The sequence below is a fragment of the Pyxicephalus adspersus genome, chromosome 2 (assembly GCF_032062135.1).
Source record: "Pyxicephalus adspersus chromosome 2, UCB_Pads_2.0, whole genome shotgun sequence".
Classification (NCBI taxonomy): domain Eukaryota; kingdom Metazoa; phylum Chordata; class Amphibia; order Anura; family Pyxicephalidae; genus Pyxicephalus; species Pyxicephalus adspersus.
The window spans coordinates 22,215,668-22,347,592 of record NC_092859.1 but is presented as its reverse complement, the minus strand read 5'-3'; the positions used below and the strand labels follow the sequence as shown (position 1 = coordinate 22,347,592).

The window sequence follows — 131,925 nt, the reverse complement described above, 5'->3', positions numbered from 1 at the left end:
AGGTCAGGGGTGGACAGATAGATTTGTGTCATCAGCAAACAGATGGTACTGTATGCCAAAGGAGGATATGAGACTACCGATAGAGGAGGTGTACAGAGAAAATAGAACCGGTCCAAGAACTGACCCTTGGGGAACACCAACAGGGAGGAGAGTTCAAGAGGCATTTCATTCCAGTGAATTACGGTTTGCCACCATAAACAATTGATTGCCTTTTCATAATGTGGCCGTATGTAACTGAGAAGTGGTGATCTTTTATCTGATCACATTTTGATAAAGAGGTCTCTGTAAGTTTAAACATCTGTAGTCACCTGACCATTATGGGCTTACAATTCCAAAACCATAACAAGCCCTATTGCTTCTCCTTCTCTTTGGGGAAGCTTTCCACAAGATTTTGGATTCTATCTGTGGGAATTTATGCCCATTTGTGAGGTGAGGTATTGATGTTGGAGAAGACCTGGCTTATAGTACCAGCATTCTAGTTATTCTCAAAGGTGTTTTGTTGGGTTTGGGTCAGGGCTCTCTGTAGGACACTCGATGTCTATGTATAGCTGGCTTGTACGTAGGGTACATTCATAGGTTGGAAGTGTACAATTGTCTCCAATGTCTTTATATGCCTTGTCTTTATTTCCCTTCATTGGAAACACCTAGGCTCCAGGGGGCTTCCACATTTGGCCATATTTTGTGGACATGGACTAAATATTTTATAAGAATGATCATGAATGCAGCTTTTTTTGAATTGCTCCCATTATATCTTTTTTCTTCTCCTGTTTTCAGATTCAGCTGGTTATTAAGGTCGGCTCTCCAGAGGTTCCCTTAGTCCATCTTATCATTTCTGCCCTTCTTCTAGGAATGAATCTTTTTCGATGGGATTCTATGTCAGCCTGTGACACTTTGCAGCCTGGCAGATGTCAGATCTGGTTTTGTGCCCGGAATCCTTGCAGATTATAAATCTGTCCTCCCAAAATATTAATCGTGATGGTATCAGTCCCCTGTGGAGGGGATAGCAAGGCAACGTGACCGTCTCCTGATTCCACCAGACTGGGGGTGACACAGGGGGACATTTGTGCCAGAAACTTTGGACCAGTTAAATATCTTTTGACTTGCCTTGTCACCCAGGGGAGAGTCTTGTCGGAGGACGGTGAATGTCACATATATGGACATCAGTCTGTGTCCGGCCTGACGAGGGATATCTCACAGCCAAACTCCTTGCAGAGGCCTCGGTGGTATTGTGCCGTCAGGGATGGCTGATGGATAATTACCGGCTGTAATTAAAGCTGTAGGCCAAATTCCTCTGTCTGCTTTGATAGATATTAATACGCTGTGCCCATCCCTTCGCAATGAAAGATGTTAGATGATAGCAACTCGCTGCCCAAAGATGCTGACATCCATAATTTACTGACATTTGTCACTCGCAGACGGGGAAGGCCAGGAGTCTGAGCCAGCAAGGCCAAACTTACACAAAGTAGTCACACCGATGTCATTACTTTCCAACAGCAAAAACAATCATCAGGTTAGGACAAATTAGGCTTTTAAATGAAGATCAATCATATCTAAATCAAAAAATGTTAATTCACATAATCATTTTTATTTTGTGCTGTTTTCATTTTAAAGAGCACCTGTCATCTGATATTATTTTAATGTGAAATGCAGCATGCTGTTATGTGTTTGTGTAACAATTCAAGGTATTTGTTTTACAAAGATCACAGTGCTCCCCCTGAAAATGCATTCATCTGCTTTTCTTTCCAGAAGAACAGGTTGTCTTTGTTCACCCATCATTCAGGGTCACTATCCACATCTAAGACTGAGATGTCTTAGAATAATGTAAATTCTGATGCCAATGCAGTTCTTGAAGCAGATCAGTCCATATTGCAGCCTTTCAGCCTTTTACAAGGTTACAATGTTGCAGTCTGATCACTGGAGAAAAGAAGACTGAGGAAATGCTTCCTCCTGCCTGCAACAAAATTTCTGATAAATGATACTATTGCTGTATATTGTGATGTCAAGAAATGTATTCATGCAGACTTGTAAAGTTACTGACAGGTCCACTTAGGACAATTGCTTCTACTGCAAGCCTGCACTATGGAAGTATATAGGTATATAGGATTATAGATACATTGGGCCTCATTTATTAAAGCTGGATATACTTTCAACAGTGAAACTGGGTGATCCAGCAAACCTGGAATGGATCTGGTCCAGGATTCAAAACATTTGCTAGCAAATAGCAAATGACTTTGAAGAAATCAATTCCAGGTTTGCTGGATCACTGATGAAAGTGTATCCTCTCCAGCCTGGGGAAGCGTTAATATCAGGCCAATGTAGCAGAATGATCAGTGAGAGAGAGGAGACTTGGGAAGTGTTTCCTCCTGCCTGCAGCAGACTGATACAATCCTCCTGCCTGGGTTTAGTTACTGTCTGATATTCAAGTATGGCTTTTTAATGATAAAATGTTCTGAAAAATGATCCTGTTGTTGTATATTCTGACACGTCAGTCATTTTTTTAGGCAGTAAATTTTGGGTAGTTGTCAGGTAAATTCCATCTACAGAATATTTTCACTTTTAAATATTTAAAGCAGCTTTGTAAACTGACAAAAATGCCCAAATGAATATTTTCTGTAAACAAATGATAAAAAACATCTTTGAGACATGACTTATTTATAGTAAATGGACAAAATAAAAAGGTAAAAGTGCTGGAAATACTGACTGACCCGCCATTGCCCTCCCATGTACAACACTCCCATCATCCTGTGGAATAGGGATCACTTCCAAGTCCTAACAATTGGCATTTCTGTGACGTTGGGAGAGGTAACTGTAATAAGCAGCTCTGACGATTAATGGAGCTCATTAAGAAAGCCATTGTAGCGGAATTAATTAGTCTTTGGCTGCAGATCTTGTTAGCAGTTCCGCCACATTGATATCATGTAATTACAGAAATCGCGCAAGCGTGCCAGAGTACCGATCTGCGTTCTGCGCCAACAAACTTCCTGAAATCTTCCCAGTATGAAGACATAGAAGTACATAGGAGTGTGCAGAACTATCAGACATAGGGATCATACAAAAAACATCCCATCGCTAAAATATCTTCCCCAAAAAGATCTAACATTGGTATAATGTTTACAGTTTAATGTTATAGAGATAAATTGCTTTTGAAAGCAAAGTGACTCCTGTGCTGCAAGGATTCTTCCTTCTTGGTCATATGCAGGGATGGATTTCTCACAAGGCCACCTAGACCATGGCCCCCAATTTCTCTGGAACGGGGAGGTGCTGATAAACAAAATTATAGGTGCAAGTGGGGGACACTTGTGGCTAATACCCCCTGCAATTTCAGCATTATGGCATCATTAGAACATAAAAACCTTACCCATCAACTCACTGCCCTGTTATACATAACCGCTTTCCTTCCTGAAACCCCAATGGCTGGCCTACACATAACCGGCCACTTACCTTCTCCATAAGCTGTCAGCAGATAACAGCAACTTCAGCATTCAATCCAACACTGCCATTAAAGTTTACTGCTCAGAAGCTCTTTTCTACCATACCCTTTGGCAGCTACTAACCTTACATCATATAGAATAGTATTTTCTTTATATATCCTATGGTATCCCACATTACAAAAACTTCTTCTCTTTCCCCCACTTCTTTTCTTCAACCTACTCATCTTTTTAAGTAGAACCAAGTGATCACCTGTTAATTAAAAGTCTCCAATTCCCCTGAGGAAGCCAATCGGCGAAACGCCTTGGGTACAGTGATAATGGTACCATTTGCAATCACTGAAAAAACTGAACTGATACTATTTGGGTTCACTGTTTCCTATTACCGTTTTTTGTACTTTTTCTACCTAGAGTAAATATGATTTACCTGTCAAAATAAGCCCCTCCTTGCCTTTCTTTTTATTTGAATTGCAATATCTGATCACTATTTGTCCCCCTTATTTCTCAGGAATGGGGAGCTGTAGGGATCTGAAGATGTAGTAGTAAGAACATGTTCCCCTTGGCTATCTGTCACATGAATTGCATTTCTCTAGAAGTATCCATTGCAGAGATTTGTGGGAACAAAGAAGGTTAGTGTCCCTCTATAACTGTATGTTGTTTCTGCTTTTTGGTTCACAAATGGTGAGCGGGGAGCAATATATGACAGGGCAGCACTGTGATAGCATTAGTCATTTGCTATTTGTTAGCAAATATTTTCAATCCTAGACCGGCTCCAGTCCAGGTTTTCTGGATCGCCCAGCTTCACTGATAAAAGTGTATCCTCTCCAGCCTTAAAGAGCTTTATTAAATCAGGCCCATTGGGTGAGCATAGGAGCCAGGCAGCATGGAATTTTCTGCAGGAGAGATTAGCAGTGGTAACCAACATACTTCTTGCAGGCTTGCAGATGAAGCAATGATCCCAAATATGTTAAAGTGGACCTGTCAGTAACCTTCCAAGTCTGCATGATTAAACACATGTCACAGTATACAGCAACAGTATCATTGCTCAGAAAAGCAAACTTTTATCAGTATAAATCTATCCTTTAGCTCTAGTAACTTTGCTTAGGATGAGAGGATGTCATGAGTCTGCTCCAAGCAGGAGAAGTATTTCCTTAGTCTCCTCTCCCCTATAGTGATCATCAAATCTGAGATGTCAGACATTTGTAAACACAGCTAAGAACTGCACAGACCCCAGGAGTGTCATCTCAGTGGATGGTGATCGTGATAGCTGAATAAAGATGGTGCGCTCCTTTCAGAGAGAAAAGCTGCCCTCTAGTGGGTGTCATGGCCATTACAGGAAAGCTATGGGGAGTGCTTGCCCCAGAGGAGACTCACACAGTACAATCATGGGGTACATTTCACAACATAATGAGCTTGATGTATTAAAGCTGGACAAAATACACTTCCATCAGTGAAGCTGGGTAATCCAGCAAACCTAAAATGGATCTGGTCCAGGATTCAAAACATTTGCTAACAAAAAGCAAATGACTTTGAAGAAATCTTTTCGAGGTTTGCTGGATCACCCAGCTTGGATTCTCTATGGAGTACAGGAGAGGTGGAGAGAGAGGAAAGGAGAAGAGTAAAGGAGATCATGCCACAAACACACCATTCCTTCCTAGGATAGCAACTCTATTTTTTATAGATATCGTACACTAATTTATAGTTGTCACCCTAAGACAGTTAGTGTGCTTTAGTGGCAGGATCACCAGGAAAAATGAAAGAAAAAATTATTAAATAAGAACAACTGTTTCAGGAGATATACAATTATTTGAATGAATGGAAAGTGCACTTACTGTCTCTTTTGTGTCTGTGGAAATGATGCTCTTGCCCAAGTTTCTATATTTGTTTGAAACTCTCCCAGTCCGTGTCCCGATTTTGACTTTGAAAAAGTTGCAGGCTGGTTTTCTAAATTTTATTTGGGCACACAAGCGACACAGATTATCCAGATCAGTGGTCTGTACACCCAAGGAATTGGGTTGTCTTGGGGCCCCAGACCTGGTTAAATATTATGTAGCAACTCATCTTTGCCACTCATGGACGATGTTATCCTCTCCCAGTGTATGCCGAGAATTAGAGAAAGCTTGGATTGCCCCACTTCACCCTAATGTTATGTTTTGGAGCTCCTCCATGTTTTTAACGGATAGAGACCTGCTTTCCCCGATGGTGTTTGTGAAGAATATATGGAGAGCGTATAAGACTAAGTATGGTCTCTCCTCCCAAACCTCTATACTTACATTCATTATACACATCCCTTCGCTACCCAGTAGTTTAATTAGAAATATATGGCTTCCATGGAGGGAAAGGGGGCTGTTTTATATTAGGCATATTTTACCCTGGGTAAAGAAAAGAATACTCTCCTTTCAGGAATTACAGGACAAATTGGACCTCCCACAAACCTCCTGTTTTAATACTTGCAGATAAGGCATTACGTCCCTTTCCTTTCGCCCAAATTTACTACACTCACCCTTTTTGAAAGAATTTGTGTCACCGATCCTTATGCCAAAGGTCTTATTTCCTCCATTTATCACCTCCTCTATGTGTTTGCACATTGGCCTATTTGGGCACCTGAGAAGCCATTTTGGGCCATGTCCTAGACAGAGATGAAGGGTCCAAGCTCTAGGAGGTGGCCAATAAAAACTCCATATGCACACTTTACAAAGAAAACTTGTACAGAATTTTGTTCCGGTGGTACCACACGCTGGATATGTTGCACAGGCTGTTCCCAGCTGCAGATCCTCTTTGCTTGAGATGTGGATCCCTGCGTGGGACACTGGAGCACAATTTTTGGTTCTGTCCCACTTTTTATAGCTATTGGTACAGGGTTAATAAGCTAATCACAGAAGTGACCCAGCAGCAGTTCTCCCTTGACCCACTCCTACATCTACTGGGATTGTCCTGCACGAGTCTTCCCAAACTCACATCTAAGCTTATCACACATATTTTAGTAGCAGCCCGTACTTTAATCCCGGCCAAGTGGAAATCCACACAGCCCCCCTCTTTGGAGGACTTACATGCTCGTGTCCAGGAGGTCCGTTCGATGGAATATCTTACCGCTCTCCTCAGAAATAATGTTGCTAAGTTTGAACAGGTCTGGGAATCTTGGGATGCCTATTATGCCCATTTACAGGTTTAAAGTGTTGATTTGACTATGTGAGCTCCTTATTAATCATAAATAAATCTGGTGCCCCCCTCCCCTCCTACTTATTGTCCTGTTTACACCCTACCTGTTTATTTTTTGTTAATGTTTTGTGTATACTGGACATTCATCTTTTACTTTCTCACCATATGGGATTATACTGTTTGGTATACATTTTGCTGCTATTTTTTAAATATGTTATTGTATGATCCTTTTTGATGTACTGTTAATTATCCAGTATACTGTACACTATGTTTATATATTGTCCTTTCTTTGTTTTTTCTGTTATTGGTTATAAAAATCCAGTTAAAAAAAACACTGAATTGTAATTGTCTTTATTACTGAATGCAATAGAAAAAAATAATTAAAAATCACAAATAAGCAAACCTGATGATGAACCAGGTTCCCACTTGATGACAAGTAAATACTACAGAAAAAGTGACTAAAAGGGAAACCTGCAGTAAAAGGATATAAACAATGAAACCTGTGGCTGATAATAAAACTGAAGCACAGATAGGTAATGTGTATTCTGTGATGTGGACACAAGAGGGCGCCAGAACACCACAATCTTTCTATGCTGATGTATTTTTTTCATTATTTTGGCAATAAGGGAAAATGTTTCCTAAACACTGAATATGTTTTTGCTGGTGTGACAAAATAGCTGCCTCATAGACACACAACACAGACAGAACAATATTCATTATAATTTGGGTATACCTGGCACTGCCAAACACAGTAAATGAGCAATGAGAATTAAAATTTTCTGTGCATGAACTGCAATTATTGAACAATCCCATTAAATATTAAGTGAAAACAGAAGTTGTGTACATTTGGTTTGTATGGTGGGTATGGGGTGTTCCTTGGTAACTGGTTCCTCAGGTCTGTTGGAGAGTCTGCACAGCGCACAGAGGAAGGTATGGAAAGTGAAGGGCCATCTGCAGATGAGAGGTATGGCAGTCATGGTCACAGACCAGATCATATCCTAATATCATTTTTTTTTTATTTCCTTTTTTTATGACATACTGAATGTATATAGTAATGGCACCAGCCAATGTCCCAAGAGCAGCAAAAGCAATGTAGGTTAAATTTTACATACCGTGTTTCCCCGAAAATAAGACCTACCCCGAAAGTAAGACCTAGCACTATTTTGCATGAGTGACTTTCAAAAATAAATGTGTACTGTAGTCTTCTTCATGGAAAAAAAGGACATCCCCTGAAAATAAGACCTAGTGTGTTTTTGGGAGCCAAAGAAAATATAAGACAGTGTCTTATTTTCGGGGAAACACGGTAGTAAGTCAGGTTGAAAAAAGACATAAATCCATCAAGTTTAACCACTAGGGAAATAAACATATCCCAGATATAAAACCCTATGGACATACAGTTGTCAGCAAACTGTAAATGATCACAGAAGTATCTCGAACTGTATTTTAACTGTAATTTAAATACTGTACTAGATACAGCCAGAGGAATCCGAAAGACAGCATTGCCAAAATACAGAGCCTTATGTGTATTTAGATGCATGCACATGATTTTCTTTCCAATACACAGGTGATACTGAATCTTAACTTTTTAATACTTCTTTAAAAAAAAAAACAGTTTAAAACTGTATTACTCCTGACGTACATATGTTGCCGACATACTGACCCTTACCAGACAACAAAATATCTGAAGTTCAGTACAGATAACCTTATGCTCTAATTCAGTGATCGCCAACCTTTTCAGTTCCGTGGACCACTGAAATCACCGGCTCCCGAGCGCACATGTGCACACGTGGGGAATGGGGTGTCACTCAAAGAGGGACAAACCTCCCCCATAGTGATGTCACAATTACATAACCTCGCCCAATCTCCCATCACAGATCTGAGCCTGCAATGGGAGAGTGGGCGGGTTGTGTCCAGGGACACAGCCCGCCCACTTCCCCCAGCCTGGGGACTGCTCAGGGGTGCACCGACCAGAGCCGCGGACCCCCAAAATATTCTTGCGGACCACCGGTTGGCGATCACTGCTCTATTTGAAACCTTAGAGGTCACCTTCTGAACTTACACTCTAGACACCTAACAAACTCCTATAAAAATCTTCTGGCTGATGCCCTACCAAAGCCAGTATCATTCTGCACTCCAATACCAATGTGGTATATCAAAATCTTCTGCCCTGAGGAAGCAGAAAAGCGAAACGTGTCAGTAACCGAGGTTGTTGTCTCTATTCTCTTAAATGTGCAGGTTAACTATGAACTTTGCACCTATCAGCCTTTGTGATCATATGAATACATAGCACATAAGTACACTTTATATCTTTTTGCTATACAATACACTGTAAAATATGTTATATGACAGCCACCAAACCCCCTTACTTTATCTGGTAACTCCTTTAATACCCTAATAATAATCCTCTACGCGTTTCTTGGATCTGGTCCACTTCTTCAGGAGAGGAGATTTCTCATGATTTTGATTGTAAGTAATTGTATATGTTTAATTTTGGGGGGATTTTGTTGTTACGTGATTGAATTTTTATACTTTGTATGCAATTTTAGATATATATATATATATATATTAACTATAGAAACAAATATCCTCCTGAAGAAGTGGACCAGATCCACGGAACGTGTGGAGGATGATTCATGCACATGTGGTTTGTATGTCTTGCTGTATTATCCCTTGTTTTTAATATTTATATAAATAAATTCATTGTTACTGGTATTGTTGAATTTTACAACTGTTAGTTACTCAGCAGCATAAACAATAAAAGAGAGAGAGAGAGAGAGAGTGTGTGTGTGTGTGTGTGTGTGTGTGTGTGTGTGTGTTAGCCAGGCTTTACCCTTTTCCTTATCTAGTTTTAAATTGTTTTTGCTGCAGTGAGTACCTCACTTGGAGAAATGTTCTGCCAGTCCAAGGGGATATCCCCAATTAGGATAAATAAATGGATAAGTGAGGCTCCAGCCTTTCTCTTCTGTATCCAAAACTGGCTGATTCCAAGAAAGTGCTCTGCACACCGGACACACCAGACTCCATGCAGAGTACTTTCTTTGAATCAGAGTGAACGTAGTACGTGCAGGTCCCGCACAGCACACGCTCACTACAAATGTAGAAGATTCCCTGTGCGTGCGCACACAAATGACGCATATTATTGATTCGATGACAGAGGCTGCGGGCCGGTAAACACTAACGCGGACCGCAATTGACGGGCTTTGAACATGCCTGCTTTAATACCTTTGAGAAACATTTTTATTACAATACAGATTACTTTCTAGAATTATTATCTAGAACCCCAAAGAAAACAGAATACATCACCCCCTGATCCACAGATTGAATCATGAATAAAAAGTGAGATATTGCACCTTCAGAGATAAAAAAAACATATACTCCAATTTCTGTTTTTGCATTGCAAAGGTAATCTGTTTTGTTTTTTTGTATATTGTGTTTATATACAGTTAGGTCCATAAATATTTGGACAGAGACAACTTTTTTCGAATTTTGGTTATGTACATTACCACAATTATTTTAAATGAAACAACTCAGATGCAGTGAAATGCATGCTCAATTGGGTTCAGATCAGGTGAATGACTTGGATAATTCAAGAATATTCCACTTCTTTGCTTTAATAAACTCCTGGGTTGCTTTGGCTGTATGTTTTGGGTCATTGTCCATCTGTATTATGAAAACGCCTCCCAATCAATGTGACTGCATTTAGCTGGATTTGAGCAGACAGTATGTCTCAACACCTCAGAATTCAATCGGCTGCTTCTGTCCTGTGTCACATCATAGATGAACACTAGTGTCCCAGTGCCATGGCAGCCATGCACGCCCAAGCCATCACAATGCCTCCGCCATGTTTTACAGATGTTGTGGTATGTTTTGGATCATGAGCTGTTCCACGCATTCTCCATACTTTTTTCTTGCCATCATTCTGGTAAAGGTTGATCTTGGTTTTATCCTCATGATGTACCAAACTGTAGATTTTGCCACTCCTAATATTGTAGCAATTTCTCGCATGTTCACAGCAAAATCCTCCACATACAAGCACTCCTCACCCCCCAAATAAACTCTAGGCCCTTTATCTGCCTAATTGATAATGTCATAAGGAAGTAATTGCCCATACCAGCCCATGAAATAGCATTGGAATCAATTGTCCAATTACTTTTGAGCCCCTGAAATGGAAGTGATTGTGTTAAAAAAAAAAAAAAAGGCTTTAGTTCCTAACATTTTTATGCAATCTTCTTGTTCAACCCACTGAACTAAAGCTGAAAGTCTGCAGTTCAACTGCATCTGAGTTGTTTCATTTAAAATTAATTGTGGTAATTAATGTACAGAACCAAAATTAGAAAAAAGTTGTCTCTGTACAAATATTTATGGACCTGTGTATAGATATTAGTTTTATTTTTCTATAGCTTAAATGTCTATCCAATGCTTTGCTTGCAGTTCTGGTTCCTCTCGTCACACTGGAGGACAAAGGATGTGGGATAAAAGCTGACACCACTTCTTAGTCTCAAAAGGCTTTATGTTAAAACATTACCTAATCAAAAATAGAAAACCACTCTACATGGTGTCTAATGATATTCTAAAAACTGATAAATTGTTACTTGATAATTGCTTTTCCAGGATTCCTCCAGGTCAGATCACATATGAAATGGTGCCACCTTAAACAGGAACTGAATGTACAGAGAGAAATTAAAAGAATCCCATGAGCCATCCTCATCAATTCAATAGAAAGATGACTCAGAACAAAACAAAACCCTAAAGCATGTAAACATAAAGGGTGGGAGTTTAGTGTCCTGGACAATTCATAGAAAAGGAGGTATCAGGTAATAATTTATCAGTTTCGACTATATATTCCAGGAAGGATCACATGAGAGAAAGAAGATGCTTTCTAGGGTGGGACCACAACAAAATTAGAAGCCATAGACAAAGATATAAAGTCATATGTCCCATACATAGATATGGGTAACTGGGATATGCATTGACCATATCATGTGGAAGAAACCCCCACCTAGGCTTCTGTTTTATAGAGAGAATAGCTGCAGCTACTGCTTTTCTCTCATGGGGCCTGATTTATTAAAGGTCCCCAAAATTGGATGAACCGGGGTTAGAAAACCTAAAATGGATCTATTCCAGGATTGAAAACTTTTGCCAAATGAGAGAAAATGATTTTTGAAATCTATTCCAGGTTTGCTGCATCACCCATAATACTCTATCTTGAAGAGATCAATGGTGTTCACCCTTTCCACAATGAGGGATATCCAGACGAAGGGGTTAACAACCTATGATCTAGATTAAAATAAAAATACATTGAAAAAATGGTCTAAAATTCTTTTTATTATGGGGAACTGAGTGTAGAATAATGAGGAAAAAAGAATCTAAACAATTGTTGCATCGAGCTACTGAATAACAAAATTTAAAAAGTAAAGGGATCCGAATACTTTTTGAAGCCCTTTCATTTATTGCTTTAGTCATCGATAACACTACAGTACCATGAGCTGCATAAAAAGCAAATCAAGGGGTTACTTAAAAGGTGAAAAGTTTATGAAAGGGTGTTTTCGATGTTTACCTTTCCTCTTTTCTATTTTGCATTCCATATTGCTGGAAGCAGTTTTTATTTTATAAACTTCATTTCCTGATGATCAGAGGAGGAAATTGTTACTTTTCTTAGGCTTACTGGGGAATAATCATCTGCTACAAAGTCTGGATGTTTTATTAAAGGGATTCTGTCACGGTGACAGACACAGAAGGGTGCCATTGTCCAAATAACTGCCAAAAAACATTAAACAATTCTCCTTCCTGTAAGCACATTGCTTTTCCAGAGTGCTGGCAAACAGCGAGTTGAAGTGAATGCAGCATTCCTGACAATGTCCACACTCTCAGGTCCAAGATCTGCAACAACCACTACTCATTTAAAAAATACTAGAGGTGTAAGGTTTCTTAATATGTCACTTTGGTATGTAAGGTAGGCCGTGCATTCCTAGCAGTTATTATTAAACAGGATTTATATAGTGCCAGCTACCACCCTCATTCATTCATTGTACCCTTATGTGGAAAATGAGAATTTCTGGGAATTTTTCCTATCAGTTCTGCACAAGGCATATACTGCTGTTAATAAAGGATCTCTGTATCTGGTTACAAACATGTCAATTATATTTTCAAGCTGGAGGCCAAAAGAACAGAGTAAGGTGTTGCCACCACCTGTGTCAACTGATAACCCCAACCTAAGGGGACTAAAGCAACCATTTAGCAACATGGAATGAATTCCAGATTAACAATGAGGATTAATCTAAGGTCCAAAGGATGGTTGTGTTTGTAGCTGCAACTAAGGCTACGTATACACGTTAGATTTTTGTAGTTAGATCTTTCACGTTCCTTTCAAAGAAAAGACTGAAAGATGCATGAATGAGTGATGTACATACAACACATTCTGCTCAATGGAAAGGGGAGAGGGAGAATGACCGAGCAGCACCTGCTGCACTCGGACAAGAATCATCTGACGTGTCTATGTAGCCTAAATGTGACATCATTAGCAGTGTTTTCACTGAAAAAAGTTTTTGAAGCCCGTTTCTCAAAAAAAGTAGTAGTTAATAAGAAGGTTAACAATATTTTCTTTTCAGCAGAGCAGACTAAATATGTTAATCTCCAGCACAAAACTGGAGTTTTGCTGAGAGTAGTTAAGAGGCCATGCTGGTTTGTCAAGGTTTTTCTCATGGTTTCTAAATCCTCCTGAAGATGACAGCATTACACAATGATATGAGAACTCTGGACAATAAATACTTAAAGAACACTTTCATATTTTGCAGAGAAGAAAGTCACCAAAAACCCACACATCGTTGACATTGTTCCTAGGAGTTACCGGTCCCTAAGCAGCTAATAAGGGAGTCTTTCAGGAAATTATTTTCACAACATTCTATTTGCAACAAACACTAAAAATAGTTTTCACCTTTAACAAACAGCATAAAAATAAAGTGTAAACTGGAATTTCTTTTTCAGACATATTACAATCTTTTTTTACAATTTAGATTTCTTATGTTTAGACTAGTGATTATCAACCAGGGTTCCTTTAGATGATACTAGGGATTCCTTGAGCAATGAGTGATTTGTCAGTAATTCTCAGGTCAGTTACCACTGACACCAATTATTTATATTTTTGTACAGCTCTACCTGTAAGGGTGACATATTTCCCATAGACAACCATACTAATGTACTGTGAGCTGTGGATATAGTAATAACAGCAGGGGTTCTCTAGACCTTAATGTTTTTTCAAGAGTTCCTATCCTGTGTTAAAAAGGTTGAGAAAGGCTGCTTTAGCTTGTAAAACATTCATATAATGTAACAGAATACAACTGTATAAGCAGGAAAAATAGTATATTTCTGCAAATTGTTTTAGGACCTATCAGTTCATGCCAAAACTGGCAATTGATATTTTTCTCTAAAGGCCACTCCTAAAAGAAGTCTGCAGTACTTTCCAATACAAAATCTTACTCTGTGCACTACCTTCAATTTAAACTATTTTTGTAACCTCCTGAAATGTTTCTCGTGTGGTACATCTCCTAAAACGTCAATGCCAGATAAAACTTGAAAACTGAACACCAGGGTAGACAAAATGTATAGTTTTGCAGCCAATAGGTTGTCCTGCAGCGGAGAAAGGTGTAGAGAAACTGAAAGACGAGATGTCAACCTGTCAGTTCTTTCTCCACTGTCCAATCACAAGCTGGGTAAGGGGCAAGACCTGGGGGCAATGTGTGTGTGTGTATGTGTGTGTATGTATGTATGTATGTATGTATATCTGCATGGAAAAAAAAAACAAGTCAACGTTCTACCTACCATCTCCACACTAGCACTGTACCCGGCTTTTGTTCTTGGCTAGAGCCCAGCATGCCAACACACAGACTGGGCCTACAATATAGTATGATGGAGCAGTACTCACATGTAAAAGTGCTGCTCAGTCATTAAAAAATGCCCCCACTCTCCACAAGGGGTGGGGGTCCATTTTCACCTGGAGTTTTACTTTAAATCTCTCACAGGGCAAGAAGTTTGGGATAGAAAAGTCATACCAGTACTCAGCACACACAGACAGTAATAGAGTTCTCTCTTTATTTCGGATCAGTCAGAAAATGTACAGGTGTAGATAGATTTCACAGTTCTGTTTTTCATCCCATCCGCAGCCACGTCAGGAGAAATACTGTCACTTATTGCCGACCAAAGTACAATAAGTAAAGTGCTTTTATCAGTAAAAATGATCCGGTTTCATGAAATCTTTTGGTTAAGACGAGGCTCCTTGGTAAGTACTGACAACATAACAGATATTCTGACAATTCAATGACAGTTTGCAGGAAACAGGCTATGGGGAGAGCCAGGTAGAATCTGGCATCACCACAGCGGCTTAAACAAAGCAGACCTGATGGTGTACAATCCATTCTAAAATTTACAAAGGTCATTTACACTGGCTGTGTATGTACAATATGCTACATGTGCCAGAACAATATAGTTTACACAGGTTCTCTCTGAAGAGTCAGCCCAGTGGCCCATTATTGTACACAGCACACACTTTGAAAAAAAAATGTCTTATTTACATTTCATTGAAATAACATTAGTGAAAGGAAAAAAGGCAATGACAACCCAACAAATAGTAAACAGATTTTGAAAAGTTAGGGAGGTAGCTCCTATCGGACAGCCGATTACCATAAAGCAAACATTTTCTTGCCAAAAGAAAAAACGTGTTAGCTGTGATGAAGGAAACATAAGTTTGCTACAATGAAACCAAGACTGGGAAGCTGCAGAGGATCACAAAGTCTTGGACACTGCCTAGGATTGCAGGGAGTTTAAATTGCAAGCTTTTCCCAATTCTGTATTTCATGAAGCTAGAAACCAGTCAGCCATGAAAATGCAAAGTTTTACAGAAATGAAAATTTGGCCCAGTGCAATGCTGCTTATTTATCAGTGTTTGTATTCTGTCTATGGTACAGTAAAATGTACACACACGCTGCACACAAAGTGATGGGGCAAGGACCAAGGTACCACCGTTCAGATATCATCTTTCAGCATGGGCACAAGACAACACAAAGACTCACACAGTAGCCACACACACCCTGAATAAGGGCACTGAAAAACATACGGCCAAAACTTTGTGGACCCCCTTTAAATGATTGAATTCAGGCCAGTGAAGGGCACCGTTAATACTACAGCACACAAGAAAGCTGTTGTGTGCATCCAATCTTGTAGTAACAGTTTGGGGAATGCCGTTTCAGCATGACTATGTCCCTGTGTACATAGCCAGCTCCATATAGACATGTTTACTAGGTTGGTGTGAAACTCAACTAACCTGGACAAAGCCCTGACCTCAACCTTACTGAACACCTTTGGGATGAATTGGAATGCCAACTTTGAGTGCAGTCTTGATTCAACATCAGTACCTGAACTTACAAATGGGTACAAATACCCATGGATCACACTCCAAAATCTTGTGCAGCCACAAAACAGGAAAGGTCTTCGAAGGAAAGAGGGTTGAATGGGACTCCATACTATCCATGGTTTTTGGAATGGGATGCCAAACAAACTAATACAGGTTTAATGTTCACAGACTTTTGGCCATACAGTGTAACTTGTGTGCAATTCAGCATGGACATTTTTGCTCTAGTCTGTGCACTCGATCAGCATCAAAGATATGCTCCTAACGTTCTAGAAAAGACAAGTCAAACAATCACCATAAAATGCCACACAGGTCTGCAGATAAAGGGATACAAAAACGAAAGGGCTCATACAATCCATAGCAATTACATCCAAGAACAGATCAATTGATAATAGCAACTCACCAAGTTCCCCGCTACTATATTACATATATACATTTCAAGGCAATTTAGATGCTCACAGACCCCCCAGTATATACCATATATAGTATACATGTGTATATGTGGAGGGGGGCGCAGAGCGGATATAATTCAGACACAAAATAGAGACTCCTGAATGTATAAGGTGAACTGTAAAAAGGTGCTTTTCACAGACAGACCACGTCCATGTGGCACTTGTATCTCTAAAGTGCGTCTCAAATGAACGACAATACAGTGGCTGAATCACACAATTCCAACCATTCCTGCCGTTGCCACGTATAGAACACTATAATCTTTTGCTGGCTCATGGGAGCTACGAGGTACTGAATACTTCCAGTTACAAGGATAAAACGTACCATCGAGCATCAATAGCGCAGATTCACATTAAAGTTTTATGTAGTGAGTACACAGGGAGGCCAGGCCACCACAAGAACAGTATCCAGTGAGAGGGGGACAGAGCACACATGAAGCACCACAGACAACACTATAAGAAACTATGCTTCTGACATCAGCAATGTGAGGATAAAATAAAAAGAAAATGAATTGTGGTAAGACATGAACAATATACAACTGCAACAGAAGCCAAATTGGAATCAACACTATAAATAACTTACATAAAATATTAAATAAAAAGCCTCTGGTTGTTTCCTTACACGTTAATTTGAGATTAAAGGCTTTGTCTAAAAAAGGCAATAGGAGAATGTGGAGCAAGGCCTGGGACTACAGACTAGTCCCAGGAGAGTCCTTGAAGTGCCATGTCATGTGTACGTTTAATGAAGAAGAACGACCGCTGCTTTCACTTCTCTCGACGTTATTCGGGAAGGGTCAGCGCCGTTACTTCTGATTTCATTTTAAAGTACTGGCTGAGCCGCACTATGGCGTATCTGGAGGACAAACAAAACAGGGAGGTAAATATCAAACAAAGGCACTGCCAAGTCTTTACTGATTTCTCTAAATGTGCTGCAACTTAGTTTCAAACTAACACAAAACAGGGAACATCAAAAATCACAAAACACTTCACTTACCCCAAGAAATCAAAGTCAATTCTGGAATATTTAGCTTGAATCAAAGCCCAGAGACCCCAGAAAAAGTGTGAGGCCTTAAGAAAAAAGAGGATATCAAGATTAACTTATACATTAACATATGATACAATTAAACATAACATTGTATGATAGCAGGTTATATAGTAAGAAAAAAAGGACCTTAACACCATATTAAAATTAAAAATACATTCACATTACACAATCATCATTATCGAAAGGATAAAAGAAAATTTCAAGTGTATCTGTTCTTTTAACAGACTTCATTACATGGATCCCCTCCCAGAGGTCTAAGCACCCAGGCACCAGCTGCAGGACTCTAGTTACCCTCATAGGTATCAGCTGCAGGACTCTATTGTGGGTCTATATTGGACACTGCAACAATATGAAGGAACCTAATATCTTCAAATTCTTACTAGACCTACCAGAGCAAACTGATTGACTTGTACATAGAGAATCTCTACTTCTTTCTCAGAGACTTCCCCCGAAAAGCCTTTGAATTCCTTGTAGGCCTCCAGATAGGACCGTAACCATTGGAGCTGCAAGGCCCGACTTGGATACAAGTTGTAGTCTACCTCGTTGACACCTGCAGATAAGATTTGGATGTTGTAAACAAATAAAAATTCACAGACATACAGAAAACAAAAAGGAGTTTCTGCAAAATATCTATGCCTACCTGCAAACTCATTAAAGTGATTTCCAATATCGTAGGCCTGATAATTGTATCCGGCATATTCATAGTCAATAAACCGCACGTCACCTAGAACAGAGATCAGGAATGTTACTTCTCTGGCAGGACACAAGTTTCCCTCTCCCAAAGCCCAGATCCAAAACATCACATACTGCAACTGAACTGCGAATTTTACACACCTTGTGGGTTACCTACAGCCTAAATGAGCCCAACATACTCCAACAAATGTAAGTGTTAAATAATAAATGCTTTGAAATATTTGTGAGACAAGAGCAAGGATAATTTACACAACTCAGAAGGAATATCATACCTATGTCTGTCAGGTCAAGGAAGCCAAGAAACTGTTCAGGAATACCCGTAAATAATATAACCTGAACTCAGTCCACCTCATCCTAAAATATATATATTAATATATATTTTTTAACAAATATCAAAAACCTAATGATACTTTAAAAGGGGAAAGTGTACCTAAATCCAACATTTTCACTTCACATAAAAAGGTAGACAATTCTTATATGTAAAGAGAAAATGTTATTTATTTTTTAATTTTTTAAGTGCAAAAAAAAAAAAAAAAAGGGCAGAACCTCTTCTTTCAGACTTGATTGCCTTAGTGATCAAGACTGAATGAGAGTGCAGAGCCTCCCGGGATATCTACGTCACACATCCTGGGAGGCTCTGGGTGCTCCTTCTGCGCACACCCTAATCTCGGACATGCACAGAAGCGGCATTTTTTCAATGAAAGGAATGAGATGCTGATCTCACGCAAGCGCAATGAGATCAGTTCTCTTTTTTTCCCTTTACAGCCTGCTACATCACCCGATCTTGCACGTGTGCAGTGCGAGATCGGGTGACATGCCAAGGAGACCAAAGAAGATGGCGCCACACAGCGCCGGGACGAAAAGTAATTCCAGACCAATGCAGGATCGAACGCGGGAAGGACCAGCACCATTGATGGATCTGCAGAATTATAGGTAAGTGTAATTTTTTTTTGTTGTCGGTTTAGTTCCGCTTTAAGTAGACAGCAATGGCAGATGAAGTCGTTCTGCAATTCCTGGACTATGAAAATTCCATTGAACTAAATACAAGGTGCAGGTTGTGTGCTAGGTATCCAAGAGTGACACCTCCCGTTGTGTAAAACTGCACAGCTGATTTCTGCTTGGACAGGAGACATGTATTTATAATATACAATAATGTGCAAATCCTTGTGAATACCTTACTTGCACAGTACAAAGTATTTTTTTCATTGGGATGTTAGATCTTTGCTGGCATACTTGTGAAGTATTTTTAGTCTTCTGTAATATAACCAGTAAACAGAGATTTTAATACTCATAACGGCTGCTCTCCCTGACAATTCTAAGGAATGCACAATGAATTATGTATACAAAATAAGCACAGTGAATATGGCACACTCTAGAGAAAGGATTCTTTCTGCCAAACCCTGGAGGACAACGATATTCTTATACTTCTATTAAATGCTCGGTTTACAGTAAAATTCACAGCTCAGCTCAGAACAGACGATGCATTTACAATTTCCTAGTTGTTATCATACAAGGTATGGGGACTTGTCAATTTACAGAAATATATTGCTGCAGAGCTAAACATATAAAAAATTTTGAAGAAAAATAAATTGTGTGGAGTTAAAAGGTGAAGTTTAAAAACAAAATCATAAATTAAAAATATAAACATAAAATAAATACATAAAAAGATCTAAGAAGATACTGATGAGGCCGTTACCAGGATGCGTTCACTCCCATGTGGCAGGCACATGTGAACATGTGATCGACAAACCGCCAGTCACTGCGTTTAAGTAGCATGGAGAACGCCGCCACAGGGCAGCGGGCAATGGCAAATCTAATCTGCGGCAGATGAAGAGAATTTGGCACTCACATTTCACAACACAAAACTTTCATGGTTAAAAGTTTGGACCTTAACCCCTTCTTTCCAGAAGTTTTAAAGTGGAATTTACCAATTGCTTCATTAAGTATGTTTTAGAAATACAATATTGCAATGTTAATGTTTTGGAAATTTGTACAATAACTGAATAGAAGAATAAAAGAAGAAAAAAAAAAAAAAAACACATCACCACCCCTTTTGTCCCACCAGCTGTTGTGGTGTAGTTATATAAATCCCTACATCACTACTATGTTCTATTACTAACAGGTTTTCCTGCAAGATAGCAAAGATTCAACACCATACTGCTGCAGAGGTGTGAAATGCTCTTTTCTTGCAAAAGACTGTTTTATTGCCTTAGGGATGATAGGATCACTTTGTGAATTGTATGAGAAAAGTTAGAGGTGAAAATGGTTTTGAACACGGGCTTCTCCCACACCTCTGCTAATATAATTACTAAAAGAAGCCCTATTACTAGATATGATTGTTATATGACATGAGACATACTGCATCTATAGCTGCCTACTGATTATTTACAGGTCCATTTAATATAAGTTTAAAAAATACCATCATGCAGTTCTAAAGCAAAGTAATTAAGGAGGAATAAAACTTTAAAAAAAATGTGAGCAGGAGGGCTATTTACTAAAGAAAAGACCAAGTCTCCTCTGCAATAAAGTAAACTTTACTTGCCTCTTTACCACAATCTCCATATATTTACGTGCCTGTGCATCTCAAGGAACATTCTGGGCATATTGTCAGTGCCAGAATAAATGAACCTCCACATACATGGAAAAAAACTACATCACTCGCAACCTGGAGCCAAACCCAAAAAAGGACCATGAAAAGATGAGGAAACAACAGTGATGGTTCAAACCTGTGCCAGTTTATTTTATTGCAGTCTGTGTAATTTTCCTTTCACCTGTTCCCTGTCATACAAATATAGTCTAGGTTTCAAACTTAAACTTAAACTTAAGCCTGAATGATGAAACTGAGCAGTAACATTCACTAGTCATTTACATAAAAAGTCAGCTAAAGTTTAGCAGCCTTTATAAACAGCTGAACACAAGAGCCAAGATCGAGTCAAATTATCTCTCTGTACCGAGTCCCAAGCTTCAAAGTACCAAGGGAATATGTGGAAGGTATGTGCCGCCCTGCTGAAGCTGTGGGGCTTTGTTCTACCCAATTGTTAAAAGGGTTTACTTAGGAAAGCCCTTTCCATGGCTCAAAACAGTAATACCTCAAAATTCGCAGGCGTTATGTTCCTAGACATCCCGGCAAATTTTGAAAATGCGCGAATTGTAAAAACGCCACGTGTCTTCGGTGAGACGCTGAAATCTTGTTAGAAAAAACATTACCATACTTTCAGTAATGATCTGTTTTCTTTTAACAACTTAAAAAATTGTTTTCCTTCTGTCTTTTTTTTATGCTTTTTTGGATTAGCTGATTTGGATACAGCTAGTTTTGAATTTTAAGTGTTAGGTTCCAAGGAAAAAATATGCGAATTCGTGAAGCCGCAGAATCAGAAGCGCAAATTTTCGAGGTATTACTGTATACACAGGGGATGAAAGGCTTCCTAAACCTGTACTATCTATTGTTAAAGCTAGGAGTTTCTGTTTATATTACAACATCCCACACCTCAATACTCCTCTCAAGAACCCTCAGTCTTGATATACCAGTAAGTGGGATAGCTCTTGGAAGGAAATATACTAATATTAAAATGCCTTAATGTATGAATGTATTTTGTGAGGAGTGGGAGAAGGCTGCACTAGGTTATGCCCCCATGCAATGCTGAGTCTCCATGATCGAAAGACCAGGAATAAAAAAAGGAATTAAAAAAAGAAAAAAAAAAAAAATTAGGTGGGCCAAGAACAGCAAGGCTGCAAAGGAAGGGACGGAATAATGTTGCACACCCTTCGACCAGTAAATTGAGCAGGCTCTGAATTGCAGAAGTCTCAAATGCACAAAATGAGAAGCTGGGAGAGCAGTGAAATCAAAGTAAGCTATTTCAGGAAAGGATCTGGTACAATTGTGCAAGACTGAAGGCAATGCTGAAGATTAGATTTAACAATGTAACTAGACACCAGAAAGCCGCGTTATTGTATCATATGGGTATCATTTACACAACTTTTAAAGTTCAATTTGTGTGTAAACATTGCCACTGAACAATGAATAAAGAAAGAAATTCCACTTTAAAACCAAGGAAGTTTCTGCCCTGACCCAGGGAGTGGCCATATAAATTATTTTGTAACATTCATATAATAACAGATACATCACTCTTGAATACATCCCATTGTGCAGTGCCTATAACACTTCCTTTAAACTTTTGAATTAAACAGTGCTTTCTATACCAGTGACAAATTAGACCCTACCATCCCAACAAGCTATGTTCATTATCACACTGTAATGTAATGACTAATGTAACTTCTGCAAAAGACATTATTTTTAAAGAATATTGGAACTCGCCTCGGAATTCAGTTGCTGTTTCCCAGGTTTGTGAACACAATCGCTTAGTAATCTGTTTCCGAATATACAGGGTAAGCAGATTGCACAGCGCTTTGTTACTAATATGTAAATGTTTTCACAATGTCACTAGTCATAAGCATAGTCCTAACCTCCATCTCTAACCTTTAGCCTGGTGATTAATGCCTAAAAGATAGCTTGCATGCTCTGTACTGGTGTTCACCCTGGAACTGATATTTAGTAATGGCAGGTTCCAGCAGACAGATATTTAGCTTTAATGTAATCTGTACTGAAAGATATATGTAGGCTACCACTTTTCACTTTCTCAAAATGCTAGTAGTTTTACCATCATGGCTTTTATTATTTGCAGATCAAGCTTCAGAAAAAGGCAAAACTCGCAGGCGCTGGAAGGGTTTAGCTTCCTATTTAGTGATTCCTGCATAGTCCTGTGGCCAAGGTCACTTGGCAAAGCCAGCTGCATGAACCCAAGTAATAGACTTTTTTCTAATGTGCTAATTAATTGTTCTTAGCAGGGGTTTTCTATGAAATAAAAAGTTTGAGAAAGGCCAATTTAAGGCTAGGTACACTCAATAATTGTCATAAGAAAACAAATGACTAACGACAGATCGATGATTATTTTGAACGATCGTATAGCGCACGATTCTGTACATGCTGTAACGATACAATTGTTCAAATATAATCCAACACAAATGTACACATACTAGAAGAGATTGCATAAACAATGCAGGAAGTGACATGTACCTGCAGAACAATCAACTATCACTGAACGATTGTACACACAATGGATAGCGAACAATCGTCGCTCAAACAGATCTGTCAGGACAGTCGTTCGTTTCCAGCGACATTGCTTATTCATTAGCGTTTTTGGCCTATGAATGTGTACTTTTTTTGTTAACAATTATGGAATGATCAGTCGTTTGCTCATTCATTTCCAACAACAATTATTGCACCTGTGTAGGTAGCCTAATTCAACGAATCTGCAAACCAAAACAGGCAACTGGCATTTTCTGTTGGAGCCCTCAGGAAATTGCAGCTTATCTGTACATTTACTCCAGTCTATTCCCGTTTGTTAGATTTTTTTTTTAATGTATTACAGTTGAAACAAGAAAGTGTTGCAAGTTAGTGATTGTTGGTAAAGGCTGCTAAATTAGGCCTGTGATAGTTTCACTTGAAAAGATCAAGAACATCACTGATCAATAAATTCCAATAGGGTGAATGCTAATGTCCTTAACAGCAGAAGTTACATTAGTTCCCTATAAACCCTCACAAGTCAGTATTCCCTTTCCTAGAGGGTAAAAAATCTAGATACATGGAAAGAAAAAAAAAAAAAAAGAAAAAAAAACATGCACACTCAGTACCCACTTATACAAACTACCCAGCAAGGCTCAAAAAGAAATCATTATTAACAGAAAACCAAGAGGGGGTTTTTACTTTCCACAAAGGCTTTCTATTTTAAAATAGTAACTCCATTTTAGATGACCTTCACTGACCTCATACCCAAAATCACAGCTTTTAGATATGCTCCTGGCAAATATCTTCCCACCATTTGCACCCTCCCCTATTGCATCAAATAGCCGATAGAAATGTAAGCAGGGTGGAAGGAGGCAAAGCAGTAATGCATACTGTAGTTGTAGCTTGCATTTGGACCATGAGTTCGAGTTTCTGAGGTGCAGTGAAGATCATTTTAGGAGACTCTGTCACCAAGGGAAGGGGAGCAAACTGGTAAAGGTAGTATGTCCAGGAATCTAGAAAAACCTTTTAAACCTTCCGGCTACAGCAAACTCTCGAAAAAAATCGAAAAGAGATTTACCCGCTCAATATTATACCACCTGCTTGTCATAATGGCCTAGAATTTGGCAAAGGCAGGAAGGTTCAACAAGCTTCTGCAGGTATGTGAAGGCACATTTACCGGTAAGTGCCTGCACTTCATTTCTTTGAGCAGTCTGTCCTTGCCTTCCTCAGTAACAGAGACTCATTATACAACATACTTTAACGATAGAGAACCATTAGGAAGTAAAGGCCTTCTCTCCTGTTCCCGGCACTCCTGCTATGAAATCAGAATCCTGGAGTACATAGCAGTATCACAAGGGTACAATATAATGAAAGAATTAGTCCGAAAAAGCCCTGTTTGGTTAAAATGGCCTTCATACAGATACCACCATGGATCATAACTCTAAAAGAACTGTACACCGGCACTACTTTGTGGTCTGAACCAATCAGTTTACTAGCTGTAAAACAAAAAGCAAAACAGCAGATGAATTTTGGATTAGACCACAAAACAGAACCTGCATATAAAGCATAAACGTCACAAGAAGTCAAGGAGGATGCAGTTCTAAAGGGGTTAATGAAGTTTAGGAAGGGCCAGTTAGTACAGAATGACAGACAGGTTAGGTAGAATAACTTTCTCCACAATGACCTTTAAGGTAAGAAAACCGGCATTGAAATATTCACACACCATTCACAGAAGGAAAATTTTCCCTACTTACCAAAGGAAACTGAAGTAAGAGCCACAAGGAAAGAATTGTGGAGTGTAGCTAAAGAATGGACGGCTGCGTGACAGCTTAAAAACCATGTGAGATGTACTTACTGCTTCCCAATACCTACCTCTCTTTTCATTGTAGATTATGTTCTTACACAGAAGGTCATTGTGACACAGAACCACTGGAGAGCCCAAACTGGACAGCACATCTTTCATCCATGCCATTTCCTGCTGCAGAACTTGTCTATTTGGAACATCACGAACAAACCTGCAATGTTGGAAAAAAAAATGGACTTTGTTTTAAAAAGATCCACAATGTTTATTGTGTATTCCACAGAACCAGAAACAGCAAGTATTTGGTACCATATGTGACATAGAAAGGAATAATGAGGATTACTGAGCAGTATCATTTTGCCCTTACATTAGGCTATAACACTTGTTTGCTATAAAGTCATCGCAAAGAAACTGAAGCATCAATTTGTGAATAATTTGGGTTGAGATGGACATATTAAGCATGTGGATTGCAGGAGTCTGACACCCACCCCGCCCCACACTGTGTAAAACATCTAAAGGGAACAGCATGAACCATACTCAGCCGCAAGTACTGTTGTACCACGGGGATCTGCAGTGGAACACATATGCATTATTAACCAGATTACCTTTCATTGATGGCAGAGTCCTCAAATTCAGTCGGTATAAGAGAGAAGTACTTTCTCATTTTAAACCACAGGTTGGATTTGGGGATCCAGCCGTTATGTGCGTGAATGGCATGGATCTTAGCAAGTTGTCGGGCTATAAGTCTAAAAAATTAAAACAAAAAAAGGATTAAAATTTCTGTTTCTAACATTTGTCTTCATTTTACTGCAGGAACAAAAATTGTCATTTCTTATCCAGGTATCTTAACAAAAAACGTGGGCACTCCACACGAGGCCCCATCACTGATTCCAGTTTTTTATTTAATAGCCATGATACAATACCTGCACTGTACACTGATAACTAAAGCGCCAAACCCTGGCATTACAAGTCACCAGAATCTTCTTAGAAGCTAATTTGCCTGCGTAAGCATTGGATGCATTACGTGTAAAGGTTTAACTCTGTCACCTTCAGGTAGAAGCCATGGACACAGCAGACAGGAAAACGAACAGGAAAGAATAGCTAAATGTTCTACTGTCTGGGGGCCGAGGTATGCAGCCCTCACTGTGTGTAAGCAAACAAGCTGCACAGAGCAGATGGGGCAGGATATGAAAGTCATTCGGTTGAATTTGCACACATCCAGTTTTTTGTTTTCTGTGCACACATTTGAATTGGGGTGATCTCATGCAACATGTGACTGTATCCTCACGCAATGTTTGCAATGACAAACAACTATAAACACAGTATATTTACCGATAGATTAGAAATGCAAAGAAAAAAAAAACGGTATAAAGTATTACCTAAAAATGTTAGGATTACAGACATGTTCTGGATCCAAGGCAGCCCCCTCCATGAACTCATAGCAGAGTCCGTTGTTAAACGTGCAGTACAGTTGGGGAGCACAACCATGGGACTGCAATACCCGAAAGCTCTTCAGCTCCTCATCGCGGTCCACAAGCAGCTCTGTTTTGTTCCCATAGATTCTCACCAGAACTACATCTTCCATTGTATTGCCAACATAGCAACCAATTAGTTTGTTGGTTATTCCATCAGTAAACACCTGAAAATGAAATGAAAGTTCAATATAAGACCAGTTATCTAAATCCTATAATTTTTTTAAAATATTTTTTATACAAGTAAAATGAGATATTGAGATTAATTTGTAGTTGAACTCCAGGCAAGCTAAATACAATGATGAAACATAACAGTATATATAAGAGCAGTTTTATCTATAATGTTTATTTTGGTGCTAAGGTTTACACAGCTCTGCCACACCACAGCCCAGCCTGGAAGAGGGGAGAAGTGATTTTCTGTTATTCAGTACCATTTCCAGGACTTGCCCCTTTACTAGCCTGTGACTAGATAGTTAAATTATAAGCAGTACACTGTATTATCTCCATCACTTTGCCCACTCCTCCTATCGACACCCTTGTCAGAACATAAGAACTGTATTACAACCGATTGGCTTCTTGCACTCTGGGAGTTTGAGACCTGCTGTATAACAACTGGAAAAGTATTTACACTCCTTATATTTTACAGAGTACATTTATTACAGTGTAAATAAACTTGCATGTTTTTTGTTTATGTCTGCTTGGATTCCAGCTTTGTTTCTACGCACGTGCAAAGACTGAACGAGTGCTGTACATACAGCGCTATTCTGCTCTATAGTGAGAGGAGGGGGAGAAGAACAGAGCGGCACCCCGCTGCGCTCTCTCCCCTTCACTTTACTTATGATTGTTCCTCGTTCGTTGATGGATCCATGAACAGCGGATGACGAGCACTGTACACATGCTAGATTCTGGTCCGATACTAGCCCCGAAGTGATTGTCTGATTAGAATCATCTGACGTGTGTATGCAGCCTAAACGTTAACAGGATCATGGCTTAGAATGCTCTCAATGGCCAACAACCTGAAAATCACAAGTAGCAGCTATGCCCAATACATCTACATATCAGGATACCCAAGACAACTTCAGTGGCATAAGGGGAGATACGGGCAGAGCGGTAAGATGCAAACCTACAACATGAATATACAAGTTGTTAAACTAAAAGCAGACAGTATTATCAGGCAGAAGACCATATTCATCTATGCCTATTTTCTGCAGATAATTTACACACATATCTTAACAGCAAAAGTAACTTTTCACTCACCATACATGCTATCCACAGGAGAGCAATAATGCTACTCTACAGGTTTGCAAGGATTAAAAGACTACTATCTACCTCATTATCTACTTTTATGATAAACTTCATATTTTCAAAAAGTGCCGACACTGCATTATAGAACTTATCTGCCTACAGTAACTGAATAGTAGGACAGGTGGCATTCATTGGCTCTTGTTTTTTTTTTCAGTACTTCCAACTGATTTCTAAGAAAACCTACAGCAGGGGACATAGCAGTCAGAAGGTTATGTAACCACACGCCATAAACCTCAGCACACCTATCCCCTGCTTTCTATTCTGCACTTCCATAAACCCGGTAACGCTCTGCCCCACGCCTACTTCTAAAGATCACAATCCAAGGTTAGTAGACCTGCACTCAGTTTACTTAGGGGACCCTAACAAATCAAAGGCTTACATCAGTCATTTAACACCCAAAAGCATATTAGATGCAGACAATCCTTTAGGAAAATTGCAATGTGTTCCCACTACAGAAGAGATTATTCTCTTCTTACTGGGGTCACAAGTTATGAGAATTATTTCAATTTGCAACCCAATGTGAAACAACCCTTTTTTTCTTGTTTAAGAAAAAAATCTAAAGATTAGAATTCATGCAACACTATTACCATCTTTTCTTTTTGAAAAAAAGTATTGTAATGCCCATGAATTCATCAGAATTACTCCTAAAATAAATGCATCACTGAAGAATGTGCAAGTCTAGTCTGTTGAGCAGATTCAGGCAGGCCAGTAAATGTTTTGGTGACGGGAGGATCTACAAATTAATGTTTTGGCTGGTGTGTGTACGCACATACATACACAGTCATGAGAAACCGGTTTCAAGGTTTTGCAAATCAGAAAATAACAAAAAAACATTTGGTCCCTAAATTTCTTTAAATCAAACATCAGGTAATGAAACACATTAATTCTACTGCATCGGTATTCAAATTAGAAAGTATTGTATGAAAGTGATGATTCAATACCTTTTTAGAACCACCTCTAGCAGCAAATTCTTTTCTGTAGGACTTATATATCAGCCTCTCATATCATTGTGCAAGAATTTTGGCCCACTCTTTAGAACATTGCCTCACCTCATTGAAGTGTGCAGACATTGGTTCATTCGCAGCTCTAAGATTCTGCCCATAGCATTGATATGCTATTCATTTCTACACCAAATTTCTGCCAAGTCCGACATCTGATACTAGAATACTTTGGTATACAGATGAGTTACAAGGTGGCCAGGCCCTGTGGCTGCCAATCAGTCTCAAATCACCACCCCTATGGCATGAGATGCTCGATCATAAAACACAGCTTGGTAAAAACTAAACAAGCATATTGGAACAAATATCTCCACTTTGGTCTCACCTGCCTAAAAGGTCATTGTTTACTTAAAGTCTTGTGGTTTGTTCAGATGGAACTACGCCATTGTTTTAGAGAGAATAGACTTTCTCCCAGCAACACTTTCAAACAAGCCATGCTTGTTTAATCTTATGATCGTGATCGTGGGCCTGTAGAGTATGACATTTAGCTATTGGGCTTTTTGCAATTCCTCTCAGCATTGCATAGGCTGATCTTGGGGTAAATTTTCCTATATAAATGAGATAAATGGCAACGTCCTTACATTTTTTTCTACTTAAAATAATATTTTTTACTCTCTAATGATTGGCCTTATAACCTTTCCCCAATAGGCCCAATCAGCAAGACGTTTCAGCAACTACTATAGATTGCTTTAAGAAAAAGTTAGATGTTTTTCTAGAAGCACGGAATATAACTGGGTATTAAAGCTTTAAAATAAAATAACAGATCCAGGGAACATCTGATTGCCTCAGGGAATCGGGAAGCATATTTTTCCTGTTGGAGCAAATTGTACCAGGGTTTTTTTTTTTCTTGCCTTCCTTTGTCCATAGGGTTTAAAAACTGGGATATGTTTGTTTCCCGATTGTTTGAACTTGATAGACTTATGCCTTTTTTCAACCTGACCTACTATGTAACTGATGGGCAGCAAAATTGCTCCTCAGATCATTGCTGATATCTTTCCTTTTTGGCATTGTGTTAACACACACCTGAATGCTTCAGACCAGAAAAACAGCCAAAACTTAAGAAGGTGGTCACACTTGCTGATGATCAAATATTCAAGTGCATTTGATAGGCAGCACCTGTCAACTACATATCCCCTTAGACCCATGAAAGCAGTAATCCTGTTCTTATATATTCCACACACTGCTTCTGCTTTTTGATTTAAGTCTTTTGTGTCATGAGTTGCTTATCTGACATTGTATTTATCCACCTTTAGGACCTGCTTAGAGACCAGAATCAAACCTTATATTCGGATATACAAAACCTAGGAACTGAAAGAGGGGTAACCTCTTTTTCTTGTGCCCATTATTAATATATTTCTATATCAAAAACAGTTTTGTACTCCACAAAGGTTATTAGGTGACCTTGGGTTACTGCACTTCTTGTTACGTCCTCATGTAGTTTTATAATACAGAGAAATTCTGTACCCCCACTCTCTCACCCACCAAGGTCCTGGAATGTGCTTACACCCACTAGAAATCAGAGGATCGCAGCACACAGCAACTTCTAGTTATCTGATAAGAACATCCCATATCCTCTGTATGCACTACTGGGATTTCATACAGCTTCACAGGACTAAAAATACAAGTGATATGTCCAGGTGGGAGCAGAACCTTTTTTCCAGGGTTAAACCAGATTGTCTGGTTATATGCCAAATCTCATGATCATTCCCCCACCTACTAAATTGTAAGCTCTTCGGGGCAGGGTCCTCTCTTCCTGTATCACTGTCTGTATTGGTCTGTCATTTGCAATCCCTATTTAATGTACAGCGCTGCATAATATGTTGGTGCTATATAAATCCTGTTTAACAATAATAATAATAAATAATGTAATAAGAGGAAAATACTGGGGGAAGCAATGAAGAAGAAAAGGAGATTTTTAAGGCATACTGATACAGATAAAAACAACGCTTTTATTTCTTATTAACTATAATATACATAATATAACTAAACAATAAACAACAAACAACAAACTAAAATAAACAACAAAATAACTAAATAACATATAGTTGATTACAAACAAGGAAAATGTTTTGAAAAATTAAATTTAAAAACAAGGATATGTCGTTTTCTTTAACAGATAACCAACATACAGATATAATTTTGTACTAACACAAATTCTTTCATTTCCGAACAATTTACATAAAAAGTCTTGTTTCCGATACGTTTCGCCTATTCTGGCTTCATAAGGGGATATGTGGAGGCTTTCAAAACAGAACTTACAATTATTTAATATTACCTATTCATCATTTCTTATCACACAAGATCATTGGACACAATACTGTAATTTCGGTTTTGAAAGCCTCAACATATCCCTCGAAGTCAAAATAGGCGAAACATGTTGGGACAAGACTTTTTGTGTAAATTGTTCGGAACCAAAATAAGTTTGTACCAACACGAATTCTATTTGTATGTTGGTTAATTTTTCAAAAAAAAAAAATTCCCTGTTTTAAGGCAATTATATGTACAGTTAATTAGTAAAAAATTAAAGCATTGTTTTTTTTATTTTTATCATCCCTTTAAAACCTAATTTCTTCCCCCAATATTTTTCCTTATTAGACTAAAAATACAAACCTCTTACGCGTGCTGTAACACGGAGTTGCAGAGTCCTCCGAGTACACACGGACCCCTAAGGAATGCACAAATTGTATGCACACACCATGCCAACTTACAAAGCCAGGCACCGGCAAACAATGGGACTGTTATATAACTTCACTGAGTGCCAGAACAGAAGAAGTACAAGTGCTATTTTTGTTATATTGAACAATAAATACATTCTGCAGAAAATGTGAACTATCCCTCTAATTTTTGCATGCATGTACATGAGAAATGCAGAACCACTACAGAATTGGAATTCTTATAAAATGCAGATTTCATTTATCACCATTAAAATGAAACCCAGCCAGTGTAGATAATTCCTGCATGCATTTTTTTTTTTAAGCCCATGAACTAACAACAACAAGGTCACCAACTATTTCCTGGACTCAGAAACCAACATATAAATTCTGGTTCCCTTGCAGGTCTTTATGTTTGACACAAATCAAAACCTGCTATAGTCCCTAACTACTTCCTACGAAGTTAGAATATTGCAGTTTGATCATTGGGGAGAAGAGGAGTCTGAGGAAATGTTTCGTCCTGCCTCCTCTGCAGGTATATAGATGATACAGGGTAACATATTGACTCCGTATGTCGTTTGGGTTCAGATATACATGGCGCATTTTTTAACATTTGGTTTACCTATTTAAAATCAACAATTATTCCAGAATCTCCGAACATTATGATGACAATGGAACAATCAAAAGTTTTCCCAATCTGCTTTCTATACAATTACTTTGTTATTAAGTGTTATCCGCAACAACCTTTATTTAGGGTTCAGAGCAATTAGAATCTCCAGACCATCATACTACATCTTTAGTATAATAGGTTCCATGCAAATATAATACACAAGTACACGTTGGGGATATTTTGGAAGATTAAAAAGTTTTCTATAGTCTGTACAGGAGACAAGCTGAGGACCTCTCTATCCTCACTGAATTGGCAAATAGGACTGTAAGACTGCTGGCTTTGTGACAAACCAGCGGGAATCGATGATAAAGAACACATTGTGCAAGATCGACAACTGGCTGTTTATGGGTAGGCATATCAATGCGCTGCTGCTGGTTAGGATGTGTTTACTCCATGTGGTGCCTGTTGTTTTGTTTGTACTTTGGAGAGAAAACAAAGTCTAGCCTGTATGTACACGTACAAAGGAAGTGCAAGAGTTCAGACCATGGATGTTTTTATTTGAAAGTGTTCTCTTCCATATTACTGTACTGACAGATTTTAGAAAGTGAAATTAAACCTTGACTTTGGGTTTAGGGTTTGCCTAAAAAGAATATATTTGGGAATATTACACATGTTATTTCTCAGTCCTACAGGCTTCCTCCCCACTGGTCCCCTGAAGCCGCTCTTCTCAGGTAATGTGGTCATTTCCATCACAGATGTCACCATGTACAATACAGGATCAATGCCTACCACTGCACAGTGCAAAACACATTAGTACTAACAAAACGGACTTCCTGGAGTTGTTTTTATTATGCTATGGGAATCTACACAAAGTTGCCATTTTATTAAAACTAGCGCAGAGGTGACATAAATCACTTTGCTCCCTTCTATCACCTTTTCTTTTTTGACTGGCTATTTGCCATTCCTGCAATTAAAAAAAAATACATGTAGTAAAAGCTTTAGGAAGATTAAAGCGGAATTGGTATATTTTTCCACATTCATCTGATGGGGATAAAAAATATACTATAATATGTGTAAAACATGGTCAGCTGAAGAGCTGGAGCCACAGCTTACACTTTAGTATGCAAGACCCTAGCACACGAGCGGACTCCAAATCATCAAGTTGCATATTTGTGCAGCAAGATGACATTATATGGTCATCGCTAGTATCCTATTGTGAAATAAAGTATCTGCTGCAAAAGTCTCAATGTACAGTAAATGATTTATAGAGAACAGAGGGCCCCACTTTCCTTCTAGCAGAGACACACCCAGCATCGAGAAGAACATTCCTCATCAGTCTAAGATTAAAAACACATATTTGAAGAAGGACAGTATGCAGAAAATGTATAATCTATAGTATATGAGAGAAGGCACACAGCCAACATTCCAGTCATAAAACACACACTCCAACGAGACCCAAGGCTTCCACATATCTTCACCATCGTTAACAAGCACACTGTGGAAAAATACAAACTGCAATCATTTAACTATTGGACAGTTAAGGGAGAGGGTAAGACGGAAGAAAATGAAAAAGTTTGGACAGCTGACAATGCAATCTGACTTCCTTCCTGTATGTAGAATACTTGCATCTAACATGCCTGGCACAGGATCTACAGAGCCAGGGTGGCCATATAAGCATTGTCATAGGAAGGCCTGGCTGAAATAAAGCTTTTTGGTATGGCTATATACACACGTTAAGGCAATTATTACTCGAGATTAATGGCATGCTCATCTCAGGCGAGAATCTGACATGCGTACAGACGTACACACATGCAATAATTGTTTTTCATGATCCTTTCCAACGACTAGCGACCGCACGATGCATGAACGAGTGTTGTACATACAGCACCGTTCCGCTCTATGGAGAGGGGAGAACGACGGAGCGGAACCCCGCTGTGCTCTCTCCCTTCACTTCAATTACGATCATTCTTCGTCCATGGATCCACCAGAAGGGTCGTTTGGACGAAGGACGACGAGCTATGTACACATGCACGATCCTGAGCCGATTATTGGACGAGAACTATTGCACGTGTGTACCTAGCCTAACAGATTATAAATCCGTTGATGGATGAAGATATGAGTCAAGGAAGGAGAGCTTGTGTACACAGCCTAGGAGACAATAATACACACATTTCATTGTCTGCCTACATTCACAATACTTTGGGGTGGGCAGATAGTTTCAACGAGATTCAATTCTGACTCGGATCTGAGCTATTTCATCCTATTTCTCCTAATTCAAATTCCAAGTCTCGATATCCCAAGCCCGTTGATATCAGGAATGAAAGACTGCACAACTAACTAAGGAGGCATTTTCTGTCAGTCAAGGACAGCTTGTAGCTGACTCCATAGGGACAGTTAGGACACGGCACAAGCATTTGAAGTGTTTGCAAGCAACATCGGTTTCAGACTACGGAGGAGGCGTCAGGGGTGGCAAGCATCCAAAAAAAATAGTTGCTACCTTTTATCTATTTTTTACAAGTGATTTTGAGCTTGTAGAAACCGTTAAGAAGGAAGGCAACATCCGTATTCACTTGAATTTTGATTTGTATTACCAGATGCATTTTAAACTAAAAAGAAACCTCTGATGAGATTTTAAGATGCTGACCTAGAAAAAGCAAATAAAATCCTATGTCTATATTTTCTGTCTATATGTATCCTAGGTCATTCAGTTTACTAAAATCTCTGGATCAGCATGACAGCCATGCAACTGGCATTCTCATGGAGAAGGAAGATCTGCACTGGCAGCCTACATTTCTTTCCCTCCACAGGTTTCCTTTAGTTTGCAAGATGTGGACATGGTAGATGAGGAATAAAATCATATTAAGAATAATAGTGGCAACAAAACCCAGTATTTGTATACAGTTGTTAAATATGTGGTAGGCCACACATGGCTTAAAAGGGAATCTTGCGAAATTTGTACCAGGAAATAATATCCCTGTAAAAGAAGGATGTGAACTCAGCTCCTGCCACCTACCACTATGCTGATGAGGGATTATGCCCTGAAGTCTGTTGGAAAATTGGCCTTTCGGCATCAATCTCATAGAGCTTAGTAGTTCCACCTGCAAACTATCATATCAGGTCAAGTAATGAAGTATGGGTCAGAAGAAAACTGCAACACAGCAGAGGGAACAGCCATCCACCACTCCAGAAGTGTTTAACATCGAAGACTTTGCCAGGGACTGAAATCAAGGAATGCAGCAAAAGAAGATTTATGATGCCCGGAGAGGCATGTATAATACCCCTTTTTATATAAGGAAACAGCTATTGTTAATACTCAAATATAAGCCAAGCCCTAAGCCAAGTTGTGCACTGAGGGGGCTTGGTATACTTACCTCTACTCATACCACTGTCAGGTCTTCTCCATCTAAGCAGAAGCAGGAGAGGTAAAAATACCATTCCCCACCAGTGGAGAATAAACCAAGATTTAACAAATTAATGTAAATTTGGGGGGTCAAAAAAAGGAAACTTGGAGTATAATTTTCTTACACACTGATGAGAGAATATCATGTAAGAAGAAGAAGCCTGATGAGCATATTTAATACTTTGCTTTGTGCTTTCTTTGAATACTGCAAGTTGCACAATATTACATCACGAAAAAGCAAAGTGATTTTCTTTATTACACAAAACTAGAAGGAAAGTGTATAATTAAAAGAACACTTTTGTTGGGCTATTACATTCAAGGAAACCTGAGCTTGGAACAATCTGTCAAAAGGTGACAGTCACTTGGAAAGACATTTCACACATGCAGGGACATGGAGCTACCTGGAGCCGCCTGCAGTTTCTCTGAACAAACAATAGCAGAGACACAAACACTGCAGGCCCCTTTGCAATTTTTTTTTTTGATGACTGCACCCCTATTATGTGGCCCAAATTCTAAGAAAGCTAAGCATTTTACACCGCAATATTTTATATATATATATTCCTATTGCAACTCAAACAATCTAGAAAAGTAGCACACTGAATACTAGGAAACATTTCAAGGTAAAAATCCACCTAACCACTTTACATTTATGAGTAAAACAACAAATTATGTATACGTCTGTACTCATTTGTACAATGCGATTCACAAATCAGCCCCGTTATAGTTTGATTTGAATAGCAAAAAGTTTACTCTGCAAACAACCTGGTTGGCAAGGTAAGCAGGATGCCTGTTGCGTACAGTTTGAAAAGCTCATTGCCGCACCTACAGTTTGTGAACAGGCTGTAAGCCCGTTGACAAAGAATATAGCATGGGCTGGTTGGCAATCTTGAGGCAACATCTAGTATTTCTCCACAGCTTTAGAGCCCCTGTCCCATCACTTTTGTTTTCTGGATTTCAGTTTTGAGTTATGGGGGCTCAGCATGACATCTGGAAGTTACTAAAGATTCCCATTTTCAGGATGGCTGCTCTCACCAGCCATGATCTAGGAGCAGTGCCTGAGAAGCGCAGAGTCCCTATGATGGGGTTGCTTAGTTTAACATAAAGCATGTAATAAGACCAGAAAGTTTTTTTTAATCATTCCATTAGCATGTTGAGGAATATAGAAAGAAAGAAGCAGGAAAGCTAAAGTATAAGCTAAATAAACTCCAGCTTTAAACTCCATCAGCACCCCATGTTGCAGGTTTAGCCATCATTTTGGGCAGCACTACCAATTCACAGGAAATACATAGAGTGGCAGCACTGGCTCACAATGAAGGACGACGTCCAGTACACACTGAAATAGAACAAACGTTGGGATGGGATATCTCCTCTAGGTTACTAGGATTGTGCAAAGGAAGTGGGTCATTTTGCATTATACTTTTATACGTGTTGTAAAGATTGGCCTTGTATTGTACTGGCCAGTTGTATTAATTAATGCATGTTGTGTCTAGTGGTAATGTGTTGCAATAAAGCAACCCATTAATTTTTAAAGGGATGCAGACTCAACACAAACAGACATGCAATGTAGTGCAGTGTGGTTATGTTGCCTGTCACTGTATTACAGCACTGGGGTGCATCACACTATTGTATGCCTTTTGTTGTGCTTTAGTTGTGAATGGGCCCTAAAAGTAAATGCTGCCCATACCAAGCTACAACATTTCTAGGTTCAAGCTGCCATTATTATGGCCCTGGGGAGAAAACATAGAAAACTACAAATGGACTGCTATTCAAAATGCTCTTCTTAACATGCAAAACCCTTCACAACACTGCTGTATACAAACAAAACAGAAAGGCAGCATGAGGAAGATAATCAGAGTGTCATTAAAGGGAGAAAGGACTGCGTGTGACGGCAGTGTTTGCAGAGTAATAAGTCCGTTCTGTGAAGGAATAAAAGGGAAAGCGAGGAGGAAGACTGAGGTGACACACCCCAGGGTCTGTGGAAACAATTTGAGCATGCTTGAGATGACGGCACTGCAACCCCAGACCTGGGGACCCTCTGCTGACCACAAAGGCATTTCATAACATTCCTACACGGCATTACATGGACATGTGTCACATCTGATAACACAGAGGATGAACCACCCAGTGTGACTGAAGGTGTCTGCAGTGTTCATGTACACAATAGCCGGATACACGCAGAGAGGCAGCGATAGGCCAATGTGGAGTTGTGAGGGTAAGCGGTGACATTCCACTCCGTGTGTACAGATAGAGCCGTCATCTCACCACGGGGCAAGGTGTCTGATCTCACATACAGCCTGAGGCTTCACATGCTGGGAACCCTGCACCATCACCGCAATCTACCTGAACATGAGGCCAATATTACCCCAGAAACCCCGCACCCCCATTACTCCCCTCCATACACTGCTAGCCTGATTCTTAATAGACTGTTACTGACCCCCATAATCCTGCCATGAACCCTCAGATGACCATCTCCCTTGTGCACTGCACCCCCAATCTTTCTGCTATGCAACCCCAATCTTCTATCAACCTGTCATGCAGAGCCCTCCATGTCACCCCACCTTGCACCACTGTTCCTCCATTATTTTATTAAGCACCTATCCTATGCAACACCACCAGGCGGCACTGTCCCATTATCCTAAAATTCACCAAACCCAAGTTACCCCCACCATACACCCCTATCTCTATAAAAATTACCCCCACCATACACCCCTGTCTCTATAAATTACCCCTACCATACACCCCTGTCTCTATAAATTACCCCTACCATACACCCCTGTCTCTATAAATTACCCCNNNCCCTGTCTCTATAAATTACCCCTACCATACACCCCTGTCTCTATAAATTACCCCTACCATACACCCCTGTCTCTATAAATTACCCCTACCATACATCCCTGTCTCTCCAAAGTACCCGACCATACACCCGTCTCTCCAAGTTACCCCACCATACACCCCTGTAGTCTGTACACCATCCAATCACCCTCACCACATCAACACTACCTGTGCGTCTCAGATCTCTTCACACATTTTCCCCAAAAAATTGGCCCCTTATATTATTCATATATATACATTACAGGTTGGTAGCTTTGTGGTGCCCCCACATGTGGTTGGTTGTGGCATCGGAAAAGTAGAAACCTTTGGATTGCCTCCTCTTTGCCCAGGTAAGTGGCAATAAATTAACGTCTATGCAAGTTTTGCATAGCATAGCATCAGCAATCTGTAGGAAGAAGAGGTAAGTGTCTATGCAATCCTTCTGTGGTACTTACCTGTGTTGTGATTTCTCTAGAAGATGCAGTACTAGGTACTATGAAGTGCTTACAGAAGATACTTACCTGTGCAGTCATTCCTGTATCTATCAAAGCAGTTCCCCAATATCGATCTATTTTTCCCCTAGGTATGCGGTGCCTAATGTAAATGGTACATGTGAAGTGCCCCAGTGGGTAGAGAGGTAAGTTCCTAATGCCCCCAATAAGTAGGAATCCTATACTAGGTCCTCATATGTGTAGCACCCCCTCTAGTTAGGAACCCCATAAGCAGGTACTCATCTATGTACTGCACCAGGTAGGTGGGCATTCCAAAAAATTGATTTTCATCTGTGTAGGTAGGCACTGCCATAAGTAGGTATTTACCTATAGGAAGGCACCCCAGTAGGTAGGTTCCCTCCTGTGAAATGCCCCTCTGTAGCTGGGTACCCCAGTATGTAGGCAGATGCCCCCTATAGGTAAGAACCCAGAGTAGGTAGGTGTTCATCCACATAGTCCCTACCACATGAGTAGGTACCCCCCTATTGGTATGTAGGTATCTGTGTAATACCCCCTGTAGGTAGGTGATCACATGGGTAGAGTGGTACCCATTGGGAGGGGTACCCCTGGTATGTCAGTATCTATGTAATAGCCCTGTAGGGGGCAGTGCCCATTGGGAGGGGTACCTCTGGTATGTAGATATGTAATACCCCTACCTGTAGGGGGCAGTATACATAGAGGGGGTTACCCCTGGTATGTCAGTATCTGTGTATTACTCTTCCTGTAGGGGGCAGTGTCCATAGGGAAGGATACCCCTGATATATAGGTGTGTAATACCCCTGCCTGTAGGGGGCAGTGTCCTTCCCTCGGTAGGTAGCGCCTCACCTGTGTGGTGACGTCCTCAGGCTTCCAATACGGTCGGAGCTCCTTCACCAGCAGCATGGCCCCCTCCCGGTATCCGTTCTCCTCCAGCACGGTGACATCCAGGCGGGGCACCTCGGGGGAGCCCGGGGGAAGGTGAATGTAATTGGCCATAAGCGGAGGACGAGGGAAACAGCCGGAAAGGAGAGCCCGTCCGAACCGCCCACACACCGCACCGCCCGTCCTGGGTGTACTGACCGGGGAAAAGCCGGGGCCTGCAGGGGAGTGTAAGGGAGAGGCCGGGGGTTCTGGCTGTGGGGATAAAGCGGTGTGTCGGTGTATGGCTCAGGTGCCGTTATCTCTCTCCGCTCCTGTGTGCGGTGGCTGACTCCGTTCGGTATCGCTACGTTTCTTCTGCCGGTAATTCTCTATCTAACGGTTCCCTTCGCCGCCGGTTCTGTCTGAGATCTGACTCGGCGCCTCGTCTGTCAGGATGGAAAATTCCACCGCCACACCCCCCCACTGACACTCCGCTGTCGCCTGATCCCTGACGTCACTGCCCTACCCACATAAGGAGGAGCCTATGAAAGGGAATCATCAGTGCCATGGGAAAGCCAGACCACGTGACCTCCCTCCGCGTCACCAGGCAGCTCAGAACCTCTGTCACTTGGGTACCATATATCCTATAATATACCGTAATACAAACCAGGCCTACGACTGGAGGTACCGTATATACCATAATACACTGTATACACAATACATGTGTTATATTATCACCCAGGCCTGTCACTGGGGTACCGTATATACCTTTAAAATTGTAATGAATACCAGGTCTGTATTTGGGGTACTGTATTATATATATTACATACTGTAATATCTAATAGGGTTGGGTACCATATTTACCATAATATACTAGAATATCACCTAGGCTTGTGACCAAAGTACCATAAATATCATAATATGCTGGGATGATGCCCATGCCAATCAAATGGGTACCGTATATATTATTAAAAAAAATCAAAAGCACCAGGTCCGTATTTAATATAATATATGGTAAAATTCCACACCTGCCTAGTTTGATTTCAACATTATCTATATTTGCAATGCAGAATGTGTTTAGTTTGAGCTCTGTACAAAATAGAATTCCCTAACTCCTGCCACCACACTTGCTCAGATGGAAAAATAAAATTAAAAGCTGTCCCAAAACTTAGGGACTTTCTCTAGGCTATGATGATTTCAGCAGTCTGCTGCAAGCAGGAGAAGAGTTTTCTCAGTCTCCCCAGTAGTCAGATTGCAACATTATAACTTTTTAGCACAATGTAAGGGTTTCATTTTACACTGACACATTAACAAGACAACACACTGATTTTAGCTCCATATGGGGCCTCATCACACACAGTTGTGGCCATGACTAATATTAAAGGGCCCAGCTAAAAAAGATGGCTTTTGAACTTCAGAGTACAAAAAATAACCACTGTATGTGAGACACATCAATTATCTGTAAAATCATATCAAATGTTCCACTTTAAGATAGGACTACATGGGCTATTATAATAAGTTATATTTATATATACCAACAAGTTTTTGAAGGTTTAGAACAAATCAGGATTTTAAGTAGTGTATTCACTGGGAAGGTTCATGATTCAAAGAAATTCCCCAACACAAATGCAGATAAAAGACAGGATTTGATCCTTTTGTATTAAATCCAAAACTCCCAAAAAGTTTTAATTATATATTTAGGTTTTAATGGAACCATTTGTATGGAGTTTCCTCATTTGCTTTGCACTAATGTCATGCAATACTGGGGTACATCAGTATCTCTAGAACAGATGCGAGGATCAGCATGGCATTTGTGAGTTTGCTTAAGGGGAAATGTGCTTTTCTTAACAATGGGCACTACCTGTTCTTCTTACCTCTTCTTGTCCCTTTTACACCCCTTCCTGCTGCTTCTAATCCTAAATCTATTCCTAGCACTCAACCCAATGCTAACACTAAAGTGTAACCTCCTCCTCCTCATGCCAACATCTTCACCCTGTCTTCTTCCAAGTTCAAGTTTTCGGCCACTTTGATTGGCCAGGCCAGAATGATGCACATGCGAAGGAGACTTATTTTCAGCACCTGGGCATGCTGGGACTGTGCAGTGATTTGCACATGTACAGCTCATTCAAAATTCAACAGAAGATTGCATACAGCAGGTAAGTTTGTTTCAGTGCAGAAGAAACTCAACTTGTCCCTTCTGCAAAAAAAAAAAAAAAGATCTGCATGCTCCCAATTGTTTTTTTCTGCATAATGTAGACCATAACTCCAGCCTCAGAACCCTAACGCATCCCAAAAGGATAATTTATTATAATTTGTTTTTATTATTAACCAATATTTTGCTATAATCCCTTAGTGGTCACAGTGAGAACATCACATGTCCATTTGATTCAAGAAGAGAGAAGTGACCCTGCCATGGGTGGCTAGGACAGTCCAGTTTTCAAACTCGGGTGTTCAATAATTTAGATATGATAGAGCAGCCTGGGAATGGCAGAATCTCCATCTCATATAATAATAGCAGCCAGCATGCACACACTGTCCAGCTCTCCTCTACCGCTTACTCAGGTTTCCATCTAGCTCAGTTCTGTCTCTGAGCTATTTTCAGCTTCAGTAAATGAAGTTTCCTTGGTTACTGTGTTGCTCTCTCTCTGCAGATGATTACAAGAGGCTTAATAATAAGCAATTCTGGGAATCCACCCAATCCCAGGACGGGATCTATTACAGTGGTCTGCACAAAAGTTCGGGCAAGTTTTCCGATTAAGTCCCCCAAAAATGTAATTTTCTATATATATCGACCCTAGTGAATGGATTATGCACTCTACAGAGATATATGTCATGTTCCTGCAATGAACAAAAAACAGCTATTTCCATATATAAAGCTGCCACGATAACACGAATGCATGCTAGAATTTAATCATTAATGCATCAGTACAGTTTAATGAAAACAGTGTAGGTACCTGCATGAGATCAGGTATTAGTCCCTTTTACAGTACACCACAGGAAAAGAGAAAGAAGCAGCACAAGATGACGGGAGCCTTCAGCTAAAAAGTAATGCAGACACCTGAGCCACCCTCATAAACTGGGGGGTAATTTAGTAAGAGTTAATGTTACTGATACGCTGCATCGATACCAATTATTTAGTTATCAAGAGTTTAAAACTTAATTTTTCATCTATTCTTTTCCAATGAATTCCAAAACTTTTAAACATTGTAACTGTTTGGGTAGTCAGGGTGAACGGTGGAGACATTTCTCAAGTGAAAAATGTAGCTTTTCCTGCAAATTAAAGTCTATTCGGGAAAACACATTTTTAAAACCACTTGCTTAATTTTCAAGATTTTTGCAAAGACCCTAAACATGTTTTTGGTCAGGATGGAGGTAGTAGGAAAGAGAGTGGGAATATGCCATAGATTAAAAAAAATTGGTATTTTCTGTGAATCAAATTAAAATATTGGAAGTTAATTTGCATTTGAATTCAGGTAATAAGCATCCAAATAAGTTGATCAACAATAGGTTTTTGTTCCAAATCCGTTGGTACTATTCAATAATTTACAACTTGGGTAAAAAGTGGATAAATTCCGATCACATTGTATAGCATGGGCACCTAAAGTCTGAGGGTAACAGTGTAACAAGTGTTTTAAATAACATGGTTTATACTAAGAAATGAAACCTGGCAGCTTGGGGGGGGGGGGCAATGGACCTGTATCCCCCCTCCATCCTGTCCATACCAACCCTCTAGGAGCCTGGTTGGCTGGGATAGGGGGGTTTTAAGTGTTTAGCTTCTCTCCTGTCCATACCAGTCGCCATGCTCCCTCAACAAAAGGGACCATGTTACTGGACAGGGCATTCTCCACACCACTTGTTCTGGGAGACTGAGGGGGTGCTTATTGGAAACTATGAACTTTAATTGGAGCTGCCCCTCACCCAGAAAAATAAGTAATAGTACCCCTTACCCATTACCTGAAAGACTTAAAAAGTAGACCTAGAAATAAAGCCAAGACACAGATTAAAAGTATTATATTAACAAAAAAACATCCTTTTCAAATGCATACCCCCACAACTATTTAGGAAAAGACATTTTACTATAATACTTTAATACTGGCCCTCCCTATTGAGGGAACATTCCCACCCTTTTTCCTGTCAGTGAGCTTACATGGCTGGGAATGGCTAATAAAATATTTTAAATTAGCACATAGTTACATAGTAAGTCAGTTTAAAAAACACTTAAGTCCATCAAGTTCAACCACTAGTGAAATAAACATATCCCAGGTATAAAACCCTATTGACATAGTTGATCCAGAGGAAGGCAAAAAAGAACTGGTGCAATTTTTTTCAACATGTGAAAAAAAAAATCCTTCCTGATTCCATGAGGCAATCAGATGTTCCTTGGATCAACAGTCTCTTTCTTACTGTATACAGTTTCTCATGCATAATAATTCAATTTTTGTATTAATTTGTTGCAACTTGTTACCATTCCAAAATTGATCTGTTCATGCCCTTACATCAATGGATTTCATATTCTCTGATTCAATATTTGCAAAAGACAGAAAAAGGGCTTGTGGGACTTTCAAGGCATTCAGACTGACTGACAACTTCTCGATATGAAAATCAGAACAATTTATTGAATTAACAGTTAAAAACAAATATTTTTTACAAATTTTTCATGAAACTGACACTTCTATTTAAAGCTACCTAATGCACAAGCAGAAATAAAGAGATTAACACATGTGCATACTGTATTCAGTGATGAATCCCATAGAATACATTTACATAGTGATACAGAGTAACAAGTACAAAACAACAGATTTTGAATGTCAGGAAAACATCAAACTGCCATCAAGATGATAGTAGACAAAAGTAATCTACTGTATTCATATACATAGAGTAGGAAATTGTAGGAAATTGAAGCAATGAATTTAGCACGCAGCTGGAGGACCTGGACCCAACACGTTTCACCTGAAAAAGGGCTTCTTCAGCGGAGCAGTTGTAAATTAGATATGAAGTCTGAATATATTGTAAAATATAGATACAAATTAGCATTTCATAGAATCATAATTACATATACAGTTATTACCAATAATGATCAAATGTAGCATATTGTTAGAATGTATAAAATTGATGGCTGAATAAGATTCTTATAGAAAAATGAAACATAACATAACAGCCTGGAAATTTACATAGGATAAAATCTTATTCTAGTTAACATAAAGCCAATATAGTGGATGTTTAGGATATATAAAACTTGGTACAGATGACTTACATAAATCCCAATGGAGAATCACTCCAGGTAAGTTACTCTAGTAGTAGAAGTGAAGGATATTACAGATAAACATATCTCTGTGTGTAACCATATTAGGGATAGAAATGTGAGACTAATATAATGAATTATAGAGGAGATCCTACTCGGGCATTAAATAGTATAGTTGATAAGTTAGATACACTGAATGAATATTAGTTCTCTAAAAAGAATAGGAATGTTATTAGCCTAATGCACAGGGTGAAAATATAATAAATGTAGCCACAGCTGTCTTGGTAAAGAATCATTGGACGCAATTGTCATACAAAAATCCAAATTAGGTCCCCATCTAAGTTTTTTTGACAGCTCTTTTCTGTGCAACCCTATGGTCCCTCCAGAAGTTTCTAAGGGTTCCTTGAGCTGTGGCTCATTGACTTCTCATAAAATGATGCCTGCATAGTTCTGGGGTCAACACCACTTGGCAGAGCCAGCTGAATAAAACCAAGGGACTTTTGTAATTGTCTGTAATGGTGACACTCCGACCACTAATGTATGGATGACATTTCTCCTACTGGCAACCAATGGAAAATGTTCTCATTAATTAATTATAGCAGACATTTCCTGACACCTGAACAAATAATAAGAGTTTCTCTGGGGTAAAAAGGTTGAGTAAAGCTGCTCTATGCATTTCACAAAAATACCTGTAAAATGCGTAGGGGACATAGAGATATATAAGTGGCATTGAACTTAAAACATCATAGAACACGTCACATATTTTATACAATAAATTAGGACTGACTGTATAACCACATATGAGAGTTGCAAAATTAGCATTGGCAATCCTCATACAAGTCAGAACAAAAAACATGGGCATCAAAGAAAGTAGATGGCATTGGCAAAAGGCTCCACCTATTACAAAAATATAAGAACTGTGTGCTCAATATGCTCTCAGTCCATGGGAAAGCTTCATAATGTTGTATTGCCTGGGAACATTCTTCACACTGATAACACATATTACAAATATTATAAGACTTAGTGGGTCCAGAGATTACATTGACAAAAAATAGCCATACTCTGTATAAGGCTTTCATGCTACAAGATTACAAACCTTCAGCTTTGACATGAATCTATATGGGTCATTATAGAGTTGTATTTAGGATAATATTTGGAGATGCTTATCTGGCCAATCCAGCGCTGTGTGCCACCACAGTATATCATGCCCTATTTATTATCTGCTGCGGTGTTGTTCACAGCATGAAGATCAAGGAATTGGTTGTCTGCTCTCCATTCATCAGCTTGCTGCATCCTCTGCTTCCCTTTAGCCGTGCAGCCCAAGATGTGTCTTCTCAGCATCCCCAGCACATACTCTGACACTGTGCACATCTGAAGGGCATTGTAGGAGCAGATTAGTCAATGGCTTCATTTTGCCATTGGCTGCTAGGACATTATAACATTTCTGCTCACAGTGTCCAGTGCTGTAGTGTTAAGCTTGCTGACCTGCTGCTGCTGTGTTTCTCTGTTGGATTGATGGTTGCTGATTCTGAGATTGTATGCTGCCTGGACCTTGCATGTGAGCTGCATTGTTTTTACCCTTGGCTACCTTGTTTGGTGGACAGATTACCTATGTATGACCTCTGATTCTGTATTCTAGACATGTCTCTGCTGGACTGTTCTGTACAGTGTTATTTGCGGGCTCCTGCTCCCTTGTCAGTTCTTTCCCAGATGCCATCCCTTGCACACAAAGGTCCTGGGGCCAACCGGGTGCTGGGACAGCACAATTTGCTTCCCAAGGCTGAGCGGGAGCTTGTAATAGGTAAAGAGTGCAGCGTTAGATTGGGAGATTGGCGCCCCAGGAATGCCTGGGAACATTCTTCTCACTGATAACACATATTATAAATATTATAAGACTTAGTTGGGCTGGAGATTAAATTAAAAAAAAATAGTGATACTCTGTATAAGGCACAAGATTATAAATCATGATACACAAAACAACAGAGAGCTTACATCACAATACACATTACTAAATCCTCCTTTCCTTGGCATACAGTTTGTTTGTGGTGTTATTAAAGCCAAATAAACTAACCTGTTCACAAATGTCTGAAGATAAGGTGGAACCTGTTGTCAATACTCCTAAATGCTCTGACTAGCAATGAGCGTGGGAAAGCCAGGGCACTAACCTGTCTACAAACCTCCATGACACCGGAAAGTGGCAAGGAGGGTAATATGGTCATGTAGGGGGTCAAAAAAAATTGTACGATAATATCCCAGACAGGCAGCTAGTTGAAGCTGGATGTTAGGTCTCCCTTGCTTGCTTATAATCAACTCTTAAAATGGTGCCAACATAGATCCTATTTCCCTGGAAAACAACAAAAATAGAGTTCATTAGTAATACATACAATATTTAACACATAATACATAAAATATACTTTTGCAAGTAGTGATACAATTTGTTTTTCAGCTAGATCCACAAGTGACCCCATACTATACAACAGCATTGGGCCAAATACACTATTGGTATGCAAATTAGATATATTCAGATGTAAATTAAACCTCATCAGCTTTATAAATGTACTTTACTCTAACTATAACTTTCACACAAAAAAAACATGCTTTTTATTTTATTTAACATTTTTCTACCCGACACACACCCACTACCCCAGACATTTTTGTGATAATACCCCATACTCAAAAACTTTGCAATTAGTTGGTCAAGATGGATAAATAACCCCAGATGTATACTTGCCTAGCTATAACATTTTGTTATAAAGGTAAATTTCTTCTATATTGAGCTTTCACAACTTTCTCTGATTTCCTATTTCCTCTTTTTAATACCCTGTTTTTTTGTATTAGTTATCTGATTATGTTTCTGTACTCTTCTATTTGGAGCCTCCATAGACTGAAATCCAGTGAATGAAATGGGCCAGAGACAGCTGGGGAGAAAAGGGCTAGAAAACACTGAATGTCCATCAGCAAGGAAATAAGGTTACGTTTATCTGACTTACTGAAGCTTCTAATGCAGACTGAGAGAACTTTAGAGTGTGTGGAGAAATCAGAGTAATTTTAGTACAGAAGATCCTCTGCAAGTTTGCAAGACTAAAAATAATACAGGAATTCATATATACATTTCCACGAACTGTGCACACAACCAGCTTCAGGCCAAAGCAAATTCACACTACATGTTTATAGTCACGTATATGTCACAGGCGGTGACTTTTCCATGGGGAGCCCAGAAGACAGCCAGAGCAGGTGCTTAAATTACCCCTGGGAACAAGCAATCTCCAGACAGGTGAGAGCGACAGTCGGCCCTGCTAAAACACCAGAATATAGTGATAGTATAGAAAGTAGCAAGAATCATGGAACACCATCTGTGGCTGGGATTGGGCCCTTGTGTCAGGTAAAAGGTAATTTCTAGTTTTAAGTGGCACTAAATTTTAAAAAGTAAAAAATTATGCCCAGACGGGTTCTTTAATGCATTAGGGACAGGCGATGTCCCTTCTGCAAAAAAATAAAAGTACCTGCCTGATCACAATTTTTTATTTTTGCTGAACTCTCCTTGCACCACTTCAGATGGTGCCACCTTCCTCCCCTCCTTTTCCAGATGTCGGTCATGTGGATTGGCCAGGCTGAGATGATGTAATTCCCGCACATGCGTTTATTTAGTCCTTGGCATCCTGCACTGAGCTGCATGAGCAGTTTTGCAATATGGAACTTTGGTTCTGCTATAAATAACTGTATGTGACAAAACAGATTTTGTGTTGATAAAAAACATAAAAAGTAAATACAATGTCAAAGAATGTTTTGGGGGTTTTATCTGCATGAGCCCTAGGTAGGAATGCACCTGGTGGTATTGTCTCAAGAAACAAATCTAAACATGTGCTTGTCATATAACTGGTAGTATAGACTGTGGACAGGACATTAGAGTGCAAGCTCCTCTGGTACATAGATTGATGTGACTGGCTTACTGTACATTTTGCAGCACTGTGAAATATTTCAGTGCTACATAAACATTTTCTATCAATTGTAATAATAATAGCATGTTCTTGACCTCAGTAATAGGCGCCTTAGTAAAAGATTCCCAATAAAGACCACAGTAACAGACCCCGAGATGGGACCTCTTAAACAGACTCCCAATGCAGATGACAGAGAGTCCAGCAGTGCAGACCCCAACTACAGACCCCTCAGTGCAGACCTTAGTGAAAGACCCTGCTGCTGCTCTCTGACTCATCCTATTTCCTTAAATAGACTAAATAGAGTATATTGGGCAGTATCACTCTTTTGCTAGGCTCTGCACAGAGCAACATTGAGCATAGGAACATATGATCCACTCAACTGCAGGTTATTGCCTGGATCCTCAGGACCCTGGACAGCCCCATGGAGTCTGCTATGGTTGGTGGGTATCTTATGAGTGCTTTACTCTATAGGCTGTGCTGTATGTTACATACACTTGACCTCTGTACTTTGTGCATGACATACTCCTAGCTTCTGCATTCTGTGCATAACATATTTTTTGACCTGTGCTTTACATACTCCTAGCCCTTGCTCTGTGTGGGTTATGTGCTCACTCTAAGACCCCAATGCAGTGCCAGTGCTCATCAGTCCCCCATTTTAACTCTACACTCTTCACCTATAGCATGCCCTCGCTCAGCCTTAGGAGGCTAGTTGCACCATCCCAGCACACGATTGCCCCCGGGCTTCTCTGTGCAAAAGCTGGCATCTGGAGAAAGAATTACAGAGGACCAGGAGCCCATATAGTAGGTCAGGGCACACAATGGGATGTCAGACAGTCCAGGGTCAGTAACCAGGTATTCCGCAGAACATGCAGTACAGGAGAGTTCAGCAAAGGCAAGTCCGGAGAACTGAGCCAAGGGGTCATGCTGAGGTAATTGGTTCGCCAAAAAAGGCATCTAAGGGTAAAGACAAAGCAGAGTCAGGGTCACAGGCAAAGGTCGGTACAGGCAGCAAACAATCACAGGGTCAAGCAGAATCAGCCAACAGGTAAACACACCAGCAGCAAGTCAGCCAGGCTTGACTTACTGGCAATGGGTGACTGTGAGTAGAAAGGATAAAAAGTTCTAGCAGCACATACTCTAAAATACCCTTCAGCTGCACACAGCCCCAGTCTGTGCTGGGGGGAAAAGGTTTATCTCCGGTGGAGACTGCACAGCTAAAGTGTAACAGGGGAAGCAGCAAGCTGCAGAGTGGAAGGCGGACAACTAATTCATTGATCTCTTTTGCTGCTGCAAATGATGACACTGTAGGGAATAAAAGGGGCATGATATAATGCAGTGGCACACAGGATAACCGGCCTGGAAAAAATATGCTAACGAACACATTTCTGACCCCTGTACTCTGTGCATACCATACCCTCGACCGCTACTTTCTATGCATTTTAGTGTATTACATACAGTACCTCTGACCAAAATGTTGGTTTTCCAGCAGTTGTTTTACTAGCAGTAGTCCAAGGCTATTTTAATTTTTTCTTGACGGTAGTCTCAGGCAAAGTGTTAGCTCTCAGTCTATAGTTTGTCAGACTCTGTGATGTGACATTAATTAAGGTATAATTAGTGGATACAAGTACTGCGGCATACCATCATGTAAAAAAGTAAGTACAATTGTTGTTTAAACATATTTGATCAAGCAAACGCTGAATCTTCATTTCAAAAATACTTACAGATAAAGGTGAAACATTTAATATAGATGCATAAAATGTACTTGTTCATAATCTTAATGAAAGAAAATAAAGATTTACCATGTGGAAAATTGGAAAATTAAGCATACCCCTACATTTACCACTACTTTAAATTAAAATGGAGTCTTCCAGAGTATTTCAGATAGGGTGTCAATAATAGGAACCTTAAGATTAGATGCTGGTCTTGCTTTTTTATTACAACCTCAGATAATGAGGGTCCAGTGTTCACTTTGTTATTGGTATGTAAAGTATCATTGTGTCAAGATAAAAAGAGCTGTCTAAGATTTTAAGAAAAAGAATGTGAATGCCTATGAGTCTATGAGCCAGTTAAACTACTTGGTGAGTGTGCCAGAAAAAAGCCTTTGCTGTCAATAAAGAACATGAGATTTGCCATGGAACAAATACCAGGGCTTTTGGAACAACATTTTGTAGATAAATCCAAGATACGGTTGTTTGTCCACAAAAACAGTAAACACATTTGGAGCATATCAAAGACAGCATTTTAAGAAAAGTACCCCCTACCAACTTTGAAGCATAGTGGTGAAAAAGTTATGGTTTGAGGTTGCTTTGTTGCTGTAGGGTCAGCTTGCAGTAATAGAGTCAACAATTCTGCATTGAATCAAGTGTGATTGATAAGAAGGAATGGCTCAAAAGAACAAATGGATAGTATGGACTAACCTAGTCAAAGTCCTGTTTTCACTTTTATTAAAATCTTGTTTGATATGGTTAGTTCAAGAAAGGAAATCCAAAAACAAATTGTAACTCAAGAATTTTGTGTTCACTGGGCACAAAATGCACAAATTTCCAAAATGTCTATGAGAAATGGCAGGTAATGGGCCAAGTGTGTACCCACTTTTTTTTACAGTACATGTATTGATATTTTTGTGGAATAAATGATTAAAGCAGCATTTTTTTCTTGTGGTATTATTGAAATATGTCACCTTTATCTGTAGATACATTTAATGAAGATCTAATGTTTGCCTGTTTAAATATGTTGAAAAAGTCAATAAATTCCATGTGTTGGTTATACATTTATTGTACAGTAAAATTATGTTTTTATACCAAAGCAACTCAGGTTTGTGCTGTAACACACACATTAAAAATATCCCATTATCTATTATGTGTGGGTGGTGTGAGGTTTTGAATTCACATTCCTTGTTTCCCACTGTATATTAGAAAGTAAAATAATACAACAAATATACAGTGGTACATATACGGTATTCTTTCTTTTTTTAAACATGGTCATTAATAGAATTTACATTTTTTATTAGTAAACACATTTTTGGAGATATTGCATATGCAGTTCCTGCTGCAGGCCTTATGTCACTACAGGATGCTGCAATGATTGCTGACACAGCAGCAAATCCAAAACTTTTTTTAAAGTAGAGAAGATTTTCCTATTCATTTTCTTTTTTTAATAGCAACAGTCTTTTTTTTCAAAAACTTAAATAACAAATAAGGGATCCCCAGTTCTCTACTTATATTCAGATATAATCAGAGCTGCTGTACACTTTCAATCTTCCACTTGAAAATGTGTTTAATCTTGTAAGCATTTAGCATACAAGGGCATTTATCCTTTTTAATGGAAGACAATGAAACTCTGTGGACAGGGAAACTATTGGTACGTATAGATGAATAGGTATACATAAAGAGATCAATGTAAAAGGTAGAGTATACCAAAAGGGGGGTTTAAATATGTCTAGGTAATCCTAGATTTTCCCAAGCCTCATATTTGCCAATATGTTCTAAACATATATACATATAGATAGTGTATACTTTGGGTGCCTGACCAGCATGGGACACAACCTGGAGATAACGATGACTCTACTTTTGGTATTATATAAGCACATTGCTAGAAATAAGTGGAACTGGCAATCACAATAGGGGCCCTTTCTCCTGCTGGGCCCAGGGACAGTTACATCCCCTGTAGTTGACCCCATCTCCTATCATTGTCATAACTGTCATATTCTATTTTTTTTCAGTGAACTTTGGTCAGAGAGATAATCAGATTATGTCCTTTGTAAGATTTCTGTCAGATAATTATTCCCCCAACCATTCCTAACATTCTATCTGAACTAGACGTCTATTCAACACTTTCAACCTGCTCACATAGACATGCTAGTGCCAGGACAGGTAGGGTGGCCTCAGTCCTGGAACAGATTACCCATACAGATCTGGTTGCTGGAGGGGTGGGCAGAGTCTGTGAAGCTGAAAAGCAAATTATTCTGCAATTTCGCTGCAGGCAAAAAAAAATAATACACAACATTCATCTTTATATTTAACTTTAAAATCAGTTACAGATGCCATGACAATACAGATTATTCATGTGGGTATGAAATTCAATACCTTTACATCTTCTGTCTTATTTAAACCTCACTTCCATTGATTACTCTCTCCTTTCTTTTTCTCTCCTCTGCTCTCGTCTCTCCCAACTTTCCTATCTCCTTTCCTTTCTCCTCTATCCCTCCTTTCCTTTTTTCTTCCCCTCTTTTCCAAGCCTATTATCCCCTTTGCTCCCCAACCATCACTCCCAACTCCTACCCTCGTTTTCTATTAACTTTCCCTTCACCCCTGTTCTCTTCTTTCCTCCCCTCTCCTTACTACTCCTCTCATTTCCTCTTCCCTTTTAAGTTCCTCTCTCCCATCTCCTCTCCTTTATTCTTTTCTCTACCCTCTACTTTCTTTCCTTTTCTCCCAAACGTTTCCAGATATGCATAAAGATGAACACTTGTGTTTAGGGCTTTCAGCAAATGTGGATACCCAAGAGCAGTAAGGTCATGCATGCCAGTCCAGCTACCCTCTCATATCTATGGCCAATAATAAACAGAAAAATATTCCTGAAAACAAATCACTAGACAGTACCCAACATTGAAATGCCACTGCAGGGTGGAGACAGTGGATTTTATCACATTAGTTTGTTGTTCCCTTTTGTTTTATTGTTGACGATGAGAACGTGAGATATGAAGTTTGTGAGCAATGAAAAAATGTTGTTTCCATAACAGAGTTTTGCTGCTATTTATATGATTTATAATGTTTTACTTTACTGTTTGCTTATATGCATGATTACCATGGGTTTTTGGTTAGAGTTTAGTGTTTATTTTTCAGGGAAGGGGGTAAGGTATATTTTAGGCAACCCATTTTAAAAAGACAGGCAGGCCGAAAGTCAGAGCCAGGGGTTCTGCATGCAGGGGTAGCAGGGACATCAAGGTCCTGCAAGACAAACCGATGATTGGGTAGTGTCATCTAAAGGCAGGGTACAACCGCCATTTTTATGTCAGAGTAGCAGTGCCTTATAGCCACACCAAGCTCACAAGGTATTTTATTAACTAGCAAAGCCTTTCTTTTCCTACCAGCTCCGGAGTAGTCAGTTGTCTGTACACGCTGCTAGTGCACCCTCCTTTAGCTAATGCTGATATAACAGGCAAACTAGCAATTAGGAGTCAGCATTTATTCACACGCTCACTGATTTGCTGCATGAAGATGATCATAGTCATGCGTAAGCTTTTCTAATTCTAGATATTGATGAAGGTGAAAATTTGTGCCAAGACTTTAAAGGGAGGGGACATCAGACAGACAGCAGAAAAAGGCAGTGATGTTTCTGCAGCTAGAGATTACTGCTAGGTGGGCTTTGGTAATGGGAGTGGATGAAGAGGTGGTAGACTGTCTGTGGGTGCCACTGATTACTGAGGAGAAAAGTTCTGAGATAGTGGCAGAACAGCAGTGAGAAAAAATGCTGTCCAGGTACTGATGTAGCTTGCACAGGGCTGGAGAGAGCAGCCATCCAAATCTGTTTGGCAATACTGCATATTAGGTACAGTCCACCGCTATCCCCTGGACTGAAACACAAAGCTCTGAATTGTGGACCTTTTTAGGGATATCTTCTGCTAGCAGTACTTCTGTAGTCTGCAGCATATCAGAAATGGAAATGTACCATCCAATGTGGTACCATATGCATAAAGAAGGACATAATTGAATGTACTACACAGCTTGGTGGAAGCAGTACGTCAATGAGACAAGGTACCAGCAAAGGCCCTTGCTCTTCTTTGCCTATTGCCTACATCTCAGCGAGGCAGAAGAAAATTACAAGGAGGAGGTTTGAAGAGAGAAGAAGCTGCAAGACCCGGTATTAGGCAGTCAGGCATTGGCAAAGCTTAAACCAAAATTGCTGACTACATCAGGTCCAGGGGTTTAGATGTAAGGACCCAATCCTCTGTTCCCAGCCAGCAGGAGGTTTTGTTACAAAGAGTCAAATCTGGCTGTCTTGTGTGAACAGGTTTACTTTAATTAAATGAACCAATTTTGGATTGCCAATTACCTCAAAACCTCCTACAGACCAAATCCTTAACTATTATTATTTTTATTAACTATTATTTATATAGTGCCAATATATTACGCAGCGCTTTACAAAGTCCATTGTCTTGTCACTAGTTGTCCCTTAAATGGGCTCACAATCTACTACCCCTACCATTACCATATGTCCTTAAACACCTTTATTTATTCCTCTCTCCTTTCAAACAAAAATGAGATTCCTGACACCATTACCATTTCTTGCTATAATTCTTTGCCTGTTCAAGTGCTGTGGCACTGTAAAGGTGTTTGCAGCATTTTAAATCTTTTTCTCTCCCATTGCAGAGTGCCTATTACCCTTGAAAAAAAGGAGAATTTTACATCAGGATAGCAAGAAGGATTTGATATTCCTCCACAAACCAAAACCAACCACTCATTTCTGCTGCTTTGCTTATGTTAGGCTACAAAGTGATGGGGAAACACATATAGGACTTGTACAGATTGGGAGTCAGGTAGATCTTTGTGGTACATTTGTTGCCTGTAATGGTAACTTGTCACATTTGGTGATGGCAGGAAAACTGAAAGGTTCAGTTCTAGCATGAATAGAGCAAGTGACCATTACACAATTATTAAAGTATTACATACACAAAGCATCGCTGAACAGAGTTACATGAAAAGACCCTATATTTGTATTTCAATTTTTCAATTGCATATTTATAATATATATATATGTATATATGTATATATGTCTCAAAGGTCTGTGCAACTCTGGGTCTCAGGTTTGAATCTTGGCCAGGGCACTATCTGCATGGAGTTTGCAGGTTCTCCCCATGTTTGCGTGGGTTTCCTTCAGGTACTCCAGTTTTCTCCCACATTCCAAAAAACACACAGTTAGTTTAATTGGCTTCTCCAAATTAACGTTAGACTGTGGTAATGACATATGACTATGGTAGGGACATTAGATTGATTGAGGGACAATTAGTGACATGACGATGGACTTAGTAAAGAGCTGCGTAATATGTTGGCGCTATATAAATACTGTGTTATAATAATAAAAGTGTATCAATAGCCCATTTTTTGTTTAATTGAGTGAGGAATAGCAACAATTGCCATTGTTTTTTCAAACTGACCAGAAATTAATTAAGAACTTGATTGATTAATAATGAGTGTGGAATTGAAGGATTGGTTAAGTAAGAAATTTTATGTTCCGGGTACAAGTATCCAAAAGGTTTTTGAGACCACCCAATTTCAGTTCAACCTAATTTTAAAACATGTGCACTAACTGTGCACTAATTATGACACCTGTTCAGATGAAAACTAAGAGGGAATCTTCACTTTGAGGAGATTTATTCCCTCTTCCTATTGAGTCTTCAGATCATATAGATATACTTTATCTCTCTCCTACAAAGAACTAGATATGAGCTACAATATATATATATAATGTACTATATGTTGTGGATGTCATGGGGTAATCTCATCAACTGTCATCTTACTCAAGTTCAAGTCAACATCACTAATCATAAATGTCCCCCTAGCCCTAAAAACAAACCTCACCGATTAAATATTAAAGGTTTCCCTGTTCTGCCCCACAGATCAATGGCCAAAGTTCACATTCCAGCTCTGCGGAGATTAAATATTGAATGTGTCACCCGAGGCCAGGACACCAACACCTCCGCACATTGACTGCGGATTGGCGTGTTTTTCACTTGTTATTTGACGTAGCATAGGAATCTATCAGCTATCTCACAATCTCTAACAAATCTGCACATAATGTAAATGGAGAAAGTTTTAACAGAGGTCTCTGTAAATACTGCTTACTAGAAGGGTCATAAATGACCTGATAAGAGGTTAGTGATGAGCTAAGTATTTTTCTTTTTAAAGTATAAATTCACTAAATCAACTAACTGCCATTTTTTTAAAAAATCTGAATGTTCACACTGGTTTTTTTCTAACCTATATAAGTGCACAGTTTGTCAGTTTAGAAAAAGTCACATATTCATAAAATTCAATTTGAGAAAGTTTGAGAAAAGAAAATCCTCTTTATCCCCTTTTATGAATTAAATTAATTTCTATTTGATTCACTAGAAAATATCTGAGCAGAATCTGAAGGATAGTCATCCTTCAGTTGGGTCAAGTTATTGGTTCATTGATAAAACTGCAACAGTGTAAAGGTAAGTTGGAAGAGGGGGTCTTCAAGCAATACATTGCCAATGGTGGGTTCTTCCCAGTAAAGTAAAATCTGTGTCATATTGGACAAAAAGGGAAAAAAAAGTGACACCCACTATGGGCTTTTGCTAAGGAAACACAAAGGAAAGCTGCAAATGTCTAAAAGAAATGAGGCATCTGGGGAGAGAGAATGTTGTGTAAGCAAGGACGTACATACACACACGTATTGCATTGCCATACTATTTTTTTAACTGCTACCCCGTCACAGACCAATGCACCTGTGTGAATCCAGCTTTAGTGTTCTTACCTTTCCGCCCCTCTCCATCACCACACTGCTGTGACAAGCACACACATTTGGAAATGAAAGGAAAAGCATGTTAGCAACTTATGGGCTGTAATCACCAAAACAATCAGCAAAACAATTAAGTGCATCAGTGTGCTGTGAAGCAGCATGGAATATTTCCTGTGTTTGGCCCATGCCTGGCTGTATACACAGAGCTCAGCGACTAATAACAGGAAGGCAGCACTCCAATGTAAACTCATCAGTAGATAAAAGATATTATTAACCTGGAGACACATAAAGGTGATATTCCCAGCTCTGCATTGGTCAAATTAAATGTTTAACCAAGACATTTTCATTTATTTTACCTAAAGGTTTGTATTGCTGTATATGTCCCCATTGGGAAGATTCACAGTCTCTATGTGTCCTGTCCCCCTAGCCCTAAAAACAAACCTCACCGATTAAATATTAAAGGTTTCCCTGTTCTGCCCCACAGATCAATGGCCAAAGTTCACATTCCAGCTCTGCGGAGATTAAATATTGAATGTGTCACCCGAGGCCAGGACACCAACACCTCCGCACATTGACTGCGGATTGGCGTGTTTTTCACTTGTTATTTGACGTAGCATAGGAATCTATCAGCTATCTCACAATCTCTAACAAATCTGCACATAATGTAAATGGAGAAAGTTTTAACAGAGGTCTCTGTAAATACTGCTTACTAGAAGGGTCATAAATGACCTGATAAGAGGTTAGTGATGAGCTAAGTATTTTTCTTTTTAAAGTATAAATTCACTAAATCAACTAACTGCCATTTTTTTAAAAAATCTGAATGTTCACACTGGTTTTTTTCTAACCTATATAAGTGCACAGTTTGTCAGTTTAGAAAAAGTCACATATTCATAAAATTCAATTTGAAAAATATACAAAGGGTATTTCCTTTCCAGGTCTATGTAAATATCCGACATTTAAGTTTGAGAAAAGAAAATCCTCTTTATCCCCTTTTATGAATTAAATTAATTTCTATTTGATTCACTAGAAAATATCTGAGCAGAATCTGAAGGATAGTCATCCTTCAGTTGGGTCAAGTTATTGGTTCATTGATAAAACTGCAACAGTGTAAAGGTAAGTTGGAAGAGGGGGTCTTCAAGCAATACATTGCCAATGGTGGGTTCTTCCCAGTAAAGTAAAATCTGTGTCATATTGGACAAAAAGGGAAAAAAAAGTGACACCCACTATGGGCTTTTGCTAAGGAAACACAAAGGAAAGCTGCAAATGTCTAAAAGAAATGAGGCATCTGGGGAGAGAGAATGTTGTGTAAGCAAGGACGTACATACACACACGTATTGCATTGCCATACTATTTTTTTAACTGCTACCCCGTCACAGACCAATGCACCTGTGTGAATCCAGCTTTAGTGTTCTTACCTTTCCGCCCCTCTCCATCACCACACTGCTGTGACAAGCACACACATTTGGAAATGAAAGGAAAAGCATGTTAGCAACTTATGGGCTGTAATCACCAAAACAATCAGCAAAACAATTAAGTGCATCAGTGTGCTGTGAAGCAGCATGGAATATTTCCTGTGTTTGGCCCATGCCTGGCTGTATACACAGAGCTCAGCGACTAATAACAGGAAGGCAGCACTCCAATGTAAACTCATCAGTAGATAAAAGATATTATTAACCTGGAGACACATAAAGGTGATATTCCCAGCTCTGCATTGGTCAAATTAAATGTTTAACCAAGACATTTTCATTTATTTTACCTAAAGGTTTGTATTGCTGTATATGTCCCCATTGGGAAGATTCACAGTCTCTATGTGTCCTGGTTTCCCCAAATCTTAAAGTGAGGGAAATCCAACTTTTTACAAGGGTTTACGGGGGATAAGGATATGGAAGGAGATTCCCATACTTCCCAACTATCCCAGGTTCTCCCAGGTTCAGAATACAATCCCAGCATCCCTGGGGTCCAGGTTATGTCCCACCACTGACCCGAGGAGCCCTTGTTCCTGTGCTAGGCCGCTCTGGGTGAAATGATCCCTCCAGGAGAAAGCAACAGTGTGGGGTACAGACTGAACAAGATAAGTGTTTTCTTCTGACCATCAATGTTTACCCCACTGGACATTGTTCTCCTACACCCCCTTATCCTATCACTGGCATTACTGTTCTTCCACATCCGCTTTTGGGCACTTTTGTTTACCACCTCTTCCACAACACTTGTTGGGCAATATTTTTTTCTATTACTTCCTTGTTTGTTGGCACTTTCATAGTTTACTAGTGATGTAATGAGCAGGCAGGCCAAGAACCCTATACAGCTGCAGTAATAAATATGGTATCACTCTGGGGATATCTGTGAATTATTAAGCTGGCTGGATGAAAAATATTTTGAAAGGAAAGAAGTTCAAGTACTTATTATGCAGTTCAGCTGTATCAGCTGTTTGGTTGGAGGTCAGTTTTAATGTACATAATCATTTGCCAGTAAGGTCACACGTGGACATTTCCATGCTTTGCTCAGGCAGAAAGGACATAAAGCCACTGCGTTTAGCCTGTTACATTAATAGCTTCTATTAAAGATTATAAAGCCAGCACTTATAGACTTAACTTAGCCTAACTTATGACCCTAAGCAGAAACATTTTTACATAGTTATATAGTTAGTCAGTTGAAAAAGTCCATCAAGTTCAACCACTGGCGAAATAAACATATCCCAGATAAAAATCCTATAGATATAGTAAATATATATATAGTAAATCCAGAGGAAGGCAAAAAATAAACCCTGGTTCAATGTTTTAATATATTTAAATATAATATAATATAATATTTACAATATTTAATATTTTTAAATATGCTTTTACAAATGTGCAGCAGAAAATTTGTAGTTCAATGAATACCCTTTATTGGCTAACTTTAGGTTTTAAAAATGCAAAATTAATTTTTGATAATCATCAATAATCATTTTGATAATAAGTTTTTAAATAGAAAAAGAAACTATTGCTGTATTGTGTTATCTGTAAGGAATTTACTATAATATTTTTGTCCTGAAATTGTAGCTATACTAAGGATAGTGATTCTGTTATATGGTTTTATATCAATAATGTTTAGTATGGTTCTCTGTTTTTGGACCTGTCGCATACAGGATCATTTCGGTTGCAGACTCTGACCCTGAGTCGTCTGGAAATGGAGCCAGGAATAATAAACATTTATAGCCTCCCTGTATCATCTGTGCCTTTAGAATATCATTGGCTGCTGGCTGGAGATGCAACACAAATTTGGCACAAATTCTGTCCTTGTACCGGAGTCCACTCTGGTCTGAGCAGCACCAAGGCTGTGAGATGACATGAGTGACACACAATGACTGCATGGATAGAGCAATAAGTACTGATATTGTGGCAATGACCCATTATTATAAGGCATCCTTACCTAACATACACTTCAAAACTTCAATCAAGACCGAAGTAATTTTATCATACGGTGGCATCACCACTCTCCAGATATGTTATACAGAAGTGACATCACTGCTCTCCAGATATGTTATCCTATGCAGAAGTGACGTCCCTGTCACCTTACAGCAGAATTTCCTAATCCTTTTAACCCTGAGGAACTCTTAACAAAATTTAAGGTTTTAGGGAACCCCTGCTGACACGAAATGATTGGAGATTGATGAAATCAAAGGGCATAGAATACCCTTTATGGTGTTAGTCAAAAAGCCATCCACAGCTAAAATATGACTAATGGCTCTGGCAAATGGTGTTGAACTTGAAACTATGTAGTATTATCAAAATGAAGGTCAATTGTAGGAGGTGGAGGAATCCTAGAGTTCCATGGAATCCTGCCATGGTTCTTTTGAGAATGTATGAAATGTATCACAGGTAAATCTGCAGGTTAATCTGTCATCACAGGGAACTTGTTTAAAGCATGCATGGTAAATATGTTTTGCAAAATGAGCCATACAGTCGTGTGATAGTTTTTACTTGTGCTGGTCTAGATATTAGTGATACTCTTAGAAGCTCCCCTGTTTCCTTTTTTTTTGCTTTTCAAATATATTACAAAAGTGACATCTGCGCCCTTCACATATGGTAAATTATACAGATCTGACATTTTAGTTGTGTTATACAGCAGAAAATATAAGCTTTATTATATAGAATTGATATCACCACTCTCTAAAAATGTGTTTTATTTGAAATAAATGAAATCAGTGCTCTCTAGATATTAAATATATTGTACAGGAGTGACATTACCACTCACCAGATAAAAGTTATGTTATAAAGCATTGAAGTTAGCAATTTCTAGATATGCTGTAAATTATTTTATCCAGAACTCACTTTGCATATCTATAGATTTATGGTAAATCTGTCTTTATTGAATAGTAATAAAAGAAATACATGCATACAAAACCTTTGAATTTTCACACATAAAACACTAATCGAGACAAAAATAAATAACATAAATAATTAGGGGGATGGAAGGAAATAGGGAGAGGAATACAAAAAGGCTACAAATACAAAAGAGAGGAATACAAAAAAGTACAAATCAAGCTGTAAGTACAGTGAAAATTAAAACTAACAATCTATATTGCAATTAGCAAGTAACTCCAGCCTAATGAGGAAGGCTCCAGGAGTTGTATTTTGCACTTTGTTTTGAAAAGCTGAAGTGGAGAAGGACATCCATATGGACCACTGAGCAGTAATTTTTTCACTACAGTCATCATCTTGGGCATGAAGTTCCTCAATTCACATAATGTTGCATATCTCTAGATTTAAGTTGTATTATACAATGACATCATCATTCTCCAGAAACGTTATAAAGTATAGGGGTCAAGTTGACAACTGTGAACTTTTGGTCTAAAAAATATTTCACTAAAAGCATTTTGTTGTATATTTTGAAAAACTTATTGATTTGCCAGAAATCTAAGGAGATCCTTGCTTCAAACATGTAACTTATTGTTCTCAACACTCTTGGTGGACTTCAGGATACCTCCCCTTATAAAGAAAAAGGAAGTGAAGTGTTTTATAGTCCTATCCAAAGATGACAACATTGCTCCTTCATAGGAACAGTACAGAAAGCATTGCCACACTAGGACTGGGAGTACTGTTGTCGTCATCAGATGAAAATAATGGGAAAGAAAGCATGACATAAGGAACTTGAAATATGGAACTGAACTCAGTGGTGGTGAACTTTTGCCAAAATCAGCAATATGCACAGCATATTTGCCCATTATGGCACATTACTGCACCTGTGTGCAGTCCGCCCTTATGCAATGGCAGGTCTAAGATCTGTCATCGCTGCATTCTCAGAAGGCACCATCTTTACTATGAAGATGGCAATCCGCTTCTGTCATTGGATGATGTGACTTATATGCATGTCCAGGAGTTACATCATCTATGGCAGCTGGCTCTGTGTGCAGGGTTGCATGCGCCATACAGCTTAAAGAAAAAGCCATCAGGAACCAGGGAGTTCGTTTTTTAACAAAAGAGACATTGCATGTTTAATTTGTCAAATAGTATTTGGGGCAGGAAGTTTTTTTTTTACATTATAGATGGTAAACGATTGCCATGAAATGCCGCTATCCCTGATTTGGAAGTGCTTTTTTGCATCAATGTGACGCAGTTCCAAGCAAGCAGCAATTAAGCGTCCAGGAGCAGGTTAACCCGATTGACCGGATTAAGAGCAATCCGCTGCCAGCCTGATCCGCTATTAATGAACCAGATAAAGTTAATTGAAACATTTCTCCCCGGCTCATTCAGAACAAGATCGGACTGGACTTTGTTGTGGGAGCAGAAAGGCTCAATAAAGGGACATGACTGTGACCGTGTCTCTATCCACATTAAAGGAGGATTCTGACCAATATTAGCATACAGGTCCTTCTTTAAATGTGTTCTATTCAAACACCTGCATAGCAGGAAACAAATCAGATTGTGTGTTTGATTAGGATGTTGTTTTTTTTGTAAAAAGTATTTTAGATTAAAAGTATGTCCATTATCTCCAGCTAAAGCCTAGTACACACAGTCCAATTTTAACTTTGAATTTGATTTTAGTACCAATAGTATTATTTATTATTTATTTAATAATTAGATCTGAAATAAAACCTGAAGGCACATAGCCGACTGAATGTAAAGGAATTGATGGGGTTTTGATTGGGCGTTGATAGATCACATTTTTTGGTAAATATCAATAAAAAGTACACAAGTTATATGGCATGTAAGAATGATCGAGTGGATCTGATCAGATTTCTGAATGCTTTCTGAGGAAAATGATTGTAAGGTTAAAATACCATACCATGCATGTGTGTGCAGTGTTTTTGGACTACTTACTGATCAATGAGTAGGTTGGTTAGGTCAAACACAGAATTGGCAGCAGATATACTTGCATGTATCAGGTCTGAACGCGAAATAAAAGTTATATTGGGCCTGATTTATGAAACTTCTGCAAGACTAGAGAATGTAGACTTTCATGGGAGAACCTGAGTAATCCAGAAAACCTGGAATTGATCTGGTCCAGGACTGAAAACATAAGCAAAGTAATCACAAATCATTTTCCATTCCAGGTTTGCTGGATCCTCCAGGTTCTCTCATGATAGTCTATCGTCTCCAGTCTTGGAGAGCTTTCCTAAGTCACATCCACTGAGGAGAGACAGCACCCCTTTCAGGTCTTGTTGAGAGGAGTGGAGCAAGTTCTTTCCAATGATAATGTAAACTATAGTGAGTATTATGAACAAATAAATCACAACTGATCCTTGTCCCTAGATAGTTTGAGTGTTAAAATCTCACAGAATCCCCTTAGAACTACAGGACATAAACTGATTACATAATGCAAAGGTGCAGAGTAGAAGCTCCTGATGATAGGAGAAATTGCCCAGGCTAGGAAGATGAAGTGAGTGTGTGATGTTCCTTTAAGTATTGCTCTAAAGGTTTATCAGAAAAGTATACAATCACCAGAAATAGGAATATACAATCTTACTCAATGTTCTATTCCTAATCCAATTCACGGGATGAGAACATCAGCAATGGTCATTCCATATGTATGAAGATTTATCTTGTCTCAGACTGCAAGACCATAACCATGTTATAATTAATGATAATATGGCCTTCTGGTAAGTTCTTAAATACAAATCATGAAGTTCATGCAACAGGCAGATCTGCTTTCTTCCCACCATACAAAACATCTTGCTAAGTTTGGCCAGACTTGTTTCAATGTTCACTTATAAGGGGATTTAAATCCTTTTTGGGGTCAGAAATTTATCTGAATGCAATAAAATAGATATAAGAAACAAATTGATATTTTGTCATTCCAGACCTAGCATTATCCTGGCAGTGTGTACTACTTTACATACTAATACTGTCATTAATATTTAAAGCTTGGATGTGAATGTTTTAGTACAGAGCCCCAGAAGGGCATTAAAGTGCACGGTTCTCACTGTTAACATTCATGTTGTGTTTATACACTAATACAACTAAACTATACTAAAACATTATTGCAGATGATGCAGATGAAGTTATACATTCCTCTGCAGGCTCAATCATAGGGTAAAATTGATTCCTCTACTTTACCAACTACAAACATTTACCTGCCAAGCAAAAACTCAATACTCGGTGTGGCCATCAGAAGCCTCTTTTAGAAGATGGATCTCACTGGTGACAAAATAGATGAAAATGTCATTGGATCCCATGATTTTACCCATGATCATGGTTATATTGCATCAGGTAAGTCCAGTTGTGCAATATCTGGAGCCAATATAACAGTGGTGAAAAATAATGGCCAGGCCATATTCCTGCTTTACTCCTACATACATTTATTGATGTGTACACACAAAAATATGTCTTTATATAGTCATATGTCATTGTATTTGTCGATCAAACACGGTGCCTATAAATTAGATCATTTTTTCTTAACTTGGGTTCCTCCAGAACTTGCTAGGCGTTCCATGAACAATGAGCAGTTTGTGACTTCCAGGTCTTATTAAGTGGCACCAATGATCTGTAAGGGTGACATTTTTCCCAATGGCCAGCAATGTAACGGCCACTTTTCCCACTGACTTTGAAAGTTATTTCAGGGGTTCCCCCATGTTAAAATGGTCAGGATGGCCAGAGTTAGAGTGTTAAAATGGTTGATCAGCAGATCCCCACCAGAATAGTCAGTTTTTGCCATTTCTAGTAGTTGTGTCTGCTTGCATCAGAGGGACAGATCATGCGATGTGATAGTAGGCAGTGACGGGAAGTTCCAATTTAGACACTAAAGTAAAAACAACTTTTTTTTTTTACAACTGTTTTTTCCATTTTCTTTTGTATGGATGTCACATGAGCAGCAACTGAAAGCTGAACGAAATCACCAGACCATCTTAACATTTTTGTTCCCTGGCAGGTTTTTGCCATGATGACAACATATTTGCACATTATGACAACTTACCTAGCAAAGCAACCCCCTCCATTGCTGTCAGTGTTTTTCAGTTGCAGGCACTTCCATTTTCTCCTGGCCACCTTCCAGGTTCAGAGCCTCTTGATTGACCCAGACCAGAAGACATAACTCATGTGAATGTGCTTGGGAGCTATGTTGTCTCAGCATTGAGGTGTGACTCCTGTACACAAAGCTGTGCATACACAAAAAGCTCCATTATATCCCAATAAATAAAGTATATGAAGCAGCATCTATAATATGGATACCAGTAATACAATTAAGTTTTAAAACAAAATGGAAAGGTCTGAATGTGGGGTCACTCAAACTAGGAAAAGCAGCCAATAACAGAAATTTTATCTCTTCTCCTCTTTATCTAAAAATTTTAAAAAGTTCATAAATAAAAAGGATTGAATTTTAAAGTTAGCATTATAGTTTATATTCCTTGTATGCACTTGTTTGGTATGCTGTGGGATGATATAACACTTATGTAACCCTGTGGCTTTGGGGAAACATCAGGGCTTGTTCACACGGTCTAGTGTTTTTTATTTACAAAGGGGCGAATCTGACAGTCATTGAAACATTCTCTGGTGGAGAATCTTCCAGGTTTATGCATTGCAATGGCAGTAATTGATTCCTCACCAGGGAATGTTTCATAAATGTCACATTCACTGCTATATAAAAAGCCCCCATAGGTAATGGGGTATAAGTAATAGTAAAAGTTCTTTTAATATAAGACTGTTGCAGTCTTGGTGCCTAGATGCTTTGTCTCACTTCTCATACTGTGTGAACTTGTCAAATGCTTTAATAAACCTCAATGAGCAAAATTTTGCAATGCTTAATAAATGTTGTGTAAGCAGTTTACAGAAATATTATTCGTTTTTTTAACATTTTTGAGAAGTACAATCACATGGTTCATATCCACTTCCTATATTCCTCTAATTCCTCTAGTTCCTGTGCTAGAATATAGCAATGATAGAAATAAATCCTATAGTAGTGTTTACGTGTTGTTATTATTAACTTGTATTTTTATAGCACTGATATATTACACAGCGTTGTAAAAATTCCATAGTAATATCAGGGGTGTAGTGAGGGGGACACGTGCCCACTCTTATTTTGCAAATAATTCTTTGGTGGTTCGCGGCCCTGTTGTCAGGAGAAGGACCATATCCCCCATTTGGAATTGCAAGCTCAGGGCGGTGGGCGAGTTGTCGATCTAAACACAACAACACAGAGTGGGCGGGTTCTGGTATCATGATGTCATTCCCCTTTGAGTGACACATAGGCAGGGGTGTAGTGGGGCAGGCATGTTTACAAAACAATAAAGCGCATGTGCGCTTGCCATGAATAGTACCATGCCCCCTCTTCTTTTTTTATGACTACACCCCTGATCATAGTCATATATCATTAACACAATTTAGCGCTAATTTACATATCCACTTGTTTTTGGTATATGGGAGGAAACGGGAATTCTTGTAGGAAACACAGGGATCCAGCGCTGTGACGGAAAGAGTGCTAGCCTCTAAATCAACACTGCTGTCCTTGGTATCATCAAGTGACAAACAGTTATTGTATCATAGCCATTAGGTAGAAACTGACCCTCAAATCATCCATCTGTTGGAACAAGCCAATGGTTTCATATTCATCAATAAAATGTTACACACAATACAATCACAATGATACATTTGTGGTTTTACTTTCAGTGTCGCGCTTCCAGCGATCGCGGATTTCAATGATGAATCAGGGGCACTGTGTGAACTTGTCAAATGCTTTAATAAACCTCAATGAGCAAAATTTTGCAATGCTTAATAAATGGTGTGTAAGCAGTTTTCAGAAATATTATTCATTTTTTTTTAACGTTTTTGAGAAGTACAATCACATGGTTCATATCCACTTCCTATATTCCTCTAATTCCTCTAGTTCCTGTGCTAGAATATTGCAATGATAGAAATAAATCCTATAGTAGTGTTTACGTGTTATTATTATTAACTTGTTTTTATATAGCACTGATATATTACACAGCGTTGTAAAAATTCCATAGTAATATCAGGGGTGTAGTGAGGCGGACACGTGCCCACTCTTATTTTGCAAATAATTCTTTGGTGGTTCGCGGCCCTGTTGTCAGGAGAAGGACCATATCTCCCATTTGGAATTGCAAGCTCAGGGCGGTGGGCGAGTTGTCGATCTAAACACAACAACACAGAGTGGGCGGGTTCTGATATCATGATGTCATTCCCCTTTGAGTGACACATAGGCAGGGGTGTAGTGGGGCAGGCACGTTTACAAAACAATAAAGCGCATGTGCGCTTGCCATGGATAGTACCATGCCCCCTCTTCTTTTTTTACGACTACACCCCTGATCATAGTCATATATCATTAACACAATTTAGCGCTAATTTACATACCTACTTGTTTTTGGTATATGGGAGGAAACGGGAATTCTTGTAGGAAACACAGGGATCCAGTGCTGTGAAGGAAAGAGTGCTAGCCTTTAAATCAACCATGCTGCCCTTGGTATCATCAAGTGACAAACAGTTATTGTATCATAGCCATTAGGTAGAAACTGACCCTCAAATCATCCATCTGTTGGAACAAGCCAATGGTTTCATATTCATCAATAAAATGTTACACACAATACAATCACAATGATACATTTGTGGTTTTACTTTCAGTGAAAAAGATGAACAGAAAATTGAAATGCTGAATCAATAAAGAGTCACACAGCTATTTCACAACAGGAAAGAATTGTTAAAATAATACTTGGGTATTAATCAGTGGTTAAATTTCATTTTAGGTGATTGAGGTGCGAAAGTGGCATGTTACCAAATGAGGAATTTCTAAGGAACAAAAAAGGTAAAGAAAATGGAGTAAAATGTAAACATGGAAGAGTTTGTTTTATGTTGCATTCAAAATCCATTACACAATTAAACATAACATTCCTCCTATTAATATATTGGCAAGCCCTTAGAAATTACATAGATGCTTCATTGTTTTACAATTATGTAACATAGTTATACATGGTAAAGCCACCACTTATGAGTACATCCTCCACTCTAGAATCCTGGATCGGAAAACCTGCAGCAGTTATTTAATTTAAATAGACCTGCCATCAGATATATTTTTTCATGTTACCAGTGCCATACTAAGTGTAACACTTTCAGATATTTATTACTCCTTACAGAAATCACAGTGCTTCCTTTAACTTTGTCTTGTCTGTTTTTCTTTCCAGGATGAAGCCATCTGTGCCAAGTCATTATGTAGGGTCACCATTGGCATCCTGGACTGAGATTGTTCAATTCTTTGCCCCTGATCACCCCCTAATATTGTGATGTGCTACAGACTTTTATTGTTTCAGCCTAATGATTGGGGGAAAGAAAATTAAGAAAATGATTACTCCTGCCTGCAGCAGACATATTATAGGCATAGGCAAAGTAATTGACATGAGCTCAAGAAGAACTTTTAATGAGAAAAAGTGTATTTTCTAAACAAAAAAAAACAAAACACACACACACACACACATATATATATATATATATATTGTAATACAATATGTTTCCATATATCTTTTACAGTCGAACGATATATTGCATTGGTCTCTGCCTGGTCTCTTACACACCACCAATACTTTTACTGGCACCAGCGTGACTTTCTCCTCTTCTTAGGTTCAAGTATGTTGTGGATACCTAGAATTTGGCAGCAAAGATTGTCCCTCAACTAGAGCACTGGAGTGCATATGCAGCCATTCTCCCACTACATACCACACATGTACATCCTGTTCTCAAGTGGATAAGCCAATTTGTATGCCAGATTCACAATTTGTGCACTCATTTTGCATGCACCCCTCGCAATAGCTTGAAGACTTCTGGAATATATGGCATAGATAAAGGTTTGTGGGCACTACAACCTAAGTCAGCAGGCATTGTGAAAAAAAACATTTTTTTTTTACATAAAAAAATGAATTTGATTTTGGTAATGCTTAGCATTAACTAATGCCTTAAAATAGGTGGAAGGTCCGCTTCAAATACACAATGAATGCAGGATTGTTGTGTTCCTCCCTCTCATTGCGTGTCTGAGATATCTCTGGCTTCTGATATGCTTCATGAACAATCCTTTACATATGTATAGATCCCTGTACCTAAAGCTCTGTACACAATCCGGATTTACATTGCTTGAAGCAATTGTCTGTTATCATGTTGGGCGGAAATCTAGTTGTTTTTTTTTTTTATATTTTAATGTTTGAGATTGCATGAGGAATATAAATAAATAATAAATAATGCTTTTTTTATACCTTTTAAGAAAAATTGTATCTAGTTTTTCAAGAACACAGAAACTTGCATCTTTGTATCTCTGTTAGTATGTTCTCTTGTACAAGTACAGGTGGCCTCTGATATTGGACCAGTAATGATCAAAGCTTCTGTAATTTTTTTTTTGATTCTGCAGAGGGACCCATCCTGCTCCTACTTCCCCTCTTCATAGATCAGTGGTGGCCAGCCTTTCCAACCTCACGGACCACTAAATTCACCAAACGTGGACCACGCATGCATGGGGAGCTGTGTGTCACTCAAAGGGGATGGAACTTCCCCCAGAGTGACATCATCCACTCTCCCATGGCAGGTTTAGACCTGCTTGCTAAACATCCTGGACGGACAGTAGTGCAACAAAAGTTGTGTCCACAGCCCTGCGCTACTGTCCCCCAGAATGTTTAGCAAGCAGGTCTGAGTCTGCGATGGGAGAGTGGGCGGGTCCATACGGCAGACCATCATAATTTTCTTACCAGTGGTCCTCGATCCATCGGTTGGCAACCGCTTCAATAGAACCCAAATATCAAGCAGCCTGTCTTTACAGTTGTGACTGAACGGTCATCCAGAACGACCACTAACAATCATTGCAGATGACAATAATTGAAGGATTGTACTACTTACACCGATACTCATCGTCTAGCATGCACTATGCAGTGCAGAGCCTAGCTCCTTTACCAGCAGTACCAGGCATAGTCTTAGATCCCTGGACAATGGCCAAGGGAATACCAGTAGACATGACGGCAAAGATGGTGGCTTCAGGGGATGCAGAAGTGATGAATTCAAAACTTATCATCACTGCTTGGTGCTCAGAATAAGTAAGTGTTTGCAAAAACTCACCCCCCACCAATGTGGGTTTAGTTCTGCATTAAAACCACTTATGTTGGGGAAGCCATTTCTGATGGATTAGCTAACCTTCAATTTGGTACAGAAGATTCACTTTAAAGCAGAATTAAAGTGAAAAATAAAAAAAACAGTAAGCAGGCAGATACAATATTGCAGAAGGGGTAAGTAATATCTTCACCATCTTCACCCGGTCATCTTCCAGGTTCAGGATCTTCAGTCATTCTGATTGGCCAGTTCAAAATGACATAACTTCCATGCATGACATGATACATGACTTAGGAGTTAAGTCGTTCTCGGAAGTTAGGGAAACCTGATGAAATTGAACATTAAAGTGGAATTAAATGTAAACAAATAATAAATAAACAAGTAAACCGGGAATCTGACATTCCCTCAAGCATTCCCTGGTGTGAATCAATTACCAGGGAATGTTTGAGGGAATGTCAGATTCCTTGTTTTATAAATAATAATATAATTGTGTAATGTTAGTGTATCTGTCTGCATTTGCAACCCCTATTTATTGTACAGCGCTGTATGATATGTTGGTGCTATATAAATCCTGTTTAATAATAATAATAATAATAATAATAATAGTGTGGTATTTTAGAACAGGGGTCAGCAAACTTTTTTTGCTACTAAGCCATTTCAGGAGGTCAAGAAGGCACACGAGGCTGGACTCTATCTTGAGTCCCTCGCTGATGACTCTGCTCCCCACCAGGAACGCCCCTCAAGGGAAATCTCTCTCCTCCACAATGCATACGGAGGACAGGAAATGTTCCCTATTTACCCCGGCGGCGGAAGTGTTAACGCCGGCCCCAGTAAATAGGGGAGGCATAACAAGGAGGCTTGAGCCGCAGGTTGCCGACCCCTGCCGGCCAGAATTAGGCTGATCGACCAGGAGGGCGTTAGGCTGCAACAGACTACTGGCTAGGCTGTATATGGCTTAAGGCCGGAGTTGGCCGACCTCTTTATTGGAGTGTAAGCTCCTCTGGTGCACAAAATGATATGATTGTCATAGGTTTCCCTGTACAGCACTGCAGAATATGTCAGTGCTATATAAATATATGTAATATTAGTGTGTGATATTGAAGTGTAAGCTCCTGTGGTACAGTCTATTCTTTCTACATGTAGCTCACTAGAAGAAACCAGGCTTAGCCACGCCCCCTCCATTCGCAAAGATTCCTTGTCTTGTCCTCCTATGTCTCTCCGTACTGCGCGGTCACATGACAGCAACCGGAAGCGGAAGTGTTCTGATAACTGTGAGAGGATGAGCGAGTAAGAGTGGGAGAGATGTCAGGCATACGGAGAATCAGAATTTCTAGCTTGTGAGAGGGTGAGTGACCGGGCATCATGTAAATATGACTCAGAGAGGGCTGTGCCGGATGTATCATTCACATGAAGGCTTCTGGAACAGAACAGACATGAGCTGTCAGGGTGATTTCATTCTGCATTAGCCACGCCCACAAGATGGCAGCCCCCAGGGGCCTGTATGTCTCTCCTGTCAATGGGGGGAGCACAGAGGGGGAATGTTTACTAACCACTGCACAGCCCTCACATTAGAAGTGGAGATCCAGTGTGGTTCAGGTATGGATGTTGTGAATGCTGGCAGGATTCTATTAATTTGATGTACCATGTGATGATAGCGCACAGTGCTAGGTCCCAGGTTCGAATCTCAGCCAGGACACTATCTGCATGGAGTTGGCATGTTCTCCCTGTGTCTGCGTGGGTTTCCTCCCACATTAGAAAACATGCATGACACGACTATTGACTTTGTACAGCGCTGTGTAATATGATGGTGCTATATAAATACTGTGTAATAATTATAATAATAATATTAATGCAGTTAGGTTAATTGGCTTCCCCTCTAAATTTCCCTTAGACTGTAATAAATAAAACACATGTGACTATGGTAGGGACATTAGATTGTGAGTCTATTCGAGGGACAGCTAGTGACATGACTATTGACTTTGTACAGCCCTGCGTAATATGTTGGTGCTATAAAAATACTGTGTAATAATAATAGTAATGATAATGTGACATCCCAGAGACTGAGAAGCAGCCCCTCCCACGAGGCAGAATGTTTGTGTTTCATAATATAGATACAAAGCCGACACGTCGTCTCAGGGCACTTTCATCAGGGATCAGTATACAGATTAAGATTGGATGGATAAAAATTCAAAGATGAAGTTTCAGTTAGAGAAAAGCAGCACCCAAAAACAAAAAATGTAATGTAGGAAATGACCAGTCTATAGATGTGGTGGCTGCAACTGTTTTCTTTTTTTTTATCAGATTCTTCCCTTTTATTTCCCTGTTTATTTTATCAGTAACGCACCGCTTGTCTTAGGATGACATCATCACTCAATGAGCATTCACTAAGGAGCATTGGTGTCATCTTAGGAAAGGAGTATACTCCTACCACATCTATAGACTGGTCATTTCCTACATTACATTTTTTGTTTCCTACATTACATTTTTTGGTAGCTCCAACACTTTTAGTTTAACCTCCCTGGCGGTATTCCTGAGTGTGGCTCAGGGTGGATTTTCTATGCAAAAAGCTGTAACCCTGAGCCACACTCGGGGTGGTATATCCAGGAAGGTTAAAACTCTTACCTTGTTCCCAGTTCCAGCGGCGTCCTCGGTGACCTTCAGCCATGTCGGCGTCCTCTTCTCCTGCCAATGCTGGCCAGGCATCTGTGCAAGCTGGTGATGCCTGAGCAGCATCTTCATCCACAGGGAAGCAGATGCCAGCAAGTACGTGCCTGGAGGGCGGGAAATTAAAGGATTTTTAAATGCACCACCAGGGGAGTTAATACCAGCTCACCAGTTCCCAAGATGTGTTGCGTCTTTTTCAGAAATACTAAAAAAAAAAATCCTAAAGGAACGCGACGACAATAAAGACAGAATGGGAGCGCAAAACCTCCCTGGGATACCTAAATCATGCATCCCGGGAGACTCTTGGCTGCTGCTTCTGAAGAAGCACCCCTTTATTTAATGGGAGAAAAAAATTGCCAATCTCACGCTTGCGCAGTGAGATTGTCAATCTTTTTTCCCATCTAGGTCACCCGATTACACCCCGATCAGATTTACTGCTTTATATATATCTCTAGGTTTGGATCACGTTTGTTCAGAATACTGTTGGCAAATAAAGCAAAAGAATGAGATGACAGTTTGGAGTATTGTTTAAATGATTTTAGAAGTATCTTACGCTGACGCAATCCCAAGGCCATTTGACCAGCACTTAAGTAAATATTTGTTCATTGACATTTTTTTTGCCACTTCTAGAGGGATCCTTGTGAAGGATGCCGGGGAAACTAAAGGTGAAGATTGTGGCCGGGCGCCACTTGCCCGTAATGGACAGAGCAAGTGACCTGACAGATGCCTTTGTAGAGGTAAGACATTGAGCTGTAAAGGGATGCATCTAGCAGCAGAATGAATTCTTCCTTGGTTTAAATTGTGAAAGATGTATTACAAAAAAGAAAATGATATTCCTGCATTGAAATTTGCTAAAATCCTTACAGTTTGTACACTTTTGGAAGAGGCTGTTTTTTTTTCTTTTCTCTTCTCTCTACAACCCATGAGTTGTAAACAGAAGTTGTGAGCAGACAGGTTCTTTATTGCAGAAGGGACAGGCTATGTCTTTTTGACCATGTTTATTAGGCATGCTGGAATGGCACAAGTCCAGTTCATGTCCATTTGAGTTCATTTGTTGGTGGTAGCCAGGTTTGCCTACAATGAAGATTACAAACGGGCAGATAAGTGTGTTTTATTGCAGAAGAGACATTGTCTCCTCTGTTCTACAGAACCTCAGAAGTCTGCTCACAACTTAGTTTTTAGGTGTAGTTATACACAAACTGTAAAATATGTCTATACGATATGTCTTACATTAGTATTGCATCGTTTGAATAAGCCATGTGTGCTACACTTCAGGCAACTACCCGGGAAATGTTAGGGATGAAATTTAGGTTTTTTGATTACATATTTAAAAGAAAAGAAAATATTCCTGGAAGGTAAATGTTATCATTGCTTTCATACATTGAGTACTCACTTTAACAGTATCTGTAAAAATTTAAGGGAATAAACCATAACTTTCTATGTGAACTGAGTTGATATAACTGTCCAGTAGCAGACATTGACCGGCCATGCCTTTTTATTTTTAAGTTATCTACTTTATGTTTAAGTTATCTACTTTTTAAAGAACTGGCAGTCCACTGGGTGGACCCTTATCCTGCACGTTCTAGATAAGTGATATCATGGAGCATATATGGTTCACTGACCCTGCAGCAGAATTAATTTTTCAAATGTCTTGTATCATTAGTGCATTGCATTTATTTGGTATATGCATTGTATTTTCACAGGTAAAGTTTGCTAACACTACGTTTAAAACAGATGTGTACCCCAAATCCCTCAATCCACAGTGGAACTCAGAATGGTTCAAATTTGAGGTGAGTGTGGTGTTCATGAAAAAGTGTTTTATTCCCACCTAAAGAAAAGCAGTGTTAACCCACTTTTTTCCTGTTTTTGTTGAGCAGGTAGATGATGAAGACTTGCAGGATGAACCGCTGCAAATCACAGTCTTAGACCATGATACATACAGTGCCAATGATGCCATTGGGAAAGTCTACATCGACATTGACCCTTTGCTGTATACTGAGGCGGCCACTGTGATCTCTGGATGGTTTCCCATTTATGACACCATTCATGGTAAAGAACCAGAACTAAAACAAAGAAGCATGGTTTTATGCTCAGTAAGGACTTAGAGCAGTATGGGGAAGGGGCACATGACTCCATCCCCCAAGAAAAAAAAAATCTGTAAAGAAGGGCGGATAGACTGGTAGAAATCAATGACTCTGACCGCTGATCTTTTTACCTGGCTGTTTCTGGCTCACTGACTTGCAGTTGTTCAAGTCAGAGAGAAGTCAGAATTCCTGATCTGTGTACTTGAATGACGCCAGAACCAGAGAATCAGATTGAAATGAAAGGGAGCTCAACCATCCCCCATAGTTCATCAGTCCTGGGGCCCCAGTTTACATGGTTCTTGTTTGTGTAGCTTATTAAACTGTTTTGTTGTATATTCATCATGTAACAGAGGGAGTTTATAGTTTTCTTTTTTCTATTTGCTGTAGGGATTCGGGGAGAGATCAGTGTCGTGGTAAAAGTTGATCTCTTTAATGACTTAAATCGTTTCCGACAATCTTCTTGTGGCGTAAAGTTTTTCTGCAGTAAGTATGTCATTATGGTAGAGTCTCAAGGAAGCACTTTTTGTAGTCTGTTTTAATCTGTTCACTGTAGCAATAATAGGTATTTTATATGCAAGTTTTACTTTCCAAAATTCTTAAGTGGGTCAGTTCCCCAAGAGCTGATATTTAAAAGTTTGGTAAACCCCGGACAGTGTCTTCTGTAGTGGGAACATTAATATATTAAAATTTTAATGAAATAATGCAGGTTTTTAAAAATTTGTTACTTTAAAGATGATAATCCTTATTAGGGTTTTCTCCCCTATAGGATTAAATCCCTCTTAGTTGTTTCATTAGTGTGAAGTAAACTATTATGCAGCCTAATATTCATGCATCATTTTTTTTCTCTGATATTTGCATTAAATTGTTTTCATTTCAATTGTAATATATTCAAATAAGTTTTTTATATTTAAACCTGTGTAACTATTGTTAACTATAAGACAAACTCCAGTTTAGAACTTGGCTCATAAGTGCAAAATGAATTTAACCTGCTTAAAGTATCTTATATAACCGAAATATGTCTGAACAAGGGTCTAGTAGATATCCTGAATATAATAAAGTTTTAAACACACAATCATGTAAACAAAAAAAATAAAATGTAATAATAAAATTAAATAAAAACACAAAAATCAGCTTAAACAAGAATGCATAAATAAATAAAAAATACTGAAAATACTTAAAATGCAGTAATTCTGTATACTGTATAGTAATATATTTTTCTAAAACACCTCCCTAGTGTGGTTAAGTTTTAAAATCGGGCAGCACAGAGTTCAACGTCACATTCAGGGCAGTAGAGCCAAATGATAGAAGATGCTAAATGTCCATTTACATCCTAGAAAATTTAGTTATCAATAACCCAAAGTCTGAACTTTTTCAGAACTCTTCTTTAAAAAGTGCAGATACTTTTATAGCTGCAATATATTCATTACAACATAAATATTACACAAGTGTGAACTAGCCTGCTCCCCGCTGCATTATTTGGGAAATAAAATATCTGGCATATATGCATACATATAATTACTGTATATACTAAGCTAAATAATCCTAGCCTAGTTTGGGGTAATCGCTTTCAGCAAGTTTTTTTACCCCGAACTAGGCTCAGGGTAACCAAGGAGGTTAATTTGAGTTTGTTGTTTGTATATTTTTTCTGGAATTATAGAATTATATTCTGCATTTATTTGCCCTGCATAGCTGTTGTGAACCTCAAACATGATATGTTGTTCTGCACACCTTCTTGTGATAGTCCATGGAGAATGTGTGATAGAGAAAAATCACAAGCCCTATCACTCACATGATACATGCCCAGCATCCTTTGGCAGAGCCAGAGACATTAAACCAGTGATTATTTCAGCTATCTGTAAAGGTGATGTTCTGTCTGCCATTGATTATGTAAGGGGCAATTTTGCCACTGACCATAATAATTTGGTTTTAATGTGGTACCATGTAACTGGAAAATGTTTCAAAGGTTCCTCCAGGGCAAATGGTAAAGATGTACGGCATTTAGGACATTTTTATATCCACCTCCAAAGCAGGACCTATGATAGGTAACTAGTAAAATGCATGTATATGTTTTTAAATTTTTTTTTTATTTTATACTTTTATTTTGTTTTACAATTCTGCGTCTACACATTTCTTCTCTTGTTACCTTCCAGCTACATCTATCCCAAAGTCATATCGTGCTGTGATCATACATGGATTTGTGGAGGAACTAGTGGTGAATGAGGACCCAGAATATCAGTGGATCGACCGAATCCGGACTCCGAGAGCCTCCAACGAGGCTCGACAGAGGCTAATATCACTTATGTCTGGTAAGAAGGAGCAAGTCTAATAGTTTGTGTGTTTTTCTATATCTTATATAGGGTATGTCCCAGGAATCAGGATACTAAAAATAAAAAAACAAAATATGTCTAACTTGTGAGGCTAAAAAAATAAAACATATCTGTAGTACATGCACAAAGAAAGTTTTGGGATGAATTTGTGTCATTCTTGTACAAATCGTTAATAATTGCTGTTGAAAGGAATTTATTTAATCAACAAACAGCCCCTACAACAATTCTGGGTCATCAGGTATTCACTAAGGGTACCTGTAAAGTGAAATTCGAAATATTGACGCTCCTACTGCAGGCTTCATTTTTATTAAGGTCATTGTGTTGTAGCTTTTCAAGAGCTCATAGGATTTGCAGCCTTATAATTGCAGTAATGTGTTTTCATATAATTGTGGTCATAGGCAGCAAGGTGGCTCAGAGGTTAGCACTCTGGCCTTTAGAGCGCTAGGTTCAAATCTTGGGCAGGACACTATCTGCATGGAGTTTGCGCATTCCCCCTGTGTTGTGGGGTTACCTCCGGGTATTATGGTTTCCTCCCACATTTCAAAAAAACATGCAGTTAGGTTAATTGGCTTTCCCCCAAAATTGACCTTAGACTACATTAGTGACATATGACTATGGTAGGGACATTGGATTGTAAGCTCCTTTGAGGGACAGCTAGTGATATGACTATGGATTTTAACAGCACTACATAATATGTTGGCACTATATTAATATTGTGTAATAATATTAATAATTTTTTTCTTGTCCCCAGGTGAATTGCAAAGGAAGATTGGTCTGAAGGTTTTGGAGATGAGGGGGAACGCTGTTGTTGGCTACCTGCAGTGTTTTGATCTGGAGGGGGAGTCTGGATTGGTTGTGCGGGCTATAGGGACAGCATGCACACTGGATAAGCTCACCAACCCTGCCCCCTTCGCTCCAGCCTGTCACTCCCCTTGTAAAGAACTGAAGGAGTAAGTATATGTATATTGTACATGGTGTGACTTGTCTTTTGTGGTTCATCTCTGACCTAATAAATTATACAGGGTTCTTGTTTTGCTGATAAACAAAAGGTTATTGGGCTTGTCGGCACCACTTTCTTTGCCTTCTCCCTGTGACAAACCAAAAGAAAACAAATAGAGGCAGCAGTGAACAGTTTAGTATTTCTCACTGCCGCCTGCTCTGTGGTGCAAGTTGCCTAGTGGCTGACAAGGTGCCAGCTGCGAGGAGCCACATGGGATCTCTTAATTCTACTTCTGGTTTGAATCTTCCCTAAGTATTCATAAAGTTTATCAAATAATCAGACCTATAGCAGAAACCTGGCTCTGATCCATAGGGGTTCTACAGGGGTGTCAGCTGAACTGGTTAACCTAATTTTTAACCATGCACACACCAAAAAAATGGAGGCCTAAGGTACCTGAGCAGTCTGTCTGTGTCTGAAACTTTAATTTATTACCTAAAAAATTACAAAGAATAGGAGGATAGGCAATTTGGCAAATCCTGCCCCCCCTCCCCCAGAGTAGATGAGCATGATCAAAAAGTTGCCTCTGGAGTCATCAAGAAATAATACATCCACCAGATGTGGTGGATGACAAGAGGATTTGTAGTTTAAATTTTGCAAAAATTACAAATATAAAATGTGAGTTGGGTGTACATGAGAGAGAATTCTGGAAATGCTTTTCTGAATTTTCTGCAATCGATGATGAACAAAGTCCAGAAATAAAGTAGTTACAAAAAATCTGGCAGTGACGCCAGACACAAGTCTTCTGTACCAGACTAACAAGGACAATTTTCTAGTCTGCTTTGTTTATCAGGGAAACTCTTTCAACAATTATCTGTATTCCTACAATTTGATGATTTAATTAAATTATTTTAATTAAAAATAAACAATAACTTTTCATACACTAAGTGTATCTCATAATGTACTGTGCAGTGTATTTCTAAATAATGGTGTAGATCTGCCTTTACAGTATGGACAACATGGGCAAGTGTCTCCTTAATACTACCCAAACAGGTCAAGTTTTCTGGATTTCCTATAACACAAATAGTAATTTATCAGTACACAGATCAAAGTGTATTTAAACCCAAGAACAAAAATGGAATCTTTTTGCAGTTTATAGCACTTAGATGGAGTGACTGCATAGTTTTCTTTTCAGCATAACAAGGTACCCATTAATTTACCAGAAATGCAGTGTCTTTGTATATTCCTATGCACTAAATTGATATCTCCAAAAAATCAGCGGGTTGACAGCTCTGCTTCTTTATAAAGTGCAGTGAGTAAGTGTTGTCCCAAGAGATTAAAGGATGTGTTACGAGCAGGACTAGTGGGCTGCAGTAAATGACAAATTAAGTTTTTGGGTTTGGATTCAATTAAAATGACTGATTCAGGATAAAGGATATCCAGAAAACATGGCTTGACAATAAGTGAATAAAGTGATATTATCAGGCTGCACATATTACTCTTTGATCTAACAATCTGTCCTCAAGCTGTGTATGGGTTAGTACTGAGACTGTACAATCAGAGAGCAAAGTGTGTTGTTTGCATCAGAGCAGAAAACAAGTTGTGAACGTAGTGATGTTACAAAGTGGAACTCCAGCCAAACGGCTTGATACACAGTTGAACTTTCTAACCTGCAAGTGATGTTCCATATAGTTATATATCAAGAAAAGCAATCATGCTATCTGCACCTGAAGATTCCTGTGCCACCTCCCTGTCTAAAGTCTGTTATGAAATGTGAGTTGGCATTATTATTTATTATTATTAATAATAATAAATTGGATTTATATAGCGCCAATATATTACTCAGCACTGTACATTAGGTAGGGGTTGCAAATGACAGCGACACAGGAGGAGGAGAGGACCCTACCCCAAAAAGCTCACAGTCTAGGAGCATTATCACATTGGTCCAAACTGTGGGCCTTTTTTAAAACTCTTTCCCTTCCAATTCCCTTTGCCCACAGCAATTCACTGTATAGTCTGGTAATGCCTGATTTCACAGTTCTTGCACTCCCTTTTGAAGTGTTGGATAGCAGCAGTGCAGGGAGGTCTTCAAGTAGGTAAAGATTTCCCTTGCTGACAGGTGGGCCAGTAGGTATCCAGCTAATTCTTTTACATTTAATACTTTTAGTATAGAGACAGAGTTGTTTTACTATTTTATACATTCTTGGACTGTAAATTTTGCATTTGCCTGGAGTTCTGCTTTAATGATAAAAATGTGAAATGATTCCACTTTTATTGCTGTATGATAAAGGTTCCTCAGCCTCTCTTTTTCCTCTTGCTACATAGACATTTCTGCCTAGATCCACAAGAGTTGCCTCTCTGCCCTTTCCTCTACTTGCATGCTTCAAGGATGGGGGGGGTCTCCTTCCACTAACCAAATTTCTGCCTTAACCATTCTTTAACCTCTAGAACTTGTGTGTCCTGTTCTTTCTTTTCTTCCACCCCGCTGCCACTCTCAGGTCACCGCTGGTCCAACCACCGAGCCATGGATATCGATCGACCCACAACAGTCCCATTCACACAGCTTCTGGCTCCCGGCTCACTCAGAACTTCTCTGTGTCTGTTCCCACCCTCATCTACACTGGTACGAGAGCTGGGGGGAGACAGATCGAAGGCAGGGAGTGTAGGCAGGTGCTTCTGATGTCTGAAGACATATGGGGTGTTCAAAACTCTGATCCACTGACTCTCAGCTTCACACTCTTCTAGGAAGCATGTTCATCCCACTTAAACTAGGCCCTTCCATTGCTGATATTCCAGTGTTTGGTGAATGCTGGAGGGCTATACCAGTTGTATCTCTTAACGGTTCTGTTAGTGAGATCTCTGCACTAAGTTCTCAGGTCTGTTCATGTGTTGTCCATTGTGACATGTTCTCACTACCCTTGTTCTAAATTCATAGCTCTGCACATGTGCTGTGCCCAGCAAGTGATGGAAAGGTTTCCACCATACTTATGCTGTCTTCTTGGCTATGCTCCCTACTTTACCCCCATCCATTCTGGATTTACAGGTAAGGGAATATGCAGCAGACATCACCATTAGAGTTTTCCTAAAAAACACAACCACATTGGAAACTGCCTTTTAAAATATTTTTTGCTCTATCAAGTTTCCAAAAAAACAAAAACAAATATATTCTGCAAACAAACTTGATCTTCAGTGCATTTGTACAACCCCAGAGGCGAGGGAGGGGGGTTGGTCATCATTAAATGGAGGATGTCACGGCAGGTAAGTGACTATGTAGCTATAGAAAACGCTATTACTTTTCTTTTAGCTGCACGATAATATTGCTGGATGATAAGGAAACAGGCAGAAAAATTAACATTTCTTTTAATTTGTTGCTGCGATCATCAGAACAACACTGTCTTACATTCTTCAGAAAGTTTCTGCTTCTTTTCTTTTACTTTTTGCTTCTTCTCTTAATTTTGGTGATGATTTGGCCGTGGTGTTGGGACACATTAATTGACAGCTGCTCTGAGATGCTATGTGTAGTGCATGGGATGTCCAGCCAGCTCCACCAAAGGGAGCCCTCTCACTGCAACGCACCTTCCTCAGGGGCAGTCCTGTGCTCCGCCTGCTTCCATTGTGAGGGGTTATTTATTATTTCTCCCCCTTCTTCTGGCAGGGTTCCCTTCAGTGAAGAGCTAAATCCAAATGCTCATTCATCAGGACCCTCCACCCCTCTGAAAAACCAAACCTATTCCTTTTCACCTTCCAAGTCCTACAGCCGACAGTCGTCCTCTTCTGACACAGATTTGAGTTTGACACCTAAGACTGGTAAGACACATCCACCCAGTTATGTTTAATTTCTTCCTTATGTCTCTTGGTTTGTCATTTTTCCATGCACCCTTACCTTTTGTGAAGTTATCAAAGTCATGTAAATTCTTTGTAAAAAAAAAAAAAAAAAAAATTGCATTACACCTTTATGTGTGAAGTCATTTTGTCTGTTAAAAGATAGTTTTACTCATGTCTGATATTTAAGTGTTTGGATGCTAGAAAGGTAAAGTTCTGACACAGCACATCTGGTGTGTCCAATATAAGGTACTACCACAATTTTCTTTAGAGTTTCCTTATCTTAAAACCTGTGTGCCATTTATCAAGGGTTCTCATATCTTACACTTGAAGTGCCCATTATGAGAGGCTTCAGGCATCCCTGCACTAAGTTTAAAGAAAAATTACAGTTTGGCTCTCACCATCCAAAAAATTAATTTGTTTTTATTATATTATGAAGAATGAAAGATAATGAGCCAGCGCATAGTGGCTTGTGGATGGCAGATCCCAGCATTAGGTGACTTTTTTTTCATAAAACATCCCAACTGAAACATACTCTTTGGGTTGACCGGGTTTTTGTGGGATTTTGAGATCCCTTGTGTCAAGCATACAACGGGGCATTATTTCAGTAATATGTGTTGATTGGAGTGTGTAGATTCTGTCAAATCGTAGTAAAAACAATACCACGGCATACTATTGCCTGTTGGCCCTATATATTATAAAAATCTGTTAGAGATTGCAATAGCGTAAAAACTCATGGTTTCTCTTATTGTTCATGTAAAAAAAATAACTCTATTTGACTGTCTGTGCATAAAATACAGAATATTTGTAAATTTCATGTCCCATCATTCAGTAAAAAGTTTAAAACATAGACATAAAAGTGTCAGTTGTACTATAGAATAATACCTACATACCCCATAATGGGTGGTTGGATTTCGTTAATCCTGAGTAAGTTGGAGCCATTGTACTTGGAGACTGGAAGAAGGAGCATAACCTCTGACAGAACCATCATAAGTGTACTGGTCTTGGTTCAACGTTTAAATCCATGCATTGCATTAATGTTTCAGTGGCACTTTAACACATAAATTCAGTGTGCTTTCTTCAAAGCCAACCCATGCAAAAATAAACCTTTCTCTCTCACACCTCCAGATTTTTGTTTTTGTCTTCCTTACCTTTTGAACCATTGTGTTTTTACCTAAGTTCATGGTCCTTGTTGCTCTCCTGCTCCATTTACAAGTGCTGGGAGGCTAGTAATCCTGTGCTTGCACTAGCTGATCCCCACTGGTTTCCTTTTGTTGTTCACATCCTCCCTGGATGCTGAGAGGGAACAGGGCAGCCAATAGGTGGTGTCCACATCATACGGGCTTTAATGTGGGCAGATAAAGCATTGTGCCTGCTGTATAGAGAAGATAGAAGACTTGGGGTGGAATGTCACATAGCAATGGATATAGCTTAATAAAATGGGTAGTTAGGGGAACTGGAGTTCAGCTTTACCACTGAATGTTCCCAGTGGTAAATGATGATCACATTTCTGAAATCTGCAAGGCTTTGTTTAAATTGTATTCCGCTTGTATAAAAACTTTCATGAAGATTCAAGCATTTTGTTGAAACATTTTAGGTACCATTTAGTTCCAGTTTTTAGCAATATTAAACACAGATCTTTTAAACAGGCTGTTCAGAAAGTCTTCAAGAAGCTTGTAGTTGCCCAGCCCTGATGCTGCTAGGGAAACTGCACCAGTCTCATAGTTCAATACAGACAATACCACCAGCTCCTGGGAGCTTTTCTAGCCCCAACAAATTAAACAAATATAAACAAGGATTCATCATCAGCAGCAGTCCTGTTCAGCTAGTGCTTTATTCCCATCCCAACACAGGCGATTCAAAGTAGCATAAAAGTGTCTTGACGCATTTTGTACTACCTATACTTAATCATAGAACTAAGTCTTACTATGAAGTCTTATGACTAAATACTGGTAGGGCAAAATGTATAAAGGTGCTGTGTTGGGATGTTATTTAGGAACTTGCTGAATTATAGCATGCTGGTGATGCCTCCTTGTGTGCAAGCTTCAAGTAGTACTGAAGCTTACTAAAGCCTGCTTTACAGTTTGCGTGGCAGCACTCCAATAATGAATTGTCTTTAACGTTTAACTGCTAAAAGCTTAACGGTACTTTAAAGACTCCAGCAAACCTTTTGTAAAAACCTGCTGTTATACAAGGAGGAGTTTATTAGCTGTTTGCTAGGTGCACAGATTCAATATATACAAAAACATCAAATTCATCACAAAAGCATCTCCATTCAAAAAATACATTTTAGCATAGAAAATCCATAGTCAGAGCAACGACTAAAGCTATTTCTGCCAAAAATGCAAAAGCATGAACTACACTATAGTGTATTGTATCCTAGTTATTTTTCACTCTGGATATAACCAAACTGGTTAAAAATTTCAATCACAAAACTTTTCATATTCTTTTTATATATATGGTCATGATTTTGATAACTTCACTGACAAGTTTTGTTGATGGTTGTGCCCCATGAAGACGCCATGTACACTGTTTGTAGCAATTCTAAAGCAAGCAGTATAAATCTGTGTTTGGTAATTTATTCCCTTCTTTGTTATATCCTCTTCATTTGTTTTATCATTTGTATTCTTTTTTTTATTTCTTTCTTTTTTTGTTATTCCTTTTCCACCTGAACATTCCATTCTCTGTCTGCCACCCCCCACAGCACTTTCCCTGCAGGGGCCGAGGATTTTCATGTGCCCCAGCACACCCTCCCTTATCTGTGAACCCCAGAGTCTGAGAGGGTCCTATAGCTACTTGCTGGGCTCTGGCACGTCCCCATCGCCTGCTAGCCGTGCCAGCCCATTGAGGAAGTCTGTGTCATTCAGTGATGAGCTGCTGCTGTCGGCTGGTAGGATTGCCCACCTTTTGCATTCGGTTGCTGCCTTTTCACAAGCACGTGTTTTGATTTTTTGGCAGTTTTTTTTTTTGTTGAAACATTCAAACTGCATCACAATGCTAACGGTGTTCTTTTGCACGATACTATAACACATTTTTACATTCTTGTTATGTCTAGTTGATACTAACCACAGTTGGTCATAAGATAGCAGCACCATTAGTTACTGCTTCTGCAATGTCCCAAAGGTAGGACTATACTCTGGTGTTGCCTTCTTAAAACATTCTCTGGTTTGTTGTTACAAGTGGACTTTGCATGCATTTACATAACAGACAACATATTTTTTCAGCTAGTAAAACACCTTCTGTATGACACACACTAAGATTCTCCTGGATAACTTTTTATCTCTTTACTGTTCATGTAGTTTTTTAGTGCCAAAATATTACACAGCCCCATCCATAGTCATGTCACCAATGGTCGATCACAGCAGGTCACAACCTAATAGGTCTACTGGTGAAAGTTTTGGGGAGTAACCAATTACCCTACCAGTATGCCTATGGGAGGAAACCAGAGTGCCCAGGGAAAATACATGCAAGCAAATTCCATGCAGATATTATCTGATATTCAAATTTATCAAGGCCATTGGTAGCAACTGAGCTACCACAAAGTTTAAATAATCCAGATGAGACAAAATGATATTTTAGTATTTGCGGCTGTGTAATGCTGTATTACATCCCTTTAACAAAAAAAGTGTCTATGAGAACTACAAAAGGTTACTATCTCAACAGATGGTGTATACAAATAACTAAACATGGTTTCCTAATCCAATGCAGATTTTAGGCATGATATAAAAAACATTTGTCCATAAAATCTTAGTTTTTGTAATATGTAATTGAAATAATGTAGGGTAAAACTAAACATGTGTATGGCCAGACAACTAATACCTACACTCTGCCACCCAATGTACTATAATAAGTGTAAAGCAAAACAGTGTTTGCTAAAACAAGGTTTCTACATGTATGCAGAAGAGAAATGGGAAGTTCTCCTTGCTAAGCAACACCTCCTGGAGACATTTATTTGCTGAATAATTTACACTGCAGATGAGACAATATTACATGCGTGAGTGCAGCCTACAACCTTAGTATTGGTTGCAGCAAATATTCAGAATATTTCCCTGAATGTTCCCTGTAACTTGTTTTATTTACCTGTACAGAGACATCTACTAAGTTACACAACGCAAGGTTAAGCCCACCTATAGCTAAAAATATGGATTAAATAATAGTTTATATCCTTTTTTCTGCAATGTGACCAGAGCTTTTGTGATGACGGCTGAGTAGTTCTGAACTTTTTCAGGGTCTATGTACATGGGCTTTTGATTGCTGGTCTCCTCTTATGTGTTTATTGGCATATTAAAACAGCTTCATGATACTTGGAGGTCGTGTATCTGAGAAGGAATTCTTGCAACTGTTTAAATGCAAGTTCCATCTGCCCATCTACACAAGCCTTATGAAAGCGTACAATGATAAGGAGTTCCAAATGTTTTAAATCCATTAAGTTTTAGCCCCAATAGGTTTAAATAATATAATTTTGTCTATAAAAAAAAATTGACATCTAGCTTGTTGTGAGGGTGGTATGAGTGTCCCCCAATATCTGTGCTTAGGAGTGATCTGGATGAATGATTCCTTTTTCAGCTATCATTAGTGAAAAGTAACTAGAAGCCTATCCAGGTCTCTCTTTCTGCAGCAACCTAAATAACAAATGCTGTCAAGTGGTTAAGCTAAGCGATCACCTAACCACTTGGAAGAAGTAAATGATTCATCTAGATCCCTCCTGCACAATATATCTAAATCTTAAATGTACAGCGCTGCGTAATATGTTGGCGCTATATAAATCCTGTTTAATATAATTAAACCCTGATGAAGTTGGACACTTTTGGAACCACTGAAACTTTTTGGAAGTCCGTTCCTAATAGCTTCTTGTATTATTGTCTGGATTGATTTCTATGCTTTACACTCCAATCCTTTTCCCTACAAAAAGTTACTTTGTTTTGGGTTGGATTAATCATTTAAATCCTAGGCCAGGATTTTTGTCCTGCATAGGGGACCCTTTCTTGCCGCCTTCATTCCTGAACACATTTTGGATCAGACACACAATATATATTGCTGATCATACCTCCCCCTTCTCATTTCACACATCTGCCTCATTAGGATGGTATAGCCCTCCAGACCTAGCAAAGGCTTATACTAGGCCTAGTAGTGTTTCCTTATTCAGTCACTGCCTAGTTCAGTAGGATTAGAATTCATTGCATTACCTTTCTATAAGTAAATTATAAATGCAGATTTTTGTAACATACTGGCAGCTGCCATTGCCTTGACCAAAGCAACCAGGTAAATTTTAGCTGTAACAGCCGCTGGAGATAACGCACGTAAAAGTGCAAGGTGAGGCAAGGGTTAAAAACGTCACAAAACATCCATCCATCCACAGCATTGCTGTAAGAGTGTATGCAGATTTTCCAAAATCTTAAATGCAGTTTAATTTTTATTTGTCAGATTTAAGGTGTTTTCAGCTTTCTTTGACTCTCAATGTTTAACTTATTTTCGTGCTTTGAGTTCAAGGTTTAAAGGTAGGTTAAAAAAATCAAAGCTGATCTGGTTGCCTTGGACAACACTTCACACAACCTGTTCTGCCTTTTTGTAGCAATGTTTTTTTCCCCCTAGTATAGATTTGATTTTAAAACCATAGAGACTTATTAGATCTATTTCTATTGCTGAAATATTGATAGAAATGCTTTCCAAGCAGGGAAGTCAAATTTGCCCGTATGTGTTTTTTTTCCCCCCAATAAAACTGTCAGTGTTGCCCACAGCCACCTATTAGTATTTCAGTGTCATGCTGTCCCAAAATAAAACATCCGTCTTTTGCAGACAAAAGGAAGCAATTCCGTAGTCTTCATTGTAACTTTATAACAAGTAGAGAGAAGCTGATCTATGTTAGACATTTATAAACATTGGCAAGAACTGCACAGAGGCCAGAATTTGCATGATTGTGTCCTCATCTTTTTCTAATAAATGAAACTGGTAAATTATTCATAGCCACAAATAGACCCGTCCAAGGGGGGGAATCAGATGTGAGCATTGTTAGGGGGGAGTACTGTGCTCACACAGTAAAGTAATAAATATATGGAATTGGTATATTGACATCTTAGACAGTGTACACGTGTAAATGTTTTGTCACTGGAAACTATCTTTCATGGTCGTTTCAAGTGACTGATGAACGAACGAGTGCTGTACATACAGTGCCGGTTCTGTTCTTTGGAGAGTTCCGTTCTATCCAGTGCTCTCCTCCCTTTATAGCAATCGTTCCACATTGGTCGTTCATGGATCTGTCCTGATGGGTGAATGACGTACCCATGTTAGATTTTTGCTGAGACGAGCACACCTCTTGCCAAAAATCATCTGACGTGTGTGCATAGTGAAATCTCCAGTGTAGTAAACCTGAAGGCATTGCAGGAGATCCCTGTAACCTCATCTTATTCTCTGTGTTGCCCCGTGACATAACATTGTTTTTCTAATGCATAGGTCAGATGTTGCTGCATTTGTTTGATGACCTTTAAAAAAGAAGACTCTAATTGGTGGCTGTCGTGAGCACTGACAGTTTTTTTTAAAATTTAGAATATATTGATAAATAACATCTACTTGTTACAATTTCAGTGTATTTATTGAAAGCTGCCTTTATAGGTGACCATCAAGAAATGAATATTTTCCTGTGTGCTGGAACATTGTATTTAGTCCAAACTAAATGTGTCCCTGTGTTCCTCTCCAATGGGTAAACATAGACCTTTCTTTAGCTTGCATTGACAGTGAAATGTTGGATTGACCTTTACAAATCTAGTGTAGAGTTAGTTCTCCATATGACAGGCCTGGCTGTGTGTCTTATTTCTGAGCATCATTTCACTCTGTAGGAATGGGGAGCGGAAGTGCTGGAAGGGAAGGTGGAGCCTTTAAAACATTACTCCGTCAACAGACGCAGACAGCTCTAGAGCAACGGGTAAGTTGGATTTTATGCTATGCCATATCGTGAAGTGTTGTCTGTCATTTGATATTTTCTGAACAGGTAAACTCTGCTAAAGAAAGGTGCAATCACAGGCTTGCAATTCATTATAGAATTTATTACATATTTGTGTGGCAGAGCAAATCAGGCTATTTGTATTGCCAGTGCACATTATATTAGGATTCATACATCTATGTATGTTTTAACATCTGATTCACATATCTGGTATATGTTACTGTGTGTGTAGAATTAAAACTGAAAGACTTTTCTATTCTCAGGACACAGTCACAAAAGTAAAAAAAAAAAATGGATTTTCAAAAGAGTTTTGCAACAAGGTCTCTGTAATTTAGTTAACGCATGCTGCTTGCAAAGAGGCAATCCAACAGGAGGAAGGACCGTATCAGTCTGCTGCTGACCCTATATTGTCCAGTCAGCAGGCTGGTATGTAGGGATGACAGCATTGCATTATGTGGCAAAATTACTTTAGTCATTCTCTTTGATTCTCTGTGATTGTTAAGGCAATGTGTTGTAATGTTGCTGCATCATCAGCAGTGGTATTACTGTTGAAGACTTTGCTTTTTCAACCCAGAGTTCAACATTTTGAAATAAGCCTTATTTTTTTTACACTTTAATCACTGTCTTATCTCTTTAACATGTTTTGTAGGAATTCCCATTTTTCACCCTGACAGCTTTTCCTCCAGGCTTCCTTGTTCATGTCGGTGGTGTAGTCAGCGCTCGATCAGTGAAGTTGCTGGATCGGATTCACAATCCGGGTACGTCTGTTGAGCCACTTCTGATGCTTTACCCAATACGATTTTTTTTTCAGCCTTGCCGGTGATAACAAAGCCACCTTGTTCTCCCCTTCTAAGAATTTTTCTTTTTCTTATACTAATACATCACTTGAGATCTTTGGTTAATTTAGAACTGAAACAGTTCACACCGTGCAAGTTTTGTTTGTTAGATCTGTTACCTGTCTGTTCTTCAGCCATTTTGCTTTCCTTCCCTACACATTACACACACATGTTGATATTGATACAAGTTTTATGGAGGAAAAGATTAATAAGATTAAAAAAGGCATACTAACATAACCATATTTTTGTTTTTGTCAGCTGTTTCGGTCAGTTTCCAGTTATATTTTGTGACGCCCCAAAACCATTTTGTTGTCTTCTGAATCCGCACACCTCCTATGACTGACTCATTTAATTTTATGCAGATAGGACAAAATAGTGCATAGGTGAGGATAAGGTCGGTATATGAACTATTGTTTCATCCGTTAGCAGGTAATTACAGTTCCTATGCTAAGGGACATGTTTGTCCTGTAAGAACTTTTTCCCTTTTATCAGGATGCATCAACTGGTACAGAGTTACAAGGAATAGGAAAAGGAGATGTTTCGTGGTACTAGTCAAATGGATACCTCAGATTGGTTCCTTAAAAAAAAATAGGGTCAATATGGTCTTTCCCAGGAATGCATGTCACTCGATTAGGAATCATCTAGATGAAAGCTGCCTACACATCTGGCTCTTCCAGTCATAAAGGATATATAAACCTAAGAAAACAAACTAGAAAACCCTCTTTCTCTCTGTTTAATAGAGGAGTTAAGAGGGAGAAGTATAAATAAGTAGAGCTTAGGGTGGCAGTGAATATGTTATTGACAGGTCAAAAACCTGGATCACCAGGTAAGAAATGAAGTTAAAAAGCCTGAAAATAGTAATCTAATCTGTTTTGTGATATTACCCGGGGACCAGCATCAAAATAGTCTTCTTTCACTTGTATGGTACATGCAGATTTGCTGTTCTGAGAATAACTAGGAATGAAATTATTAATTTAAATTTTTTGTTTTTTAGTAAAAGCCATTTTCTTGATCACTATGTAGAACTGACATTGCAAAATAATACATTTAGCCATGGCGAGTTCTGTCTCCCCCCCTGAACTTTGATTAACTGTGCTGTGTGTCTTTTCAGTTTCTGTAGTTTTGTCTGAACTGTCTTCTCTTCTCTTACTGACCTACTAATTTGCTGTTTTAAACCCAGCCTTTGTCGGGATAATGGGTAACACCAGATCTTACAAACTGCTAGACTGGAATAGTTACAATGCAGGTATTGCATTAGTCCTTTCATGAAACTTCTATATTTCTACAACAACAAAAATTATGGCTGCTCAGTGAACGTCTAGATTGCTCAAAATTCCCTGCACTGACCACTCTGCTGCTCTGGTAACGCCCAATGACCAGCTGTGTGTTACATGTCCTGTCTGATGTATGCGCTACTCCATTTCCTATCATTTACAATTTATATGGAGAATTGCAATCTTTCCAAAGCGAAGGAAAAAAATATTTAACTGGTCATTTGTTTTAAAAGTATCTTTAATCTTAGAAAAAGCAGAGTGTGTAAAATGTTCCAGTGTGTCCGTCTGCCGTTAACTTGGTATATTCGTTTTATTTCACGGCACAAGTTTCTAGGGACAAATTAAGTGCTATGACAAATCTTAAGCCCAGTGCAGATATTTTTTTTGGTGGGGTAGGTCTGCAGTGCTCAACCCAGACATTTTTTTTAAGCTGGGTGGGAAGAAATTGTAGGCAGGTGGTAGCCCCTGTATTGTGACCCAACTCATCAGTAACCATCCAAAAACAGCCGGGTGGTTGCTGAAAAGTGCCGGGTGGTAAAAGGGCTGGGGAAAACACTGGGTCTGGAAGTTGTTAAAATGAATCTGTTAGGAAAGAAATGCTCTCTCCAGAAGTCCTATTTAAAATACACATAAACCCAATAACTAAAATGTTTTAGAAGCTTTAACGTGTATGGCATTTCAGAACTGATTTTCAATCATTTGCAGCATTTTTTTGAGCCTGCTGCAAAAGTCCTTTCTTTTCAGCACTTCTTGTTATAAAGCTCCTTCGCTGTCTTGTGTTTATGCTCTTTGATTGTCACCTTGTCACACAAATTTCTAATAAAGACTACAATTAGTCTATTTAACACACATTGTACAGACAGGGTCCAGTGTTGTCGCATTAGAAAATCCGCCATGAAAAATGCCATTCAGTCTTTATGGTGCATGTAGACAGAAAGTGGCCATACAGAGGTTGCAGGTTATTATTAGCACAGAGATATAACAAAGGATGAAAAAAGCAAATTACTGAATTATCAGTGAATACAAAAGTACACAAGCCCACATTTCAGTTTTTGTCCTGGCATTTTTAAGTTTCATTCCAAGGCCCAGACATGTGTCCATTGTGTCTTAGTTTTGTTATAGATGGAAGTTGACAGCTCTGGAACATAAATTGGATGGGTGAATTTCTGCATTCTCTTTGATGAATATGGTTGCTGTGTTTTAACAGCTGCCCAATCATTCTTCCAGTTACATGGCTTTATTGACCAGTCCTGCTGAAAAGGTAATGAACATTAGTTTACTGCCACCTCGTTTAACTTACTTAAATGCTTTTATCCATCTCCAAGTCCATAATGAGCAGATTAGTTTGTCAGATAACGGCAGGCCGCTGATGCACTGTGTGATGGGAATGGATTTCATGTTCAATGTTACCCCATAGAAGTCACAAAAACATCCCAAGAGGGATGACAACTCACCATGAATTGTCGGCTTAAGCATGCTTTTCTGCCCCCATCTGCTGCAAATCTTTTAATTCCTCTCATTCTGTTACTTCTGCCTAATTGTCACATGGAAATTCCAGAGCGTAAAAAGAAACTTTGGGAGCTGTTTGCCAGACCATTGTCCAAGTCTGGTGTTTCCTGTGAGATCATCTGTGGGAAATGGGCCTCCATATTTGTCACAGGCTATGGCGTTGCTTCACTCAAAACTGAGTAACTTCAGTGTTTGGGAGATGGTGCAGAATTAAAGCCTAAGTAAGTAAACCATAAAGTAAAAAATCAACTTCATAGTCCTTTTAAAGAAGCACAGCATACAGTAATAGTTGGCTTTTTTTTTTAATCTAATAAAAATGATCTAGTGATCCTTTGTACCTGCAGTGGGTGGTTTTCAGAGAACTGCGTTATGTAGATGTAGGTCCTCTATGCCCGGGGTTTAAAGATGGTCACCTTTCAAACAGGGAGCAGCTTTGGCAAATATAGGACAAGGGGCTCAGCGCGCCAGTGTAGAGTGAGAAATACCTGTTTTTCTTTCTACAGGGAGGGGAAAGGTTTTCCTAAAACCTTTTCATCAAAGTTGAGGTTCATATCATTTAACATCTTAGTTTTTGCTTGGAAAGGATAGGTTATAAGTAATGTGAAATGAGGTACATGATTATTTGGGGTGGGTATTGAATAGAGGTGAACTAAAGTGCCATGAAAACATGATCAGGCCTGTTATTATTACAGACAGGGACAGGTGAGTAACATGGGGTTCGGCTTTAAAAACTAAAGTGCAAGTTATTTCATTGTAGTAGCCACCAACCTGTAGTCTTGTGAATCCGGTGACCTCTCAGAAGTGGAGCGCTGTTTTGTACTTCAGTCCTGGTTGCTTAATATTGTGCATATCCTGTACTTAAGGGTATGTAAAATTGTTACTCTGTGGCTGCATTGCTTATTGAGAATTTCACAACGTAAAAGTCAAGTCAACAAGTCTTGCCACCAGATGCGTTATGGAGTGATGTTTGAGTTTCTCAAAATTAGTTTATCTATTAATTCCCATAATTGAAATTCAAATCCTAATTCCAGGCAAACCAGTAAATACACAGATGCAATACATATATTGGACCTGTTTTGTATTTCTTTCAATACATGTCGCCAATGCCTACCTTACCTTTTCTCCTGACAGAAAATGCAAAAGAGAAAGCAAAGTTTCGGAGCAGGGTCATCCTTAAGGTGTTCTATCACTGCTTGTCTAACATGGGCAGCTAATAGAAAGTGTCACATAAGTAGTGATGTGGGCACCTAAATAATGACTCTGATCTGAAACCCTGGAAGGCAGAAGAATCTGTGGCAATTAAAGCACTGAGCTCTGTGTGAAGCTGTCTATCTGGAGTTCAGCTTTAAATGATTGAAAAGCACCATTCTTCTCACATTTTTAGGAGGTCATGTCATTGTAAGGTTCCTGGAATGTGATTATTATAGACACTCAATTCTTTAGGTGACCTTTTATGCTTCATCTTGAAAACTGGATCTGTTGCCCAAAGAATCACCTTTTAAATGACATGAAGATCCCCCCCCCCCCCCCGCGCCCCCTACTCTTTCAGGTATAACAATGTTGCCTTCCTGTATACCCTTCATAGACAAGGGGAGAGATGTGAGCATTTTGGTGTGCAGAGAAATGGTGGGTTGTGGGGTAGGAACGATTCTTTGTGTCCTCATTTCACTGAGCTGCCATAGTTTCTGTATGTTCTTTCACCAAGCCCAAGCATGCACCAATCTACCCATCAGTGGCTCCTGTCTGCTAACTGCCTTGCCATACCCGGCTCACTCAGTTTCTGCTGCTGCCCCAGAAGAGAGGGATCCCTGTGTAGTCTGCTGACCACCTGCCCTCCCTGCTTTTCCTTCCTCCCTTCCCAAAATTCTTACTAGTGTCTCTGTAACTGCTTAGTGCTCAAATGCTACAATGGTTCCCCCTTTGTGGATTGTGTGGCTCGTGTCAGTTTACATTCAGCTGCTTGTGACCATACACAGACATACCCAGTAGATGGGGTTACATTCACCGGCAGTCGCTCTGCAGTTATTAAAATTAAACTCCAGTTGACAATTAAACAAATGGTCGAAAGACACATATGTGCAGTATTCTATCTGTCAAAAAATTGTAGGTCTGTTCAGCTTGTCTTGTGATACCTTTGTTACACTAAATAGACAAAAAGTCTAGTAGATAACAATCCAACGTTTTGGGGATTACAAGGTTCCCTCTTCATCAGGGCCTAAACTTCTGGTTCTTATAGGTTGTTAGAGGGTTAAAGTGTTCCTCTTCAACCACGCATCTTTTTAGAATAGAAGGGCCAATTTATTCCTCTGTTAAGTCCAACAAAGCACATAGTTTATCCCCTGACGCAGTGGCAGCCTTGTAGCCCCCAAAACTTTCTTTGGACAATAATGATGAATAAACAAATTTGGGATTCCTTGAGAAACCTTTGGTGTGGCTCTCTTGTAATCCCTATACTGTCCACTAGTCTTGGGATAATAGGTTGGAGAAATTAGCTTCACCCTGCTGTTTATTTAGTGTATGTGATTCTAAAAATATGCTAGAACGTTCTCCTAAATGAGCATATTGCTCATTTTCTTCACCATCTGTCATTCACCTGAAGCTTTTCTGAGGTCTCTTCATGTTTCAGAATTCTTGTTCTCCATACTATGGACTTACCAAATATTTTAGCACCTTCTTACCTATATCTATCTGGATCACAAGACTGGATGAAGAGCTTTGCAGATCTTTTGACATGGAAGTTCGTGTACATATATGTATTTCATGTGTGCATTTAGGTGTTTGGAGCTCAGCTTGTAACATATACACAGCTTATAACTTGGTGTTAAAATGTTGAGGTTGGTAAGTTTTTTTATTTTGCACACTTTTATTGTTTACCCAAAGTATTTTCATGAAGTTTAAAGGATGCTGTGTGCTCACATACGTTCTGCCAGTACCTGGAAAAGACATGGCTGGGCCCTTCTATCCTCTGTCCATTCTGCATGCAATATGGCAAACAGTATTATTTTGTAATATTTTCTTTTTTGTTTTGTACACTTACAGTGGACGGTACAGTTTTTCTTTGCAGAAATTCCTGAGCTGCCTGTGGCATACATCATCTTTTCCTAAACATTTTGTTAAATTGCAACTATGCCCAGTTCATAAACATTAAAGTATTTACATTTTGTGAACTAGCAGAAAACATACTTTAAAACAGACACTGGAATTGTAAACATTGTCAAGAAATTAATTTTCAAAAATGACCACAGAAGCACTGAACAGAATCTGGTAGTCTGCAGCTCTTCTATTATAAAAGACCATCAGAGTTTGTTTCTGAGCTGTTAGAAACTGAAAGAAAGTAGACTGGAAATAGGGCCCTTTCAAACCCTTAGTGGGAAACGGAGTGGTTGGCATCTCCCAGGTGCACAGCTGTGGGGTCAGGAATGGCAAATTCCACCACAGGTAATCCCTTTTGTACGCGGCTTCAGCTGCAGTGCGAATCTTCAGACAACAACAGAGCAGCCAAAAGCAACTTGTCACTTTTGGGAACAGTGCCACGATCCGCTGCATGCAAAACATATTTCCAAAACTTTCCTGTTCGTTTGAAAAGGCTTGAGCCTGAAATGGTCCAAAATTGTGATCTTTGAGCAGGATTAGCTTCACATGACTGACTAGTAGCTAGAGAGATCCAGACTGGCCTTTTTCAAAAATACTGCTTGTTTATAATATGTAATTTTTCTATAGTTTTGAACAGGTTAACATTGGACCGAACAGTTCCGTTCATTATCTTTCATTTCTCAAGCAGTAGAAGGCCGTATCAGTGCCATGTTTTTTTTTTTTATAAAGTAACATGTAGTTCTGGGTCAATTTACTGCCCCCTGCCTAGAATTTGTGCCGCTTGCAAATGCTTAAAAATACTTGTGTAATAATTTTACAGCAAGTCTAAATCTTTAAAGGCTGTAAATTTCATTGTAATTGTTTTTCAGAAAATATATGGTATGTATTACAAATCCAAAAATTGTCCAAATGCAAAAGTATAAACATTAATGAGCCATGACACTTTCAAACTTAATGCAATCTGTGAGCTTGACTATTAAATAGCCACCTCACGAGAACATAGAGTAGAAACTAAAGCACTGAATGAAATAAAATTAAATTCTTATTCTGTTTTATGCTTTCCCATTGGTAACTTGAAGAGAGCCACAGACAATTTTTGCAGATACCCGACCATAACACTAAGCCATGGACCCCTCTGAGACCAATCTTCTAGACCTGGCCTTTCCATTATCTTTTGGAGGGTCTGTGGGAATTTGTGCTCATTTGTGAGGTCAGGTTAAATAGGAAGACCTGGCTCACAGTCAGCATTCTCGTTCATCCTAAATGTGTTTATTGTGTAGGGGTGAGGTCAGGGCTGGAGTTTCTTCATGCCAAACAAATCATATTCATTATTCATATCATTATGGCACTGGCTTTGTAAATGGGACTGTTGTCCTCCCTGAACAGAAAAAGTCTTTCTCCAAACTGTTACCACAATCAGCAAAAATGTTTTGCTGTGCTTTAGTATTAACTGTACCCTTCACTGTAATTATCTGAACTAATTTGGAGTGGTGCTCTCTTATTTTTGTCCAAAAGATGTATGAGCTTATGGCTATTCTTAAAACAACCAAAGAAGGACTTTGATAAGATCAGTATTTTTCTTCTTGTACGTTGCCATATAAAGTTGATATTTTGTTTTCCAAGTTGTGATCACACTTTTCAGCCATCTTTGTGTATTTAAATCCTATGTTTGTTCTAGGACATTTCTCCTCTTAGGGTTATTACATTACAGGCTGTGATGTACATGTTAATGCTTAGAGGGTAAACTTCTCCTCCATGGCAATCAGGTTATTCTTTCTCTTCCTCCAGATGAACCGGAAACCAGAGATGCTTGGTGGGCTGAAATTCGTCAGGAGATTAAATCTCATGCCAAGGCCCTGGGCTGCCATGCTGTTGTTGGCTACAGTGAGTCCACCAGTATTTGGTAAGTAAATCTTAATCAATTGACAGAACACAATTCAGTTACCAGGTCCTTGTGCACCTAAACAAATAAGTATCCCATAGGAAGAAATTACTTCTTGGTAAATGCCAGTTTTTTAAGGGGGATCTTTAACCCACCTGTTTGTTTTTTAAAGGACTCTTCAGTATATTTATGTAACAATTTAAGTATACACAAATTCCCTAAGTCACAAAATACATTAGCATTGTCATTTGTTTTGAAAAACTTTGTTTTATTATTAAAAAGGCATCCTTGAGCTCTAGCCTATAACTTTGCCTAGGCTAAGATTAGTTTTTCAAACTACAGCATGCAAGAGAGAACATTTTCTTTAGTTTCCTCTCTCCCAGTGGTCAGACCTAAAAATGCAATCGCAAGTTTGATTTCAGTCAACACTGTGAGCTTTTCACAGTGTGAATTAAATGTGCACAAGTCAGATGTCCCCACCCTTATTTCTTGGCTGGAAGACATCAACGTCATTTAGCAATTTTCTCCCCAGTTTCTGTCCCTGGCTCCCTCTTTTGTTTCATTTGATTTTTATTTGTTCATAATATTGAGGCATAGCACGTGTCCATTAACTAGGGCAGGCTGCATGCAAATAACGTCTGATTAGGAATTTTCAAATATATATATTTCTTTATTATTTGCATAACTTCAGGGCAAACTCAGTGCTTAAATTAGAGCACTTGTATTACAATGTTGAGGTAAAAAAAAAGGACCCAGAGAAGACCAATAATAAAAAGAATAATCTTCAGATTTAGGTATTGTCTGTTGTGCCTCAGTTTGTAATCCTGCAGCGAAAATACTACGTGAAATGACATGCCTTTTTCTCTCTTCACAGTGAGGAAGTCTGCATTCTTTCAGCTTCGGGTACCGCCACAGTCCTGAATCCCCGCTTCCTGCAGGACGCAACCAGCGATTGCTGTTCAGAACAAAGGTTGTCCGCCCAACCTGGCTTCTTTGTAGGGTCAGACAAGGCAGACTTTGATTATTTCCCACACAACAAGGATAGTGCTCTTCGTATAGGGTAGGTAGGGTGGATTGCGGCCAAGGCACGTCATTCCTTGTGTCACTAACACCGGCAGAGGTAATGCTTTGCTACAACAAGACCATGCACAAAGTTTAAAGGGGCAGTCCCAGAATGGAATAGTAATCTTTTCAACGACAAGTGCTGGCATTTTAATATGTGTTAATCACTTAAGTTTTAACATTTTTTTTTTATACCATAATTTATTTTAAATGTATGTTTTATTATAAAACTAGTGTTATTTCATAAAAATAACACTAGACCTGGCAGTTAAATTCAAATAAAATACACATGGGGCACACTTATAAATCACAGCTCACTGTTTTACTGTGCTTAGTGGATTCCCGAAGTAGGCAAATCCTTGATTCGTTTCTCCTAATAAAAAAAAAATATTACAATGGGCTCTCTACATGATACCAAATTTTTTTTTAAACAAAACTTAAATTGCAGGCATAGTGTGATATAAACATTTACATGTTGAGCAAATTGTATCTGCTCTGTTATATAAAGGCTGCTTAGTATATATGAACTGTACTTGGCAGGGGATTGTTTGATTAATTCAATTCAGCCAGTTGTACAATCCAATTATTCCTTACAGAGAATGCTGCAATATTCTGGACCTCTCTGCAGACTACTTTGTAGTTGAGAAATACAATCTTGTTCACAAATCACCCCAGACTGTGATTGTAAAGTTAAGCAGCTTCCCTGTACTAAGAAGAGAATATGACCCCAATGAGACTATTTGAAAAAAAAAGATCTGTGGGAACTTTTAACAACTTATCGGGTGCTTAGTGTACAGGTTATTATGACATCTTATAGGAATATTCAAAGCTAATAGAAGAAATGCAAGGTCTGTCTCCAGAACTGTGTGTTACCTGTTCTGGCTTTTCTTTTTTCCCCATTTAAACACCATAGACCTGTTGGCTTGGTGACTCCCACTGCTGGCAAGTCTGTTCAGTCCTTCTGCAGGAGTGCTTGTGAAATGGCATTTGTTCTTAACAATGAGTGTATGTTAACAATAAAATAAAAATAATAAATAAAATTAAAAAAAAAAAGCTGCAGGTCCCTGATTTTGTATGACATGATTTTTAAGCTATTGAAGCTTAGTGTGATGGGACTGTCCTTTTAAGCATCACTGATGACCTAAATCTAATAGCACGACAATTCTAACCCGGGGGGAAAGGGGCACAGAAAAATCACCTTAAAATCCCATACTTCATGGCCTGCTCAACACAGTTTGTGTGTTTCATCTGTTTAAAAAAAATCTTCTAACACAGGAACCATTGGAAATTTATAAAATTAACTTGGAGAGTATTAGAGGCATGCTGTAATTGTTTTCGTTAAAGTGAAATTATGACTTTCTGATGTGTAGGGTGGATGAGGCACCATCACCAGTTTGTGGATTTTGTCACATCCCCTATGATGAACTGAACATGCCATTTCCAGCTCATCTCACCTTCTGCTACAACTGTCGCAAGCAGAAAGTCCCTGACGTCCTTTTCACCACCATAGATCTCCCTACTGATGCACCTGTGGTTGGGAAAGGCTGTCTGATCCAAGCCAGGTAAGAACACTTAATTGTGTTTAAAGTTGTTTAAAAATCAATCAGAATATTTGTCAGGGGTGTCCAGATTTTACAGTTTGGAGGGGGAGGTGTGAAACCTCACATGTCAGGAATGTATCACTGTCTGTGTTCTTGTTGAGAAGATTCACCCTCTATATTTGTCATGGTGTATATTCTACAGTTAAAACCTAGAAAAGTTTTAAAAACTTTAAAAAAAAGTAAATAGGTTTTTAACTTCCTTTTTTTGGTTCAGGTTGTGTCGACTGAAAAAGAAAGCTCAGGCGGAAACAAATGCCACTGCCATAAGCAATCTTTTGCCTTTCATGGAGTATGAACTGCATACACAGCTCATGAACAAACTCAAGCTGAAGGGAATGAATGCTCTGTTTGGTCTGAGGATACAAATAACTGTTGGGGAGACCATGTTGCTGGGACTTGCAGTAAGTTTAATTTAAATATACAAGTCTGGCAGCTATTACAAAATAGCAGTTCTCAGATGTTTTGTCAATATTTATGTGTGAACCTGTTAGTGGAGCAGCCAGCACGAAACTGCATCTTTTTAGACCTTCAACCCTGTACACCGTATGCAAATATTCACTTTGCACCTAGGCAGGGCCCAGAATAGACTTCTGCATATCACAGTGCCATGATGGCACCTTACAGAGATGTGAGGTATGTTTGGTGCCTTGTGGTCCCTTTTGTGACTTTATTATTCCAGGCTATCTATAACTTTGCCTTTGTTATTCTTGTTATTTTTAGTCTGCTACAGGAGTCTACCTGAGTGCTTTACCCACCCCTGGAGGCATTCAGATTGCTGGCAAGACCCCTAGCGATGCATCATATGAGCAACATGTCTCACACATGCAAAAGAAGATCAATGAAACCATTGCCAAAAACAAGGAACTGTATGAGATTAACCCTCCGGTATGTGACCTGGTGTATGGCGGGCATGGCGATTGGCAGCAATCCAAGTTTTCTTTTAAATGTATGCAGCTGCTTTTTTTCCAAGACAAAGGGACAAAACATTTAGCACAAGTACACACAGAGAACCTGGGGCCTAGGAAACCCGCTTATTTTAGTTACAAAAATGTCTGTATAAAAATGAAAGCCTAATCTTTAACACAGTTCATATTTGCTACACATGCATGTAGTTGTTAACTTACTTTATGAGTGATTTTTTTTGCTATGTTCAGCAGCCTGGTCTTTGTGCACTCGGTGAAAAATCTCCTTCTAAAGTAAAGTTGAGGCAGTCATCAAGCCATTGTTGCCTGAGCTAGGTAGAATGCCATTGATGTACACCCTCTTCAACTCCACCTATGATCTCCCCCTCCTGCTCTCTACACCACCACACATCACTCTGCATACTTTCCCAAAAGCCTGTCCACACTATATTAATGAAAGCTGAGATCTTCTGGTACTTGTAGTTTAAGGGATGTGTCATATGTAATGTAATGACAGCAAAAGTGTGGTCATAGAGGGAGGATTGTGGTGGAAAAAAAAAAAAAGATTGATTGGAAGTGAACTAACACGAGAATAATTGGAATGTTTGTGTTAAGTTCTTTTGTTTCAGCTAATTTTTTTTCCTCATTGCATTTTCCTAAAGGAAATACTGGACGAGGCAGTCGGGTCACCAATCCCAGAGCCACGACAAAGAACGAGACTTTTGCGGTCACAGTCAGAAAGTTCAGATGAAATAATTGAACTGGATCTTTCTCATGGGAAAAAGGATGCCTTTGTGCTAGAGGTACAATTTAATGGGTGATTGGTAAAGATTTGATTACATCTGCCTCTGAACCTTATTAAGGAATATAACCTGGCTATTTTCAGACAGGGATGTTAATTAAATACCAGAGAATAATTGTTAAAAGAAGTAAGCATTTTATAATATATATTAGTCTGGGCATGTAAGCTGAATTCTAAAAGGATAATGTGATACTGAAGGAAAAAAAACTGTGAAGACAAAAACATTGAAGTTTAAATTGTGGTGCTTTGTGCAAATATCTCCCTCTGGATATGCATTCATATAATCAAAATGTACTGTTTACAGTATGAAATGCATTTCCACATTATTCTGGAAAATGTGCCTAGATCTTTGCTTAAGCATTGGTCACATGGTCAGGCACTATAGGAATGCAGAATTAAGTTTTAAGGATAAAATTGTGCTGCCATTCTGCCATTATCATACCCCTTCACACACACCCACTTCAGGGTTCTCCCCAGGCCCTTTTAGCTGGGTGCACCACCCGGCAGTTTTCAGCACCCACCTGGCTGTTTTTGGGTGGTTACTAAAGAGTTTGGTCACAATACAAGGGCTGCCACCCACCTAAAATTTCTTCCCACCCGGCTTAAAAAAAATTCTGGGTTGAGCACTGCAATTCCTAATATTTCTCAATACTGTCAATTCAGCAAATCTGCTTGTGAATCTCTAACCACCTACATATTAGCTTGTTGTACTCCCTATTCAAAAGCTGTAAATTTGTCGCTGCACTACACCTCCCTTCCAACTATAATATGCTCAACCCTTTGGCATTTGTTTTTTAGAATTTGTGCACATTTGTAAAGTAAGGTACTGATGTTTGATTAAAAGACCCAGCTCACAACAGGTTTTCCAGTTTGTCTTAAAATTGTTTAGTTAAGTTGAGGTCAGGGCTCTGTGTAGGTTACTTGAGTTCCTCCACATTAAACTGCCCAATTAGGTTTGGCTTTGTACACAGGGATAACGGTTATGCTGAAATTGAAAACAATCCTCTATTATTATAGGGCTGAAAGCACATAGTTATCTAAAATGTCTTTAGTAGCTGTAGTATTAGCAGGATCTCCCCCTGAATCGCTAGAACACAGAGATTGGGAAGAAGTGCACATACTTTTGGCCATATGGTAGATGTAATGGACAGGTGTCCAAGACCTTATGATGTACATAGTTCTATAATAATACATTTTCCCTAATTGTATGACTTATATTCCTAACTGTAATCTTTTTCTGTTACCTGCTGAATACAACTGCTGTGTCCAATGTATTCCATTGGTGCAGTACCCCATTTTCTGGCCTTGTTTATTGAAAATTCCAATAAATATCGATCATGTAAAAAAAAAAACAAAATAAGCTTTCATTAGCATGTGTTTTTAGTCAGAGGAAACGTATTCACATCTGTGTTTTCTTTATTTCAGATCGATGACACAGATGCAGTGGAAGATGTACATTCACTCCTTACCGATGTGCCACCTCCTCCAGGTAAAAATTGGTCCTTCAATCCAGAATTGATCTTTCTGTTTTGAATGGAATGCAGAAGATTTAGTCTACAACTGGGATCTCTTTACTGTTAGGGACACAGGGAAAGACAAAGAATATCTGTGAACATGGTTATGAAGTTAAACTTTACTTTTTGTCACTACAGAAATGAATGCTACATATATTTTAATGTCACTTAACCAGAGGGAACACTATGAAGTAGTTGTGCTTATTGCACACTCAGATGAGAATAAATTAAAACAGAAAGAAGTAATCAATCATGTTACCTTAAGGCTGGGTCTACATGGACGGTTTTAAAAACACATGTAAAAGGTTCCTGTCATGTTTATATGCGTTTTTATGCACTTTTACAAACATTTTAAACCTTGTCTTTAAAACACTTAAAAACTCCTATAAATGGCTATGATGGATTTTACCACAATCTGTCGCAATTTTACATGTGTTTATAAAAGTTTTACTTTTTTTATTTTTCATACATATTTTTAACTCTTTCAGTGAATGAGTACAGGGGTACATAAAACCCTCCTCAATCCCTAAATGGGTTAAAAATATGTATAAAAAATAAGACAGGCTTTAATGTTAAAGTACTTTTATTGAATGTGTGTGTTTTGTGTAACTTAAACTTTTTTTTTTTTTTTCCATTTATCTCACAATGACAGGATGATTCCCACTGCTGCATTCATAACATGAGCACATTTCAAACACAGGCTTTTAAAGCCTCAGGTTATACTCTTGGGAAAACGTCCATGTAGATCAGCGCTCGCCAACCGGTAGTCCGCGAGAAAATTTTGGTGGTCCGCAGCTCTGGCCAGAGCCATGGACCATGTCCCTGTACGGATCCCAGACTCAGGGAAGTGGGTGGGTTGTGTATCTGGACACAACCTGCCCGGTCTCCCATCGCAGGTTTAGAGTTGGTGGGTTCTGGCATCATGACGTCACTCTGGGGGGAATTTTCTTCCCCTTTAAATGACATCCAACTCCTCGCGCATGCGCGATCCGGAGCCGGTAAATTTAGTGGTCCGCCGGTCTCAAAAGGTTGGCAACCACTGGTGCAGACTAAGCCTTAGTGGATGCTTCGTAGAAGTACAATCAAATTGGTGTCCACAGGAGCTAAACACCAAGGTTTTGCCGCATTCATGAAGATGATTATAAGAGACCACACTGTGCTTTGACTAGTTTTAAAAACCTAGCAAATTAAACAAGCAAATAGGTATATGTTTATAAAGTGTAGAGGTACTAATTAATCCTAATATCTTCTTTTCAGGTTTTTATAGCTGCAACACAGAGATTATGCCTGGGATTAACAACTGGACCTCAGATTTACAGGTGACTTCTAGAATGTTATCCTTCTCTATTGTTGTCATTACTGAGCTGGATACATTGTGTCTGCTGCTTTGTGTTTGGGCTGTACATTCATTAAGAAAATTCAAGCAGGTTGGTTCTTTATTTCATCAGGGACAGGCTATATATATACTTCTACTACTGGCTTCCATTTGGTCCCGCACTGTCCTTGATTCATCCTTCATCCTGGCGCGGAGGAACTACTGGGCACAGCCATCTTCTTTCTTCGCTGTCTGACTTCAACCTACATCGCAAGATTGGAGGCTGTATCCTCCTATAAATGTAAAAAAAAAAGTCCTGTTCTCCCTGCTCCTGCGTGAGATTGGCAGCCTGAAGCCTCCTGGGGTATGTGACATAAGTGTACCAGGAGGATCTGGGCTTCTCATTCAGCGAGAAACAGAAAAAAAAAGTAGGAAGGTAGGAAAAAACAAACACATTTTTGCTTTATATAAAAGGGTATCTACTCTTTATATAAAAGTAAAAATTGTCATAATAGGTCCTTTAACTGGGTAGCTCCCACTTCAGCCTTGGCAGGCAGCCATGCTGAGATTTTACAACAAACTACATTAAGGCTTATGTTTATTTAACTAGTGATTGAACTTGATAGACTTATGTATTTTTTTAACCTAACTGACTATATAACTATTATAGGAAAGATTGTGAGCAGGTAAGTTTATTTTGTTGCAAGAGACATAGCCTGTCCTTTTTGCAAAGAAGAATTTTTCCTGCTCATAGTTATTATTTAAATAAATAATAAAAAAAATGTAAGTTTAGTTTTGCTTTAAAATGTATCTTAAGAGTTTTGAAGAGAAAATTGCCTCTTTCAGAACCTTATAACCTATAAGGATTTTCTCAAACTTCCATGCAGATTCCTTTCCCTGTAAGTCATGCTTGTCTCACCATGTCTTTTCTTCATAATATCTGGATAGTAAGTTCTCATTCATACATTTCGGTGCCTGCATGCCTTGAGGCCAAAAATAACTTTAATAAGTACTTCACTGAAAATTTGAGCTGCTGCAGGGAATGCCTGTAGCTCAGTTTTAGTCTTCTTGGAAAACCCAAGGGCAAATCATACAAGCTGAGCTACAATTTCTATGGCAGCAGCTGCAGAAAAAATGGAACACTGTTTTCTTAAACCTCCAAATAAAATGCATTGTATGAAAATTACATCAATATGGGGCGCATGCGTGCAGCAGACCAAGATAGCGGCTTGGTAATCCGGCTCTGCGCACCTCGGGCACATGTGCAGACGCTAGCTACCAACTCTTCATAAATATTCTTGCCTTCCGGAACATCCGAGGAGTCTCCAGAGATAATGAGTCTGTCGGGCAAGTCCGCAAAGCCTTCTCACCAGACACCCAGGTCACAGCGGCCTTTAATCCAAGATGGTGCCAGATCTTTCTGGTAATGACGACTCAGTCAGCGATCCTCTGGATGAAATATAGCTGTCAGAGAGTACCCAGCACCAATTCCCCTCTGACCTGTCTCCTGCAGAACCAGGTGAGCGCTTGCTTGGCAAGATTAGAGAAATTATTAGGGATGAAATATCCCTGGCAAATAAAAAGCTTTCCTCAGCATTACTAAAGGAAATTAAAAGGTTTAGGGCGCCGCACATCGGCCCTGGAGAATCGCTTTGATGATGTTCTTTTTCTCTATGATATCAAGTCCAATCTTTGGACAGGAAAGGCTTTGGCACCCAGACTAATTAATTGGTAATAATAACACTACCTATTCATAATCAGTAGATGGCCAGCGACATCTAGTACTTCAATCAATTGATGATGTAACAACAGTATTGGAGGGACACGAGCAGGATCTTGATAACACCCAGTTAGAGTTACAAACATTGAGGGATCAGTTGGAAGATGTGGAAAACGGTGCTAGAAGGGATAATCTCAGAATTGGAGGCATTCCCGAAAGTGTTACAGATCTTAATGGAGTGGTTACAGCATTGTTTGATGCTTTAGTACCTGACATTCCATCTGAACCTCTTGAAATGGATAGGATCCACAGGGCCTTATCTCATAAACCTACTGATGGCACCCCTAGGGATGTCATCATTAAATTTCATCATTACCGTACAAAAGAACTGATCTTGCAAATGGCCCGTACTAAAGATTTTTTAGGTTACCAAGGTTTCTCCCATCAAGTTTTTGTGGACCTAGCTCAATCCACCATCCAAAAGCGGAGAGCCCTAAAACCGTATCTGTGAATTTTACAAAATAACAATGTGTGTTACCGATGGAACTCCCATTACAATTACTATTTACATATCAAAATCATCCCTATTCTGTGGTTACAGCGGCTGATTTGAGGAAATTGCTTATATCCTATCAATAGTGCTTCTCAATCTCCAAGATCATCACAAGCGACGTTTACTTCTTCTGCCCGCCAAGCTGCGTCACCAAAGAAATTTAACTCTCAGGAAGTATCTTGTTTCAAGGCTTTGAAACGCCTTCAATCCCAATCTTATCGTAAAATGGCTGATGGCAGCTTTTTACAGCCTTTTTAGACTTTTTTATTTTTTTTTTTTTTTGCAACAGGCTTGATAAGCTGTACATTTGCCTTTTTTTAATATTCATACTTGCACTAATTGGTTTAGTTGGTACTTTTTGATGTATGTTTCAATTTATACGATTGGGGTGGTCAATGCCCTACTGTTACCTTTGCCCGAGGTAATACATGTTCCCCCTTTTTTTCACTGACCTTTGTGATATTGTCTTTTTTGGAAACCAAGGGTCAGCCATGATTCACTACAGTGCCTCCCTTCACATGGTTGTTCTATGTTTTTTTTCTATGTTTCGAAATGTTTTTTTTTTTTTTTTGTCAGTGTATTGGTTTTTATTTTCGTCTCATTTTTATCCTCATGATACTTGTTTTTTTTTTCCCATGTCCTGTTACCGACCACGTTGTTATGTATTGTATTTTGTTTGTTGAGTGTTTCAGATGGCACTTAAGGTTGTAACTTTAAATGTCCAGGGAGTGAATTCCCTGCATAAACAATCTGCTATCTTTAATTATTTGGGATTCTTTAAAAATTTTTCAATGAGTAAAAAATGAGTGTTTAATAGCGATACATAAAAAGACCCCTTTTTTTGCCATAAGCAAATTTCTGGTCCGCAAGGGTGATATCTGATATTGGTTGGTTCTATTTTATACAACAAAGTAACCATATGTACCTATTATGCCCCTAACATGAAGCAGATACATTTTTTCTCCCATTTGTTTACTTTTGAAAACACTCATGTACAAGGTACAAGGCTGTTTTATGTGGCGATTCCAATATGATTTTGAACTGGATAGTCTGATAGTTTTTCCTTTAAAACAGGAGATACACTCTTTTTGTTCTTTATTGAGTGATTTGGCAGTGACAGATGTATAGAGGGAATGTCATCCTGTGGCAAAGGATTTTACTTAATATTCCAATCCACATGGTTATACCTCTCGTATAGACCATATATTTGTTTCTAGCACTCTCCTACCACAGGTGACTGAATCTTAGCATATTGACATGGCCTGGTCGGATCATGATCCAGTGCTTCTGGTATGCAATTCATTTTTTCCTAAGTCTTCTTCTGGTAATTGGTGTTTTAATCACTCTTTATTATCATATTCTCCAATAATGGCTGATATTATTGCTCAGACTACTGAATATTTCAGAACTAATACCGGTAGTGTTTCCTCTCCTATGGTTCTGTGGGATGCTTACAAAGCCGTTATGCGTGGTGTACTTATTCGACATGCATCTAGACGCAAACGTGAATGTACCCAACAACTGGTTAAGATGGAAGCAGAATAGGCTGTGATTTCTGATATTTTTAGGAGGCATCCCACAGATTGAAATAGGAAACTTTTTCTTAAAGCTAAGACAGACCTAAATTTATATCTTGCTGATGCTGCAGAATGTAGCATTTGGTGGACACAACAAAAATTGTATGCAAACAGTAACAAAATTGGTACAATGTTGGCCAATAAGTTATGGAATATGTACCTAAACATAAACCTGCAATCTTTTTGCGTACTAGAAATCATGTTTATACTTCTAACCCCATTAATATATTAGGGGAATTCAGACACCAGTTAGCCAAATTATATAGTGCACCCTCACAAATTTCTTCTACCAAGGCTCAAAGTTTTTTGTCTAAAGTTCAGCATCCACAGTTATCTTCTGAACAGGCAAATTGTTCTGGCATGGATATACCCGTTTTGGAAGTGCTAACGTCTATCAAAATTCTTAAGATTGGCAACAGGGGTAGCCCGAATAGGGTTGCTGCACTTTTTTACAAAAAATATGGCTGATTATTTTGCTCCGTATTTGACTACTCTTTTTTTTTTACCATTTAGAGCCATCTGGTTTTCCCAGTTTGACTATGTTACAAGCACAAGTGGTTATGATCCCTAAACTTGGAAAAGACCATCCTAACTTGGCAAACCATAGACCTATATAACTACTTAATATAGACCTCAAAATTTTAGCTAAAGTACGAAATCTTGGCAATGCTTAAATTTAGTTTTACATATATGGAATTTTGGCAAGGAATTTATATCTTGGAATAATGCTATATACTCTTGTCCTTCTCCATCAGTTAAGTACTGTGGTTATGCGTCCAAACCTTTTAATATTGCTCGAGGCACTAGGCAAGCAGGGGTCCCGTTATCCCTGTTACTTTTTGTGCTGGCTTTGGAGCCCTTTGCAGCGACTAATAGGCAGAGTGGTGATATTACAGGATTCCAAATATCACAATATGCCCAAAAAATTTCATTATTATAGACAACATTTTGTTATATGTCACTTCTCCTCATGTTTCATTACCATTGATATTAAAGATTCTCACTTGGTATGAAAATATTTTGAGGCTTAAAGTTAATTCTTCGAAGTCTTTGGAACTGAATTTGTCATTATCCATGGCATATTCGGAAGTCCTTCGAACCAATTACCCATATCATTGTGTTAGGGTATTACCTTATCTAGATCCATCCAGATTGTCGCGATCATGTGGCGTTATATAAAGCTAATTGTGTACCTTTACTTACATCTCTTTGTGGTCTTATGCAGTCTTGGAATATGCCTCATATCTCTTGGTTTGGATGCATACACGCTATCAAGATTACTTTTTTGCCCAAACTCGTGTACCGAAAGCGGGTCCTCCCAATACATTTTCGTATAGCATTTGCCAAACTCTTCAGAATAAAGTGTTGAGGTTTATTTGGAAGTCCAGGCTTTCCCATATTAGTAAGCAAGTACTTTTTTGTCCCAAATTTAGCGGGGGGCCCTGGAGTTCCTCATTTATATTTGGACTGCAAAGCACCCCTAAATAGCCCATCTTATTTATATTCCTAACAAAGACTTTCCACTATGGGCTTTGATCGAAACGACCCTTGTCCATCCCAGCTCTGTCGCTAGTTTGATTTGGGGACCCCCATCCCTTAAATCTAAGAATATGAGCCCATTTCTGGTTCATATGTTACGGATCTAGGATTCAGTTAACAATCGGGCAAAGCCTATTAGTGGACCTCATCCTCTGATGGATTTATTTAATAATCCCCTATCCTGACCAGGTAGTATTAATGAATCGGATTTTAGTTGGTGGATTCTACAGAACTTTACTACACTTGGTTATTTGGTCTCCAGCCTAGGGATACATTCTTCTGCCTATTTAAAAGAGAAATATATTCCTAACCCAAGAACTTTTCCATTATTTACAAATATGTTACTTTCTTTATAGTTTGTTTAATAGGTTTCAGTTTAATTTAATCATGAGTATGTTTGAACGCATATGTAGAGATAAACCTGTTAGGTAGGAGCTATCTCCTTCCTGTATAACTCCATTGATAGCACATGGTTTGATAAACCTTCGATGTATTTGTCAGCATGGGAAAAGGAACTTTCTATTGTTTCCTTAGAAAACAATACCTCCTCCTTGTGGCAGGCTATTCCCAAAACTTCAACGAAGCGTGATTGTTTTAGAAAAATCTTTTAAGGTCCTGATGAGATGATATCTCACTCCTGCTAGAATAGCTTATGTAGTTCCTGTAATGTGAAAGGCACTATGGGTCATATCTGGTGGCTTTGCCCTAAAGTATCTAGGTTATGGATAAGGGTGTATCACATGATTTGTTCAGTATCGGGAATTAATTTACTCAAGGATCTTCAACATGCCCTATTTCATGTTCCTTTTCCTAATGTTAATAAAAAATCCTCTATTCTTATCACTTATATTTCTATGTCTAGTAAACAAACTATCGTATGTGCATGGAAATCCTCAGTTTTAAATTTCTTGGAAATTAAAAATCGAATGCATGGTACCATGGTTAATGAGAAAATTACAGCTATTGTTAAAGATACTCATGACAAGTTTTTGGCAATGTGGCAAACTTGGTTGGATTAATATCTGCCTTCTCAGAGAACTCTTTCTCTCCTTTATATTTAAATTCTTGTTTATTTAATGCTTTAATAGGATGTCTTTTTGTGTCTGTTTTTTTTTTTTTTAATTCATTTTTATTTTTTTACTAAGTGTTCTCGGTATTTTATGCCAATGCTTTGAAGTTAACAGCTATCTGTGTTTATTTTGTAATATGTTGGATTACTGTTTTCAATGACTATGTTCTTTTTACAATATATTTGTTGGCTTTTTTTATTTGTATGTGCTTTATCATCTTAAAACCTTAAAAGCTTTGTAAAAAAAATGACATCAATATTTAGGTGAATGGGGATTTTACCTTTAAAATGATAAAACCTTTACTGACTACACTCACTCCTTGTTGTCCTTTTTCAGATGTTCACCTCCGTTAGAGTTGTTCGAGTCAGCAACGTAAATCTTACCAATCAGACCCTGAACAAGAGTTTTAACGACATATGCGAGAATCTCTTGAAGGTGTGATGTCGTTTTTTTACCTCACTTTCTGCATTATCCCCCAGTCTGTCTTTTCAATTTCCTCGTATTTCTTTTCTTGCGTATCTTTTTGTTCCCCCTTCTCTGTTTTGCTCCCTTTTTTTTATTTGGTGGGCATGTGGGGGGTTCACTTTCCAAAGAATACCAAATCTTGGGCAAGGAAATGTAAAATAAAATGCATATTTTTTTCTTGCACATAATGGATTCAAAAGTCAACAGAGCTTCAACTAACTTACTTAGTAAGTGAATTATTCCTTACAGAGTAATCATTCACTTAACTACATGATTAGCCTAAACTCCTTTAGTAAAGCAACCATATTATCATGCATATCTGAGCTTGTCAATCTTCCTTCTCTTTTAGAATCTATATTTCAAGCTGCGTTCAATGGTCCCCTGCTGCCTTTGCCATGTCAATTTCACAGTTGCAGTTCCTGAGGACGAAGCAATACAGGTGCAGAGATTTTTTTATCTTGTATAACCTTAAAGATTATCTGTGTGCTATGTACCCTTCTGTACACCAGTAGTAAAGCTACGTACACACTTCCAATTATTATCGTCGGAAAACGAACGACGAACGTTCCTGCACGATATACACGAACGATCGTATAGCACCGATCCTGCACATAGAGATAACGACACGATCGTTCGTAGATATTGTACACACAATAGATACGATCGTTTGAGCGATAGAGGAACTATATGCACGACAGGAAAGTGAACGGACGTTCGTTCATCACGCATGCTCTGAACATGGACGATCAACGAACGACCGTACACACGAACGATGTTCAACGATCGTCGTCCAATCCGATCCGCCGGTCCGGTCGTTCGTTTCCAGCGACTTTCCTCGTTCGTCGGCGTCGTTGGTTACTTTTTTTATGAACGATTTTTTGCCCAATCGATCGTTCGTCGTTCGATTGGAACGATAAAAATTGGAAGTGTGTACGCACCTTAACTGTTGTGTTATTCATTGTCTTATCTCCTATTATTGATGCAGATTGCTGTTACCGCTGTTGCTATCACGTTTGACAAACAGAATGCGTTACAGGCCCCAAAGAACAAGCCAGAACGAGCTAATACTCGTGGTAAGCAGCTGCAGGAAAATCAATCAAATATGTTACATAAACATCAATCAATTACCTGAATTACTGTAGCTGCATTTATAATCGGCAAAGTAAGAAACTGAAATTAGCTGACGTGTGGTTGTTATAGGTTGTTGCATTTTGCATGTTTCTTGCTCTTAGTTTCTTGCACCCCTTGAAAATGTTCACTTCTGACATTGTTCTTCCTTCAATTTCCACAGACACAGATGAGCAGCTGCAGTTTTCTTTAGAATTATCATCTGAAACGTCTGGACTACAGCCCTTCTCCCCATCAAAAGGTAAGGTTTTGTTCAAAAGGACATCCGTTGGTGCTTCTGCTTACCATTTTGAAAACCCTCCTGCCCTATCCAGCCCAGTCCTTTGTGTAAAAATATGAAAACGTTCGGCAATCTAAAATGTTTTATTGTTGCCAATATTCTGAGAGGGGAAAAAGAAAGCAAAAAAAGGAATTTAGCTTCAGAATGATTTTTGCTGACCACCTATTGTTAAATGTTGGAGTGTGTGTAAAATCTCATACAAGCTTCAACATGGTAATGCCATTTCAAAAGTTATTTTTTAAAATCTGATATGTACCTTTTATTAAAATTATACTTAGTGGTCCTGTTATAAAGGTCCTTGGTGAAAAATGGTTAAAACACTATTTTATTTTTTAAAAAATTGAGCAAACTAGTGACCTAGTTAGGTTTACAATTACTTTAGGCACAGTGCTTGAGGATTACATTTTTACAGCTAAAAACTTCTGTTATAGCGTTAGTTCAGCTTTGTAACACTGTGCCCCTGCATCATATTTACTCTTTATTCTTCATTTTTCTTTGCTTGGCTTCTCCTTGGCTTATCTATTGGATTGGTGCAATGGCGCACTGTTTATGTGTTGGTCAAGTGGTGTCTAGTATTCATTCTTAATGTGTGGTTTTTAGTTTAGTTTTTTTTCTTAGCTTACTTTCTTTTGTACTGACAGCCTAATGATTTCTCTTTTTCTGCATTCAGTTTGGGGGAAGGATTAGTTCTAGTTGGATTTTTGACTGTCTGCTGTTCCGGTTAAAGTTTACTCAGGGGCAAATTCTGTTAGAAAAAATGGCTTTATTAATACTTTATAGTTGACTGGTTCTCTTTCAACCATTCCTTATCATTTTTTTTTGATTCTCATTCCAGATTTGCAGGAACGAGGGGGTTCCCCAGCCAATGCCATTCAGCGAGGTAAGACTTACTCGTCCCCCCTCCCTTTCTTTACTGCAATTTTCTTTTCTTTCCAAGAAGCCAATAATTTGCTTCATCAGGACACAAAATGATGAGCAAGAGACGTCATCCATGTTTTTTTTCTTTGTTCCTGTCTTCTCTGTCTGTGTGTTTCCAGTCACTGCCGCTGATTACAGTTCCTTTGCAGACAGATGCAGCAGCTGGATAGAGCACATAAAAATGAGAGCTCAGACCATAAGACGTGGATCAATTAAAACAAGTAGGCAGCTGTGTGTTTCTTCATTGTCCTGATTGTCCCAGGCCGACATGTTACACGCCGTGGTGATGGGAGGCGGGGGGGAGGGGGAGGGGGGGCTGTCTACCCAAATCGATTCTTCAGAGTGTGAAACTTATTGTATGTAGATAACGGGAACATGCATTTTAATGTGTGTTTACTTTTAGCAACATCTAAATTGTACCCTGATTTTTGTGTAATCATTGGTAATTACATCAACAATCATATGTTTTTGTGAAGTGGTCAGGTTAGAACTTTTTAATATCCGTTTTTAAATAGTCTGTCCACCTAAGTCACTCACTGGCTTTCATTATCTTTTGTGGACCCTCAATAAATAATGAGTGCTAGGCACCAACGTTCCTGGTTTTTGGCCACCACATCTCTGTAGTACATGCACATTTCCCTGTGTTTTATTTCTGTGCAAGTACAGAAAATTGCCTGCTGATCTGTCAAATATACAGTAAGCTTGCTGTAGTTAACAGACAACACAGTGCCTGCATTGAAGCAGCAGTCTCTGCTGCATTGAAATCTCAGGCAGTGTTGTCAGCCCAGACCATTTTTTTCTGCTGAACGATCACCTCACTGTTTTCTAATGTATGCTGAAAAATTCATCCTCATCATTGCATTGTTACAATGGCATGCTTTGGTGCAATTAATTTTTAATGGCACCCCCTACACACATATGCGTTTTAACAGACGGCAATGCATTGTTGTTATCTTAATTTAAAACTACTTGCAGGCAAAGTTACATCCATAGTGGTGCATTTGTCAGCCCATTCAAATGAATGGTCAGCCATAATCTTTTGCATGTTAAGCGCATTGCAACAGACTTGACCGTTCCATAAACATCAACGTAGCTGGGTGTTTTTTGTTAGTTCTCATCCATCGGTCAAGTGAAATTAAATCTCATATTGAGATTGCTCATCAGGATACATGTCGCATTCAGTGCCTTACTTTTCTTCAGTGACAGGGCCTGAGGCTTCAGGACATGCTGCATACAGGAGAGAGTAACTGATCAAATGATAAAAATGACATTTTAAGGTCTATTTATAAGGCAGGGGTTGGGCCTTAGCTTTAAAAGTCATGTGACCAGACTCTTCTCCTGTCTTTGCAGAGAAACACTTCAGACTCTGCAGACTGTACACCATGGCCTGAATTTTACTCATTGTAGATAACAGTATCTACTAAATGGTTATAATGGTGGCCTAAAAACAAGTCATCAACTTTCCATAAAATAAGCATGGTTCAATGTCAGGCAGCATCTCATGGACATAAGTACCACACACAGCTTCTGTTAGGTGGTAGCTGGGAAATATGTCCTGTGCAGGTGCATCGTCTTTGAGGAAGTGTAGAACGGAGATTCTCATGAAAACGTAACTAGGTAAATAAGGGGGAAAAATACAACAGCGCAATCTACGGTACAATTTTCACACTCTCCAAAACCTGATGATCAATTCTTCCAGCTCACGATTGTTTTCAAATCTTTGCGTGCTTCTCATGCCCCTCCTGGTCTCCTCTCTTCTTTTTCAGATTTATTTCCCATCATTTTGCTGAGCTCATTCATGGTTCTTTTTGCAGGAATGTTACTCTTCCGAATCGCCATCCTTCCTCCTGCGCTTGCATGTCCTGCATGACTGTCCTTCATCTAAACGTGTTTCTTTTTATTTCCATCTGTGCCTGGCTCCACAAGGCTGAGATTCATCCTGTATGCCACCACCCGGGCTCATGCCAACCAACCAATGAAAACACTTCCTGTTGTCCTCCAGACTGTCCTGCACTGTCAGTTGGCCATTCTCTGTCCATCTGAATCTCACCAAGTTTTCTTCCTTCTCTTCCAGTCACGTCGTTGGACAAGGCCAGTCCACTGGGTGACAGTCAGCTGAGACACAAGCCCAGCACTGCATTTGGAGGCCCAACTGTGACTGTTGTGAAGATGACCCCACTATCCTTTATACCTGGGGCCAAAATAACCAAATATCTGGGTATTATCAACATGTTTTTCATAAGAGAGACCACATCATTGAGAGAGGTAAGGCAAATAGGATTCCAAAGGTTAAACATTGTTCTGATTGAAAGCCTTAGACGGCCAAATTCTTGTTGTTTCTGAAGTCAGGAACAGATCCAGGTAACTGTAGCTATCCTTAGAGAAAATAAAAAAATTGTACTTCTCATGGTCTGTTTTGTCACAACCTTTCTTTGGAGAACATCAAGCATGTTTTTGCCAATACATTGACCAATACTTAACAATCATTAACTCATTTTTAAGCGCAATATGCACATTACCATTCCTATACATGGTACCCTGTGCTGAGAAAACATTTTATTTTAGAACTAGATTCTCTGCTAATAGTTGTTAACCAATCAGAGTGGTTCGCGGTCCTGTGGTCACATGAGGTTTGTTTACAACTGTCCACTGTGCAATATTATATGCAAAGAAAAAATAAATGACAATTCCTATTTCTTAAGTTCCAAAAAAGCTGGAGTAAAAAATACTTCCTCTCCCCTAAAGCTTGAGACCAGCTTGAGACCAGCTTGAGACCATGTCATTGACTGTTGAATTCAGTGCATAAATACAGGGAAAGACTTTCGAGAGAAGAGCAGGAAGTTCATTTCACAGCCCAAATGTCACTAGGAGAAATTAGAGGAATTTCCCTTTAGAAGTGACACACAGCATTAAAAACCTGATCAAGGTTCTAACCCTTTACTTCCTCTGTACAGAGCAAAAGCTTGCAGAGTTCTACTTAAAATTGGCAACATATTTGAAGATGTTAATTGTTTCATATAAAATTTTAAAAAAGGTGAATGTGAAATGCTATTGCACAGAGGCCCAGATTGTGTACTGTGCAGGTTTATTTTTGTTTTGGTTTAATATATTGTCCTGATACACAAGTTCCTTTCATCAGTGATATTTAAACATTTTGTATACATGTTACAGGAAGGTGGAGTCAGCGGCTTTCTTCATGCCTTCATTTGTGAAGTATTCGCCATGGTCCGTGCGCATGTAGCAGCTTTAGGAGGCAACGCTGTTGTGTCGTACATTATGAAGCAATGTGTGTTCATGGAGAACGCAAATAAGAACCAAGTAAGAAGCCTTTATACTTGAAGAGGGTACATAGCTTGATAATAAAGAAACATCATTCATATTGGGAGATTTCGGTTCATTTTCTATTTGAGTGACAGCTGTCAGGTTTTGTACTTTACATTACATTTTGGCGGCTCTGACTAATTAGCATAAAAGTTAAGTATTAGTGCATGGTGGAGATTATTCTTTTTGTACATTATTGGGGGTGTTCTGCCAATAAGTTGATTAAACAGTAAAATAAACTTCCATTCTCCTCATTTCTAGGCACAGTGTCTCATCAATGTCAGCGGTGACGCGGTCATCTTCACGCGAGAATCTGAGTCAGATGGAATGCCAACTACATCACAACAATCCATGACGACTACTACAAACCAGACCATAGGGACAGCTACAGATGGGACATGATAGCTATTAAAAGGAGGATGATCCTGCTGGTGGGATGCAAATATTGCCAAATTATCATCCAATCAGATTTTGATCTTCTTTCTGGGTTGCTTTTTACAATCTGGAAATTCACTTAGGTACATCAACGTCTGTAGAATTCAACAATATAATTGCAATAACCTGCATGTAGGGGCCTGAAACTTGCTGCGTAACTTTACCACAACATGGGACCGAAAGCCCCAATCTCACAGGGCTCTGACTTCAGATTGTTGGAGACGCACACAAATTGAGCTGCTTTGTAGGAAAGAAGAACCTGAAATGTATTTATTCCATGCTTTTTGTTGTCAGTTCAGCAAATCAGCGGTAACTGTTGTTACTGTGCCGAGTTCTGCTGTAGTGGCTGCAATATATTTCACATACCACCGAGAGGTGAATACCGCTGAATTATTTGTTGTAGAAAACTCCAACCTTTATTCAAACAGTAAAAATGCAGAAGACTGGGAGCTGCGAGTAACCGCTTTCACACATATTCAAAGCCTAGCTAACTACCAACAACTTTTGTTCCCCCATATGTTAAAATGTATGGCTAATTGTTGCTTGGAAGTACCTTTCTTTCATAAATTTAGCTTAATGTGAAGTACAAATGTACTTCAGGTGATTCTCCCTCTAGCTAGCTATAAACTACTAACTGCACATATAGTAATTCAAGAACCATGCTTACTATATGACTGAGGGGTATTATTGGTAAACCTTTAAAGTTTTAGTAATAAAATTCCTAAGGCTTACATTTAAAAAGAACTTAACCAAGCAATGTATACTTCCAAAGTGGCCATATAATATAACGGTATTAGGGGTTTTAATGTGTTTGGCTAGTCTTCCTTCTTGGTCAATAAACTGAATCGGCAATAAATAGAAAATATAGCTTTCAGAAACCACAGGAGTTTCCATTTTTTTATGTTCATGTGCCTGGGGGGAGTGCCCAAATGCTACCACTGGCACCATGAACTTAAAGCAGGTTGGGCAGGAACTCCAAAATATTCTGCTTGGTTCAGAGCGACAAATAGTATGCATAATACAAGCCCTTGCTAGCCTCATATAGACACATAGTAGATTTCATTATCTAATCTGGTTAAAAATCAGTTTTCATAACTTTAGATTCATGTTGCACACTTTTTAGAAACCCCAACAAAGATAATGAGAAATGTTTGGGTAGAAAGTTGCAGCATCAGACAGATGGCATTGTGTATAAAGATTCTGCTTTGCATGGTACAGACAGATTAAGTACAGAATACATGTATAGTAATCTTCAGCATACATCACTGTCAGTATCTTTTGTCTATAATGTGATTGATTACTAACACAAGATTATTTTTTTTAAAGCCAACAGCAGGAGACAGCATTGCAGCATCGGTGAAGCTCTGTATGACACTTATGTGTCTGCAAAAGTTTATTGCTTTACAAGTCATGAGAGATCTGTCAGACATTTCTGTAAAGATTTAAAATCAGCTATATTTTTGATACTTTATTCATAGTATTTTTTGTTCTGGTCATTGTCATTGCACAGAAGACACAAGAAGGAGATGTTGCCTGCCACAGTGGGACGCTCTGATCGGAAACATATACTCTAAACTTGAATGTAAATATTTGTATGTGGCAGGTTGTAACATTTCCAGAGTGTATAGAGAGGAATAAACTGGTTTCAATGAGAAAGTTGTGCCGATTTCTTTTGGATGTTATGTAGATGTGTTTTTCTCCAGGCCAAACTGTTGAACGCATATTGTTCTGGCATATGAAACATTTGCAAACTTTATATCACAGCATAGATATTATGGATATTAAGGTAAGAGAAAGCAGTGAATTGCAGCTGTAAAGCTAACCTATTCTTCGCTCGCTCACCTGAATTCCAACCATCTCCACCAATTCCTACTGCAAGCTTAATTTAATGGTCAGCTAGTGTGTGAATACATAAATGATAGGAAATTGTACTGTTTAAATTGATGACTAGACCTTAGGGAATACATTATCAAAGCTACATTCCAGGAAGACTGCTAGGTATCCAAATAAAATACATATACAGGACTATGGGTTATGAATTGAGGGGGTTCATCATTAAGGTCTTCAATGGAAGTCTGTCACTGAGCAATTTGCCCAATTAATATAATTCTGGCCACACTTTTGATTCAGTACAGCTTGCTGCGTACACCAATCATTTCTACCATTTGGGGTGGGGTGATACCATGAGTTATTAGCTGACACCTCTATGTTGATGTGATAACTTCTACATAGCAACAAAAAGATTTGTGTTTTAGGATTTAGGCTGTGGGCTTTCATCTTTTTTTCAAAATGTACCTACCAAGGTAAAAGTATGACAGCCATGGAGACGTCACCTTAAAATACAAGTCAATAAAGGCAGCTTTTTCTTCCATGAGAGGTTCCTTCTAAAGTGAGCAGCTTAAAATACTTGCAGATAGCTTTGGAGGACCCATGATTGATGAAAACTGGAGTACTTTATGGTGAAAATCAGAGCTAAGAAGTATGAGGTTTAATTTTTTTTCTCTTCCTACTGATGGTATTTAAAGGAAGGTCCAGCCACAGATACAATTATGTAGGCTCTTCTCTCTGGGCTGCTGGTAGAGGCATACAGAACAGGGCAGAGATTACATAGCTTGAAAAAAAAAAGCCATAAGTCCATCAAGTTTAACCACTAGGGAAATAAACATATCTCAGATAAAAAAACCCTATGGACATAGTTGTTCTAGAGGAAGGCAAAAAAAAACCCGGGTAAAATTTGCTCCAACGAGAAATAAATTCCTTCCTGCTTTTATGAGGCAATCTGATGTTCCTTGAATCAACAGTCTGTTATCTTTAAAGCCTTAATACCCAGTTATATTCTGTGCTTCTAGAAATCATCCAGCCTTTTCTTAAAGCAATCTATAGTAGTTGCTAAAACTACTTCCTGAGGGAGCTGATTTCACATTTTCACAGACCTTACAGTGAAGAATCCCTTCCTTATCTGGAGATTAAACTTCTTTTCCTCCAGGCACAAAGAGTGCCCTCTTGTCCTTTGTAATGACCTTAAAGTGAATTGGGAAGAGAGTTCTCTAAAAGGACCATTTACATATTTATACAGGCTGATGATATCTCCCCTTATATGTCAAAGGAGAATAGATGCAGTTCAGCTAATCTCTCGTCATAGCTGAGCTCCATTCCTTTTATTCGTTTAGTCGCACTCACTCCAATTCCACAACAATCCTCTACTTTATCTCTATCCCACATGTCCCTCTATTTGCTTCGAATGCTATCGATTTAACTGGGTATATTATATCTCTGTTATTAACATTGTTTTTATTCTTAACACCAAGGCCCACTTTGTGAACTCTCAGACCAGAAGCTGGATCTCCTCCAAGTGTACATGTGCTCCTTGGAATAGTGAGATATCCACAAAAAGACTCAGCTTGAAACTGTGCACACATTTCCATATGCCCCTAACACCAAGCCTGGATTACCATATCGGATCCATAGATGGGGGCTCTCCAGTTTTGGGTTGCTAACTTTTCTAACAAATAGTTGGCTCTCCATATTAGTTCAAACCATTTCCTGAGTTTCCTGGCTTTCCACCACAGGTGGACCGGGCATTTGCCCAGGAAGCACACTTGGGTGGGTAGGTGGGGGTGTCTATCAGTTTCTTTGCAAGCAAGGTTGTTACTTGGCAGCTATATACTAGATGTTTTACTTCTGTCACCTATATAACAAGACTATGGTTGAGGCGGTTTTGCAGAAAACAGAAGATGAATATAAGTGGCCATTTCTCTCCTATAATTACAATGATCTTATGTTACATGCAGCGCCATGTGTATTGCAGCCAGATAGTTCCATGTCCGAATGTGCTATTGTGATCTGTTTATCATCAATTGCAATATTATTCAATTTCTATGAATCCTTCACATTCTTATAACTTACAGGCTATACTTCCCTCATTATGGCTACATCGCACGTTCCCAAATATAGCGATATGTGTCCCCCAAACAAATTCTTAAGAATAGCTAGCCTGGGGATAAGGACAGTATAAATAACTTTATTTCGCCTGCAGGGTTGAAGTAGTGAAAGATTCACACAAAAAAAAATTCAAACCATTACTCTTGACCCATCATTTTTAAACTGACCTTTCAAATTTATTGTATATTAAAGCAAGTTATTTACCTTATTTAGGGTTACTGAATTCCTATGGAAACACTAAATTTGTCATATGTTGCCCGTCCACTTTTTGACCACCCAGCTGAAAACAATTCTGGTGAGAACACTGGTGATGATGAGTGAGGATCAGATCCTGACCTTTAGGTGCTATATATAGGTTCTGTGTAGGTTCCTAATTGTTATATTTATGCTTTCTTGGATTGTTGCAGTTGTGCAGTTGGTGTGAACAACTCAGGGAGACACCAAGGTTGGGTGCCATTGGGATGTCAAACTGACAGCAGATTACACTAATGTAATAATGGCAGCTCTCCCTGTGCAACCCAGTGCACTCTGCTCTGCTGTCAGTATGACAGCCTCCTTGTTCTATATTAGATAAATGAAGCACGGGCTGTTATAGTGCTCTAATGATTGCACAGGGTGAACACATTTCCCCTATATATTCTGCAAGACTGAGCTGTCAGTTTGACAGTTCAGCACTGCCAGCAAAATCCCATTTTTTTTCTGCAGCTGTCCTCTATGCTAAACTTCTGCTTTTAACAGCAGAGAAATGGCACTCCACTTTTTGAAACCTTCAATGGTATCTATAATAAAGGTGGATGTTTCGTCTGGAACCTTTCTTCACCTTTTTTTTTTTTTAATTGATTAATTTGCATAGCAGAAATATACACATCAACAGCAGCCTTCATGCCATAAGGATGGAGTAGAACAATGGGTGACTTAGGGACAGAAGAATATCCTATCAGAGGTAAGTAGAGGTACTTACACATACTCTGGAAGTTGATCAATTTCTAAAAAGCCAGTGCTGCTTTACAAATGGAATATTTCCCTGCTGCCCAGGAGTATTATTGAGTCAAACTGGTTTATTCTGAGGTTAGTTCCTGCTAAAGCACAGATTACTTGCACCAGTTTACATATGGGTACATCAGTTGAAGTGCTTGCATAGGCAACCCTGTTAGGGTTTTCTTTGCTACCTCTATCCCCAACAAGGGGCATTTCATTTTACTTCCTGCCCTGAAAACACATAATGAGGGATAATCAACCCAAATTTTTTCTTAGACAATTGTCACCAGAATTGGTGTCCCTATTGGATGATTTTTCATCTACTATTCTGTTGGTGAACACCCTGAAATTTTGGATATGACGTTACAAATTCTAAAAGGTCACCAGGACAAATAGTCTAAGTAAATCTATCCATTAGATATGCTGACGGCAATTAAAAAAACCTTACAGGGGTCAAGCAATTTCCTGACCTCCATTATGGGACACTACTGGGACCAGAAACCATAAGACCAGTTATTAGTTGTGTGTTATTTTAGCTTTTTAGGTTCATGTAAAAACAGAGGATAGGAAATGGATTAGGCTAGGAAACTGCTTTAAATCAGCTTTACCATTATACATATAGTACACAACTAGCATGAACAGAAAAGCCTGTAACATGCTGTGGCATAACTTATCTTTCGTAGAGAAAAAAATATATATATCTCTAACATTTAATACATTTGAATGGTTTATTAAAAGATCAGGTTGGCTCTGTGTGATTGAAATTTCAGCCTGATAAAGGTGTGTAAGGATGGAAAAAGCCAGACATTTGTATAAAGTCCAGAACCTGCATTTACTAAAAGTTACATTCAGCAAACACATCTTTTGTGGTTTACACAATGAGTCTGATTTAATAAAGCTATCCAGGGCTAGAGAGAATACACTTCCATCAGTGAAGCTGGGCGATCCAGTAAACCTGGAAGGAATCTGGTCCAGAATTGAAAACATTTGCTAACAAATAGAAAATTACTTTTAGGAAATCCTTTCCAGGTTTGCTGGATCACCTAGCTTCATTGATGAAAATGTATTCTCTCCAGCCTTGGAGAGCTTTAATACATCAGGGTCCATCAATCTGTCTATAGCTTGCTCCCTTCCATGCTAGTCTGCATTAGAAACAAGTTTTTCTACATACTGGACTCCAGGCATTAAAAAGTTTGCCCATTTTGGACCTGTGTTCAAGCAGAAATAACTAAAAGAGCAGAATCTCATATGTTCCGCACTTTTCCTGATACAGGAACTCAATGAGCTATGCAAACCTCATTTAAAAAACCCTGGAAAATGTTAAAAGAATTATAAAAGTTCCATCCTCCATCTGCAGGATATAAATATTAAAAAGTAATGATTACTTTACTATAGCTCTAGCAATAATGCCATAGAGAATTTAGCCCCCACCATTTACTTTAAATTGTATATTATCACCTGCTGCAACTGTTGCAGCTTGTGACATCCCTGGTTTTCCTTTTATACCAGAGCTTAAAATGTATGGCCTATAACAAGTGAAGATATATTTTTATTTTTTTCAAGAAAGAGACATATGTATATTACTTGTATGTATATAATTGATTTAAGCAGAGTATGTAGGGCCACCTACAGCAAACATTCAGTTATTCAGTTATTGTTTTAAACATTACCCAATATATTTATGTGAATAGGTTGTAAATAAATTATTTTAAAACTCCACCACTTAAACTGAAAGCCTGCATTGTATTACTTGTGTATTAAATATTTTTATAACAATTTTTGTGAGTCTGTGTGATTATGTCCAAAAGGTTCTCTCTGGGTGTTTGTGGTGAATTCCTGATGGTGGTGTAATGGAAGATCAAAGTGAACTCTCATCACAGGTGATATCACTAGGATGTAGCACATTGGGTTGTCACCTACCTAGTAAAATTGGAACCTTCATCGCATGTTATTAATAAGAAAGAAATCCTAAGACTGGTGTTTATTCCAAGAAATAGTGGCAACCCAAGTTGTATTTTAGCATTGCAAAAACATAATTAGATTCCCTAATTTGCAGTAGTAAAGGGAAAGTGGAGTCCAGTCTTCTGCAGAGTATTATTATTAATAATAAACATTGTTCATATAGCACCAACCATTTACGCAGTGCTGTGTGAGTATAGCATATATATAACGTTTGCTGAACCTTGCCAATCATCTCTCCCTATGCTGCTTATGTCTTCAGATGCCCCATAGACTATTCATGTTAGGTGAAAGGTCTTCATAGGCTACACAATGCACATGCAAACAAATTATTAGAATTATTCTGTTTTGATTAATTTGAAATAAATAGATATATTTTGAATATACTCATGATACCAATTGTTGTTGCGGTCTTAAAAGTCCCAATTTTCTTTTGTATGTTTATCTAACAAATTAATTCCCCGTACAATGAAATAATTCGGAGCCAAGGTGAGAAAATCAACGCTGATTATGGAAGCCTTATAATAAAAGATTGGAGATTAATAAATGTTTTGTGTTTTAATATTGACAGCAATTCTACTAGGCTCTAAGGCAAAATATTAGTGTGTGTGTGTGTGTGTATTGCAGTGAAAATGTGCAAAAACAATCTAAATTATTCAATGAGATCATGGTTTTAATCAGCATTGAACTATTATACATTATTTCTAACTGTATGTACACCCTTGAAGAAGTAGCGGTTGTTCCAAGAAATGTGTTGGATATACAGTACCCTTACTTATGCATATGGATCTGCGCTGTATATACAAGCATGAGGATTTTGTAACTGCACTATTGACATCGCAGAGTTAGGATTTATATAAAATTATGGAACTTTATACAAACTAGATCTGTTTCTTTAAAAGAGTATCCCACCACTAAAAAATGGAAAAGCAGAAAATGTGTCAATTAAAGCAAAGACTAAAATTTCACCAGGGGCACTTCTACTCATGGTAGAGTCCCTACATTCTCCCTCTGCTCAAAATTGCATTGTCTTTGATTGGTACACTGTAAAACAAATATACCAAAAGTAGGTTTATTTGTCCACTAGACAAAGGCTTGATAGGTAACAAAAGCTGGGTCAATTAAAGAGCATTGTAACACCCCTAACAATGGGATATGTGGAGAAATTAAACCGGCTGAAATATTTTCTCGATCCCATATTCCTGGCACATAAGACAAGGAAGGATCCTCAATTATTGGCCTACAGGAGGCCGGAAGCCATAATAAATTGTAAATCGGTGTTGAGGGGTATTCAGCTTCATATAGCTGTGCCCAAAAGCTAATTCCTTTGTATGATGAAGGTCACCAATGGAGCCAATTGTGCTGCCAGGTAATATTTGCGAAGGTTAGGAACTGACAAGCCACCTGACAATTTGGGAAGGTACAAGACCTTTTCTGGCACTCTAGGTCTTCAAGGATGTCATATAAAATTCAGGATTGTCCGCTGTTTCAATCGAAGGGCCGGCGCCGGAACTGAAATTGGAAGTGTGTGGAAAATATAGAGCAGTTTAGGTAAATAGGTCATGTTAATGGCATTTATTTTACCTATCCAAGAAACAGGGAATGTCTGCCACTTAAATATTATCTTTTATAATTCCTTCAATAAAGGAGGATAGTTCACCTGATACAGGGAAGGTATTCATGAAGAAGTGTTGACCCCCAGATAATGGATAGTGTCAACCCATTGGAAAGCAAAATTTGGCTTTAATGACAATGCCTTGTTTCGGCAAGGATATATTGAGAGCTTTTGATTTGGCCGTATGTCCTGAAATCTGTGCGAAGGCTGCCAATATGGAGCATAAATTGGGGGAAGATGTTACCAGAGAAAGGTAATAGCAGTTACAATGTTACATAGAATTACACACACAAACAAACAAACGTAAGAGACAAAAATGATAGCTACACTCCATCATAGATGTCACAAGGCTAAACAACCAGCTAGTAACATGTACTCTTCCACGTAACATTCCCAATAGTATCTGACAAAATATCATTATTGAAATTACATCATCTTATATAGCAAATTGTTCAACGTTTCTATAATTGTAGACAATATTCCAGCTGCAAGAGAAAATACAGAGCATCACTTGCTTTGGAACTTCATCAGCAAGCAAATTTCAACAGTTATCAGGAAATTCTTTAGGCAATACATAAAGTACAACTAATGTCTCAATGTCTACATACTAGATCTAATATGCAAAAGTTCAGCATTGTTCAATAAGCGCAGTATTGTTCCAAACAACTAGCTAATGGAAACCCTGCCTGCATTTCACATTAACAACTCATTTCTCTGCAGGTTATTAACTTCATTATAACTTCGTTATTAACTTCAGGCAGTGTTTCTATTGACCACCGTTCCCAACAACCACCATTCCCAACAACCAAGGAGAACACCGCCTGCTGTGTACATTAGCAAGCCACATATTTATAATACATAACTAAACAAACGACTATTAAAAAAACACTCATTCCCCCATGCAAAGATCTGGATAGCTCCAATCAATCTATTTTAAACTAGAGAAAACGGAGATGTATCAGTTTCACATAATTGGGTAGAGCTATCCAGGTTGGGTTTGCTATTTAGAATGTAGTTTCAATTTTTGTTTTTCGTCTAATAAAAATGAGAAACAACTTTCATTTTCATGGATTTAAGGTTTGTTTTGTACTATATTGTAATACATTTTGTATCATGTTATAGCAGCCATTCTTAATGAGGTTTCAGTGGGCCCCCTGGGTTCCTCCAGAGGATTCTAGGGGCTCCTTAAGCTGATGGCCATCTTTTTGGTATTGCCTGAGTAGTTCCAGAGCCATCATCACTCGATAGAGCCATGACACCAAAAAATCTTTTTAGCTGTCCAAAAATCTGTCTGCCACTGTAAATGATTCCCCGAGAATGTAGGGGGCATTTTTACCACCGACCTCCAATGAATTTTAATCATTAATTTAGAGTACAAGGGTTGAGAAAGCCTGGGGTATGTTATGACAACTATTTACCTTTAAATATCTGAAGATGCTGCATTTTTATCTGATGATGTGCTAATATTTTCAGATTGGGTGTATGTTGGTCAATTAGTGATGCTGTATCTTTAGATGTGGAATATGAATAATAAAGCATTTGCTATAAATTCCAGCCCATTCCTATGCCCAAATATTGATATGACTAAGCCCAATCAGTTGGCCAAAACATGTCAGAGACTTTATATAGACTAGGAATCTGCTCATTGCAAAAAAAAAAAAATGTTAAGCTGAATGTGGGAGTTTTCAGGTGGAGGTGGAAGCCAAATCATGTGGCAGGCAAGAATTGTAGGGTTTCCAGGTTGGATCCAGAGACAGGCAGTAAGCGAGAGCTACCAAGGCTCAAGGTGGAGGTCAAGGCAGATAGCAGGCAAGAGTTGTAGGGATTCTAGGCAGAATACAGAGTCAGGTAGCAGGCAAGAGGCACCAGATTTCCAGGTGGAGGCCAAGGCAGGTGGCAGACAAGAGTTCTAAAGTTTACTATGTTACCCAATGTTAGGTTCTTGTAGAGTGCAGGCCACTCTGCAAACTCTTTTGAACATTTGGGACAAGAATAACCTCCAGACTTTCCCTGTCTATCCAGCACACAATTAATACAGATCTGCCCGAAATGGTGTCCACAAGTGAACATTACAGGATCAGTATACATATTCCCACAATGGGAGCTCTCATATCAGCAGTCACATCATTGAAGGCATAGGTCAGAAATAAAAATAGAAAGCCTCTGAAACTTATAAAGAATGCAGTTGGGGCATATTTTACATTCATTGCTGTAAACAAAATTTAAGGGCTCTGCCCATCTCTGAGTTTGTGATCATTTTAAGAGAAGCACATTGTCGCTCAAGTTGGCAATCAACTCCATGTACAAAGTACACTAAAATCCCAAGAGATGTGCAAATCACATCTCTTACCACCCACTGTATGTTAATTAAATGTTAATCAATTAATTAAATTTGGTGTGCGCATTTGTCTGTATACATAGTTATGCACCCTATGGTCATTTCAACAAAGCCAGGGAATGTGTGCATTTGCAAAAAAAAGTATTACTATAGCAAAACTGCTCACAAAAGAGCAAAGAAAAGCAAAATAATTAGAAGTCTGCTGAAATGTCAGATATATGTGAAAGACAAAGGAACTAAGTGTCCTGTTTAGAGACCTCAGCAGAGTTGGAAGACCTGGAGAATGAAGCCCAAATCGAGATCTTTGTGAAGGGTCTCGCTCTCATTTTCTAATATGGTCTGACTGATGTAAATGGAGCCACTGACCATCCCACAGGATTGACACACACACACACACACGACTTCCGCGGTACCAAGGAAAAAAATAATGAGGACATGAAAACTCTATGAATGAGGGAACAAAATATTCCTCTTCCAATGGTGTACCCCTGATATTTGGCTTCTTCCAGCCCAATAGCGCACTTTTTAGGGTTTGCAACAAACCTGGTTTCCCTTAGGGCGCTTGGCACTGCCTGAACCTCTACTAAATGCGAGGCCCAATCTGCACTATGAATAATTACATCATCCAGGTAGGCCGCAGCATATTTTTGATAGGGTCAGAGTACCTTATCCATCATCTGCTGGAACGTAGCTGGAGCATTCTGTAGTCCGAAGAGCATATTTCGATACTGGAATGCTCCGTCAGGGGTCACAAAAGCAAGTTTTCTCTTTAGCTGACTCGGATAGGGGGACCTGCCAATATCATTTGGTAAGATCTAAGGTGGTCATGTATCTAGCATTCCCCAACCGATCAATCAATTAGTCTATCCGGGGCATAGGATAGGTGTCAAACTTTGTGTTCTGATTCAGTTTACACTAACCATTGCTGAATCTCCAGCTCCCACCTGGTTTGGGAACTTACACAATTGGGCTGGACCAATCGCTATTGGACTCCTCTATAACCCCCAATTCAAGCATTTTTTCTTACTTCTTGACGTATTACCTCTCGTCTAGCTTCAGGAATTCGATGGGGTTTTAGTCTTACCCTTTCACCTGGAGGGGTGATAACATCATGTGTAGCCATGGATGTGCATCCAGGCAAGTTGGAGAACATATCCCTATTTTGCAGCACAAAATCTCTTGCTTCCTGTTTTTAACTCTTTGACAAGGTGTCTGGTATCCAGACTTCTGGAATTACAGACCGAAAAGGTAGGCCCGTAGTCCTCACGGTTAATGCTTCCCTTTCTTTCCATGGTTTCAACAAATTTATGATAAATTTGCTCTGGTTTCCACCTACCAGGTTGGCTAATCTTATAATTTACGTCACTCAGTTTGTTCATTACCTCATAGGGGCCCTGCAATTTGGCTAGGAATTTACTTTCCACCGTGGGAACTAGTACCAAAACTCTATCCACAGGGGCAAAAGTACGGATACGGGCACCCCGGTTAAAAATTCTCTGCTCCGCCAACTGCGCTTGGGCCAGATGCTCTTTAACCATGGGCATTACCTGCGCAATTCTGTCCTGCATTTGTCCCACATGCTCGATGACACTTCTATGAGGGGAACTTTCACTTTCCCATGTTTCCTTAGCAATATCTAAATGTCCGCTGGGGTGCCTCCCATGTAATAATTCAAAGGGAGAGAATCCGGTTGAAGATTGGGGAACCTCCCTGATAGCAAACATCAAATATGGGAGTAGACAGTCCCAATTTTTTCCATCTTTATCTACCCCCCCCCCACAATCACCAGAGGACTCCTCAGTAGCCTCATGCTCTTAAGATACCAGCACTGCCTGGGGTGGTTGATCCCAGAGCTCCTGGAATTTGGGAAAATCCCTCCCAATGATAGCATCACATGGTAAGTGGGGAATCAACCCCACCTGACGATACAGTTTAGCTAGGGAGGTTTCAAAAAACACTGGCATCACAGGATAATCCCTAATATCCCCGTGTACACATGTTACCCCCACTATTTTAAGACAGGAGATCTCTGTAACCACTAGCTCAGCTTTCACCAAAGTTACCACCTTACTCGAGTCTAACAGCCCCACAATCGGTTTGGTATTCATATACACCAATATTTTTCATCACCCCGTATAGCAGGGCATGCAATGGTGGCAAAAAGAGACTGACGTCTGCCACTCAGAAAGTCACAGTGGATTGGTTCATCCACCACAGGGCAATTTGCAGCAATATGTCCTTCTTCCCTGCAGCTATAACAGATAACATGTTTGGCTCCCTCCTGGGGGGCTAGTGTTCCCAGTCTCTCCGCCATACATTGACTGGAGTCTGTCTTTTACCCTTAGCTCCTCTTTTTTAGCTCTCTCCACCCCCATCTCTTGGTTCATTCCTACCCACAACTGAGGATGGTCTGGTCTTGGGGTGGAAAGTCTGAGTACTGAAGGGAGGTGGTTAAGTTTTTGCCAGCCAAGTACCTTTCCACTAGGTCCACCAGCTTGTCGGCTGTCGACGGGTCTACATGGCTCACCCACTTTTGTATGGAAACAGGGAGGGATCTTAGGAACCAGTCCATAACTACCCGTTCCACAATTTGCAGTCCTGACAACAGCTCTGGTTGTACCCACTTCCTTGTTAGATGTATTAGGTCATACATCTGGGTTCTGGGAGGTTTTCCTGCTTGATAGGACCAGTTATACACCCGTTAGGCCCAGACAGCAAGGGTGACACTCAGCCGTG

The 131,925-nt window shown here is 39.0% G+C and overlaps 2 protein-coding genes and 1 long non-coding RNA gene across 9 annotated transcripts; 1 reads left to right on the top strand and 2 right to left on the bottom strand.

Annotated features, from left to right (window-relative positions):
* Nucleotides 1-14,661: 14,661 nt before the first annotated feature.
* On the bottom strand, nucleotides 14,662-40,050 carry ETNK1 (ethanolamine kinase 1). Its single transcript, XM_072399922.1, has 8 exons — nucleotides 39,607-40,050; nucleotides 26,423-26,682; nucleotides 25,649-25,789; nucleotides 25,115-25,257; nucleotides 18,125-18,208; nucleotides 17,874-18,034; nucleotides 17,434-17,507; nucleotides 14,662-17,292 (listed from the first exon to the last, which is right to left on the bottom strand). The coding sequence occupies exons 1-8, from the start codon at nucleotides 39,754-39,756 to the stop codon at nucleotides 17,220-17,222; spliced, it is 1,086 nt and encodes a 361-aa protein (XP_072256023.1). The 5' UTR covers nucleotides 39,757-40,050; the 3' UTR covers nucleotides 14,662-17,219.
* A 4,130-nt stretch (nucleotides 40,051-44,180) lies between these two features.
* LOC140323131 (uncharacterized) lies at nucleotides 44,181-50,604 on the bottom strand. The gene is made up of 3 exons (XR_011919306.1): nucleotides 50,262-50,604; nucleotides 47,029-47,207; nucleotides 44,181-44,619 (listed from the first exon to the last, which is right to left on the bottom strand). It is a non-coding gene; the product is annotated as an uncharacterized lncRNA (long non-coding RNA).
* A 21,428-nt stretch (nucleotides 50,605-72,032) lies between these two features.
* C2CD5 (C2 calcium dependent domain containing 5) lies at nucleotides 72,033-120,013 on the top strand. 7 transcript variants are annotated; one of them, XM_072399917.1, is made up of 28 exons: nucleotides 72,033-72,135; nucleotides 74,085-74,191; nucleotides 75,158-75,244; nucleotides 75,332-75,503; nucleotides 75,926-76,021; nucleotides 77,689-77,844; nucleotides 78,617-78,815; nucleotides 82,458-82,609; nucleotides 85,329-85,514; nucleotides 89,458-89,543; nucleotides 90,211-90,319; nucleotides 98,062-98,176; nucleotides 99,030-99,125; nucleotides 100,588-100,779; nucleotides 101,033-101,219; nucleotides 101,539-101,703; nucleotides 102,383-102,523; nucleotides 103,948-104,011; nucleotides 105,294-105,355; nucleotides 112,147-112,245; nucleotides 112,625-112,714; nucleotides 113,261-113,348; nucleotides 113,567-113,644; nucleotides 114,519-114,563; nucleotides 114,721-114,822; nucleotides 116,676-116,866; nucleotides 117,773-117,919; nucleotides 118,184-120,013. In XM_072399917.1, the coding sequence occupies exons 2-28, from the start codon at nucleotides 74,102-74,104 to the stop codon at nucleotides 118,322-118,324; spliced, it is 3,336 nt and encodes a 1,111-aa protein (XP_072256018.1). In that variant the 5' UTR covers nucleotides 72,033-72,135; nucleotides 74,085-74,101; the 3' UTR covers nucleotides 118,325-120,013. The 7 variants fall into 7 exon arrangements, with proteins under 7 accessions (XP_072256018.1, XP_072256017.1, XP_072256016.1 ...); XM_072399916.1 differs by having other exon boundaries at nucleotides 99,030-99,215; nucleotides 114,751-114,822; XM_072399915.1 differs by having other exon boundaries at nucleotides 99,030-99,215.
* The last annotated feature ends 11,912 nt before the right edge of the window (nucleotides 120,014-131,925 follow it).

Bases quoted from the DNA above. Each gene is read 5' to 3' on its own strand.
- ETNK1 (XM_072399922.1), bottom strand. From the start codon at position 39,756: ATGGCCAATTACATTCACCTTCCCCCGGGCTCCCCCGAGGTGCCCCGC. The intron at 25,790-26,422 runs GTAATACTTTAT...TTAATTTTTTAG, and splicing joins TGTAATCCTAACATTTTTAG to ACTTATAGCCCGACAACTTG. The intron at 25,258-25,648 runs GTAATCTGGTTA...CCAACATTGCAG, and splicing joins GACTCTGCCATCAATGAAAG to GTTTGTTCGTGATGTTCCAA.
- C2CD5 (XM_072399915.1), top strand. From the start codon at position 74,102: ATGCCGGGGAAACTAAAGGTGAAGATTGTGGCCGGGCGCCACTTGCCC. The intron at 101,220-101,538 runs GTAAGTTTAATT...TGTTATTTTTAG, and splicing joins CCATGTTGCTGGGACTTGCA to TCTGCTACAGGAGTCTACCT. The intron at 101,704-102,382 runs GTATGTGACCTG...ATTTTCCTAAAG, and splicing joins TGTATGAGATTAACCCTCCG to GAAATACTGGACGAGGCAGT.